The sequence below is a fragment of the Malus sylvestris genome, chromosome 7 (assembly GCF_916048215.2).
Source record: "Malus sylvestris chromosome 7, drMalSylv7.2, whole genome shotgun sequence".
Lineage (NCBI taxonomy): Eukaryota > Viridiplantae > Streptophyta > Magnoliopsida > Rosales > Rosaceae > Malus > Malus sylvestris.
In genome coordinates, this window is record NC_062266.1 from 14,076,644 (window position 1) to 14,220,822 (window position 144,179).

Sequence of the window (144,179 nt, forward strand, 5' to 3'; positions counted from 1 at the left end):
TAAAGACAAATGATGTCAATGAAGGTGTCGATTCATTTTCCCCAACTTCTTCTTTTGCAAGGCCCCCAGGAAGAGATAAGCAAAAGGAAGTAAACAGAAAAGGGAAGTTCCATGATCTAGTTAGTGCAACGATTTCTATCGGATTTACAAAATTGGCTAAAAGCCATAGCTCTCGGAAGGAAGAAGCGGCCCAAATGCGTTTGGCCTTTATGAAGGAAGGGGAAAGGGAGCAAGAAAGGTTCAAATGTGATTTAATTCAGGAGGACCTCAACAAATACACTCCAGATAGTTTGTGAAGGCGCACAAGGAGTATCTTTCAAGATGATGATTCATCTCAAGCTATATCCCAAGTCCACCACCAAGTCAAGGTGGTGGATATCATTATTAAGTTTATGTAGTTTATTAATTATCGTTTGTATTAAGTTTATGTAGTTTATTAATTGTCGTTTGTGTTAAGTTTATGTAATTTATTCATTATCGTTTGTATCAAGTTTATGTAGTTTATTAATTGTCATTTGTATTAAGTCTATGTAGTTTATTAATTATCGTCTGTATTAATTTTATGACTTATTAATTATCGTTTGTGTTAAATGGCTTATTAATTATGTTTCTATTATTCTAGATGCCTTCAATAATTATTGTACATATTGTTGCGCACTTTGATGTACAATAGATGCCTTCAATAATTCAAAGGTCTTTTAATAATTATTGTACATATTGTTGCACATTGTAATGTATTATAAATGCCTTCAATAATTCAAAGGGTCTTCAATAATTATTGTACATATTGTTGCACACTGTGATGTATAATAGATGCCTTCAATAATTTTTGACAACGTTCTAGACAAAAAACTTGTCACAAGAAAACAGTTCAATTTATTACTAGAAAATACCAACATAGCACACTTAAAATTATTAGAAAAAATACCAACATAGCACACTTAAATTCAACATAAGAAAGCAACCACACTAACACATTAACACACTTAAGATTATCCATCATCAACGTTCTCCTTCTCGGCGCCACATATGTTCAACCAAATCCTTTCGGAATGTGTCATGACCTTGAGGAGCTTGAATTCTATTTAAACGTCTCATATACTCACTCAGTGTGACCCTATCCTATCAGGTCTCATAGATATTCTACACCTTTTGCCATAGCTCTCTCATATTTTGGATGGTCGTCATCCACATCTTCATCACAGTCTTCTTCAATTTTTACGTACTCATCTTCCACAATCATATTGTGCAAAATTATGCAAGTCATCATGATTGAATAGAGGTCTTCCACATTCCACAATTATGCAACCCCTCTACAATGGCCCATCGAGCTGGTAGGATCCCAAACGCTATCTCCACATCTTTCATGTAAGACTCTTGTTTCTGCAAAAATGGTTTCTTATTCGCACTATCGGATGAGAATAACTTTTCACAAAGGTAGACTAACTAAGATAAATACCATCAGTTAAGCAATAACCTAGCTCATACCTATTACCATTTACCTTGTACCTCAATTCTGGTGCCCATCCATTGACAACATCATCGAACAGAGGAGAATACCAAAGAACGTTTATATCGTTGTTTAATCTAGGAATGCTGAAGAATGCATGCCAAATCCAGGTGTTGTAAGAAGCCACAACCTCAAGCATGATGGTTAGCTTGTTGTGACGACCCTTGAATTGGCCAGCCCAAGTAGTAGGACAATTCTTCCACTCCTAATGCATACAATCGAGACTTCTTATCATGTCAGGGAAGCCCCTTTTGTTTGCCTTGCGTATAAGCCTCTTTGAGTCCTCATGATTTGGCTTTCAAAGGTATATGACTCCATATATGACTTTAATTGCCTTACTGAAGCGCTTGAGGTTCTCAATAGCAGTACTCTCTGCAAGTCGACAATATTTGTCAGTTGAGTGTTCTGAGCACCCATTAGCTGGCATCCAAAATGCAGATGTGAGCTTTTGATAAGGTGATATACTTTGTCAACCTACGACATTATCTTCCTTGCAAAGTAGTGGTCATGATGGACAACTGCGTTCAAGATGTTTTCAAAAAGCTCTTTTCTCATCTGATATCGACTCAGAAAATCATAAGGAGGATATCTCGAAGGTTCGATGAAATAGTCTTTCATCATTCGATTATGACACTCTTCTCTATCATGCTGCACAAATGAACACCTTGTAATAGAACCACGATAGCTAGATTCAGCATGGTGCTCATATTGCATAAACGAGTTTGCAAATTCGGCTTCTTCATTGTTAGTTTTTGCATCCCCAGTTGCAAGGCTTGCTTGCTGTCATACCATCTGCATTGCCAAGCACGCCTTCTTCGATCACCCATTGATGAGACATTGATGATTTTGAGGAAACAAAAACACTATGAAAGTTGGATGATTAGGGAATATGTTGTGTGATAGTTAGATATTTAACCTATGCTTATATAGAGGATGATTGAAGGTTTGTGTTTCATTTGTGTAGGTTTGTGTTTCATGTGTTTTGTATGTATTTGGTATGTGTTTTGTGTTTTTCATGTGTTATACATCTCTATCATGTGTTTTGTGTTTATACATATATATCATGTGTTTCATATTCTTCCATAGTGTTTCATAAGTTTCATGTGTTGATTTAGTGAATTTTAGATATTTATCAGAATTTCAATATTTTTAGGTTAAAATGTTCATAAAATTAATTTAGGATAGTCTACATAATTTTTTTTTAAAAGTTAATTTTAAAAAAAAATTAGCCTAAATTCATTCTTTTATAATCTGGAGCTAAAATTTTAGGTCAGAAAGGTTGGAGCAAAAAATTGTTTTTGGGTTAAAACCTAAATTTTCAAAACAATTTTGGTTTTAACCCAAGGGTTGGAGATTATCTCATAAAAAGTAAATAATAGTTTAAATTTGACATTTTGGATATACAATAAAATTTATCAAAAGATCAACATGCCGCATAATCCTTCACATTTAACCCACTCCCCACCCTTTTAGTGTACCTATTATCGTTTTTTTTTTAAAGAAAAAAAAAGTGCACATCCATCTTTCTCCTTTTTATTTGGGTTCGACTCAAAATCCTTTATGACTCAATCAAGAAATCAAATAGTTTGGAAAAAAAAAATTGAGAAGTCAAATAGGGAAAAAGAAGATGCAATAAATTGGATTATGGGATTTAATGCCTTTTTCAGTTTTGGAAAATTGTTGAATATATTTTCTAAAATTTTGATTTGTGAGTAGAAATGTATTACCAAGTATACCTTTATGTTATTACCATATTTTCCAGTCCCCTAAATTTTGGTGTTGTTTTTTGTGCTCATGATGGGCTGGCAGGAGAATATTACGTTATTTAGAAGATCGTCAAGTATTAGGTTATTTAGTTTAATCACTATGAAAATTGTTTTCATTTACAAAAAAATAAAGACAGCGTGTTTAGTTCGTGTTTGGCAATATAGCTTCTAAAGCTTAAGTTTTTATTGTTAACAAATGTATTAATGTTATTGTCATACTATTTTGTAAATATGTGATGATCAGATAAAATTCACGTAAATATAATTATCATCTGAGAGTCAAGATAATATTACGCTATTAAATTTCTCGTTTCGTTGATTTGTTGCTTGTTTCAATCCATATACCAATGGGAGTTTAAAGCTATTAAATTTCTCTATGTATCATAGACCATGATATCACACTACAGTATCCACTCAATTCGTGAAGAAGATGATGTGCCTTGCCATATATTTTGGGTTTTATCTTTCCTTTATTTTTATTTCTATGTGTAACTAAACTATTTTTGTGACAACCCGTCCCTAATTTTCCTATGTAATTTCTCCCCAAGTATGTATATTGACGATTATGCCCTTATTGGCAAGAGACGTGGACTTATTCTTATCGCTTTCCTTTTTATTTCTCGCTATCGTATTTAAATTGTACATGCTAGTACGAGTAGACGTAGATTTTAAAGTGTAAAAACATCTACTTTGGATAGATTTCGATTTCCTTTACTGTAGGAAATCTAAAAACCTATCATTGGATTCCTTTTAAACTCATCCTATGCACTTCCCCCTTCATCATTCAATGTCACCTATCCCATCCCTTCTTTATTTTTTTGTTCCCTCAATCAGAAAAGCATCTCTCTCTCTCTTCTCTCTCTCCCACGCCACATTTCTTCTTCTTCTTCCTCTATGCAACAACCACAAAACACACCAAAACTCACAAACGTGACAAACCAACTACACCATTGTGATCATCTCAGTCCCACGATCACAACCATGTCCTTGAAATCTGATTTAGACGAGTTTTGACTCACCAACTCGGAAGGTCGACTCAGCGAGTTCGACATATCAATTTTCAGGTCATGCATGGCTTAGGTAAGCCTTGAAAAACCCTTAGAACCTTCATTTCACTTTTATGGGTTGTTATTGATCATTTGTTTGTGTTTTGAACGTGTGGTTTTACCTAGAAACTTGAGAAGAAAGAGAACCTTCCATTTTTCACTCAAGAACTGTGGCCATGTGGTCACTTTCAAACCATTTTTCTGGTCAACCTCGACCACAACTGGACTTCTTCTAGGTGCAAACTTGTTCTCTACATTCCTAACTTCAAAATGGCTTTTAAATCACTAAGTTTGGTTAAGTAACGAGTTAGAAATCAACTCTGGAAGTTAGGAAGAAAATTTCAGTTTCTGGAAAATTTGTAACCGTGGTTGTTTAGCCACTTTCAGGCCAAATTTTCGATTAACTCAGACCATATTAGAACTTTCTATAAATTGAGATCGGTAGATCACATTCCTAGCTTTAATTTGGCTTTTGTAGAAGTGAATTTGGTTGAGAATTGAGCTCATTAGGGGCTTTGGAAGTTGGCCCAAAAATCTACAAAACTGCAGATTTTCGCGAAGAAGGCGAGTACAGTGTACTCGTGGGGGCACGTGGACAGACCTTTAGGCGGCATGTGGGGACACCTCTGGCCTTTGGCAGACGTGTGGTTGACACGTGTGTGTTCGTGTCATCGAGTAGATCAATTTCATATATTTATACCCTAGGTTTGAGCAAACTATGGGGGTTTTATTTAGGTTTCCGTTATGTACTTTAATTAATGTTATTTAGTTATTTCACATTAGAGGAAACTTATTCCGAGGATTTTTTAGGCCAAGCTAGGCTCGGGGGCTACGACCCAGCGATGTACTTGTGAGTGGGCAGTTGTTTTATACCTATATATATTTATAGTTTCCATAAATGCGTATTTACTTCACTTTTACGCCTATATTGCCTAGTATCATTATTGAGATATAAATTGTGATAAATGCTGCTATATGGTTGTGATATTACTGTCATGACATTCATACAAACTTGTGTACATACTCATCTTGCTGCACCCGGTGTTAGTACTCGCCCCAGGGCCAGGGCCAGTCCTTCACGTGTATGTTCACATCCGCACCGTTCGCTCACCTTGGATCCAAGTTTAGGTGCCAGTCTTGTCGGGTAGATTACATTAGGCAATCCGACTTGTATGTGATGTGCTTTTGCACCAGTCTTCACGTGATCGTAGTACTAGAGCATATTGATTACACCAAGTCATGTTCGTGTCAGAAACCATCTGTTCGAACTTGTGTGTCAGCTTAGATGGATGAGCACTTAGTTATATTGATTATCACATGATTATTATTGTAGCACATGATACATCATTTACTTGGCATATTTCTGGTTATATGGCTGATATATTGGATTTCATACTTACGTAGTATGTTTTGAGGAAACTATACTTGTTTTACGGCGAGGGGTTAGTATATTCAAAGATAAAGGTTTTCTTATAAGCATTGTTTTGCTGACCCACTCAACTTTGTTTTTTGCTCCTCTAGGACCTAGATAGCTGTACTCTCTGTGGCACTCAAGGAATCACGGCAGTTCTAACATTTCCTTCTATTTAGACGTACGAACTTATCACTACTATGTAATAAGTGTACTTTGGTTACGTTGACTACTCTTTCGTAGTCTCGCTGTCTATTACACTCTAAATACTTGTAGTGGGTTCAACCCACGAATTGCGCACTATTTCACTGTTTAGTTCTAATTAGTTTTAATTTTATTCACTTTTTGCATCACTTACCCTTATAGTTACGTCACCTCATGGTGATGGCCAGCATGCTTCGACCTTTCCAGGTCGGGGGTGTGTCAGCTTAGTATCAGAGCATAGGTTTAGACAGTCATGCACTTCCTAGTGTGTTTTAAAGCTTGTTTTCTTATGTCAGAACCATGCCACCTCGTAGAGAGCCACGTTATCCAGCGGAGAATAACTTTCCGGACTTTGGGTAATTTGGTGAGGCTATCGCCGCTGCTATTCAGTCTTCACTCTGTCCTACCCCGAGGAATACTCTGAATATTGTATCCCGCCTGAAGATTAATGATTTCTATGGTAATGAGAGACCGGAGAAGTTAGAGATATGGTTCGATCATGTGGAGAAGACTTTTCGAGTTATGCATAGGCAGGGTAATCTTTCCTTAGAGAGATGGGTTGAGACCGCGACCTGGTTTTTTCGATTGGGAGCAGAATCTTGAGAAGAAATCCTTAACTGATGCAGATGTTGCAGATTGGGATGTTTTTAAATAGTTATTTAAGACCAGATTTATTCCTCCTGAGTATGTGGATAGTAAGAAGAATGAGTTCATAGACTTGAGGCAGGGCGATATGTCAGCCACTGAGTATTATCGAAGGTTTATTGACTTATCCCGTTATTGCCCCGAGACTGCTACTAATCCTCGGGAGATGCTTCGTTTGTTTAAGAGGGGAACTTGCAAGAAATTGCACACTATAGCAACCACTACTCCATGTGCTACTTACCAGGAGTTCTTCGAGGTCTTGCTTTAGATTGAAGATTCAGATAATGATCCTGATGATAAGAATGAGGGTGTTGGCGGGAATGTCCAGAGGTACAATAACAGGAGGCAATCATCACTTGGCCCAAAAAGGGCTCAGAATTTTAAAAAGAATGGAAATAGCTCTGGATCCTCGAGCGGGGGTTCTAACTCCGGTACACCTTAAAGAGGAGGCAGGTTCACTGGTGGTTCTCATTTTCAAAACCAAGGAAACTCTAGCAGTTTAGGTGTTCAGTTTTGTCGCAGGTGTAACACCCGTCACTATGGTAAGTGTAAGAGAGGAAGCAGATGATGTTTCACTTGCGGACAAACAGGGCATATGGATTATAATTGTCCTCAGAATCAGAAGAATCAGCCTGCCCTACCACCGGCAATCCCCCTACAGCAGCTTCCTGCACCTGGTAACCGTCAGCAGTTAGGCCACGGTGGAGCCTTCCACTACCAAAGAGCGTAGTTCCGAATCAGGGAGGACCATACCAGTATACACTTGAGGTTCCCTACTACTAGGGAGGCTATCAGCAAACTCAGGGAGGTTATCCACAGTTTCAGGAAGATGATACGTCGTATCAAGGCGGTAGAGCACATATGTATACTGGAGGGCAGTATCAGAACCTAGACGTAGCGTCTAGCAGTGGAGGTTCAGGCACATAGGCAATTCCACCCCAGCAGGGCCGAGGTAATCAGGGTCGAGGTAATCAGGGTCGAGCAAACAAGGGTCGTGGAGGCAGACAGCAAGTTCAGGGAAGAGTTAACAACATCACCCTTCAGGATGCTCAGCTGATCCGGACTTGATCATGGGTACGTTGAATGTTCTAGGCCATTTTGCTAAAGTTTTAATTGATTCTGGTGCTACACATTCAATTATTTCCCATAAGTTTGCTCAAACGACTCAACCACATCTTACTTCACTCGACTACGAGTTGGAGTTCTCGATGCCTAGGGGTGAAATCTGTTATGTTAGTTGGGAATATCAAGGATGTCCCATCCTTGTCGAAGATGTAGTCATGCCGGCTAATCTTATTCATTTGGATATTGTTGATTTTGACGTTATCTTAGGTATGGATTGGTTACACTGCAATCATGCCAGGTTGGACTGTTATGAGAAAGTTATTACTTTTCACCTACTAGGCATGCCTACTGTCACGTTTATCGGTGAGTGTGGTGGTCTAAAGCACGGAGTTATCACTACCATGAGGGCGAGACGACTATTAAGTAAAGGTTGTCAAGGTTACTTAGCTCATGTTGTGCTAGCGAATGAGACTACTTCATCTGTGGAAGACGTCGGAGTAGTTAGACACTTTCCTGATGTTTTTCCCGAGGAATTACCTAGCTTACCCTCAGATCGTGAAGTGGAGTTCACCATCGATCTACTTCCAGGTACTAATCCTAATTCTCTCACACCTTACCGTATGGCTCTTGCAGAGTTGAGGGAACTTAAAACCTAGTTGCAAGAGTTAGTTGATAAGGGTTTCATTCAGCCAAGCACTTCCCCGTGGGGAGCTTCAGTTCTGTTTGTAAGGAAAAAAGATGGAACCTTGAGGTTATGTATCGATTACAGGCAGTTGAATCGGGCAACGATTAAAAACCATTATCCGTTACCTCGTATTGATGACCTCTTTGATCAACTCAAAGGTGCTTGTGTATTCTTGAAGATTGATCTGAGGTCTGGTTACTACCAATTGAAGATCAGAAGCGACGACGTTCCGAAGACAGTTTTCAAAACTCGATATGGTTATTATGAGTTCCTAGTGATGCCATTTGGATTGATTAATGCACCAGCATCTTTCATGAACCTGATGAATCGAGTATTCCATCCATATCTCGACAGGCTCGTCATTGTTTTCATATATGACATTTTGGTGTATTCGAAGAATGAAACTGATCATGCCGGGCATCTGAGTTTGGTTGTTAAGACGCTAAGGGCAAATCGGTTGTATGTTAAGTTCAGTAAATGTCAGTTTTGGTTGGATCAAGTGTCATTTTTAGGGCACTTAGTATCAGCTCAGGGTGTGCTTGTTGATCCTCAGAAAATAGCAGTTGTGGAAAATTGGGAACAACCTCGGACAGTTACGGAAGTTCGAAGCTTTCTTGGTCTTGTTGGTTATTATCGACGCTTCGTGAAATATTTTTCAACCATAGCACTACCTCTGACAAAATTAACTAGAAAAGACGTTCATTTTGTGTGGTGTAGTGAGTGTGAGCAAAGTTTCCAACAGTTGAAGTATCTTCTCACTCATGCACCTGTCTTAGCACTTCCCGATGATGGTGGCAACTTCGAGATCTACAGTGATGCGTCTCTGAATGGTCTTGGTTGTGTGTTAATGCAGCATGATAAGTGATTGCTTATGCATCGCGACAGTTAAAGCCCCATAAGAAGAACTATCCTACTCACAACATAGAATTGGTAGCGATCATCTTTGCTTTGAAAATTTGGAGGCACTATCATTATGGGGAAAAATGTAAGATATTCACTGATCATAAGAGCCTTAAGTACATCTTCAATCAGCCGAACCTCAATCTCCAGCAGCGGAGGTGGGTAGAGTTACTCAGTGATTATGACTGCACCATTGAGTATCACCCAGGTCGTGCCAATTCAGTAGCTGATGGTCTTAGTAGGAAGTCTCATGGCCAACTTAATGCTCTTTATGCTAGTCGCATTCCTCTTTTGATTGACTTAAGATCCACTGGTATAGCATTGAAATAGGGTCATCAGGGGGCCCTAATTGCCAGTTTTTAGGTTAAACCGGTTCTGTTGGATCATGTTCTTAAAGCCCAGAGGAACGATACAGAATCTTAGGAATTGATATAGGCAATGTTAGACGGGAAAAAGAAAGACCTCTGGATTAGAGATCCTGACGGTATCCTTATGCAAGGCGAACACATGTTTGTACCGAATGTTGAGGAATTAAAGAAAGACATATTGGATGAAGCGCATATTTCTGCTTATGCGATGCATCCATGGAGCACCAAGATGTATCATACCATCCGACATTTCTATTATTGGCCAGGTATGAAAAGAGAGATTGCAAAGTATGTTAGTCGTTGTGCAATTTGCCAGAAGGTTAAGGCAGAAAGGAAAAAGTCGTTTGGATTGTTACAACCATTCCCCGATACCTCAGTGGAAATGGGAAGACATTATGATGGATTTCGTGTACAAGTTACCTCGTACTCGAAATGGTTATGATGGTATCTAGGTAGTAGTTGATCGACTTACCAAGTCAGCGTACTTCATACCTGTTCGTGAGAATTACCTGTTGAATCAGTTGGCTGAACGGTTCGTCTCTGAAGTGGTTAGGTAACACGGAGTCCCAGTTAGTATCATTTCTGACCGGGATCCCAGATTCACTTCAAAGTTCTGGGTAGCTTTTCAGGAAGCTTTGGGATCGAGATTACTCTACAACACTGCCTATCATCCCTAAACAGATAGGCAGTCAGAGAGAACTATCCAGACCTTGGAAGATATGTTGAGATCGTCAGTTCTACAGTTTGGAGACGCTTGGCACAAGCGCTTACCGTTGATAGAGTTTACGTACAACAAGAGCTTCCATTCTAGTACTGGTATAGCACTATTTGAAGCGTTGTATGAGAAACCATGTCGTACTCCACTTTGTTGGTCCGAGGTCGGCAAACGAGTTTTAGTGGACCCTGAGATCGTGGAGGAGACGACACAGAACATTTAGGTGATAAAGGCTAACCTGAAAGTGGCCCAGGATCGATAGAAGAGTATCGCTGACAGACATTCTACCGACAGAGTTTATAAGGTTGGTGATTGGGTATTCTTGAAGTTATCGCCGTGGAAAGGTGTTGTGCAATTCGGAAAGAAAGGGAAACTCAACCCTATGTACATCAGACCGTACCAGATCGTTGAACGAGTCAGTGAAGTTGCTTATCGACTTGCCTTGCCACCAGAGTTGGTGAGAGTGCACAATGTGTTCCATGTATCGATGCTACGGAGGTACGTTTCTGATCCGTCACACGTAATCCCTCCTCAGCCACTGGAGATCAATCCAAATTTGACCTATGATGAGGTTCCAATGACTATCCTTGATTGGAAGGATAAGGTTCTTAGGAATAAGACCGTGCAGATGGTGAAGGTTTTGTGGAGGAACCACTCAGTGGAGGAAGCCACTTGGGAGACAGATGAGCGTATGCGAGATATGTATCCACGTCTATTTTATGGCTTTGATAGTAGTTAGTATTGAAATTTAGGGGACACAATTTTTATAAGGGGGTAGATTGTGACGACCCGTCCTTAATTTTCCTATGTAATTTCTCCCTGAGTATGTGTATTAACGATTATGCCCTTATTGGCAAGAGAAGTGGACTTATTCTTATCGCTTTCCTTTTTATTTCTCGCTATCGCATTTAAATTGTACACGCTAGTACGAGTAGACGTAGATTTTAAAGTGTAAAAACATCTACTTCGGATAGATTTCGATTTCCTTTTACTGTAGGAAATCTAAAAACCTATCCTTTGATTCCTTTTAAACCCATCCCGTGTACTTCCCCCTTCATCATTCAATGTCACCTATCCCATCCCTTCTTTATTTTTTTGTTCCCTCAATCAGAAAAGCATCTATCTTTCTCTTCTCCCTCTCCCACGCCACATTTCTTCTTCTTCTTCCTATCTGCAACAACCACAAAACACACCAAAACTCATAAACGTGACAAACCAACTACACCATTGTGATCATCTTAGTCCCACGATCACAACCATGTCCTTGAAATTTGATGTAGACGAGTTTTGACTCACCAACTCGGAAGGTCGACTCGGCGAGTTCGACATATCGATTTTCAGGCCATGCATGGCTTAGGTAAGCCTTGAAAAACACTTAGAACCTTCATTTCACTTCTATGGGTTCTTATTGATCCTTTGTTTGTGTTTTGAACGTGTGGTTTTACCTAGAAACTTGAGAAGAAAGAGAACCTGCCATTTTTCACTCAAGAACCGTGGCCATTTGGTCACTTTCAAACCATTTTTTTGGTTAACCTCGACCACAACTGGACTTCTTCTAGGTACAAACTTGTTCTCTACATTCCTAACTTCAAAATGGCTTTTAAATCACTAAGTTTGGTTAAGTAACGAGTTAGAAATCAACTTTGGAAGTTAGGAAGAAAATTTTCAATTTTTGGAAAATTTGTAACCGTGGTCGTTTGGCCACTTTCAGGCCAAATTTTTTATTAACTCAGATCATATTAGAACTTTCTGTAAATTAGGATCGGTAGATCACATTCCTAGCTTTAATTTGGCTTTTGTAGAAGTGAATTTGGTTGAGAATCGAGCTCATTAAGGGCTCTGGAAGTTGGCCCAAAAATCGGCAAAACTGCAGATTTTCGCGAAGAAGGCGAGTACAGTGTACTCGCGGGGGCGCGTGGATAGACCTTTAGGTGGTGCGTGGGGGCGCCTCCGGCCTCCAACCGGCGTGTGGTTGACACGTGTAGGTGCTAGTCTTGTCGGGTAGATTGCATTAGGCGATCCGACTTGTATGTGATGTGCTTTTGCACCAGTCTTCACGTGATCGTAGTACTAGAGCATATTGATTACACCCAGTCCTGTTCGGTCATAAACCATCTGTTTGAACTTGTGTGTCAGCTTAGATGGATGAGCACTTAGTTATATTGATTATCACATGATTATTATTGTAGCACATGATACATCATTTACTTGGCATATTTCTGGTTATGGCTGATATATTAGATTTCATACTTACGTAGTATGTTTTGAGGAAACTATACTCGTTTTACGGCGATGGGTTAGTATAGTCAAAGATAAAGGTTTTCTTATAAGCATTGTTTTTTCTGACCCACTCAACTTTGTTTTTCACCCCTTCAGGACCTGGATAACTGTACTCTCTGTGGCACTCGAGGAATCACGGCAGTTCTGACATTTCCTTCTGTTTATACGTACGAACTTATCACTACTATGTAATAAGTGTACTTTGGTTGCCTTGACTACTCTTTCATAGTCTCACTGTCTATTACGCTTTGAATAATTGTAGTGGGTTCAACCCACGAATTGCGCACTCTTTCACTGTTTAGTTCTAATTAGTTTTAATTTTATTCACTTTTTGCATCACTTACCCTTATGGTTACGTCACCTCACGGTGACGGCCAGCATGCTTCGACCTTTCCAGGTCGGGGTGTGTCAATTTTTCTAAGACTTATGATGATGTCATGACATGATTATTTCCAAAGTACTATGTTAATTATTATCTAATTATATGTCATGTCAAATTCTTAATCTTTGTGCACATTTTATTCTAGATTTGGATTTCTAATGACTGATCACCATTACGAACATTGCATCCAAATACTTAAATAAATCTAGAAGAGAAAAATTATCCACTAGGTTTATGGGAACTACTATTAAGAAGAGTAGACAACTAGGAGAGAAACGCTATCCACTAAACCTACTTGGTTGACATAATTCTTCTATGCTTGATGGATTGTTATATGTTAATTCCTTACCAAAATGTGTTTGGACTTATCGTTCCTACACTGCCCAAGGTAACTATATTGTGTTATTAGTGGGAAAGGAAGCTTAATGAGATGAATGAAATAGGGTAATATGATGCACACCTTATGGCATAAGATTTTTCTCATACACCATAGATTGGTTGCAGCATTATGAATGCGGTTAATGTTTCTCCATGGAGATATTGATATTACATGTAAGTTCCTAAAACATTACATGGACTGGTTCAAATAGTTCTAGACCACAGAATAGTCACCCAAGGGGTTAGCCTACGTTTTATAGTCCGTAGGCTACGTAGCATGTCGGTAGCTGATAGTCATATATGAAACGAAGATTGTTAACTAGTCACAACAGAAGTGTGTAGTTGTATGAATATTTGTGGGCAATTATTCGAGGGGTGTATTGTGAGTAGCCGTCTAAAACCCATAAGTTGTGTAGCATGTCGGCAGTTGATAGAGTTTCGTATAGACATGAAAGTTGTAACGTGTTGCAGTAGAAGTGCACAATTGTATGGACCTTCGTAGGCAGCTAGTTCAAAAGTGTATTGCACTTAAAAGTTTACAGAACACGTATGTTCAATAGCATACTGGCAATTGATATGGTTTTATGATGATACAAAAGATTACTTAAGTAGTCATGAAACTTACAACATTGTTTATGAAACTTATTACATTGTTTTTGAAACTTAGTACACTGTTTATGAAACTTAATGGTACTACACTATGTATATATGTATATTATTTCTTTTGTCTTAAGTAGGTACGAGTGAAATCTACATATATCACTTATATATATATATTATTTATTATATACATGAAAATACACCTTACGAGATTATAGTATCAGACGTGTGTTTATGTTATCTTGCTTTAAAAATGGGTGTCATCGTTGTTACAATTAGCTAATTCATACGTAATATAATATGTATATGTATGTTCATGTACTTTTTCTTATTTAGTTATGTTTAGTGGGTGGGGGTGGTGGGGGATGGGGGATTATATATATATATATATATATATATATATATATATATATATATATTGTTCTTATCCTTAAATAAAATTATTAGATGATTTTTGGTTAAAATGCAAAGTTTTGAAACATTTTTGATAAATTTTCCTTAATTGTATTATGTTTTCCTTGCTTCGGGTATGTAGGGGATGTGCTTTCAGGGTTATTGTTTCTTTCAATTACTCTAAATGAAGAAAGTTAGGCTAAAAGGGTCTTAGTCCTTTACACCTACTCTAAATTGGGCCTTAATTCTTTAGATCTACTCTAACTCTTGAAATAAAACTCAAATTTTAGTTTCTAAACCTATCCTAACTTGCTCCAACACTTGGGCCACATATGAGTTTTAACCCAAAACTCATTGTTAGGGCAAATTTAGGCCAGAGCTTTCCCTGGGTTAGTGGCTACTTCACCATATATGCGTATTTTTTTGTTTTATATTTATAAATTTATTGAATTCAACAGGTACGATCTTATAATTAAATACAATGGTAAAAAAAAAATTCAACTATCCAAATTTAAATCAAATGGCTAAAATAATAATAAAAAAATTATTTTATGTGCTTCATATTCTTTCATAGTCTTCCACGAGTTTCATAATGTCGGTTTAATAATTTTTCAATATTTATCGAAATCTAAATATTTTTAGGTTAAAATGCTTATAAATTAAATTATAATAGTCTACATATTTTTTTTAAAAGTTACTTTAAGAAAACGAATTATCCTAAATTTATTCTTTAATAATGTCGGGCAAAAAATTTATCCTAAAAGGGTTGGAGCAGAAAAACTGCTTATTGTTGTGACTTATTTTATCTGATAGAGACATAAAGGGCTGGCGGCACAGAGGGAGATGTGTGTTGTAGGGTTGTGTAGAGGATGTGTTATTCCCCTATGTAGTACTTTTATTTATAGTAATAAGGGAGGGAATAATCCTTCTCCTCCAAGGAATATAAGTCCTAATAGGGAAGAATAATTAGAATCAAATATAATCTAGGATTTACACAATCACACTTAAATACAAAGTTTATAATGCTTATGGCTTAAAACATAAATTTTCTGAATTAAAATTTTTAAATTTGAACCGAAGGATTGGAGATAGTTTTGACTCAAAAAAATATCAACACACAAAATATATCACCTGACTACGTTATTTTTCCAAAAAAATAAAAGGGAAATTTTATTTGAACCCTAAAAACTTATTTTCCACACCCAACTTAAATATTTTTGCCATTAAACTCTCCACTTTACCCATAAATTAATGTGAGACAAGAAAAATATATTGAAAGGAGATGAACCCATATCAACCCCACCAACGCCCGTTGCTTTCCGATGTCTTATTCACTGAGGCGGGTGAATCTTTTGTGTCAGTGTCTTCCCTTTTCAGGCTCTTTTTCTGTTCTCTCTGTTTCCATACTATATTCTCCTCCTCCTCCTCTTTATTGCTGACTTCCTTCAACCACAAATGCCGAAAGTAAATTGGGGCCTACACAGTTTTCGAGTGTTACAGAGTCGGTAACGTGGAGAATCACAACCAAGGGTACCTTTGTGTTGTCTGGAAGGCGTTAGATGTCAAAGCTTGTGGAATGTAAATGGGCTGCCATGGAAGGCAAAAGTTGCCTTGAAAAATCACTAGAAAATCTCTGGTGGGGTTTGAGGGAAAGGGATCCTCTCCATATCACTTCATTCTAATTCACCAAGTTCAGAGATCCGGGTCATTGAAATTAAATCTAACGGATATCTTTTAAACTGGATCTCTGTTTAAAGTGGACTCTTGTTTGTAACCGTTGGATCATATTTTAATGGACTGGATCCTCAAACTTGATGGATTAGGAGAAAGGGATTCAGAGAGGATCCCTTTCTGGGTTTGAGGTGGAAATGACAATGGGTGTAAAAAGACATTTTGATTTTGTTTTTGTTTTTCAGTTTTATACAAGGGTGAATTAGGAATTTGAATAAAATATTTTTAGAATTGATTGTAAAAAGAGGTTGAATGAGTTTTAATAAAATTTCCCAAAATAAAACTCATCGTACATTTCAAAATTTTTATATTTAGGCCTGGTTTGGTACTGAGGCGATTCTGAAAAAAGTGGGTATAAAAAAAGCTGGGAGTTTTTTTGTGTTTGGTAAACATTCAGCTTCAGTTTTTTTTCACAGTTTTGGGTGAAACAAAGCCAAAAACACAAAGCTGCAAAACCCAACTTTGAAAAATCGGTTTTTTTTTTTCATATATTGTTAACATAAAAGTTTACCAAACACTATAATATTGTTTTTTTTTCAAAAGAACTTTTATAAAAAAATTTACCAAACACTCTGCTGCTTATTCTCACAGCACAGCAGAAACAATTTTTTTTCAAAGCATTGCAATACCAACCAGGCCTTAACGAACAATACAACCATAAAGTGTATACAATGCGTTTTTCCAAGTATAAATAACGGCCAAAATAAAAACATCAGTTTTTTTTCAAAGCACTGCAATACCGAACCAGGCCTTAACCAACAATACAACTATAAAGTGTATACAATGCGTTTTTCCGAGTATAAATAACGGCCAAAATAAAAACATTAATTTATTAAAAAACTATAAATACGGAAATCTCCAACATTTTCCCTCTCAACTGAAACCCCAACCTGACAGTCTTTGTCTCTCTTTGACCAGTCTGATACTGAATAACCGAGCAATTGACCTCTCCGGCAATCGCATCTTACGGCTCTCGAGGGGCGAATGCTGCAACAATCGAATGCGATTATGGCAGGTGGTTCAGATGTCGCCGAACCAGCTAGCTTGTCCTGTGCCAGTTGCGGGAAGCCTGCCCATCTTCAGTGTGTCAAATTTTCACTTCCAACTTTTCAATTTCAGCTACTTCTTCCTCTATTCTATTAATTTCTGTAAAAAAGTGAAATTTTTGTACTTTTTTTTTTGTGGTGGATCAAAGACTGGTAACAAATTTTGTTATTTTAGTGAAGCTATAGCGTTAGAGGGTTAGATAGTTTAGTTGTAGGCGGATGGGAATCGGTGGGGATCGAAGTCGCACAGGGGCATAGGCATAATTGCTTTCCACCACTGCAGCAACAAATTTTGTTTGGAAAAAGTGAATATGTTTTAAAATATTTGGAAAGTTTGAGGGAGTAGAGAGTTTCCATTTCAATTGAAAAATATTTTATCTTTGCGCTTCTAATTGTGTAAAATGCTTTGATTATTAAATTAAAAAATGGTACTTTATTGTGGGTGATTTGTTACATTCTTGAGTGGTACTTGATTTTTTGTATGCAGGTGTCCCAAATGTGTGCAATTAAAGCTCCCTCGCGAAGCTGCTGCTTTCTGGTTTGTAACAACTTCCTTCTTTATATAAATGGCAGTCCAATTTCGATACAATTTTAGTGGAAAAATTTGGTGCTATGCAGTGATTGTCAGTGAGTCGAGCATTTCGAGTGTTTAACTTCATTAAGGAGTTTTGAGACATGGACACTTCGATTTTACAAATTAGATTGAACTTGTTAATAGAAGCTTGAAAATGATTTATTCAGTGTTCATAACTGATGAAAATGTGCTTCTCTTAACAGCACTCAGGATTGTTTTAAGGCTTCTTGGAACTCTCACAAATCCGTGCATCTAAAAGCCAAGTCGTCTGAAGCTGGGTCGGGTACTCCAGAGGAAGAAGGCTGGCTATATTGCTTGAGGAAAGGACAAGCTCGAACAGCAAAGCTTCCGTATTTTGATTGGACTGGGTATGTTTTTTATGATTTTCTTTGCATTTTCATTCATATTAATTGTTGTAGATTCATAGGCTTTATGGTTCTGATGCTTGCATTATTTCTTTTAGGATTAGAAAATTTTGTATCATGTTAATTGCTGATAACATTGGATGAAACAAATTTTGTATCATGTTAATTACTGATAACATTTGTTGAAGCCGTTGTTCATTCCTCTCTTGTGCAGGGCACTGAGGCCGTATCCTATATCTAGTAAGCGTATAGTACCTGCTCATATTGATCTGCCTGATTGGGCATCCGATGTAAGTTGTTGGAATCATTTCGAATGTATTTTAAATGGCCAATTTGAGTAGATACTATGCTACATTTTGTTGTCATTTCTGTCATTTTAATGTTGGCCTTGTATAACAAAATATTGCAGGGGATTCCAAAAGCTGAGCCCAATAGTGATCTGCAGCGCGTTGTTGAGGTAAGCGTTTTCTTGAAACCCTCTTGAGTCATACATAAGGAGTAGATCTATGTGTTATTGAGTTAGACTTTCTACTTTTTATATTGTACTTTTCCTTTATACTCAATTCATTTTCTTATTTCAAAATGATGAATGATATATTCATTTTGAAGATCAAGACGGCGGATCAAATTGAGAGAATGCGAGAAACTTGTCGAGTAAGATTCAATTGCTTCTTTCTTTCTATTCCCCTTAATTTTGTGCTAATGAAGCAGTGTGAGCCTTCTTGATGCCGTATTATTTCACTTTTATTATCTGTTGTACTTTCAGCACTGCAAAAAAATTAACATGTGCTATTTATCTGAATGTGAGACAATGTTATTATACCGTTTTGAATATGTTCAAGAAGAATTTTCTGTGTTCAGTTTATATTTTAATTAATCTTGCTACGACATGTAACTTTTAATTTACTAATATTATGATGTTCTTGTCATAATCGTTTTGTTAGATTGCAAGGGAGGTTTTAGATGCCGCTGCTCGTGTAATACGGCCTGGTATCACAACAGATGAAATTGATCAGGTGGTCCATGAGGCTACTATTGCTGCTGGTATAGAATGAGTTTCCATTTTATTTAGAATTTCAATTACTATGTTTCATTGTCTATTATTGTAACTGTCTATGCCTTTACCTTTCAAGTGTATGGCCAAACCTCATTGATCTGTCATATGCTTTGGAATGGCAATGTGGTTATAATCATTACTGTCTGCATTTTTATATTGTTCAGAATAAAAAATTGTGGGTGTAATGATGTTTCACTTTTAACTCAACGCAGGTGGATATCCATCTCCTCTCAACTACCATTTTTTCCCCAAGTCTTGCTGCACGTAGGTACTTTTTGCGTAAATATTTTTGTGAAGTTTCTTGAGATTGTGTGGTACTGACCTTGCAATTGCATCTTGTTATCTCTCTTCATTGCAGGTCAGTCAATGAAGTAATTTGCCATGGTATTCCTGATGCCAGGTATGCGTTTGAGATTTTTTTTTTATTTGAGATTTTGTTTTTATTTTTGTTTGGAGGATAGTATTGAAAAGGAATATGGACATACTCTTACTGTTGCCTATATATGTATTTATTGAAAACATTTGTTGGTGTATGTTGTAATTTTGTTTCTTGCCAGTTCAGTTTTCGGTCCTGAAATGCTATTGTTATGGAACAACACTTTAGTAACTTTAATGGACTGGCATGAGTTTGTATTGCGTTGGGGTGCATTACCTGAGAAAACGCTTTGCTTTTTGCCTGCATCTTTTTCTTTGTTTTTTCTTTGTGTTTAAATTTGTCCAGAACTTGAAATTTGTGTCTACTTTAGAATAGTAAAATCCCTTGGTTTCTAGCATTATGACCTTTTTATGTTTAATGTGAAACTTTTGCTCCAGGAAATTAGAGGATGGTGATATAATCAATGTTGATGTGACTGTGTATTATAAAGGCGTCCATGGTAATTTGTATTCTAGACATTAACATGTAGTTCAATTTTGAAAACACGTGTTCTATTCTTGAACTGCCGAACTCATATTGCAGGTGATTTAAATGAAACATACTTTGTGGGAAATGTTGATGAAGAGTCTCACCGGCTAGTCCAATCTACTTATGAGAGCATGGAGAAAGCAATATCCATCGGTATGTGTACAGTATGATATAGCAATTTTAAGATAAATATCTCTCCCTGATATCCCTTTTTAACGCATCCATCACTAATTATTGCTTTAACAATCATGCAACTCAATTATATCACTGAAAGTCATCACACCTTTTATCAGCTACCTAGTATTCATTTATATGGTATATTATCGTTTTATCTGATGTTGCTTTTTATTACTTTTGGTACCATGGAAGTTGTAACTTATAAGTAATCATTGTTAAAATGTATTTGTGGTTGTGTTTGCTTAATTGTATCAGTAAATTCTGTGAAGATTTTTTAGTTATAAGTGCAATCTTGTCACCTGACCTGATGGCAACTGTAATGTTGAAAAGTCAACCTATTTAACCCCTATTTGAGAGTGCACTCTAGTAATTTCAATCGTTGTTAACAAAAAGCATAAAAGGAAAAGTAGATTTCTAATTTATTTATTTATTTTTGTACAAGTGCAGTAAAACCTGGAATGCGATTCCGTGAAGTTGGTGAAGTCATTAATCGCCATGTAACTATGTCGGGATTCTCTGTGGTAATTTGTAGCTTGAGTTTTGAGTTGTGATGCATTTTCAATTTTAACAAATCATGCCTATTAATTTTGTATTGCACCAACAGGTGAAATCAATTTGTGGTCATGGTATTGGGGAGCTTTTTCATTGTGCACCAAATATTCCCCATTACACAAGTATGTTCAACAAAGAAACTTCTTTATATCTAAATTACACTTTTAATAGCTTGCACCTTTTACATACATTACCTTTACCCAAACAGGAAACAAAGCAGTTGGTGTAATGAAAGCTGGACAGACTTTTACAATTGAACCCATGATAAATGCAGGTATATTTCAAAGCTTGTTTTATGAGCACGTGGGGGGTGATATGTTCTTTAATTGTTTGCTACATCTTAATAAAATAAATAAAACATGAACAGGGGTTTGGCGTGATCGGATGTGGCCTGATGGATGGACAGCTGTTACAGCAGATGGCCAGCGCAGTGCACAGTTTGAGCACACACTTCTGGTAACTATGCAGTTTATGTTCTATGTGTAGCATGCTTTCAACTTCTGCAACGGTGACTGCATTATAGTTATTGGAAGTGCTTATGCGGTTTTAATACTCAAATTCCATGGAATGATCTGTACATGTTCTTTTAACATTTCTTCCATATGTTTCTTATAATATCATTAGTGAGGTTTGTTCTAGGGTATAAATCAGTCAGCTCATTTGTGTAAAAGAAAATAAATAAGTCTTCTACTCAATATAGTAACGATGGATAATACTCGATTATTGATGGTATGAGGATAGTAAAGGTGATAGAGATCTTTGCAGCGGGAGATTTACAGGATTTAGATATCAAATTATCCCAACATTGAATTGCAATGCTATGCATCTATTAACAAATACACTAAGTAATAGTTGGCGTTGCATGGATATTAGTCCGAGTTAATCCTTGTTATTCACATTTGTTTGCTGAATTGCTATCTATACGATGATCTTGTATCTCTAATCTCATGGTTTATTCTTCCTACACATGCATAGGTGACAGAGACTGGAGTTGAAGTTCTTACAGCTCGGTTGCCATCATCACCCAAAGTGTTCCCTTGGTTAAATGCTTAATGACTGCGTCCGTCTTGGTTCATCGAAAGGGGTGAACAGACATAAGGATGTCATTCATGGTAATCATGCATTAGTAAGAGGAGAAGAATAATCATTTGATAATGTTACTTCCACTGCCTCTTCTGCTGGGTCAAGATATCATGTGTGTAACTTACTGGTTAATATAGTTAAAGAGCTTAAGTTTTGGTTAAAGAGCAATAATTTGTTTTGGTCGTTTTACAAGAGTTGTATGAATCATTCATAAACAATGGTCATTGTGAAGGAATTGTATCGTGTCCAACATGTATGATGCCCAACAGCTTGTGAATTTCTACAGTTTGCATTTTGGGAAATATTTTGTGCTAATGAAGCAGTGTGAGCCTTCTTGATGCCGTATTATTTCACTTTTATTATCTGTTGTACTTTCAGCACTGCAAAAAAATTAACATTTGCTATTTATCTGAATGTGAGACAATGTTATTATACCGTTTTGAATATGTTCAAGAAGAATTTTCTGTGTTCAGTTTAAATTTTAATTAATCTTGCTATGGCATGTAACTCTTAATTTACTAATATTATGATGTTCTTGTCATAATCGTTTTGTTAGATTGCAAGGGAGGTTTTAGATGCCGCTGCTCGTGTAATACGGCCTGGTATCACAACAGATTAAATTGATCGGGTGGTCCATGAGGCTACTATTGCTGCTGTTATAGAATGAGTTTCCATTTTATTTAGAATTTCAATTACTATGTTTCATTGTCTATTATTGTAATTGTCTATGCCTTTACCTTTCAAGTGTATGGCCAAACCTCATTGATCTGTCATATGCTTTGGAATGGCCATGTGGTTATAATCATTACTATCTGCATTTTTATATTGTTCAGAATAAAAAATTGTGGGTGTAATGATGTTTCACTTTTAACTCAACGCAGGTGGATATCCATCTCCTCTCAACTACCATTTTTTCCCCAAGTCTTGCTGCACGTAGGTACTTTTTGCGTAAATATTTTTGTGAAGTTTCTTGAGATTGTGTGGTACTGACCTTGCAATCTTGTTATCTCTCTTCATTGCAGGTCAGTCAATGAAGTAATTTGCCATGGTATTCCTGATGCCAGGTATGCGTATGAGATTTTTTTTTTATTTGAGATTTTGTTTTTATTTTTGTTTGGAGGATAGTATTGAAAAGGAATATGGACATACTCTTACTGTTGCCTATATATGTATTTATTGAAAACATTTGTTGGTGTATGTTGTAATTTTGTTTCTTGCCAGTTCAGTTTTCGGTCCTGAAATACTATTGTTATGGAACAACACTTTGGTAACTTTAATGAACTGGCATGAGTTTGTATTGCGTTGGGGTACATTACCTGAGAAAACGCTTTGCTTTTTGCCTGCATCTTTTTCTTTGTGTTTAAATTGGTCCAGAACTTGAAATTTGTGTCTACTTTAGAATAGTAAAATCCCTTGGTTTCTAGCATTATGACCTTTTTATGTTTAATGTGAAACTTTTGCTCCAGGAAATTAGAGGATGGTGATATAATCAATGTTGATGTGACTGTATTATAAAGGCGTCCATGGTAATTTGTATTCTAGACATTAACATGTAGTTCAATTTTGAAAACACGTGTTCTATTCTTGAACTGCCGAACTCATATTGCAGGTGATTTAAATGAAACATACTTTGTGGGAAATGTTGATGAAGACTCTCACCGGCTAGTCCAATCTACTTATGAGAGCATGGAGAAGGCAATATCCATCGGTACGTGCACAGTATGATATACCAATTTTAAGATAAATATCTCTCCCTGATCTCCCTTTTTAACGCATCCATCACTAATTATTGCTTTAACAATCATGCAACTCAATTATATCACTGAAAGTCATCACACCTTTTATCAGCTACCTAATATTCATTTATATGGTATACTAATCGTTTTATCTGATGTGCTTTTTATTACTTTTGGTACCATGGAAGTTGTAACTTGTAAGTAATCATTGTTAAAATGTATTTGTGGTTGTGGTTGTGTTTGCGTAATTGTATCATTAAATTCTGTGAAGATTTTTTAGTTATAAGTGCAATCTTGTCACCTGACCTGATGGTAACTGAAATGTTGAAAAGTCAACCTATTTAACCCCTATTTGAGAGTGCACTCTGGTAATTTCAATCGTTGTTAACAAAAAGCATAAAAGGGAAAGTATATTTCTAATTTATTTATTTATTGATTTTTGTACAAGTGCAGTAAAACCTGGAATGCGATTCCGTGAAGTCGGTGAAGTCATTAATCGCCATGTAACAATGTCGGGATTCTCTGTGGTAATTTGTAGCTTGAGTTTTGAGTTGTGATGCAGTTTCAATTTTAACAAATCATGCCTATTAATTTTGTATTGCACCAACAGGTGAAATCATATTGTGGTCATGGTATTGGGGAGCTTTTTCATTGTGCACCAAATATTCCCCATTACACAAGTATGTTCAACAAAGAAACTTCTTTATATCTGAATTACACTTTTTATAGCTTGCACCTTTAACATACATTACCTTAACCCAAACAGGAAACAAAGCAGTTGGTGTAATGAAAGCTGGACAGACTTTTACAATTGAACCCATGATAAATGCAGGTATATTTCAAAGCTTGTTTTATGAGCACTTGGGGGGTGATATGTTCTTTAATTGTTTGCTACATCTTAATAAAATAAATAAAACATGAACAGGGGTTTGGCGTGATCGGATGTGGCCTGATGGATGGACAGTTGTTACAGCAGATGGCAAGCGCAGTGCACAGTTTGAGCACACACTTCTGGTAACTATGCAGTTTATGTTCTATGTGTAGCATGCTTTCAACTTCTGCAACGGTGACTGCATTATAGTTATTAGAAGTGCTTATGCGGTTTTAATACTCAAATTCCATGGAATGATCTGTACATGTTCTTTTAACATTTCTTCCTTATGTTTCTCATAATATCATTAGTGAGGTTTGTTCTAGGGTATAAATCAGTCAGCTCATTTGTGTAAAAGAAAATAAATAAGTCTTCTACTCAATATAGTAACGATGGATAATACTCGATTATTGATGGTATGAGGATAGTAAAGGTGATAGAGATCTTTGCAGCGGGAGATTTACAGGTTTTAGATATCAAATTATCCCAACATTGAATTGCAATGCTATGCATCTATTAACAAATACACTAAGTAATAGTTGACGTTGCAAGGATATTAGTCCGAGTTACTCCCTGTTATTCACATCTGTTTGCTGAATTGCTATCTATACGATGATCTTGTATCTCTAATCTCGTGGTTTATTCTTCCTACACATGCATAGGTGACAGAGACTGGAGTTGAAGTTCTTACAGCTCGGTTGCCATCATCACCCAAAGTGTTCCCTTGGTTAAATGCTTAATGACTGCGTCCGTCTTGGTTCATCGAAAGGGGTGAACAGACATAAGGATGCCATTCATGGTAATCATGCATTAGTAAGAGGAGAAGAATAATCATTTGATAATGTTACTTCCACTGCCTCTTCTGCTGGGTCAAGATATCATGTTTGTAACTTACTGGTTAATATAGTTAAAGAGCTTGAGTTTTGGTTAAGGAGCAATAATTTGTTTTGGTCGTTTTACAAGAGTTGTATGAATCATTCATAAACAATGGTCACTGTGAAGGAATTGTAACGTGTCCAACAGCTTGTGAATTTCTATGGAGTTTGTGCATTTTGGGAAATATTTTTGCTCGCCACCCTTTTAAGTGATTCTGTTGCCAATTTCAAACACATATTGCAATCAAAATACGATGCAACTCGGGGGCAGAGACCGTGGAATTCAGGAACAGTCTTCATCTTCATCATGTTCAAATTTGTCATTTTCAAGCACTGATGAGGAATCACTATCATCATCATCGCCATCATAATCACCATCTTCCGTCTGTTCATACGAGTTAAAAATCTTCTGGGCCCACAGGTAATACATGAGTTTTCTTGCGTCGTCGTTAGAAGCCATGAGAATATTAACTAGGAACTTAGGCTTTCTGTACTACAGAGACCCCCTATGTATGTATTTATAGGGCAGGGGAGGTGACACTTCTGTACTTAATGAAACCTAATCGGACTAGGAGTCTCGGACTATTAATAGTAATAGGAGTGGGGTTTCTTGTTTGACAAGTTTCCAAATCCGACATGCAAACGGTACCACAAATTATGGGAAATTTTACTTACTATTCTTACATAATAATAATAGGGTGAACTGTCGATTTTGTCTTTAAAATATCATGTCAATGAAAATGAGGTGCCTGAATTATTTTTTCGATAAAATAAGTCTTAGAATTCATTAAAAATTGCTAATTTCGTACCTAATATTATACTTAAAGCTATTTTATTAATTTTTTCATCAAATTAAGTCACATGACATATTTTAGAGGACATTGACATCATTTTCTTGCCTATAAGCTCTTAATGTTGTATATAGGTTACAAATCTAATGTCTAATTTACCCTTCAAAGTTAATTCCATATACTATTTTTCTAAAAAATTATGTCCTTAAACCATGAAAAACTACCAATCTATTCTCGAAAGTGTATCACATGCAAGTCACATGATTTAAATTGATGAAAATTTGAATAGAATAGATTGAAATTTAATATTAGGGATGTAATGGGTAATTTTATTAGTTTGAGGACGGATTTTTCTAAAAAAAGTAATAATTTAGGGACTTAATTTTTAATAAGGTAATAATTTAAGGACTAAATCAACAGTTCACCCATAATAATAATTGCTTGGGACAAAGGTGGGATAAAGTAATTAGAACAGCTGATAATTGTACAATGAGAGGCTATTCTAGTTTTAACCTTTAAGCAAATAAACAGTTCTGAATATGAAAGTTGTACAGTGAAAACACGTCAATGGTAAATAATGGACAATGTGGTATTGTTTATTGTAATTAGCAGCTTGAGGCTACAATGCGGGAGGCTAAAATTTCTAATTTCCTTGTCCTTGTAAGTATATAAGTCAGTCCTTATCAACCACCGTGTACTTTCCTTTCAATTAACGTGAGCATGCATACAATAAATACAAACGATTTTGCCTTAATTTCCAATTTCTTTTTGATAGAATTATATTCGGGGGTGGATATCAAGCCAAGCTACAAAACCGATCGGCCATAATTAGGTATCAAACTTGTTGTGGAGCCTAAAATAATCTCAAAAATATTAGAATCTGACACGTGGACTTTTGTTCAAGAAAGACTAGATTGCTCTAATTAAATGAGTAGACTTCTCAGATACTCCCACACACAACTCAGCACCCCTAAAGGTCCAAGCAGCTGAATACGATTGCTCACAGCTCACTTGCCCATTGCAAGGAAAAATGAAAGCATTAAAGATGAGGAATAAATACCCAAATCCTATCTTTAATACATTTCCAATTAAAGATTGACTCCATTAAAGTAAGTAATCCTTATTTAAATCAATTAGGGATATTTACACTATTATCTCAAGATATTATTTCATATTTAATATCTTGAGAATATTCTCTACATAAACCTTGGCCAATAGGATGTTGTCATGTGTATGGTAAAACCCTAACACCATGGCTGACCCTTCCTCTTATAAATACCTCTATCTCTACCAAATTTCGATAAGTTTTTGCAACCCTTAAAAGCCCTAAACACTTACTCTTTTAAGAGAAACTAACTTAGACATCAGAGATTCATCGACCTAACCTCTCTCCTCCATGCCTTATGGGCACGTGAGGCTTAGGTCTTTTATCAAAGGTGTTGATTGTTTTGCAAATGCATTTTCGTCAAGACTAAAGGCGGAAATTTGCATCGACAAATTGGTGTTTTCGTTGAGAGCTGATTCAAATACTCCAAGATGACTCTCGCATTTGGTTTCTTGAATTTTCTACTAAGTTGAATTCCTCACATGTTTATCAATTAATTTTTCTTAGAAAAGTTTATTCATCAATCCCTTAGAAAGGATACAATGGTAGGAAATTCAGAAACTACGACGACGTACATTTAAGGATTTGGACAGGAGAACGGGGACGAGGAGCGTCATCGCTGCGGAGCCACATTTGTCGTGGCCACCACTTTGCAACGCACAACAAGGACCACTGCAGCAGTAGCCCAAGTTGGAGCCTAGACGCGTGCGACAGTGGCTCACCATGCTGCGCAGGAGCCTACGGCCTAAGGGCCAGAAGGCCTACAACGTGGTAGTTACAACAGTAGACTTAAGCTAGGAGGCCCAACCCATTGCAACAGCCAAGCTGCGATGGCAGCTTAAGCCAGCGAGAAGCAAGCAGTAGCCCAGCAAGTAGAAAGGGCTTACGGGTAGATGGCCTAAGCCCAGCTCGCCACCAACCAAGCCAAGCTCACCACCAAGCAACGACCCATGTTTATGTGCTGGCCCATGGGTAAGAGGCCCATACCACATCAGCTCAAGCCGTTAGCCAAGTAGCTCAAGCTGTAGCAGCTTGAGCCATAATGGCCTAAGTCTAGAACCAAGCCCACTTCGTTGCAACAGCAGCCTAGGCCTGCAAAGAGCATGCGCCAGTCGAAGTTGCGACGCAAGCAGCGCTAGCCCAAGAGCAGGAGGCCCACTCGCAAGCACAAATGGCCCCAACACACAGCCCAACCAGCTAGGTAGGTTAGCCCACCCTGAGACCTGCTTCTGTAACCCAGATTGGCTCAAGGCTATTTTAGGTGATCCGAATTCCGACCATCAGATCGATGATCAACCCAAAGGTATTTTCACCCTATTTTTCAGCAAGTATGCCCGCTTCGGGCCTAAGTTTTGAACTTGCAGTTCATTACGCTTCCACCACATATAGAGACACCTATCATCTAGACTATTCCACTCCAAATGGCGAACATCACTTCGCCAGCAGGTTGTCGACCTAACCAACACCCTCGCGTAGCAAACCACCTTGGTGAATCAGCTTTTTGAGCACATTGAGGCACAGTGCGCCCCATACAAGGTGTCCCAAAGCAGGATAAGGGCAGATGATTGTAACTTTTTCCAGCGACGTCCTGGCAGAAAGTCGTTCAGCCTGCCACGAACCATGTGTTCGGGTAGTGTACACTCTTGACTTGGCCCTTAGAAAAATGTCTTCTTCTGCCTTAATGCACAAAGAAACATTCATTCTCGACTTAGCCCACGAGTTAGTGTGCATTCGAGGTTCCAATAGGCTCTTTGGACATTTTAGGTGAATCGTCCATATAAGGTTAAACCCACAAGGAAATCCTAATGCTAGGCATTAGAGTAGGCATCTGCAAGATAAATCGAGGAGAGCATGAGAGCATTTCAGCAAAAATTCAACTGGTAACCCCGGCTAAGCATGACTACGAATAGCTTGCTCACCAGCCAGAAATGAACCGCATGCACCGCAATCGTGGTGCAGACGAGTAGGACATGTGGAAGAGCAACATAGATAGAAGGTCAACACTAAAAGCAGAGGCAAATCCATAAGGAAGTATAAAGGCTCGTAGCAGAGCAGCTGCACATATTCTAGAGCATTGAAACCATTGAAGAAGCTTAACCCCGTTAGAAGCACATCCAAAAAAGATCTGAGCAACCCTAGATATGAAATCCCTCACTACTTTAAAGGAGAGCAGCAACACTCAATCATTTCCTCTCACGACCTAACCAGTGATGCAAGCTTTTTTTTCATGATGATTAGGAATACGCGACGAGATAGACGAAGTGCGAGAGAACATTCTAAGACTTGAAGAAGTACCTAACATGACTTCCTCTACTATCCAACCCGGACACAGAGGGGGACTTGTACATCTATCTGGCGGTATCTGAAGCAGTAGTGAGCTCTACCCCTATACGAGAAGAGCTGGGGGCTCAACTACCTGTATTTCACAGTTAGAAAGCTGTACTTTTAGACGCATGCAATCATTGTCATGACCTAGTATTTCATACAATCTAGACACGCTATGATAAAGGTACATACATCAATATACATTCCGACGAACGCAACAACTTAGCCCAAAGCCACGCTGGGGGCAGATGAGCACTAGAAGGATGCATCAACTTAACCTGTAAGAGAGTTCCTTCAACTATCGGGATCAGAAGCATGCCTAGTCCTCATTACCTAAACGATTCCATATATGGAGCAGCCCAACGCCAGTAGTCAAGCACTGTCTCCCGCTGCGCGCAACTTAGCCCTATAGCGGCCCAATACTGATAGTTGAACATTACCTTCTACCGTGCATAACATGGCCCAGCCGGCCTCAACTCTTTAGCTTTTAGCTATGCCTATCATGCACAATGGTTGCCAACCATAATAAACTTGTCATGAGGCTCTCCGCAGCGTCGACCAGGCTAACAACGTTCCAAGCTTCAAAACATCCAACAATGTAGTAGAATATAAGGCTTTACCAGCAGCCCCTGGCTAGTGAAAGACTTAGACGTGAAAAAGCTCACAATCCATTCAGATTCATTCACAGCGACGATTTCTATGCTCTCCAGTGTGAGAGGGTTATTTCAGTTATCCAGTAGTCCAGCTTTCTTCAGCTACATTCACAACGACGATTTCTATGCTCTTCAGTGTGAGAGGGTAAACCAATCCCCCGACACCCATCTGCTTATGCTCTCTACTGCGAGAGGGTAAACTAATTCCTTGACACCCATCTAGGTTTGCTCTCCAGTGCAAGATGGTAAACCAATTCCCTGACACCCATCTAGGTTTGCTCTCCAGTGCGAAAGGTTAAACGTATTCCTCGACACCCATATGGGTTTTCTCTCCAACATGAGAGCGTAAACTACTTTAGAATATCTAAATGTGGATGGGTTGTTAGACTACTTAGTTACCCTAAAATCTTCGACTACTTACTCTGGGACACTTCTAAAATTGGCCACAATAAATTTTTTCCTAAAAAGACTTAGCCGATTGAATGATTCAATTCTGCGGGAACCTAGGTCTTTAACCATAAAAGACGCTAAGTGCAGGATCCCTGCCTATGAAAGATTCACGTGACTAGATGGTATGCCCACGACGTACAATCTTCATGAATGTAACTCAGATATAAAGTGTTGTAATACTAGTCAAGCAACTTGCATAATCAGTTTCAATTGTTGCCCAAGAGATCTGTATCGAGCTGGGTGTAACTTAGAAGATCAAGGGGCCAGCAACTCGGAAGGATACGGCCACTGAGTTACGATTTCACATACAACGCCTCTGAAAGCTAGGGCTAATGCCTAAAGTGGTCATGCAAGTCGTTTGCTTCTTAAGGAAGACACCTGGCCGATAACCCAATGACTGGCTACCCTTGGTAATCTGTAAACCGAGACTTACACCTACTATGACTACACGGACCTACCTGCTTATTTAAAAGTAGCACTTCTGACTGACGGGTTATGATTTAAGTTTTACAAGAGTTAAAGCTGAAATGTATAACTACAGTGGCTACGTGGATTCCTCTATTTTATACGAAAAGCATGTGTATGGCCACTGGCTCTATAAGTTAGAAATTTCACAACATGCCTTGGGAAGGCCAAGGCTCATGAAGCTGTTAAAGCCGAGATTCACAACTATAGCAGCTATGCGGACTTGTCTGCTTTCTACGAAAGCCACAAGTGTGGCCGCCGGCTCTATAAGTTAGAAACTTAGCATATTTTCTCTTGCACGTAAAGCTCATTGAGCATCAAAACCAAGACTAAAGCCTAAAGTGATGATGTGGGATCGACTGTTTCATTGAAGTAGCTAACCCAGCAGCCCGTCCTACGAAAAATTTTTGCAAGTCGCCTCAAGCAGGCAAGGCTCCTGAAGCCCCGAAGCTAAAACTAAAACCTAACTGATGAGTTGGGATCGACTGCTTCCTCGAAGTAGCTTGCCCAGCTGACTGTCTTGCAGTAAAGTTTTGCAAAAGATATCGCGAAATAGCAAGGATGAAGCAAAGCAAGGAAAATTGTTTATTAAATTTGTAGCAAATTGATAAATCAGCTTGAAGGCCAACAAGGTTCAAATAAAGCAGAACGAAAAGGAAAATAAGAAAATTCCTAAGTTTAAGCAAAAAGACTACTCATTAGCAGCTTACATAATCATTGGTTTCTCGACTGCCACGCCTTTAGCAAGCACACCACTCTTAACAGCCAAAGCTTCCATCATCTCATCCTCAACCGCCTCTACCAAACCCTCAGCTGCTCTACCAAAGGCAACCTTAAACGAGAAGTCAATCAGATCAACTAAAGAAATGAAGAAAGTCTCGAAGTCCTTCTCGGAAAATTCATAATTTGACAGCCTACCCTAGATATGGTCTACATAGCCAAAATTGTAAAAATTGACCTAAGATGAAGCAAACACCACTTATGATCACATTTTCTCAAGGAGTCGAGCAACCTATGGTGATAACTCAGTTGCTCCACACCACACGACACACCTGACTAGCCCATGTCAGATTCAGGCCCCTAGAGGGAGCTCGAGCCCCATGGTTCACTTTGCATTGTGCCCTAGCGCCTCAAGTCGTAACCTCAACTACATAGCTATCTTTGGCTCCAGTTGAGTTGAGCAGCCCAACTCGTGGCCTCTACTATGCCACCTCTTCGACCCACACCGAGCCAACTTTTGGCCCTTGCATGTCGACGACTGTCCTTAGTAGCACGACCCCAACGACTGCCCCGCGGCAGCACCACCCAAAAAGACAGAGAAAATTACCTTTTTCATACCTTGGTGCAGCACAAAGAAGAAGAACCACGAGAAATGACTATTTGCAAGGGCAAGAGAAGAAGATAGTTAGGGGAGGGAGAATAAATTTCCTCTAATTTCTCTCTTCCTTGTTGGAATGAAGATTGTTCTCCAAATTTATTTAATCCCCTGCTTAAGGCAGAATTAATAGGTATTGGGGGAAATTGGTTTCCTTTTCCTAGAAGAGTCTATCTCCAAGTCAAAGAAGGAGATCTACATCAAATTGGAAAACAACTCTACACACCCATGCAGCTTAGGACTTCTACACCAATTGCCCATTTTCTACATGTAGCCTAGAATGTGTGGGGGCATTTGTGGAGCTTAAAATAATTTCAAAAATCATAGAGGCGGCAAGTGGACTTTTGCTTCAGAAAAACCAGATTGCCTTCATTAAATGAGCAGACTTCTCAGATACTCCCATGCCCTGCTCAACACTCCTAAAGGTCCAAGCAGCTGGATACAATTGGCCACAGTTCACCTGCCCATGACAAGGAAAAGTCAAAGCATTACAAATAAGGATTAATTACCCAAATCCTATTTTTAATACATTCACAATTGAAGATTGACTCCATTCAACTAAGTAATCACTATTTAAATCAATTAGAGATATTTACACCATTATCTCAAGATATTATTTCCTATTTAATATCTTGAGAATATTTTATCTATAAACTAGGGCCAATAGAATGCTGCCATGTGAAGGGTAAAACCCTAACACCATGGCCGGTCCCTCCTCCTATAAATACCTTCATCTCTACTATATTTCGGTAAGCTTTTGCTACTCCTAAAAGCCCTAAACACTTACTTTTTTCAGAGAAACTAACTTAGGCATTGAAGATCCATTGGCCTAACCGCCCCCTCCACACCTTGCGGGCTCGTGAGGCTTAGGTCTTTGATCAAGGATGTTGATTATTTTGTAGGTGCATTTTTGTCAAGACTGAAGAAGGCAGAAATTTGCATCGACACTTGCCACTTATGAGAGTTGAACATGAGAATTCTTACTTGTAAGTGAAAAGAGACTGCAAATTCAACAAAAACATAAAACAAAAAGAAAGAAGCAGCAAAATATTAGGGAGTGAACTAACGAAGTGATTTGTAAAGATATTGAAAGTTGGTTCAGCTAGCATACTACTTACAGAGTACAGAATCTAGCTTCTTTCTGAGCTTAACAGTAATTGCATCTACATCAACTAGTAAAAAGAATTACATAATAAACTAATTAAGTAAATAATATTTTTGCTGCTTTAATCGAGAGGATGAAGCCTCGTTGGTCCTGGTGGCAAAAAACTGAGGACTTTGCTGCAGTAAATAGGAGTGATCAATGAATCAGTCAGCTTACTCTTGCAAACACGACACTCCTTTGAAAAGCTGCAGATGTTCAACGAAGTGTAGAGACAGAGGTCAGCAGTAATGCCCGCAAGAAGTCACAATTGGATCTTGTGCCAATTTCAAACACAAATTGCAATCAAAGTAGAAAGTAAATCGCGGCGGAGAGAGTGGAATATGAGAGTCTTTATCTTGATCATGATCTTGATAATGGGTAGAGTTTGAATCATCCAAAAGCAAAGTGAAACAATCGCTTTTCCAGCTATTGGATTCAAGTTCTTATTCGTATGTGGTACTGGAAATATCGTTTGAAGGTTTATTAAATCCCATGCAAAGTTGATCAAGGTTATCTTTTGGGACTAGCGCTTCTGTGCACATATAGTGACAGTAAGGAATCACTATCATTCTGTTGGAACCAAGAAGTATGGACATTGAATATTGTATAATAAACTCAAGCACATGCAGCACGGGCAGCATATATTCTTGTTCTGTCAGCTTTCTATCTCCACATCATGTGTGGTCTTCGACAAAGACAAGCACGGGCAGCAACTCTTGAATATTGTACAATAAACTCAAGCACATGCAGCACGGGCAGCATATATTCTTGTCCTGTCAGCTTTCTATCTTCACATTATGTGTGGTCTTCGACAAAGACAAGCACGGGCAGCATGGAGAAGGTTATGGAGCTGTTAGTATTATAAGTCCTCTCAGTTTTTTATCTTTGTGTTGTCCCAAGAGTTTTGTATAGGGATGGGTGGTTGTAACCGGTTCTTTACTACTCATATATATGAGTTAGTTGTTAACTCTTAACACATACGAAAGACATATATTTTTGAACATAAAAATCTACATGGTATCAGAGCGGGTCCTTCTTTAACCTGTCTCTGGCCATTTCTTTCCGCTGCTTCTCTCCTTCAACCTTGAGCCATGGCTGAAGAAGATTCAGTAAATGTTGAGGATAAAACCTCCCGTAATTCTTGTTCAAATTTTTCAGACACTGAGGTTAACACCAATCAGCGTTTGTGTTCAGCCTTGCTGAATGAGTTCAACTACCTACCTTGGTCTCGTGCAGTTTCACTTGCTCTAGGAGGAAAAGGAAAAATTGGTTTTATAAATGGAAGCATCGAAGCTCCTGATATCACCTCACCAACCTATGAGACTTGGCTCTGCAAAGATCAATTCGTCATGTCCTTACTTCTCAATACTATGGAGAAGCATGTTGCAGAAATTTTTAGCTACTCAGAGTCCTCACAAGATTTGTGGAACTCGGTGAAGGACATGTATGGAAATCAAAACAATTATGCAAGGGTGTTCCAACTGAAGAAAGACATTGCATGCATTCAACAAAATGGGAAGTCCTTTGTACAACACCTTGGCAGGCTCAAAACCATGTGGAATGAACTGGATATGTATCTTCCACACACCACAGATGCAAATACGCTACTAAAGAGAGGGGAGGAAGATAAGATATACCAACTCTTGGGAAGCTTAAGTTCTGAGTACGAGGATCTCAGAAGCCATATACTTATGAGTCAAGAACTGCCAACATTCAAAAGTGTGTGTGGTATTGTCCAACGTGAAGAAGCTAGGAAGAAAGCCATGAATGGTGAGTCTAGCTCAAGGCCAACTGAAGCTCTAGCCTATGTTGTAAACCACAAAATATACAAAGGTAAGAATTCCCATCTCAAGTGTACCTACTGTAATGGTGTTGGTCACGTGGAAGAAAAGTGTTGGATCCTTCATCCCGAGTTAAAGCCCAAATTTACCAAAGATGGGAAGATGATTCCATCAAAACCTTCACAAACAAGCCATTTCAAGAGTCATCATGCAGCAAATGTCACCTCTGGGGGTTCTTTTGGATCCATGGACTTCACTACAAGTCCTGTGACACTTATAAAAGAATTTGTTGCGTACTTGCAAACCAAGGATCATGGGAATACTGCATCAAACTTACAAAAGGAGGATGGAGAACACGCTGCCATGCTGGGGCAGTTTGCAGGATTTCTTGCCAATAACAAATCTGCAGAACAAGGAGAGGTTTCAGGTATTCTCAATGCTTTCTCCACTGCATTACAAACAAGCACTGAATATGATTGTTGGATAATTGACTCAGGTGCCACTGATCACATGACAAACAAACTTTCAAATCTGCATAATTTTCAAGCATTCAAAAACCCCTCACTAGTGTCAGTTGCAAATGGAAAAAATGTGTCAGTTTTGGGTAAGGGAAAAGCTAGTATACTCACAAACAATAATGAGTCATTAGCCCTATATGTTCCCTCATTTCCTTTTCAATTACTTTCAGTAGGAAAGATAACAAGCTCCCTAAACTGCCATGTCATTTTCTCACCAAACAACGTCGTTTTTCAGGATGTCATCACCAAGAAAGTGATTGGTGAAGGGTTCTTCCTTAATGGTCTCTACTACCTGTGCAAAAACTCAGTCATGCCTAAAGCGTTTCAAGCTGGAACCAAGTATTTTGAACATCAACAACTTTGGCACCAAAGACTTGCTCACCCATCTGAACTTGTTTTGTCAAAATTGTTTCCCGGTTTTTGTCAATCACCCTTTGAGTGTGAAACATGTCATTTTTCAAAGTCAGTCAGACTACCTTTTGTCACTTCTGTTTTTAAGACATGTAAACCATTCGAGTTAGTACACACGGATGTTTGGGGACCTACAATTGAATCAATGGATGGTTACAAATATTTTGTCATATTTGTTGATGATTTCACTCGTACTACCTTTCTATACCTTATGAAATCAAAAAGTGAGGGTTTCTGCATATTTAAAGACTTCCATAAACTTGTACAAACTCAATACAACTCAAATATTAAGGTGCTTAGGTCAGATAATGGCACTGAGTTTCTGTCCAATAACATGATTCAGTACTTGAGTTCACAAGGGATTGTTCACCAAACCAGTTGTGTAGGGACACCCCAACAAAATGGGGTCTCAGAAAGGAAGAATAGAGATCTGCTTGAAAAAACTCGATCTCTAATGCTGCATATGAATGTTCCCAAAAGATATTGGTCACATGCTGTTCTCACTGCTACCTATATAATTAATAGACTTCCAAGTAAAGTATTGGGGTTCAAAACTCCACATGAAACTCTAAACAATAGGGCAGTCAACTTGGCGCATCTTAAAACGTTTGGTTGCAGCTGCTTTGTCCATGTGCAAGCACCTCATCGTGATAAATTGGAAGCTAGAGCAGTGAAGTGCATTTTTGTTGGGTACTCACCAACTCAGAAGGGATACAAATGTGTTGACCCTATCACAAAGAAATGTATTGTGTCAAGGGATGTTCGTTTTGATGAAACAATGCCCTACTATAAAAGCAATGAGACTTATATTAATGAGAATGAGACCTTGAGTGATTTGCTTCCCTTACCAAGAGTCACTGACCATGATACACTAGCAGAGGATCACATCAACAATGGTCAAATCATTGAAGGAGTTCAAGATGACTTGATTCCAAGTGTGGGCCAACTACACTCTCAATCTATCAGTGAGCATACAAGTGAAGCTCAGACAGACCCAAGCCCTTCTCTACCAACAACACCACTTCTAGAAGCTAGGAGATATCCCATTCGAACAAGACAGCCACCAGCTAAGATGATGGACTATGTTACTTATGCCTCACGGCATCCTCACACTAAAACTCTCAATTACAACTGTTTCTCAAAGTCTCACAGTGCATTTCTCACTGAAGTTGAAAATAATGTTGAACCTAGCACCTTTCAGGAGGCAAACCAATCATCTAAGTGGAGGAAGGCAATGTCAGAGGAATTAGAAGCCTTGAGTGACAACAAAACCTGGAGTCTTGTTCATTTACCACCTGGAAAAAAGGCTGTTGGCAGCAGGTGGATCTTCAAGGTAAAATTCAAAGCTGACGGCTCAATTGAAAGGCACAAAGCCAGACTCGTTGCACGTGGATTCACTCAAACTTTTGGAGTGGATTACAAAGAAACCTTTGCACCAGTAGCCAAGATGAACACTGTCAGAGTTCTCTTGTCTGTGGCAGTTAATTCTGGTTGGTCCTTGTATCAAATGGATGTAAAAAATGCATTTCTACATGGAGAATTACAAGAGGAAGTGTACATGCAACCTCCACCAGGTTATATTCAAGCCCAAAATGGTATGGTCTGCAAACTTCACAAGGCTATTTACGGTTTAAAGCAATCTCCAAGAGCTTGGTACGCCAAGCTCAGCTCAGTGTTGGAAAGGGCTGGTTTTCTTAGAAGCAATGCAGATTCCTCTCTATTTGTTCGAACAGGAATGCGAGGAAGATTGATGATTCTTATCTATGTGGATGATCTCATAATCACAGGTGAAAGTGAAACTGAGATTGCAGCCTTAAAGCAATCTCTACAAGAGACCTTTGCCATCAAAGACCTTGGGAGGCTTAAGTATTTTCTTGGCATAGAAATGGCTACCTCATCCAAAGGACTATTCCTAAATCAAAGAAAATATGTAACTGATCTTCTCAAGGAGACAAATCTTCTTGATTGCAAACCTGCAACCTCTCCAATTGACAGCAAGCTCAAGCTTACTATGTATGGGGAAGCTCTTCATAATGTGAGTTATTATCAAAGACTGGTTGGTAAGTTAATTTACCTCACCATTACTCGTCCTGATATCACCTATGCAGTGGGCATAGTTAGTCAATTTATGCATTCTCCCACCGTTGATCATCTCAACATTGTCAAACGGATCCTTCGTTATCTTAAAGGGTCCATTGGACGGGGAATTCTCATGCAAAATAACCAATCCACAAGCATAAGTGGTTACACTGATGCTGATTGGGCAGGCAATGCCATTGATAGAAGGTCCACAACAGGCTATTGCACGTTTGTTGGAGGCAATATTGTAACTTGGAAAAGCAAGAAGCAACAGGTCATTGCTCGGTCTAGTGCAGAAGCTGAGTATCGTGCAATGGCAGCCACTGCATGTGAGCTTATTTGGCTCAAAGGTCTTCTATCTGATCTAGGGTTTCATTGTTCCAACTCCATACCACTTATGTGTGACAATCAAGCAGCCATGCACATTGCTGCTAATCCTGTCTTTCATGAAAGAACGAAGCATATAGAGGTGGATTGTCATTTTGTTCGATCTCAGGTTCAATCTCAGGTCATTCACACTGTGTTCACTCGTAGTTATGATCAATTGGCTGACTTATTCACCAAAGCACTACCATCTGCTCAGTTTCATCGTCTTCTGGGCAAGCTTGGCTCAATAAATCCCCTTGATCCAGCTTGAGGGGGGGTGTTGGAACCAAGAAGTATGGACATTGAATATTGTATAATAAACTCAAGCACATGCAGCACGGGCAACATATATTCTTGTTCTGTCAGCTTTCTATCTCCACATCATGTGTGGTCTTCGACAAAGACAAGCACGGGCAGCAACTCTTGAATATTGTACAATAAACTCAAGCACATGCAGCACGGGCAGCATATATTCTTGTCCTGTCAGCTTTCTATCTTCACATTATGTGTGGTCTTCGACAAAGACAAGCACGGGCAGCATGGAGAAGGTTATGGAGCTGTTAGTATTATAAGTCCTCTCAGTTTTTTATCTTTGTGTTGTCCCAAGAGTTTTGTATAGGGATGGGTGGTTGTAACCGGTTCTTTACTACTCATATATATGAGTTAGTTGTTAACTCTTAACACATACGAAAGACATATATTTTTGAACATAAAAATCTACACATTCTCATCATCTTCATCATAATAATCAGATTTCGAGAATGACAGTGAAGAATTACTGTCATCAACATCATCAGAATCATATACGACAAACGCATTTGTGGCTTGCATATTTGTGTTGCACTGTGGTTATTGGCTTTGGTTTCTGGGATTAATGTGGGATGGAGAATCTCATGCAGCAACAACAAACGCATCTGCGACATTAGTACTTGTGTTGCACTGTCTTGGCTTTAGTTTCTGGATTAATGTGGGGTCGAGAATCTCATGCGGCAACAAGAAATGCATCTGCGACATGAGTACTTGTGTTACGGTATTGTAGTTGGAGAAAGAGAGAGTTAAGCAGCAAAGAAACAGAGTTAAACAGCAAGAAGGCGTGAAAGAAGACTCAACAAGAAGAGAAACTGTTAACTAGAACCTATTGTAAAGGGACCCAATGTATATAGGAAAAGTGGAGATGCTCTCCTATTTATAGGAAAAGTGGAGGCTAGAAACTAGTCCATGATTGGTTGACAAAATGGCGAGATTACCACCAAATCCGAAAGCGTAAAGGCCAAGTTTATGCATGCAAGCGGTGTCAATTGCATGATAAACACCTTGACATCTCATTTGCCACGTACAGCCGCAAGACTGCTCACAAGTAGCTCTAATTCAATCCTAAATCATTTCACGCCACGCCTAGATTGTAGCTCCCAACAGTCAACAACTAGGGTGCTTATTGGGCACATCTAGAACAACGTCATAAAAAAAAATAGGAATAAGGTTGGAAAGAAAATCATGCGTTTAAAATGTAGTAATTGAAAAAAAATCAAAATTAATCTTATGAATAATATTTTTAGATAAATATATTTTCAAAATATAGGTTCTCACAAGAGATTATTTTATAAAGTCCAAAAATTCTTCAAAACCTTAAAATGAGTTATATTCGCCATTTTTTCAACCTCATATAAAGCTCATCACTAGAAGTGCTCTAAGAATCAGATCCTGCTACTGTAGAAGTAAAACACATGGGCTCACGGATTAGACTAAAGTTAAAAACATAATAGGAGACAGCTTTTCAGATTAGTGAAGGGACAGGGAAGCTTTGCAGAAGGGATTCTACAAACAATCATAAAAACTTTGGTAAAAACAAATTTGGGCCGTTCTTCAAAAAAAAAAAAAAAAGGCCGTGGGGCCCGGGAAAGATTAAAGTTAAATACATGGATTATTTTAATTTTTTTGGAAGCTATTATTAGATCAGTTTTGTTACCTTGTACAGATATATAATGTATAATCCGTTTTCAGAAAATGGTATTCAGAATCAGTTATCATAACAAAATTAATTATCATAAAATGATATTAAGAATCATTTTTCGTAAAATGATATTTAGAATCAGTTTGCACAAGGGAGTAATTAGAATCACTTTTCATAACGTCGCACAATGGGCATAGTAGTTCCCTTAAGTATAATGTTGAGATTTTAAACATCAAAATTCATAATGTTGCACGATGCACATGGACGTTACTGATTCAATAGCAAAATGTCGGCCATGTTTGCTTCAACTTGATAGTTTTCCGTACACTGAAAGGTTCCACATCAGAAGCTTGTCACTGTTGACATGAACCTGTTTGTTAATGGTAGGTAAGCAACGTATCTAACGGGTTAATACAAAAATTTCTAAGTAAAACACTGAAAGAGTAACTTTCATTGCCAGGGCAGGAGCAATCTTACCAATCCCATTGAAAGGTGTTGTTGCAGATGTAGACGGAAAGTATTGGCCCATCCAACTTTTGATGTCACAGATGGTAATATTCATGCCTTCAGCAAAAAACCAGGCAGAACGGTTTTGCTCAAATGATTGAATGAGAAGCCGAAGAAAGAGTACATACGACCACACAAGTAAAAGCCTTCAGTCAAAATGGCATGCATCCTTCTGAATACATTTGTTTCCTGAGCAGAGGGGTTTGCTGCCATAATTTCCTTCAAAATAGGAGCACCCTCCGTGTTGAGAATTAAGCTACCTACTAGCCTTGGAGTTAATCTGCAGAAGCTAAACCTGCAGTTGAAATCGAAAGGAAGCTGAGAAGTTTTGAAGAAATGAAGAACTTGCTAATTTAGAAGGAGCCGTTAGATTCAAATTACAACGGCTAGTTTCATTTCCAGTTTTAGAAAGATTACAGCTGGTGTTCTTATCTTTTTAATTGTACTATGCTTCCTCATCTTCTTCCAAGTGAATGGATGATATCCTCCGATAACCATTAATGGCCGGAGATGAGTTCTAGGTCTCTAGAGTGTAGGATCTGTTTTTGACCAGCTGTGAGGAATATAGTCCTTGTAATCTCTTTTGTTCTAATTAATGAAAAACACAGACTCTTGCTCCCCACTCTCTCTCTCTTGAAAAAACACAGATTTCTTCAAACTACTACTGAAAGTTTCAACCTTTATAAAAAATTATCAACCTAAACACCATGCCTGGTACAATTTCAAACATGGTATCAGAGCACTAGGTCTGATTCCGAAGAAATGGCGTGATACTGTGAGAGAGATCCATTAAAAAAAAAAATTCAGAAAACCTTAAAGGTGGTACCTTTATAACCATTTGAGCTGTGTTACCTGAGAAGATGGCTGGATCAAGCTCATCCGGTGGTGATTTACGAACACCACAATTTAATGGCTCAAACTACGATTTTTGGACCGTGAAAATGGAAACCATTCTCATAGCCTATGATCCATGAGATGTGGTTGAAGCTGGCCTTGCTGAACAACAAACTCCCAGAGAGGAAGTTTCTGAGGATGAAGGAGAAAGCGAGTCAGAGCACATTCCAGTTGAAGGACCAGTTGTCTCAAAGGAGAAAAAGATCAAGAATGCCAAGGCTCTAAGTCTCATTCAAGGAGCAATCATTGATGAACTTTTTCCTAGAATTCGGAATGAGAAGACTGCAAAAGGTGCTTGGGACATCCTGAGAAGAGAGTTCAGAGGAGATAAAAAGGTAAGAGCTGTGAAATTACAAGCCATTAGAGCTGATTTTGAATATCTAAGGATGAATGATGTTGAATCTTTGGATGACTACCTGGCTCGGTTCTTTGAGATAGTAAACAACTTGAAATCTCTAGGAGAAGATGTAACAGAGAAAAGAATTGTTCAAAAGCTGTTGATGAGTCTAAGTAGGAGAAATAAGTCCATAGTGTCAATCATTGAAGAAACCAGAGATCTAGACACTATTAGAGTTGAGGAAGTCCTAGCTTCAGTGAAAGTCTATGATAAAAGAGAAGATTTGCATGATGAAAGAGATAAATACACAGGTACTGAGAGGGCTTTCAACAGTCTTAAAGTTAGAGGAAATGGAAATAGCACTGGAAATTTCAAAGGGTCTCAGTACAAGACAAATCCAAAATGGAGTCAATATAAGAAGGGAAAAAATTGGTCTCAAAATGGAAACTGGAACAATACCAGTGGTTCAAGCTGGAACAACAACTTTGCGGGAAACTGGAACAATAAATCCAATCCACAGAACAAGCAAGGGAGTAATAGTCAAAGTGGTGTAAAACCTCAGTGCCAAGTCTGTGAGAAATACCATTTTGGTGTGTGCAGATATAAAGGAAAAGCCAAGTGTGGAAGGTGCAATCGATTTGGTCACTTAACTAAGGATTGTGACAATGGTAAACAAGTTGCAAACTGTGCAAAGGAAGAAGATGCAATCACAGCAACCATGTTCTATGCTTGTCATGCAAGTTCAATTGCATCAAGCAAGTCTGTGTGGTTTGTGGATAGTGCATGCAGCAACCACATGACCTCTCAAGAGTCCTTATTGATTAACCTTGATAAGTCAGTGACCTACAAAGTAAAAATGGGTACTGGAGACCTTGTTCAAGCCACAGGAAAAGGGACACTTGTAGTTAAGACACGAAAAGGGAGAAGGTACATAAATGAAGTGCTGTTAGTTCCTGGATTAGATGAAAATCTGCTGAGCATAGGGCAAATGATGGAGCATGGGTACTACATTCTATTTGGAGGAAACTATGCATTAATATGTGATGATAGTAGTCTTGATAATGTTGTTGCTAAAGTTGCAATGACTGGAAATAGATGTTTTCCATTGTCCATGGAATCTGTCAACTCAGTGGCAAGGAAAGCAGCAATACAAGAAGATCAATGGGTTTGGCATAGAAGATTGGGCCATTTGAACTTTACTAGCATGAAGAAAATACAGCAAACACAAATGGTGTTGGGTTTACCTGATTTCTCAGAAAAAGAAGGAGTATGTGAAAGCTGTGTGTATGGTAAAAGTCACAGAGAACCATTTGAGAATGAGAAACCTTGGAGAGCAAACAATCTACTTGAATTGGTGCACACGGATGTATGTGGTCCAATGCAAAATGAGTCCATTGGAGGGAACAAATACTTCATCCCATTCATTGATGATTACTCAAGGATGTGTTGGGTATATTTCCTCAGAAATAAGTCAGATGTGATAAATGTGTTCAAAAAATTCAAAGCATTTGTTGAACTTCAAAGTGGATTCAAATTGAAGAAACTAAGAAGTGACAGAGGTGGAGAATACACCTCACATGAATTCCTTGAGTATTGCAGTGATCTTGGCATGGAGAGTCAACTGACTATTGCCTACTCACCTCAGCAAAATGGGGTTGCTGAGAGAAGAAATAGAACCATTGGAGAAATGGCAAGATCAATGATGTCTGAGAAGAAAATTCCTGCCAAGTTTTGGGCTGAAGCAGTTGGCACTGCAGTGTATCTGCAAAATAGGTGTTATACCACTGCAGTCTAAGACAAAACACCATTTCAAGCTTTCATAGGGAGAAAACCAGGTGTAAAACATCTAAGAGTGTTTGGAAGTATCTGTTACAGTCACAGTCCATCAAATCTTAGATAGAAATTTGATGACAAAGCAAGCAAGGGAATCTTTATGGGGTATGGCAGTTGTCAGAAAGGCTACATGATCTATAATCTTCAAACTAAGAAGATCATACTCTCAAGAAGTGTTGTATTCGATGAGAACAAGTCCTGGAATTGGGAAAGCAAGCAAGATGAAACTGTCTACATGCCTCTCACCATTGGAAATGAAAATTCTGAGATAATTGAAACTGAAGAATCCCCTCATGAAACTCACATCATTGACTCTCCAAATCTCATTCAATTAGTCTCAGATGATGAATATGTCCCTGGAAGCAACATTGCCAGTACCAGTCAAGGTTTAACACCAAGTAATACACCAGTAAAGCTGAGAAGCTTGGAGGACATCTATGCAAGATGTCATATGACCATTATTGAACCTGAAACCTATCATGATGCTATTGAAGACAAAGCATGGAAGGAAGCAATGGAAGCTGAGATTGAAACTATTGAAAATAATGGAACTTGGGAGCTGGTGGAAAGGCCTGCAGACAAACCAATCATAGGAGTCAAATGGGTGTTCAAAACCAAGTTGAATCTGGATGGAACAGTTCAATAACATAAGGCTAGGTTTGTGGCAAAAGGGTATGCCCAGAAACCTGGTATTGATTATAATGAAACATTTGCCCCAGTGCCAAGGTTAGATACAATTAGAACCTTGATTGCACTTGCAACACAAAAGGGTTGTAAGCTGTTCCAATTAGATGTTAAGTCAGCCTTCTTGAATGAAGTACTTGAGGAGGAGGTTTACACTGAGCAACCAGAGGGTTTTGAAGTTGAAAATGCAAGTCACAAGGTCTATAAGTTAAAGAAGACTCTCTATGGTTTGAAGCAGGCTCCTAGAGCCTGGTACAGTGAGATTGACACTTATCTCACTAGTTGCAATTTCAAAATGAGCACCAGTGAGGCTACCTTATATACCAGAACTGATGAAGAAGGAAATCTGATCATAGTCTCTATATATGTTGATGATATAGTGTACATTGGAAGCAGCAATACATTGTTCAATGAGTTTAAAAGAGACATGATGCAAAAATATGAGATGACTGATTTAGGACTCTTACATCATTTCTTAGGAATGAGAGTTCTACAAACTGATAAAAAGGGTTTTTATTCATCAAAGCAAGTATGCAAAGTCTTTACTCGTAAAGTTTGGCCTAGAGGATTGTAAGTCAATGACAATTCCTCTACCCACTGGTGAGAAACTGAAGAAAGTTGATGGAAATGAGTTGGCTGATGAAGGTTTGTTTAGGAAAATTGTTGGCAGTCTGTTATATTTAACTGCAACCAGGCCTGATATAATGTATGCTGCCAGTTTGCTATCAAGATTCATGCATGGTCCCACGAAGAAGCACATGGGAATAGCTAAAAGAGTTCTCAGATACATTTAAGGTACTTTCAGCTATGACATTGAATTTACAAGGGACAAGGATACTGTTTTGATTGGATTTTGTGACTCAGATTGGGCTGGCAGTGAAGATGAAAGTAGGAGCACATCTGGGTATGCATTCAGCTTTGGTAGTGGTACATTTTCATGGGCCTCAGTCAAGCAAAACACAATTGCATTGTCAACTGCAGAAGCAGAGTATGTCTTAGCAGCTGAGGCAACAGCTCACGCTATCTGGTTAAGGTTTGTGTTGGATGATTTTGGTGAAATGTAAACCGAAGCAACACCATTGTTTTGTGACAACATGTCAGCAATATCGATGGTAAAAAATCCGGTCTTTCATCAGAGAACCAGACATATAAACAGGAAATATCACTTTATTCGGGAAGCATTGCAGCAAGGATCCATTGATGTGAACTGCTGCAGAAGTGAAGGACAGTTGGCAGATATATTTACAAAAGCCTTGCCTAAGGATCGATTCAATTACATGAGGATGAAGTTAGGAGTTAAGCTAGTAAGCAGCTTAGGAGAAGCTGTTGAGAATTAAGCTGCCTACTAGCCTTGGAGTTAATCTGCAGAAGCTAAACCTGCAGTTGAAATCGAAAGGAAGCTGATAAGTTTTGAAGAAATGAAGAACTTGCTAATTTAGAAGAAGCCATTAGATTCAAATTACAATGGCTAGTTTCATTTCCAGTTTTAGAAAGAATACAGCTGGTGTTCTTATCTTTTTAATTGTACTATGCTTCCTCATCTTCTTCCAAGTGGATGGATGATATCCTCCGATGACCATTAATGGTCGGAGATGAGTTCTAGGTCTCTAGAGTGTAGGATTTGTTTTTGACCAGCTGTGAGGAATATAGTCCTTGTAATCTCTTTTGTTCTAATTAATGAAAAACACAGACTCTTGCTCCCCACTCTCTCTCTCTTGAAAAAATACAGATTTCTTCAAACTACTACTGAAAGTTTCAACCTTTATAAAAAATTATCAACCTAAACACCATGCCTGGTACCATTTCAAACACTCCGACCTCAGAACAAGGGAGTTGATTGTCTGCATATCTTCGTCCATAAAGATAACCCTTAAAAAATGATCAGCAACTTCCTTATATTTTTTAAGAACCTTATTTGAAAGTCCAACCTCTGGCCCAAGACAATAGGCTTTAGTTGGTGTGATAACCAACCCCCTAACTTAAAAAACGTCGTCCAAATGCTTAGGATCCTTGAAAAGCATAGGATTCTTCAGCAACCAATCTTGGACAACTTTAAGTGTCTTACAGCATCAAATTCTGGGTGGTTGTAAGTGCGCAAGTGCTTCAATGCAGCCACATTGACATATTTTGGTTGGCTCATCAGTAAATCAAAGAAACAATCTGACAACTGGTGCTGATTAAAAATGCTTTTGTGCATTCTGCATTAACCAAGAACATTGCCTCAAAGGAAATATCATCCTTGTAATGAATACAGAAGAAAGGATCAGGAGCAGGCATTCCAAAATTAGGTTCATCCCGAACCTTAGGAGGCTATCTTAAGCAAATCTCCACCACCATGTGTTCTCTAAAATAACTCATGACCTTGTTTAACTTTGCACCATGTCGGGTGGGTATTGAAACTTTGTAAAAATTGCAACGCCAATAGCCCCACTAGGAGTAAACTCTCTGGTCCTAATCCAAGGATCATCATCATCTGACAGATCATATGGGAATGGTTCGACAATGTCATCATCAGCAGTTCTATATGAAACTAAGGGTGATGAAGGCTGTAGAATTATCAAGAGAAACGGCCATACTGCCCACTTCCAACAACACCGATATTGTCCCCAACTTGGTAATTACCACCTGCACAATCTGTCAGGTGTGATGTTTTATCACAAAAGGTCTCGGTATTAGTTGGAGTGAGATTAGAGTATTTAAACTCTTCTTTTTGTTATTGATAAGGTCAATGTGGGACATTTCAACACGCCTTCTCATGTGAGACCCAATTAACAGGTCACATGTGGAAGATCCACACATCGATAACCATGTGGAGCCAAGGGGACTTACCTTACACGCGGGGCCAAGGGACCCACCATCATAGCGCGAGGCCAAGGGGACCCACCCATCACGTGGCAGTACGGTACGGGCCCGCTCATTGGTTCTGATACCATGTAGAATTATCAGAGAAACGGGTCATACGGCCCATTTCCAACAACACCGATATTGTCCCCAACTTGGTAATTACCACCTGCACAATCCTTCAGGTGTGAGGTTTTATCACAAAAGGTCTCGGTATTAGTTGGAATGAGGTTAGGCTATTTAAACTCTTATTTTTGTCATTGATATGGTCGATGTGGGACATTTCAACAAAACCAGCAGTAACAAAATTACATGACTTGTGGTATGTGTATTGCTGGATTTCAGAAATGTCTCTTACCAAGAACTGTACCATAAAATCACATTTGATTACTGCATGCTTCCCTGTCCCTTTAAATGAAAATGTAGTGGTAAAACAAAATTTGCACGTTCCAACAAGACAAACCACAATAAAGACAGTAGCACAAGGAGGTCCTCTCCAAGCAACAAAAAATTCATCAACAGCATGAGGAGGTCTTCTCCAAGCAACAAAAAATTCATCTTGGCAGACTAAATTTCCAATCTCAAAATGTACATCAGATATCATTACCGGCATATACTTTTGATCCTTGAAATATTGATTCTCAGAGCCCAAAATTACTTTCCACGGTTTATTGTTGTAAAAAAGTTGAGAACGTCTTGCTGCGTCCATAGCATATTTCACTGAATCAGGAATGATAAAATGCACAAATGCATGAGGCTCCACCATGACATAAACATTTCTTTCTAAAATACTGGAAGTATTAATGATTGAAACATCTGGAAATGAGTCTTCAAGGGTCCAAGAAGTTTTCAACCACATACCTACACTCCCAATGTTATTTTCCAACTACATTACAAGATCACTCACCTTCACATGCCTACCAAATCCGCCAATGCATAGTTGAGTTACCGCTTCATATTCCATTTTCTCTACAATATCCAATAAAAAATAAAAATGAAAATGAAAAATCGGATCCGTAAGCCTGATATTATACGTGAGTAGATACAGTAAAATAGAATAATATTCATACAGAAAGTTCAGAATAATATTCATACAAAAAGCTCAACCAAAGTCATCATCTATAACAAAAAACCAATAAAAATAGTAGGGTAACGCAAACTAAATGACATAAAAGTTGATAATTGACTTATTTCTTATAGATGACACATCATTTAGTTTCCAAATTTAGTTTACCTACCATTAAGGCTCCAAATTCAATCAGTAAATCAAACTGAATGAAATAATAACAAACACAATACAAGCCAACAATATGGTTAGACTACCTTAGACCCACAACAGACTCCCACACGCACAACGCAAAGTGTTGGTGAAGCGTCATGTAATTCAATGAAGAAAGGTGAGGTTCCATGACAAAGCTAATAGGCAATATGGAGAGTAGCCCAACCTCTTATAAGCCCAAGTAAGGTTCCTCCTACCATCTATGTGAGATTCATATTCTCAACAAGCCCCTCACGAATTTTCAAGCCTAATACATGGACAACACAATGGGGTGACGTAGAGCGCATGTTTGGCTTGAAAATTCACCACATGTGAAGGGGTGTGTTGATAATGAATCTCACATTGATGAAGAAGGGACCTTATATGAGCTTATAAGTAAGTTGGGCTACTCCCCATATTGTCAATTGGTTTTATGGTGGAACCTCAACTTTCCTCGTTCAGAACATCATATGTAACCATGAAGAACACTTAACATTAAATAATCAAAATCGGAAAAGAAAAACAAAACCATCTTCATCTTCAGCACAACAATCTAAATAATGAACCATGAAGTTAAACTAACAAAAATACATGATCAGATTCATCAGCAAAAAGAAAAACATGTTTATAAAAATCCGAAACAAGAAATTGACAATAAAAAAAGAAAGAAGAAAAAACCCTTGCCTTCTTTAAGAAGTTCCCGTTTTGTGACTCTGAATAGAATGGAAAAGGGAGAGTGAAGAATTGACGAAGAACAAAGGTGGTCAGTGAAGAGTTTGATGAAACGCCACAGTGAAAACGTGTCAACTTTGATTTATTCTTCAATCTTTTAATGGGTACTTGTTAGTGCATTGGAAGCCGAAACACCCTTACATGTTGTTGATCCTAAAAACTATCTAGCCTATGTAGTGCATAACTCGAGTAATTAATGGGCTAATTATGTCCTTTGGTCGAATGCGGGGCGTGCCAACTTGTTAGCTGTAGTAAAATGAATGTTGATGTGGCGTTAGGCGCGCTGCTGACTTATTGATCTCGTGACTGCGGCCGAATAAGAAACACATCTCAACCTTCAGGTTCTAGAGCCTAAAGACAAGGATGCTAGTTCTACAAAGTTCACATACGGCTTTCAATGAGCCGAATGTAGTAACTTGGTAACACCTCACTTCGCCGAGAAGGTTGATGAAATGACATCTTCCAATAAGGACTCGGAAATCCTTGTGGATCGAGACTTGGATAAATAATCAGTCGGTCTTGAAGTAGTGCTATTTATCCAAAATGAAGGTGCTCATCGATCGACTGATTCTACGGCTCCAGTGTTATTTATCCAAACACAAGATGTTGCCGGTTGCCTTCACAATGTTGTTTATCCAAACTGAAGATATGTTGGCGGGAAAAAAGAAAATAAAATTCTTAAGGTCTTAAAGAGGTTGTTTGCATAGGGCAGTTGTGTGTTGATTTAGAGGGGCCCTTGTAAGGAATACAAATACACCATAGTCAAAAATCACAGAAATGCTAACAAGTCACAAACACAAGAACATCAATTACCAACATAAAGATAAATATGAAAGACATACATGCAGCACTAGATGATGAAAATGATGCCATGATAGCCCTATGAAAACAGTTAACCATCTCTCTTTGCAATACCACGAGTGCTCTCAAACAATAAGGCTTTGACAAAGAATGAGCAGGGTATTGCGAGAGCAGTGATTAACATTTATATTCTCAATGTTCTCCTTATTGATCTTTTATTAGATCAGCATAGAACACAAACATCATAGTTTGTATCAAACATGTGTATAAACACATTCCTAGTACACACATAAGTCCGTAAAACTTGGACCACATTTAGAACTAGTAATCCTATAAGAAATAGGTTTACTTAAAGCTTATTAACAAGACTTCTCCATATCACATTCGGACACTATAACCGGCTCCAATGTCATGTTCATACTCATACTCTAACATTCTCCCCCTTGAGTATGAAACATCCCACTTGAGTATGAAACATGACAACCAGTTTTGTTTGAAACATGGAAGTGTTCACCAAGTCTGAATTAAACATTAAGATTATCTTCACTCACAAGTCTACCTATACATTTCTAACAGAACTCCATCTGCACACTTACATAATTTATTCTGGAATACATAACACTCAATTTGTACTTGTAACCATGTGAATCTTGTAGCAATCTCAAATTATATTACCCCACTCATTTAAGCTAATCTTAACCTGTCAAAATCAAGAGTCTGAGTATCAACTAATAAAAGTTAACCAACCACCATTCTTACAAAAGAACAGAACAATAGTTCTCTAAAAAGCGTCAACAAAATCTCAAATTGATTTCTTGCAATCCAAAATATCATAAACAAAATAGTCTTTTGGAATAATAAATCAGCCAAAAGGAAAAATTGAACACTAACTGAAAAACCAAAAGAAAACCTCAAGCTAGAAACTAACTGAGTAACTCATACCAACAACTAACTAAACATCTTAAAGTCTGTAGCTCCAGTAACCAAGCATTATTGAAGAGGCATCAATAGTAGTCTTTAAGATTCATGTTACTACTCACTCCCACTTGTCAAAGATTCCAAAACTCCCATCTTGACAACATGTCCCTTGAACACATTATTTGGTAATGCTTTTGTAAGTGGATCCGCAATCATCAAACTAGTTGACAGATACACTATATCTATTTCTCCTTTCTTAACAACTTCTATGACCTTAAGAAGCTTAACATTCATCAATCTAGATGTTTAAGTCCTTTTGTTATGCTTAGACAAAAATACAGCAGCATTGTTTTCACAAAACATCTTCACATGTCACTTTACAGAATTGACAATCTTCATCTCAGTGAAAAAGTTCCTGAGCCAAACTACTTGCTTCATTCCTTCAAGACATGCTACAAACTTAGCCTCCATTGTCGATGTTGATACAATGGTTTGCTTAGCACTTCTCTACGAAACAACAGCTCCAATCATCATGAATATATAGCCACTGGGGACTTTCTCTCATCCTTGTTTGCTACAAGGTATGAATATGTAAAAACAGTCAATTCCAATGAATTCTCTCAACCATACACCACCATATGCCCTTTTGTTCTTTACAAATACCTTAAAACTTTCTTTGCATCACCCCAATAAGCCTTACCTGGATTTGATTGAAGCATGCCTAATAATAAACCAACAATGAATGCCAAGTTTGGCATTGTGAAAATGTTAACATACATAAGGCTACCAACTAATGAAGTATAAGGCTTTGATTAACCTCAAGTTCATTCTTAGGACACTGATCTTTGCTGAATTTATCTTATTTGTTAACTGGAACATCTGCTTTGTTACAATTCTCCATGTTGAATCAATTCAGTACCCTTTCAATATAACCTCTTTGAGATAAACCAAGAAGTTTTATGTTTCCATCTCTCACAATTTCGATTCCCAAAACATAATGAGCCTCACCTAGGTCTTTCATATCAAAATTGGTACTAAGAACAACCTTAGTTTCTTGCAGTAACTGCTTGTTTGAACTAGCAAGGAGAATATCATCAACACAAAGAATTAGGAAAATGAACCTAGAGCCCTTGAACTTAATATAGATGCAGTCATCTAATTTGTTTTCTGTAAACCCTTGCGTAATAATTACTTGATCGAACTTGAGGAACCATTGTCTTGAAGCTTGCTTAAGTCCATAAATTGACTTATTAAGCTAACACACCATATATATATATATATATGTGTGTGTATGTATGTATGTATGTATGTATGTATGTATATATGTATATCTTCCAATAAGTCCCCAAGCTGTTTTCACATCCATTTGGTGCAATTCCAAATCAAAGTGAGCTGTTAATGCCATGATGACTCTCATTGAGTCTTTGGAAGAAACCAGTGAAAATGTATCATTGTAATCTATACCGTCCCTTTGAGTGAAGCCCTTTGCTACTAACCTAGTTTTATACCTCTCAATTCTTCCAACAACATCTCTTTTGGTTTTATAAACCCATTTGCATCCTATAGGCTTGATTTGTGATGAAGAATCCACGAGGGTCTAGACATTGTTCTTGAACATTGAATCCAATTCTTCCTTCATTGCTTTTTGCCACAAAATGACTCGAGGACCTTGCATTGCTTGATTGCAATTCACTGGATCATCTATGTCTCCTAAATCAAACTCAGCTTCTTACAAATAAACATAATCTTGTGAGATAATTGGCTTTCCAACTCTCTCAGATTTTCTCAGTGAAGGTTGGACAAGTAACTGATCTAAATCTCAAGTATGATGAGCTTGAACTTGAATATTATGATAATTGAACTGTTCATACAATTCTTGAATATCTGGCACAATCATAGTTTCATCTATCTCATGGTCTGAGTCACAAGTAGATGCAGGTAGCTTTGGCGATTTGGAACCAATTCATAATTCATCAATGATGAAGTTCCATCTAGTTGCTCAAGTTCTTCAATAACAAAACTATCTTGAACAAGGTCTGATACATCTTCATCCTCCATAAACACTACATTGTGAGTTTCTTGTACTCTAGTATGTGCTTGAGGGCAATAGAACTTAAAGCCTTTTGATTTTTCATAATATCCAATGAAAAAACATGAGTGGCTTATGGAATCCAACTTCTTTTCATTTGGATTGTAAAGTCGTGCTTTAGCTATGTAACCCCAAACATGAAAATGATCAAAACTAGGTCTTCTACCTGTCCATATTTCAAACGGTGTCTTTGGAACTGCTTTCAAAGGAACTCTATTCAAAATATAGTTTGCAGTTTTCAAAGATTCTCCCCAAAGAAACCCTTGCAATTTGGATCTAGAAATCATGCTCCTTACCATTCCCATCAATGTTCTATTTCTTTTCTCTGCTAGTCCATTCTGTTGTGGTGTCCCCGGGGTGGTATATTGAGCCACAATGTATGAAATCCCGTCCCCGGATTTCACTATTTAAAGGTACGTATTTTTGTATTATTAATTTCAACACATTTATATATACGGTGTATGTTTTTTTGAGAAGCCCCTCGATTGCGTATTGTTGTAATAAAATATAAAATAAAAACTAGAGCTGCCAACTAGCAGCTAAAGAGAAAAAAAGAAGAAAAGAAAAAAATGAGGAGAGGCTGCCTGATGGTAGGGGGGAAAGAAAAAGAAGAGCGATCGGAGAAAGGAGGGAAGTGGGACGAATCAGAGGAGGGGAGAGGAAAGGAAGTGCCCAATCAAATATGGGGAAATGAAGGAAATGAGGGAAGGTGAGAAGGAGGGGGAAATCAGGTTCCCCTTAACCCGCGCCACCCAACCCGTTTTCTCCATATTTTCTTGTGGTTTTCCATTGAATTTCCAGCGAATTGGACCAATTTATCATACCAATCATCATCTCTCCACTCTCTCTTCCATTTCCACCCAAAACCTACCTCGCTTGAGTTCCGAGGGTGTTCTGGTGAAATTGGCCGATTCCAAAGGGTCCCAACCACCACCGCCGCCACCAATAGGCTCCCCTCAAACCCAAGAACAAAGCCCAAGTCGTGGTAAAGGCGTCGGAGCTCGCATGGAGGCCGAATTGAAGAACACCCAATTCTAGGGTTTCGGTGGTTCATAGGCGATTTAAGGTGTTTCCTGCCTAATTGGACTTGGCCACAAGCATGAAACTTGCTCCACTCATTGAGATATACTTGCCTGTAAAATTTGGTAATTTTTTAAAATAGTTGAATTTTTCCGGCTAGTCGGGGCGGCCTGTGGGCCGAGACCCCATTGGTTCTCCTAAACTAATTTGGATACCCTGATTCCATATGTGACGTTTGATTGACGAAATCTCTTCGTATGACTATAGTTTTGATAGAGACCGCCACTTGGACATTAAATGAATCGACGATCCGACCATTGGATCGTCACCAAACTTTAATATGTTATAGTATCTAATATTTGAGGACACTAGGAACTTATGGATCGAGAATATTACATACTGATCTTCCTGAATAGGATTTGTAAGTTAGTAAAATAAAACATCGACCGCCACTTGAATTCGTGATTGGCGGAGATCCGACCGTTGAATCGTATTGAAATATTAGTACGTTGTTCTAAAAGCATAATGTGGACTTTAGGAAGTTACAGATCTGAAATCCAATGGGCGGATCTTTCGAATCGAATTATGTAGAGTTGTGGACTCTACCGTTGACCAAGAGTTGACTTTTGGTCAACATGTCTCGAAACGTTCTAGATGATAAAATTTAGTACCATGGGAGACTAAGTGAAGTTTAGTGGGCCTACATTGGTTAGAGAATGGTTTGAAAATATGTGATATGGTTATTACCTTAATTCCTCTTATTAATATCATTTGTGAATATGAATTGGTCTTATAAATGTGATTTCTATTGAATTGTGATTTTCATATATTTAGCCACAGACCTATGTTTATTAAACATGATTTGGCTTATGTACTGATGGTGGTTCTGATATATGTGGCTTTAATTATCTTTTTTAGTAATGTGAATAATGTGTATAATTATTTTATGACAATGCGATAGTAGAATCATATTAGAAGTATTTTATAGAACTTATATACTTGTGGGACATATTAGTTGGTGGCCATGAGATGTTGATGGTGTAGGTAACTATGTTGTAACTCATAGGGGTTGAGGTGTTAATAGGTTATGTGTTGAATTTACTGCACCATGTAGCAGTGGTACATGGATGGTCCTGCTTGGTATATCCGCGTTGGGGGACGATACATATTTCAGGGGTGATCATGCTTGGTATATTTGTGTTGGGTGATCATGGCCTGCACGATTAGACTATGCTTATGGTCTTGCTTGGTTTATCTGCGTTGGGGGACCATACGCATTCTAGAAGTGATCATGCTTGGTATATCCGCGTTGGGTGATCACTACCTAGAGCTATATGATACAGTTCTGCTTGGTATATCTGCGTTGGGGGACTGTCAGGGGTGATCAGGTTTGGTATATCTGCATTGGGTGATCATTGCCTATGTTATTAGACTATGCATATGGTTCTGCTTGGTATATCCGCGTTAGGGGACCATACGCATTCTAGGAGTGATCATGCTTGGTACATCCATGTTGGGTGATCACTGCCTAGAGCTATATGACACAGTCCTACTTGGTATATCTGCGTTGGGGGACTGTTAGGGGTGATGAGGATTAGTTGTACTTGGCACATGTGAAATAAGTGATCATAGTTTAGTTAGATTCTGTTAAGTGGTTCGGAATCCTTGCTCTTATTGATTTCCATAAGGTTAGTCTAGAACCCTAGATTCGAGTGAGTAAGAATTAACCACAATAGACCTTGTGAAGATAAATTAGAATTACCATGTTTATTACTTATAATCCAAGTAGGGAATTATATTGAGTTCCTTAATTAAATTCAGGAAATTATATGTTATTTCATTGATTGATTAATGTAGCTAGATGTTAATATCGGGCATCTTTGATGTTGATTAATTGACGTGATTGTGGAATGATGTTGGGTATGATTGAGATTATTATGATTAGATTAGTTGATCATTGTGACTTGAGAATAATATTGTGCTTCGTTGGTTCTTTGATATGTTACATACTATGAATTGCGGTATTATGTGAAATATAATGATTTATATGATGGATGAATTAGAAAGCATCCGTGTAAGAATGGCTTACCTGTGTGCATGGAAAGGTGATAATTGTTGTTTGGCATAAGGTTGATGTGTAGTGTGGTACTCTATGACTTTTGCTAAAATTATTCTATGAAAAGATTAGAGTTTGAAGAATGATGAACTACGAATGGCTTGATCCCTATTAAGGGTACGGAGGAAATCTAACGATGAGGTTAGATGCAGCCATAAAGTATACGAAAAATTATTACGCAATTTAGACCTTGAGTGGTGCTTATTACATATCCAAGATGCAGGGTATGTTAGATGTACGAGTAATTGGTGACGTCATGTGTCGATCCTGGACGCAGGTCGGGATTGGGGCATGACACAATGCCTTATTGCTCAAGAAACAAGCAAATGACCCCTTATGTTACCTTTTTCTATGTACCTACCAAAGTATTCCACTCCCTTATCTAATCTAACAATTTTAATCACTGTATTTAACTGTTTTTCAACTTCACTTTCAAAGATTTTAAAGCAGTTAAAAGCTAAGGACTTTTCACTAATCAGAAAAATATGGCAGTGCCTTGAGAAATCATCAATGAAGCTTACAAAATATGAATTCCCACATATGGTTTTCACAAGGAAAGGACTCCCTTTAGCATCAAACTTTCTCACATTAGTCATTTTTCCCTTTAAGCAATCAACACACTCAGATGCATTTTTGCTTTCTTTTAGTTGTAACATTCAAAATATCAAGTGATTAGCTATAATTGTGCACTCTAATCTCCACAGATGATCATGTAAGAAAACTTTTCCAATTAATGAACCTTTCTTGGAAAATTTGATACAAGTATCATCATCAATGAAAACATATTTCCATTTAACCAATTTTGATGCAGAAATTAAGCTTCTTCTCATTGTAGGAACATATAGAACATCATTCAATTGCATTATGAAATCAATGGTTAATTTTAGTCTAACCACTCCTACAACTTCAACATGCACTTTTGTTCCTTCTTCAACAAAGACATTGAAAGAGTTGGTTTCCTTTTGTTTTTCAAAACCATGCAATGAGTTTGTGATATGCACTAATGATCCATTATCAAACCACCATGAATTACCAGGAATTTCAATAAGATTCGACTCCTCACAGACATAGACATTATCCTTTCCCTTAGCTTTTAACCACTCCTTAAAAATTTCACAATCCTTTCTATAGTGACCCTTAGTTTTACAGTGATGATATCTAACTTTCTCTATGTTTTTTGTCTTTACATTAAAATTGGTAGATTAGGGGAATTGAAATTTTTAGCACTCACAACATTTATCATCAGGCTTGAATTTAAAGGTTTTACTAGAATTGAAGTTCTTTCCTTTGGTGGCTTGCACAAAATTGATAGATTTAGCTTCCTTGTTATTCTCTTGCTTTTGTCGATTTTCTTCTTGCACACATTCTATAAGTTCATCCACTGTCCAAGTCTTGTCTTGTGTGTTGTAAGACACCTTCAGTTGGATGAACTTCAAGGGCAAGGCTTGTAGGATCATAAAAACAAGTTGTTTTTCACAATTTTCATGTCTATTGAATTAAGTTTCTCAGCTGCATCAGTCATTTTCATGATGTGGTCTCTAATTGATCCTCCTCCTTCAAACTTATAAGTAGTGAGAAGAGTCATGTGTTGAGAAACCTCTCCCTTTTGTGATACCTTGAATTTGCCTTCAATAGCCTTGAATTAATTGTTGGATATATGTCAACAATCTGTGATAATTTATATATGCTAATAAATAATAAATGCGATAAGAATTAATAGAATATAATTTAGAATACGAATTATAAAAACAGACAACTTGAAGATCGAGGCTTGCGTACCGCAATGTCCTTGAAACAGAAATTTCATCCCTACTCTGTGCTTGTAGTTCTACGGATGTCTGCTTCACCAGGATTCAACGATCAAGTTAAAATTCCAGCACCGGAAATTTTATTTTCTGGCGAATTTAGTGTGGTTCTCTCAGTAAGAAGGTTTAGGAATGTAGAAGATGAAGTTGATTATTTTCTATATTCTAAATGCCATGCAGATGGATGTATATATAGCAGATGGATGCCTGTTTGCAACAGGTATGAAAATGGGGTGTGATTGTTGGGAGACATCTCTTCAGAGGGGTGCTTTGCTCTGTGTTCAGAAAGAACTCTCAGACTTCATCTGAAAGGATGAGTCTTTTCATAAAAAATAAATAATTAATTAAATTCGAATTTAATTAAAAATAATTAAGTATTGAAGAAGTTATGAACGTTTGAAGTTTACCTAGTTTCCTGCGAGTTTTCCAGTTTTCCCACAAACCAGTCATCTTTCAGGCTATTTTTCGGCCATATTGGGCAACCATTGGGCTTCCAAATAGGTATAATCTTGTTCTACACTTTCCTATCTTCATTTTGATATATTATGGGTCGAATTTGGTTAAGAATCGATTGAGTTACGAAGCTTTGAAAATTGCCCAAAGAGTTTTTAACGGAAGGACCAAAATCATGGATGGTGGACAATCTTAGGGACCATTTCTATTGATTATGCAAATCTCAGGGACCATTTTGGATATTTAGCCTTGTATCAAACATGTGTATAAACACAATCCTAGAACGCACATGAGTCCTCAAAACTTGGGCTGCATTCAGAACTATTAATCCTACAAGAAATAGGTTTACTTAAAGCTTATTAACAAGACTTCTCCATATCAAATTCAGACATTATAACCAGCTCCAATGTCATGTTCATACTCATACTCTAACAGCCCTTACACGTTGCTCAGCGCCTCATATTTATAGCAGTGAAGTATTTACTAGCCAATCCATGCAATTCCGACCCAAAGCAGAATACTCCTTTGAGATAGCTATCGCATAAGCCTTTGTCATCATCTTGATATCCTGGAATAGTTGGCAACTGCATTTCTTTCTGTTCAGACTAGATACACTAGTCTCATGATAAGGCTCATATTTAGAATTGTTGCCAACTTCAAATTCCTATGCGCCACGCACCATATCTTATCACCCATTCACCAGATCATCTACGATTCTACATGCATGGAAAATGGTCTCCTAATTTCCTACGTACATGCATGAATCCAAACATTTTATCTCCAAACCCACGTGCACCATTTTGAATGTGTGCAGCATCAGGATTACTACTTGGTGATAATCATCACCAATCTTGTTTATCAAATCCCACTTGTAGCTTTATACCATTATGATGATCAACAAATCCCTCTATCATCCAAAATACAATCTGCATGCATGGTTTTCTGTTATGGAATACAAATTCAGTCCTTATCCTCATTTATCCCAAACCAATTGGATCGACTAATAATTAATTTTAATAGAATTCCACGCACAAATCAACTTTGTAAACGCCAAAGATATTTCCAAAGTAATTACTATAACAGTAATTACATGAAAATTTCTTTCATCTCCAGAGTCATCCAACGACTTCAATGCAACAGGCTGATGGTGTAAAACTGGGTCCAAACACATGTATCTTTGGAGTTCCAAGCTAATGCATCATCAATGCATGAGGCAATTCCTAACTCGCCCCCTTCGGAACCGGAAAGGTTGGATAATTGTGGTTTGGCACTAGTTGTTTCTAAATTTGGTATTCTTCTCGTGTTTCCTTTGGCCATTGAGTGACTATATATTTTTTTTACATTTTTCACACTTCTACATTAAATTATTAAGATTTTTTTATTAATTTCGCACTCAAACAATAAACATTGTTCATGAGGGGTTTGGAAATCTTATTTATTATATATTAGGACCCGTCCCCAATTTTACAACATTGTTCAAGAGTGAATTGACGAAAATGCCCCTAAAGGAAAGATTGTTGACTTTGGTTGACCATCATTTTGTGACAAGTATGAGCTGACCATCATTTTTTTGACACATATGAGCTACTATTTTACCATGTTTGCGTAGTACTCGTTGCTACACTGGTGTTAGTACTCGCCCGAGCTAGGGCTAGTCTTCATGTGTATGTTCACATTGCACCGCACGCTCACTTTGGATCCATTGTAGGTGCCAGTCCTATCCTAGATTGCTATAGACAATTAGGACTCGTATGTAATGCGCATAGCGCTAGTCTTCACGTGATTGTGGTACTCGAGTGTAAATCATTATTAAACCAGTCATGTTCATATTAGAATATCTCTGCATGAACTCATGTGTTAGCATATGTCGATGAGCACTTGATATGATATGTTCATTTATGCGAGATATTGTGATTATCGGATGTTATGTACTTATTTACGAAATATTGTGAAGTATTGCATTCTCAAGATATTATTGTTTATAGTAAGTATTTTCATACTATACGTAGTATGAAAACTATACTTGTTTTATGGCGATGAATTATTATGTTTTCGAAAAGGTTTTACAAAACTTTATCTCCACACCCACTCACCCTTATTTTTCGCCCCTTCAGGTTTTAGTGGCAGAGCTATTGTGTCGACAAGGATTCTTGACAAATATTGGTATAGGAGATTACCTTCGATGATATAATTTTTATCCTACTTTTATTGTACTTCACTTATGCTTTGTCTTCATTTGTGAAATTGGTTCAATCCTGCTCACATGCGTACTCATGCATTTAGTCACTTTTAGGTTTAAATTTATTCATATTTTCCACATCACTACACTATATGGCTTTGTCATCTTTCTGGTGTCAGCCAGCACAATTCGATTTGGAGTCCAGGTGGACATTCTAGGTTGTGGTTATGCCAAATGATCCTACAAAGACGCAGGTAAGTTCAGGTGAGTTATTATGTGATTGAAATGGTTGAATTATATGAGCATGCATAGATTCATTTAGAGCTCATCATTGTTGTACCCCCAATGTTAGTGCTCCCACCCCAGGCTAGGGCACAACCTTCACGTGATTGTTCACCTCCTGCACCGCAGGTTCACCTCGGATCCAAGTTAGGTGCTAGCTTGTCGTATAGGTCGCATTAGGCGAGTCCGACTTGTAGGTGACCCGCGCATAACACTAGCTTTCACGTGATCATATTCACATTTTCCACATCACTATACTTTATGGCTTCGTGACCTTCTTGGTGTTGGCCAGCATAACTCAATTTGGAGTCTTAGTTGACATTTTGGGTCGGAGTGTGTCACTACACCTTTTGGATAATCATTTGTGATAAACATGTCAGTTTCAAATTATTTGTTCAAAATAATTAGATTTAAATATTAAGTTCACAATTTCAATTTCATTTGATTCAAAATTACTAATTATTGTTTCATTTTTACGAAGATGTGGCTAAGAGAGAAACATTATGCAACAAAAATGGAAAACGTCTCCAAATCCATCTCCTGCTAAAAAGCATGGAACATTAGATGAGAACTATGCTTAAATAAGACTAAATCAAGTGGCTTTTTCAAAAATGATGCAACAAGTTAGTGATAAAAATTGCAGCGGATTCTAATTTTCGATAAAAAAAACAAAATAAAAAAAGCCATCTACCCTAATTTTTTGGGAACTTTTATGAAAAGGTCTTGGGCTAAGTTTATTTTAATAAAAAATCATGCAATAACTTTATTTAATGAAAAAGAATTAAATTTTAATGAAAACTCCTTAAATTTTAATAAAAAAGACAAAAAAAAAAAAAAAAAAACTAACGCGTGCGCATGACCTGTACATTATATATGAAACTGAACATATTTATGAAACTGCATTATTTATTGATCCAATTTCATAAATAGTGCTTAGTTTTTTGTCCACTTCCATAGATAGTGTCTAGTTCTTGATCATGTTTCATAAATAATGCCTAGTTATTGGATCTAGTTTCATAAATAATGTATAGTAGTTGGTACAGTTTCATTAATAGTGTCTTTCTTGGTCCAGTTTCATAAATAGTGTCTAGTATTGGTCCACTTTCATAAATAGTGCTAAGTTCTTGGAGTTCTTAATCCAGTTTCATAAATAGTGTATAATCTAGTTTCATAAATAGTTTCGACCTATTGGTTTAGTTTTGGAAATAATGCCTAATTCTTGTTTTCGTTTCATAAATAGTGTCTACTTATTGGTCCAATTTCATACATGGTGTCTACTTATTGATCTAGTTTCATGAATAGTGTCTACTTATTGGTGAAGTTTTATAAATAGTGTTTAATTCTTGGTTCACAAACACGGAGATGAATTTCAGTCCGGAAAGGGTTTTGATGAGGAATTGTAAGCGAGTTCCTGGAACCATGTTGAGCCCGAGAGGGTTTCAATGAGGGAAACGCATGTTCGGATCGAGGAGAAACCTGAGCCTGTTCGACCTCCACTAGTGTGATCATCTCTTGTTCTAGCTCCTATGAGCTCATAAAACCTGTTGTCAAATCCAGCATTGGCGCAATCTTCTTATGTGAGGACGAATTCATAGTTGAAGGGGTTTGGAGTGAAGCCATTGAAGCAACTGAAGTCAAAGGCGAAGGACCCAAACAAGAGGGATATAAGTATGGAGGAGAAGCAAAAGTTGTGAATTGGGTTGCAGAGTTTGCCTCAGGAGAAGATGGAGCAGGTTGTGTAGATTATAAGGAAGAGGAATGGGCATTTGAAGCAAGATGAGGATGAGATTGAGCTTGACATTGAGGTCATTGATACGAAGACCCTTTGGGAGCTTGATCGGGTTGTGACGAATTGGAAGAAGATGGTTAGCAAGATAAAGCGGCAAACATTGATGGGCAACACCAACAACAACAATAGCAAGTTAGGTTTGTTAGTTTTTATTTTATTTTTTTATTAGTCTTTTGTCCTTATTATTAAATAAAGTTAGTGGGTGGTTTTTTATTAAAATGTAAAGATTTGAAACCATTTTCATTAGTTTTCTTTTTTTTTATTTGTCTTATTGAAAACACAAAACCGAAGCGATTATTATTATTATTATTATTTTAAAACATCAGCCTTATTGAATACACAAAATTCATTCTAGAACTGTCTCACAGAAAAATCTTACCACAAAACACTAAATACGTCTCATTGATACTGATATTTTTCGTACTTTTGCAGAAATGATGCAAAACGTCAGTGACACAAATTATAGGAGATTGTTGACACACCCTGACCCGGAAAGTCCACTTGGACTCCAAATCGAGTTGTGCTGGCAGACACCAAGAGGGTGACGAAGTCATAAAGTATAGTGATGTGGGAAAAATGTGAATAAATTTAAATCTAAAAGTGTCTAAATACGAGAGTGCGCTGCGAGCAGAAATGAACCCATTTCACACGTGATGTCAGAGCATAATAAAGTATAGTAGAGTGGATTGAGAATCATACCATTGAAGGTAATCTCCAATACCAAAATTTGTCCCGAATCCTTGACAATAAGAAAGCTCAGCTAAAAAAAAGTTGGAGGGTGGAAACAAAGCAAGGGTGAGTGGCCCTGGAAATAAAATTTTAATAAAAACCTTCTAAATCGTTATAACCCCTCCCTGTAACACCTGTATAGTTTAAAAAAAAATCATACCACGTATCAATGTAAAATCAAAAGTATATCAACAGTAAATCCATAAATATACCACAACACTGCATCTCATGAGCAATATAAATAATCATGTGCTCAATAAATCATGCTAGTACATAAGTCGGAGTCACCTATAGTGACCTGTACAACTCATCCATATCTCATCAATCAATGCTAGCACATAAGTCGGAGTCACTTATAGTGACCTGTACGACTCCCCTATATCTCATTAGTCAATGCTAGCACATAAGTCGGAGTCACCTATAGTGACCTGTACGACTCATCCATATCTCATCAATCAATGCTAGCACATAAATCGGAGTTACCTATAATGACTTGTACGACTCATCCATATCTCATTAATCAATGCTAGTACATAAGTCGGAGTCATCTATAGTGGCCTGTACGACTCATCCATACCTTATTAATCAATGCTAGCACATAAGTCAGAGTAACCTATAATGACCTGTATGACTCATCCATATCTCATCAATCAATGCTAGCATATGAGTCGGAGTCACCTATAGTGACATGTACGACTCATCCATATCTCATCAATCAATGCTAGCACATAAGTCGGAGTCACCTATAGTGACCTGTACGACTCATCCATATCTCATCAATCAATTAGCACATGAGTCGGAGTCACCTATAGTGGCATGTATGACTCATTCATATCTATGCTAGCACATGAGTCGGAGTCACCTATAGCGACCTGTACGACTCATCCATATCTCATTAATCAATGCAAGCACATGAGTTGGAGTCACCTATAGTGACTTGTATGACTCATCCATATCTCATCAATCAATGCTAGCACATGAGTCGGAGTCACCTATAGTGACCTGTACGACTCATAGGCAACCTGTAGGACAGTGTTGGAGTTGTCTATTCATTGCAACCTGTACGACTATGTCGGAGTTGCCTATATAGCTCATCTACCAATTCTTACACATGAGTCAGAACCACTTATTGTGTTATGTACAACAGGCTGGGTGTAAATAAATACGCTCAAGTGCTACGATCACATAAAGGCTAGGCCCTGTCCTCAGGAAGAGCACTAACACCGAGGTGCAGGATAATGAGCATTAAATGCATAAAAACATAACCATACACATTGAAATCACTGTTATCAACATGTACTCACGTAAAGCTTACCGGGGCATCCATAGCGTCATTTGGCATAACCACTTTAACGTCCTAACACTCTTAATCAGAACTAAATCCAGTGATAAACCAGAATAAAATCATGGTTAATCTCTACGCTGTTAACCATCATAACTTCTTTCCATAAAGAAACCAAGTACCATGTTAAATTTGGATTGTTTTATGGCTGCATCTAACAGTCTTGTTAGATCCGCATCTCAGATTTCCAATTCGTAACATCCAAAGATATACATTGTGCTTCCAAAACATCATACTAAAGTTTCATTACGATCCAACGTTGGATCTCCTCCAATTGCCAATTCAAGTGGCGGTCAATTTTTTATTTTACGAACTTACAATTCCAATTTGGGAAGATCTGTACGTCAGATTCCCAATTTGTAAGTTTCTAATATCCTCAAATATTATGTACTATAACGTAGTGGCGGACCATAATGGGACTAAGTTCAAACGGTTGGATCGTCGGTTGTTGTAATAATTAAGTGGCAGACCATAATGGGACTAAGTTCAAACGATGGAATTTTGTCAATCAGACTTAACAAACGGAACCAAGGTAATCAAATTTAGCCTAGGAATGTCAGGGGACCTCTCGGCCCACGCGCCGCCATAGGTGGCGGTTGGCCGCCTCGACTTGCCGGAAAATTTAACTATTTCTAAAATTTACCAAAATTCACAGAAATGCAGTTCTCAAAGAGAGGAACAACTTTCATACCTATCATGAAGTCCAAAAGTGAACGGAAGATAGTCAATTTTGCCTACAAAGCTGGCGAGTACCTAAAGCTTCCCGACGTCAATTCGTCGTCTACGGTGGTCGAATAAGGTCAAGGTTGGTTAAGATTTTCTCTTGGGATGATGGGCTACAAAGCCTAAATGGTGGCATCGGCCATTGCTTTGCCGATTCATCAAAAATTTGAAAATGGTGTCCGGAGCACCGCGAGAGCCGTCGACTTTCGTGGTCTCAAACCACCTCATACAATGGTTAATCAAGGTGGTTCTTGGTTGGGTTTTGTAGAGGGGAATTAGAGCTTCGAGATGGTTGTGATGGTGTCGAAAAACTCCACCAGAGTTGGCCAGAATCGGCCTTGGAAAATGGGAGGTCGCGGAGGTGTGGGTGATGGGGAAGCTAGGAGCTTTCTCCCTTTTGTTTTTTTTTTTTTTTTTGATCGGCTGAGGCTTTCCTTCCTTTTATGTGATTCGTCCTTTGTGCCTAAAATTTGATTGGGCTACATCCTTGAAGGAGTTAAATTAATTTACAAACTGAAATATAAATAACCAAATTCAAAAGTTTGTAACTATATTGTTATCATCCGGACTCGCAAACAGCTTTCGCTTATGCGTTCGCACCAACAAGTACTATAAGGATACGCTAAAAGAATAAGTCATACGTTCTTCTAGATCATGGTAAACGAAAGTCAAAGTCCTTCCCTCTAGGGCATTTTTGTAAATTCACACTTTTAAAATTAATAAAAACGTAAAATTAAGAACGGGTTATCACAATTTTTTTTGGTTGAGATTTTCTCCTGGGATGATGGGCTACAAAGCCTAAGTGGTGGCATCGGCCATTGCTTTGCCGATTCGCCGAAAATTTGAAAATGGTGGCTGGAGCACTGCGAAAACCGTCGACTTTCGTGGTCTCAAACCGCCTCATACAATGGTTAATCAGGGTGGTTCTTGGTTGGGTTTTGTAGAGGGGAATGAGAGCCTTGGTGATGGTGTCGAAAAAATCCACCAGAGTTGGCCAGAATCAGCCTTGGAAAATGGGAGGTCGCGGAGGTGTGGGTGATGAGGAAGCTAGGAGTTTTCTCCCTTTTTTTTTTTTTTGATTGGCTGAAGGCTTTCCTTCCTTTTATGTGATTGGTTCTTTGTGCCTAAAATTTGATTGGGCTACTTCCTTGAAGGAGTTAAATTAATTTACAAATTGAAATATAAATAACTAAATTCAAAAGTCTGTAACTATACCGTTATCATCCGGACTCGCAAACGGTTTTCGCCTATGCGTTCGTACGAACAAGTACTACAAGGATACGCTAAAAGAATAAGTCATACGTTCCTCTAGATCATGGTAAACGAAAGTCAAAGTCCTTGCCTCTAGGGCATTTTTGTAATTCACACTTTTAAAATTAATAAAAACGTAAAATTAAGAACGGGTTACCACAATTTTTTTTGGTTGAGATTTTCTCCTGGGATGATGGGCTATAAAGCCCAAGTGGTGGCATCGGCCATTGCTTTGCCGATTCGCCGAAAATTTGAAAATGGTGGCCAGAGCACCGCGAGAACCGTCGACTGTTGTGGTCTCAAACCGCCTCATACAATGGTTAATCAAGGTGGTTCTTGGTTGGGTTTTGTAGAGGGGAGTGAGAGCTTCAAGATGGTGGTGATGGCATCGAAAAACTCCACGAGAGTTGGCCAGAATCGGCCTTGGAAAATGGGAGGTCGCGGAGGTGTGGGTGATGGGGAAGCTAGGAGCTTTCTCCCTTTTTTGTTTTTTTTTTCTTTTTTGATTGGCTGAAGGCTTTCCTTCCTTTTATGTGATTGGTCCTTTGTGCCTAAAATTTGATTGGGCTACTTCCTTGGAGGAGTTAAATTAATTTACAAACTGAAATTTAAATAACCAAATTCAAAAGTCTGTAACTATACCGTTATCATCCAGACTCGCAAACGGCTTTCGCCTATGTGCTCGCACCAAAAAGTACTACAAGGATACACTAAAAGAAAAAGTCATACGTTCCTCTAGATCATGGTAAATGAAAGTCAAAGTCCTTACCTCTAGGGCATTTTTGTAAATTCACACTTTTAAAATTAATAAAAACGTAAAATTAAGAACGGGTTATCACAATTTTTTTTTGTTGAGATTTTCTCCTGGGATGATGGGCTATAAAGCCCAAGTGGTGGCATCGGCCATTGCTTTGCCGATTCGCAGCAAATTTGAAAATGGTGGCCGGAGCACCGCGAGAACCGTCGACTTTCGTGATCTCAAACCGCCTCATACAATGGTTAATCAAGGTGGTTCTTGGTTGGGTTTTGTAGAGGGGAATGAGAGCTTCAAAATGGTGGTGATGGCGTCGAAAAACTCCACCAGAGTTGGCCAAAATCAACCTTGGAAAATGGGAAGTCGCGGAGGTGTGGGTGATGGGGAAGCTAGGAGCTTTCTCCCTTTTTTGTTTTTTTTTTTTTTGTTGATTGGCTGAAGGCTTTCCTTCCTTTTATATGATTGGTCCTTTGTGCCTAAAATTTGATTGGGCTACTTCCTTGAAGGAGTTAAATTAATTTACAAACTGAAATATAAATAACTAAATTCAAAAGTCTGTAACTATACCGTTATCATCCGGACTCGCAAACGGCTTTCGCCTATGCGTTTGCACCAACAAGTACTATAAGGATACGCTAAAAGAATAAGTCATACGTTCCTCTAGATCATGGTAAACGAAAGTCAAAATCCTTGCCTCTAGGGCATTTTTGTAAATTCACACTTTTAAATTTAATAAAAACGTAAAATTAAGAACGGGTTATCACAATTGTAATTTTCTATAATAAAAAGAACATTTGCCCAATTTTTTTTTTATATTTCTCTTATTGAAAAAAAAACAAAAGGGATTTAAAAAAAAAAAAAAAAAACTACCTACCTTATTGAATATACAAAACTAATGTGATTGATTCATTTTCCTCAAATTTCATTCTGGAACTGTCTCATGCAAAATCCTAAATACGCTTCAGTGATTCCGACATTTTTCACACTTTTAAGAAATAATAGACAGAGTTCAAGCAAGTTTCCATAAGTTCAAGCATTATCAATTTCGCAAAAGTGAGTTTCAAAGTATTGATATTTTTGCACTTTTAGGAAGTAATAGATAGAGTTCAGGCATTATCAGTTTCCGTGTTTTCCATGATCAGTTTCATGTCTTTTAGTTTATGTAAATTATGCATATTAGGAAGTAATAGATGGAGTTCAAACAAGTTTCCACAAGTTCAGGCATTATCCATTTCGTGAAATTCAATTTCAGTGTTTTCCATGCTCAATTTCACACCATTTAGTTTGTGTAAATTATACATAATGTTATTCTGCATCTCCCTTTTGTGTGAAAAATGATTATGCATCCACCATTTGTGCGAAAAATGATTCTACATCCACCATTTGTGCATTTATTTTTTGTGTGTAAACTAGTTTTGCATCTACCTTTTGGATAATCAGTACACATGTCAATTTCATATTATTTGTTCAAAATAATCAGATTAAAATCTTTAGTTCATTGATGCAATTTCATTTTCATTTAATTCAAAATTATTTATTATTGTTTCATTTTTACGAAGATGTCGCCAAGAGAGCAACATTACACAACAAAATGGAAAACATCTCTAATCCATCTCCTAGTAAAAAGCGTAGAACATCATATGAGAACTATGCTCAGATAAGACTGAATCAAATGACTTTTGCATAAATATTGCAACAAGTCAACGATAAAAATTGTAGGGGATTTTAATTTTCTATAAAAAAAAAAAAACCATTTCCCCTAATTTTTTTAGCACAAAACCCTAAATATACTCTTTAATGACCCGTCCCTAAAAATTATGGTTTTTATAATTTTAATACATGGGATTACGAAAATGCCCTTCGGGGCAAGTAGGTTGACTTATGTTGACCACCTTGTCATGTCATGTAAGGTTCATTTTCTTGGCGTATTCGGGTAGTACTCGTCGACACGAGCGCGTGGGTGCAAACGAAACGTGATTTGGAGTTATAACAAAGATCCTAGGAACCTTTAAACGTCGATGGCATTTTGATAATTTGCCATTTGAAGCACATGTTGTATCTGGAGTAGTGTGCCATGTGGGATCCACATATTGGTCACTAATCTTCTTGAACTCTCCTTCTCCTCTTTCTCTCCCGTCACTCTCTCTCGGCTCCCTTTCTTCCCGTGGAAACCAAACCAGCACAATCATTTTTCCAGTGAATTAGACCTTGAAAACATCATAATCATGTCCCTAGCATCCCTAGAATTGCGAATCCGTAGTTGGTTTCGAGAATTTTTGTGGCCAAAGGCAAGTTAGAATTCACTTTTTGGAGCCATGGGTTTCCCTTCAGTTTCAGATAATTTTTTGCCATATCTTGAACTCTAAACAGGTATAGATCGATTCTTCTCATCGATTAGATAAATTTGCATGTTTGGATCGCGTGATTTGGTTGAAAAATGAGAAAGTTATAACGATTTAAGGTTTGGCTAGTTTCCGGCAAACCAGTGACCTTCCAGACCATTTTCTGACCAAACCACAGTGAGTTAGCCAATGTGCAAGGTACCAATCTCTTCATCTCATAGAAAAATATTATTTCCGTTTTTGAATCACTTGATTTTGTTGAGTATTGACAAAGTTATGGACGTTGAAAGGTTGCCTAAAATTCCGGCGAGTTTCTAGTTTACCCATGGACAACCATCTTTGAGGCCATTTTTATGGCCACCTACGGCCACCATTTGGACTCCAAAGATTGCCCAGGAAATCTGCAAAATCTACAAAATCCGGCGAAGTTTCATTAAGGTCCGCCACTTGATTAGAATAGTAATCGACGATCTGACCGTTGGATCGTCACCAAAATTTAATACATTATAGTATGTAATATTTGAGGACCACAGGAACTTATGAATCGGGAATCCGAAGTACGGATCTTCCCGAATTGGTTTTGTAATTTCATAAAATAAAACGGTAACCGCCACTTAAAATTGTAATTGGCGGAGATCCAACAGTGGGATCATAATGAAACTTTAGTATGTTGTTCTAAAAGCTTTATGTGGATCTTGGGAAGTTCCGGATCAGAAATCCGAGGTGTGGATCTTTCGAATTGAGTTATGTAGGGTTGTGGACCTTACCATCGATCTTTGACAGACAATTGACTTTTGGTCAATGGGTTTCAATTCATTCTAGAGCGTCCTTGGGGATGTGTTTCATGTAAGTTACGTGTTCTATTGATAAGGATTTTGAGATGTGGTTTGATAATTGTTCTAAGCGCAGATCGTTCGTGACGCCTCGATATTCTTGTTAGGGAGTTGAAGCACGGACTCCAGGTGAGTGGGTTTTCTTCCTTTTTATAATGTGTGTGTGTATATATATATATATATATATATATATATATGATTTACGGTTTCCATAAATATTTTTATATGAATTATGCTTTGAATGCCATGTCGTGACTGAATTATATTTTTAGTATTTCATTACTATTGTTATGCATTATATGGAATGATGTTGTGAAGACTCAAGTAAGCTTCAGGTGAGTATTATATGATTGAACGGGTTGAGTTGCATTGGTATGCATAGATGCATTTAGAGCTCATCATTGTTGCACCCCAGTGTTAGTGCTCTCGCCCGAGGCCAGGGCATAGTCCTTCATGTGATGTTCACCTCCCGCACCGCACGCTCACCTTGGATTTAAGTTTGGTGCTAGCCCTGTCGTACATACCACAATAGGTGGTTCTGACTCGTAGGTGACCTACGATTGTTCGCACAGCCTTCACGTGATCATAGCACTTGAGCGTACATATTACACCCAGCCCAGTCGTACATACCACAATAAGTGGTTCCAACTCATGTGCTAGCATATACTGATGAGCTATGTGTCCAGTCATACAGGTCACATTAGGTGACTCTGACTGGCATATTATTTTATATTGATTTCACCTGGCTTACATCTTTTAGTGCGGAAACGTTATGGCATGGCATACTTTAGTTTTTACTGGACTTGTGCATTGGTTTTCGTATGTATATACGTATTATAATTTTCTGGAAATTGTACAGGTTTTACGGCGAGGGGTTATGATGTTTTCAAAAGGTTTTTATTAAAACTTTATTTTCCGGCCCATTCACCCTTGTTTTTTGCCCATCCAGGTTTTAGCTGCTGAAAGTTCGTATCGACGAGGATTCTTGGCGAATCTCAGTATAGGTGGCTACCTCTGAGGGTATGATCCTTACCCACACTACTGTACTTTACTTATGCTCTGATGTCGCGTGTGAAATTGGTTCATTCCCGCTCACAGTGCACTCTTGTTTTTCGGCACGTTTAAGTTTAAATTTAATCACATTTTCCTCATCACCATACTTTATGGCTTCGTCACCTTCCAGGTGTCGGCCAGCATAGCTCGATCCGGAGTCCTAATAAACATTCCGGGTCAGGGTGTGTCACGCTCAATAAATTTTGATGTTTTCGCTCTTTTGTAGAAATGATGCTACAAGTTAGTGATAAAAATTGCAGTGAATTCTAATTTTTTATATATATATAAAAACCAATTGTCTTATTTTTTTTTCTTATTGAAAACAAAAAACTGAAGTGATTTAAAAAAAAAAAAAAAAAAAAACCATCTGCCTTATTGAATACACAAAATTGAAGTGATTGATTAATTTTCCTTAAAATTTATTCCGGTACTGTCTCGCACGAGATTCTTACCACAAAACCCTAAATACGCTCCATTGATTTCGATGTTTTTTGCACTTTTAAGAAGTAATAAACGGAGTTTAGGCAAGTTTTCAAAAGTTCAGGCATTATCAATTTCGCAAAAGTGAGTTTTAGTGTGTTGATATTTTCACACTTTTAGGAAGTAATGGATGGAGGTCAAGCGTTATCCGTTTTGTAAAAATCAGTTTCAGTGTTTTCCAATTTCATGTCTTTTAGTTTATGTAAATTACGCATATTTGGAAGTAATAAACGGAGTTCAAACAAGTTTCCACAAGTTTAGGCATTAATAGTTTCGCAAAAATCAATTTCAATGTTTTCCATGCTCAGTTTCTCGCCTTTTAGTTTATGTAATTTATGCGTAATGTTATTATGCATCTCCCTTTTGTGCATAATATGATTCTGCATCCACCTTTTGTGTGTCATACGATTCTGCATCCACCTTTGATGTGTAAAATGATTCTGTATCCACCGTTTGTGTGAAAAAATGATTATCCATCCACCATTTGTGTGTAAAATGATTTTGTATCTACCTTTTGTGCTTTTATCTTTTGCATGCTTTCTGTTGTACCAAAGTCCTCACTGATTTTGTGTATCAACATTTGGCGCCATCTGTGGGAACGACACTTATTCCCACTCTCTTCAGCTTTGTTAAGCTGGTTTCCACTATTCGTACACTCTCTTTTGACCAGGCATCCCTTTCCAACATGGGGAGCGAAGGAAGCCACATCACACAGAATGACACCCCTCTTGCACCTGGTGCAAAGCAATGAAAGAAGGAACAAAAGAAGTTTGCGCTTCGGGCTAAAGTCGATGAGCTGGAGGCTCAGAATGACAAGATAGCGATGAAGAATGAGATCCTGTAAGAGCAGTATGAGAATGTCTTCGAAATGCTCCACGAGGCTAAATATACTAAAACACACGAGCTCATCACCCATGTGGAAGTCAACCATCAATTGGGTGCCCCCCAACATGGAGGGTTATTTGCCCTCGACATGGGTATTCCTGTTGAGGAACGAGCTACTCATCGAAATGGCAACCAACATGAGACTTCTCTCAACCCAACTGCTTCGACCCGAAGCAGAAGGAGTGGAGGAAGGACCTCCTTACAGAAGGAGTGGAAGGATTGAAAGCCGTCTTTCGTGACTGTCGAGACTTCCTAAAGCAACGTTGAGACAATCCCATCCATGTAAACTCGAAGATTAATGACCTAAGGGTCTCTGAAAGACTCGGTCCTCTCCTATGTCTCATGCCAGCTACCAATTTGGGGAAGGGGCAACAAGTCTTAGAGAAACACGAAGGTATAGGGGACTCATAGATGTTCCGACAGACATACCTTGGAAGTTAGTACGACGAATCCAGGGAAAAATCATATGCTCTTGATCAAACCTTCCTACTTCCAAGAGGAGATGGAGATTTACAAAAGAAAGCTTCAATAGTACATGACTCTACTCATGACCCTCTTGAGCTACAGCTCCTTAAGGAAGTAAACAAGTTGAAGGCCGAACGACAAGCTGAGATACCTGATTGGAACCAACCTAGGCCTGGCCCTCTTACAAGGAGGATCCTCGACACCCCTTCCAAGTAAAGATAAAGCAGAAGCTTGGCTTGCAACTCTATACTGGAAATGAGGACCCAATTGAATACCTTAACCTCTTTGAGTCCACCATGGCATACCGGATGCACACCGACGAAGAGCGATGGCTTCTCTTCCTCTCCACCTTTTCTGACGAAGCTCTAAACTGGTATTGCCGTGTTCAACCTGAGACGGTAGACTCATTTAAGGAATTGAGAAAACTGTTTGTTTCTCAACACATTTTCCAGACCGATTGCTTGCACTCTGCAGATGACTTTTACACTATTCGCCAGAAGCCAGACGAGTCATTACGTATGTATGCTGGCTGCTTCAGCCATGAGTATTCCCGTTGTGCTAAGGCAGATGACAAGACTGCCCTCAAAACCTTCACGGTAAGCCTACGTGACTGTTTCTTTAAGTACATGATCAATGCCAACACTTGGAAGACTTACTCTGAGGTGATGGTGTAGGCTTATAACCATGCCTCCGTCGAGGCAATGACATACCAAGAGAAACCTCTAACAACCATCCCCTATCAGCAAGTGGGAAGTGGAAGCCAGACCCACTCAAATGAGAAGACCTCAACCTTCCAAACGGCAACGGTGCATCCCCCTGTCTTACTTAATACTTTTCCAAGTCAATAGACATCAACGGTGCCTCCCCCTGCCTTACTTAATACTTTTCCAAGTCAACAGACATATCAATCTCAGGGCAAAAGGAAAGATTTCCATCCGCACCAGTCTCATTTTAGTAAAAGGAGTAAGCGACACTACCGCGATAACCAAGGGTATTGCCATGATAATCCCCGACCCTAGACAGTCAACACAATGGGTTAAGCACATGTCAAGATAGACCTTACCCCGAGGTATGAGGCATACACACCTTTGAACGCCACATGTGTGGCCATTTACACAGCATAGCACACCTGATACCGAAGCCAAAGCCGAGGCACCCGGATTACAAGCCTACAAAGAACACGGGCACGTTTTGCTGCTACCACGAGCATAGCGGCCATGACGGCGAGAAGTGTATCACCCATCGTGATCATATTGAAGCTTTGGCACGTGAAGGAAAAATTGATCAATTCTTTCTTCACCCTCAAAGGGGTAATCGTAACCAAAGCCAAGTGAATGTGATATATTCCATAAGTGGTGGCACACCCATATCTAAATCTTTCAACAGGGCCATGAAAAATAGTGAATGAGCTTTAAGGTATGACCACCAAGTGTTTCACGTGGAAGACATCAAGGGAGGCAAGTACCAAAAGCCTAACTGGGATCTAATATGTTTCTACCCTAAGGAAGAAAGAGGTATCATCTACCCTCACAACGACCCACTGATCGTGGAAGCTCACATAGCCAAATTTGAAGTACGACGAATCCTGGTAGACACAGAGGCTTTGGTCAATATCATGTTTGCTAAAGCTTTCAGGGCACTTAATGTAGCTGAACACTTGCTCGATCGCTCGATTTCTCTTCTGATAAGGTTTTCTGGTGATATCGTGCAACCTTTAGAGAGCATACACTTACCTTTCACCATTGGTACATGCCCTTACACAGCTACCATTACCACTAACTTCCTGGTGGTTGATTGCTCAACGGCATACAATGTCATCTTCGGACGCACAGGCATCAATGATCTCAAGGCCATGGTATCCACATATATGTTGTTGATGAAATTTCCAACACCCTATGGCAAAGGTTACATTAGAGGATATCAACTTAGTGCACGATTATGTTACAACACTTCGGTCAAGCAACAACACCTGCCTATGCCCAAGGAAACCCTTTCTATACATGACCAAGTCATAAAGACCAGCCTAGACGAAGCCAACTTGGATCTTTATGGTGGCAACAGTCAACTCGACGATCCTCAAGATGACTCTTTCACCTAGCAAGCACAACTCACTGAAGAGTTGGAGAAGGTCTCTATCTCAAAAGATTATCTGGATCGCATGGAAAAGATTGGCACCACCTTGTCACCACCCATTCGGTTGGCATTGATCTCTTTTTTGCAAGAGAACACTGAGGTCTTCGCCTGGTCATACGAGGACATCCCAAGCATCTCTCCCGATATCATATGTCATCGCTTGAGTATTGACCCCAAGACCAAACCGGTGAAACAGAAGCGAAGATCTTAGACGTTGAACAATACGAAGCAATGAAGGCAGAAGTTGAAAAACTCAAAGGCATAGGCTTCGTCCGCGAAGTCAATTACCCAACATAGGTAGAAAATGTGGCCCTTGTTAAGAAAAATCTGACCAAAGAAAGTCTTCTACTCCAAAAGGTCTTGTGGAGAATGTGTGTCGACTACACCGACCTAAACAAAGGATGCCCGAAGGATAGTTTTCCTCTTCCTCTCATTTACAAACATATAGACTCTACGGCAGGGTGTGAACTCATGAGCTTCATGGATGCTTACTCAAGATACAACCAAATCCTCATGAACCCTCGAGACCAAGAACACATAGCCTTCACTACTGAAAGGGGACTATATTGCTATAAAGTCATGCCATTTGGCCTAAAGAATGCAGGAATGACTTATCAGAGACTAGTTAATTCAATGTTTACCGAACAGATTGGGAAGAGTATGGAAGTTTACGTTGATGATATGCTAGTCAAGAGCAAACATGCTGACCAACACATCACCAAACTATCTGAAACTTGCACCATTCTAAAGAGGTATCGAATGAGGTTGAACTCCAACAAATGTGACTTTGGCGTAGGCTCCGGCAAATTCTTAGGCTTCATGATAAGCCAACGAGGCATTGAGGCTAATTCGGAGAAGATCAAAGCAATCCTCAATATGAAGGAACTGGTTACTTCAAAAGACATCCAGAGCCTTACTGGCAAGGTGGGAGCCTTAACTAGGTTCATCTCTAAGGCCACAGACAGATGTGCTCCTTTCTTCAAAGCACTTAAGGGAAGTAAGAAGTACATTACATAGACTGATGAATGTGACGAGGCATTCACGAACCTCAAGGACTACATGAGTAAAGCCCATATACTCTCCAAACCTAAAGTTAGTGACACTCTCATTATCTATCTGTCTATATCGGTTTCAGCAGTAAGTTTCGTTCTCATTCGAAATGATGGTAATGTCGAATGGCCTGCCTACTACGCTAGCAATGTCTTACAAGAGGCGGAGACACGATACTCCAACATTGAGAAATTGGCTCTAGCATTGGTCATGTCTGCTCGAAAACTTCGCCCTTACTTCTAAGCACACTCCATCATTGTGCTTACCAATCATCCTCTTCGACAGATACTTCAAAGTCCTGACACTTTGGGGTGAATGATCAAATGGACGATAACATTGGGTGAGTTTGACATCTCATACCAACCAAAGCCAGCTGAGAAGGGCCAAACAGTGGCAGACTTCATCGTCAACTTCACATATCCTGTTGACATTGTTTCTACTCCTAAAGAAGTGGTTTCATTACCCTCGGAAGCTCAGAAAATAAAACTAACACCCCTAGCATAGAGTCTATATGTTGATGGCTCGTCCAACCAACAAGGTTGTGGAGCAGGACTAGTCTTTACGACCCTTAACAAAGTGGCAATAGAGTATGTTTTTCGTTTCAAATTCAAGGCATCGAACAATGAGGCCAAATATGAAGCCCTCCTAGTAGGCTTACGTTTGGCCAAACACTTTGGGGTTAAATGAATTGACGCTAAGGATAGCTCCATGGCAACATATCTGGCACAAACACAATTTTTGCTCAAGCACTTCCACTACCAGATCACCAAAATTCCTCGAGCGGCAAACAGTCATGCAGACTCTTTGGCTCGCCTCGCCTCAGCTGTGGAAGACAAAATTGGGAGAAAAATTCAAGTCGAATTGTTGGCAGCACCAAGCAACATGGCCGTGAAAGCGTGCAACTTATAATAGAGGGATAGTTGGATTACCCTAATTTATAAATTCCTTGCGCATGGTACCCTCCCAAACGATAAAGTCCAAGCTAAGCAAATTCGATACAAGGCTACCCGTTACTTGATCATTAATGACAAACTCTACAAACGAGGTTTTAACCTACCATACCTAAGATACTTTATGCCCGCGGAGACGAAAATTGTACTTCGGGAAATACATGAAGGAGTCTACGGAGATCATGCTGGATCTTGATCCCTAGCACACAAGGCTTTTTGCCAAGGATATTACTTGCTAACACTCCACCAAGATGCCATCAGAATATCTCGCTTATGTGATAAGTGTGAACCCTACGCAACTATTCCTTACACATTCCTGAGCCGCTCACTCCTATAATCAGCCCTTGGCCCTTCGCCCAATGGGGACTTGATTTCATTGCCCAATGCCTGCAGGGAAGGGCAAGGTCCGTTGTGCAATCGTTGCAGTTGAATACTTCACAAAGTGGGCTGAAGTAGAACCCTTGGCAACCATTACTAAGGCAAAAGTAAAAGACTTCGTATGGAAGAACATCCTTTGCAGATTCGGCATTCTCAATGCGATAGTCACTGACAATGGGCGACAGTTCGACAACAATAAGTTCAGGATGTTCTGCTCTAAGTTCAACATCAACTTATGTTTTGCCTCCCCAGCTCATCCCCAGTCTAATGGACAAGGCGAAGCCATCAACAAAATAATCAAGCGAACTTTGAAAACCAGCTTGGACAAGGCTAAAGGTTGTTGGACAGAATTTGTACCCCAAGTTCTTTGGTCATACCACACTTTGTATCGGACATCAACAAGAGAAACCCCATTCTCACTTACCTTTGGTACAAAGGCAGTTGTCCCAGTTGAGCTTGAGCAAGCAACGTTTCGAGTTTAGAACTACGTGCAAAGCGAAAATGACAAACAGCTTACCCTCAACTTAAATCTAGTCGAGGAACACAAAAACCAGGCTCACTTGAGGAATGTCGCCTACAAGCAGCACATCTCCAACTACTATGACTCAAGGGTCAAACCTCATTCTTTCAAAGTGGGGGACTGGGTATTGAAGAAAATATTACTCTGCGACAGAGTCCCGAGTAAAGGAACACTTAGTTCAAACTGGGATGGACCGTTTGAAGTTGTTGGCATCAGTCGCCCTGGCTCCTAAAAGCTTAAAAGCTCTGATGGCAAGACCCTTGGCCATCCATGAAACGCTGATCACTTGAAGTACTATTACAAGTAAACTCACATTGTACAAATGTTAAGCTTCCGTTCGGCATCCTATGTAATGAAAACTATTTGGCATAAATTCAATAAAGAGGTGATTTAGACAATTCGGTCCTAATCCTCTTACATTCATAACAATGAAACACTCGGGTTCAAAGCTTCAACATGAATGCTTCCAAGATGAAACAAAGTCTAAGTATATGTCAACAAGACTATACAAATAAACGAATACCTTCACAGTATATTTGTTCAATCATACATTCCAACACATTCATACATCAGAAAACTATGCTTCGAAAGGGTTTAACATACTTTGTGTCATTCGACACTTGCTACAATGTGCCTCGACACCTTGCCCTTATTCTCACCAACCAGGTGATGAAATGTGAAGAAGGAACTCATTTTCATACCAACAACCAGGTGAGGAAATGTACAACCTGTACTCTCTTTCATGCCACCAACCAGGTGATGAAACGTACAACCCTTACTCTAATATCATTTGGCAACTTGCCATTCATGCCACCAACCAGGTGATGAAATGTACAACCCGTACTCTCCTTCATACCACCAACCAGGTGATGAAATGTATAACCCGTACTCTAATATCATTTGGCAACTTGTTATTCATGCCACCAACCAGGTGAAAAAAGAACTCATCTTCGTGCCACCAACCAGGTGATGAAGGAACTCACCTTCATACCACCAACCAAGTGATGAAAGCAACTCACCATTCATTCCACCTACCAGAAGACGACTGGTACAACTTGTACATGTGAACTCCTAGCATTCACAAATAATAAAAAACCCTCAAGCTTGACAACTAAACTAGGAGAGCACTTATGCCCAACAAGAGATATAGTCACCAATAAAGTCTTATTGCAAGCCAACAACAACTTCAGTGTATGGCATACGAAGATCAAGCTATTTAGCCCTCTTGCATCTGCTTCAGACATTTCTCCTCTATAACAATGTTAACACTACAATTCTCAAAAGCTTTACACACTCTTGATCAAGACAGTGTGAAGCAAAACCAATTTATGATGCCAACAAGAGCTTCATCAATGGAGGACAACCACAATTCTCAAAAGCTTCACACACTCTTGATCAAGACAGTGTGAAGCAAAACCAATTTATGGTGCCAACAAAAGCTTCATCAATTGAGGGCAACCATAATTCTCAAAAGCTTCACACACTCTTGATCAAGACAGTGTAAAGCAAAACCAATTTATGGTGCCAACAAGAGCTTTATCAATAGAGGGCAACTACAATTCTCAAAAGCTGCACACTCTTGATCAAGACGGTGTGAAGCAAAACCAATTTATGGTGCCAACAAGAGCTTCATCAAAGGAGTTCAACCACAATTCTCAAAAGCTTCACACTTTTTATCAAGACAGTGTGAAGCAAAACCAATTTATGGTGCCAACAAAAGCTTCATCAATGAAGGGCAACTACAACTCATAGACAGCTTCACACACTCTTGATCAAGACTGTTTGAAGCAAATTAATTTATATTGTTCATCCAAACCTTCGACTACTACAAGGTGTTGTTTGCATCACAATCTCTTGCTCAATAGTGTGGAAACAAAATTTGTATATGTTGTCTCTCCCACATTTTCAAATTTCTAATTTTCCCAAAAAAAAAAAGGAAATTGAGAAATTCAACAAAGCTTCATCAATGAAGGACAACTACAAATTCTCAAAAACTTCACACTATCTTAATCAAGATAGTGTGAAGCAAAATCAATTCATGGTACCCAACAAAAGCTTCAACTCCAAAGCTTCACCTACAAAAGCTTCAATACCAAAGCTTCACCTACAAAGCTTCAACTCGAAAGGTTCACCTACAAAAGCTTCAACTCCAAAGCTTCACCTACAAAGCTTCAACTCCAAAGTTTCACCCACAAAAGCTTCACCTACAAAACTTCAACACAAAAGCTTCAGACACTCTTGATCAAGATAGTGTGAAGTAAAATCAATTCATGATACCCAACAAAGCTTCAACCTCAAAGCTTCACCTACAAAGCTTCAACACCAAAGCTTCACCTAATAAGCTTTAAAAATAATAATAATACATATATATATATATATATATTTTCGGAAATTCAAAAATTCGAAAAAAAAAATTGCCTAGGCCTCCTCTTCTTTGGGCCTAACAACTTTCATAACAAATATATATGAAAGAGGAGTTTTGGGCTACCACTTAGAAAGGAAATGCCTCATTCGTCAACTCCCTTGACTGGAGACTTGGGGGACTTCTACCATATGCTACTGCACCTTGATACTCGGAAGTCTCACGACCACTCAGTGACATGGATTTTTCAAGTCTCCAACTGAGAAGTTTTCCTCACTCAGGAAATTAAGGGAGCACTACCTCAACATACATGCTTCACTCACAAAGCTTCAACAAAAGAAAAAATTCAATGAACTTAGTGAAGAAGGCTTTGGTGTATTTAACAGAATACGTTGAAATGAAGCAAAACTTATTTATTGATATCTCCGATAAGTTACAAATATGTACATATACATGAATCAAAATAAACAAACAAGAGGGAGCCTTCACAAAGGTTGCTCAGGAGAAGTCCTAGCAGTCGGCAGAGCCCCAGAAAGAGAAGGCACTAGAGGGTGATCATTCAAAGCCTCAGTACTGGACGGAGCTCCAAAAGGAGAAGACATCGGAGGTTGATCATTTGGAGCTTTATTACGCGATACAGCCCTAAAAGACGAAGGCAATAAATGCCTTTGAAACAAACCCACAAACTTCTGATGATCAAGTACAATCTGACTATCAGATTCCTGCATCTAGTCAAGCTTCATCTTCATGTTTGTAGCATAGTTATGTGTGAGCCTGTGCAACTGTTTATTCTCATACTTGAGCCCTCTAATCTCCTGTTTGAGACTTATCACTTCAGCCGGCAATGATTCAACTTGGCGGGTTCGAGCAAATAGGCGTTGGGCCATATTAGACACAAAACCTACACACTGAACACTAAACGCCTGAGAATCTTTAACAGCTAACTTATCAGACCATTTGGAAAATATTTTGTTATCTTTGGGAGTAAAAAGGTTCCTAGCCACCACCACAGCGGTCATATCATTCTTCATCACAGAGTCCTCAACGATAAGAGGACTAGTAGGGGATAAGAATGATGGGCGTCATATGTTGGCTTGAGGAGGCATGGCTGCCTCTTCACCAAAGTTCATGTCAAAACGATGGTTGGATGGGCCAGACATTTTCATAAATGATGAAGGAGAAATGAGGTCCAATAAATCTCTGAAGTACGAAAATAAAGGGAAAATTTCTACAAGCAATAACTCTTTGAACGTACTTTTTGCACACAATTGGTGTCCTTATAAAAGAAAGGGCAGACTCCCACCAGGATTACTTTCTCAAAAATCGAAAAGGCACCGCTATCCGAATCTCTAGAGTCAAACTCCTACCAGGATCGCTTTCTCAAAAATTGAAGAGGCACCACTCTCTAAATCTCGAGAGCCAGATCCCCAATAGGATTGCTTGTTCAAAAATTGAAGAGGCAACGCTCTTCGAATCTCGAGAGCCAGATCCCCAACATGATTGCTTATTTGAAAATCGAAGAGTCACCGCTCTCCAAACTTCGAGAGCCAGATTTCCTTGGATAAAATTTGTTTGCAATATTCACATGCAACTTCAGCTTTCCAGATACCACACACCTCGTTTTCAAAGTGCTATGACAAAGTTAAAACACGTGAAGCTTGCAGCTTCCACTACATTGTTATGACCAAGAAGGGTAAATGAATAGCATTACTGCTTGTTGTTAGGGAGACTCCTATATATGTTAACCTTCATCCTCCATAGACAGGCAGATCTGCAAAAATGTTCAACCCTTCCTCATATTTGAAAGGGCACTCCAAACGAAGCCTCTCGAAATACTCAGTTTTCTTCCCCTAATAATACCTAAACAAACCAGCCACACCAGAGCAAGAGTATCTCATATCATCAGGGTCAAAAGCAAGAGTATCCCATATCATGCTTTTTCCCTGTCTTTTCCTTTGCCCTTATTTTTACCTACAAGACAAAGAGAAAGAGTGCAATCAGTCAGCACTTAGAATTAAGCTTCCAGTCAGGAACTGACTGCCTGGAACCCCTTGCCTGATTACTTACCTGGCATTGATCTCGAGTACTCATCTTCAACATCTTATGCTTCCAGAAAAGATACCATATCTGCCTGAGGAACAGATAGGGCAAGTGAGAAGGATACAAGGAAGCATGTGGAGACAAGCGTAACAGAACACGTACCGATACATCCACTACTTTGTCAACAGCAAAAGTATCCCATATCATCAGGGTCGAACATACTCTAGATTTGTTGGACTTGCTTTGACCCTCAAATTCTTGAGTCGGCCTCATACTCTGGAGGAAACCAGAAAACCCTCCAGCTCAGTTCAAGAATAAGCCTGTGGAAAGTTACTTTTTCAAAAATAAAAGTATCACATATCATCTATTCTCTTTTTTCTTCTCTTTATCCTTCTTGCTGCCTGCAAGATAAGGAGAATAAGAACAATCAGCCGGAACTCGAAATCAAACTTCTGATCTGGGACTGATTACTTAGAACTCTGATTGCTTACCTTGTCTATCACCTCTTTCGGCAAATCTACTAGCTCGGCGACTTGGGGGACTCTTACTACATGGTTTGTATCGTGTTTGACCAAGCCTGAAACTACTAGTAAGCTTCAAGTCAAATTGATACACTACCTTATGCATCTCCACCGGTTAAAGATACCACCCCTAGATGGAGGAAAAGTACTTCCAGAGAAGATGCCACATCTACCTATAAGACAGATAAAGCAAGTGAAGATGATACCACACTTCGGTACTTAGAAGTTTCATGATTACTCAGTGGCTTGGATCTTGCAAGTCCCCAACCGAGGAGCTTCCCTCACTCAGGATCTTAGGGGAGCATTGTTTGTACCATACATGACCAATCCCGAAACTACCGAGCACCGGTCAACGTTATACTGTCAAGGACCCATAAGAGTTTCCCTCAAACCAGGAGGCCAATCACAGCGCTACACGTGTCAACATCAGAAGCCAATCATAGCGCGACACGTGTCAACATCGGAAGCCAATCACAACACGACATGTGTTAATGTCAGAACAAAGCTAGAAACTCTCTTCTATAAAAGGAGATCATTCTCCCACAATATTTCCTAATGTCATTTGTACTAAATCATTCACTAGTACTCACAAAATGAGAGCTTGAACCTATGTACTTGTGTAAACCCTTCACAATTAATGAGAACTCCTCTATTCCGTGGACGTAGCAAATTTGAGTGAACCACGTACATCTTGTGTTTGCTTCCCTATCTCTATCCATTTACATACTTATCTACATAGTGACTGGAGCAATCTAGCGAAGGTCACAAACTCACTTTCTGTTGTACCAAAGTCCTCACTGATTTTGTGCATCAAAAGACATTATTATATGACACACCATTTGATGAGCTCGTAAAAGCATATTGACAAATACTTATGAACAGTTAAAACAATAAGCAGACATTTTAGAGTCAATTAAAGATGCATTTGCTGCTGGGACGAAAGAAGGGAATGAAGAAGCGGCTTACCTAGTCGTATTGTATTTTCTATTCATGCTTGTCCTTCGAAGTTCAGCAGCAAAACTACCTTAGAGTTTTGTCAAAAGTTGCAACTCCATATAAAACAACAAACAATACAACTGGGCAGAAGAAATGGCAAGGTACTTATTGACTCACTCGATAGAGCACAAAGCCGGAAGAAAGATAAACGATCAATCGTCAGTGTCTCTGTTGTACTTTTGTTGGTAAGCAAATAAACACTCAATCAGTTTCTATGCTATTTTAAAAAAATATAAAAATGCAAAATGTAATCAAAATATTTTCTTTAATTACAATATTAGGTTTGTGATCACATGAATATCATCGAACCAAAAGAAGGAAATGAGACAAGCTTAGCAACATCAATCAAGTGGGATTTGTCAGCTCTGTATAGTAAATGAAGAGTTGGAGGTATTCAAGTGGGATTTGTAAATTGAGTCTGCTGGAGGTATTCAATCATGTACCTACACCGAAAAAGAGAAAATCTGGGAAGAAAGGTACAAAAAAAAACAAAACAAAACCAAAAGCCAAGAAAGCCAAAGCAGCAGAACAATTGATTTTGGAAAAAGCAAAAGAACAAGTTGGTATGGAACATGCAAAACATGTAGAACATACAGAACCTGAACATGCACAAGATCATCAGTATAAAGGTGACAAAAATGATGATGGTGATGAAGCAATGTCAGAGTTGCTGGAAGAGGATGGTAACAGTTTGACAGTGTCTCAATGGTTGAATGAAAAACAAAGCCAAGAGCAGCTCCAAAAGGAAAATCGAGCACAAAAAAAAATGGTAATCCCAAAAACTAATTCTACTTCATGATGATAAAGCTTTTGAGAATGGCTAGTTATTAGGATAAAGTACCTTTGCAAATCTTACATTGATCCTTTTGAAATGTCTTGGAAATTTTACATTGGTTTAATTTAAATGATCGGGAAAAAAGAGCAGGCTAAGATGTAAATGAAGATCACTTTCATTCAGGATGATAGTCAGAATAACTTTGGCACACAAACACCGATTGCGCAAGTCCAAGATGTTAACAATCAAAATCTTAAATGCAAAGAGAGAATTGCAGACGTCATTGACATGGCCTTAATTGAAAAAAAAAGAGAAGTAGAAAAGAAGCAGTTGGAAAAGAAGATAAATGAATTGCAAGAATAGAATAAAGAACTGCCAGAGGAGAAGAATGAGCTGCAATGGAAGATGGACGAGAAGATTAATGAATTGCAACGGAAGATGGACGAGAAGATTAATGAATTGCAAGAGGAGAAAAATGAGCTGCAACAGAAGATGAACTATCAAAATAATTATCAATTTACCAATGGTTAGACAAAAATATCACATTTCCAATTAATTATCAATTTACCAAAATATCCTCAACATTCAAAACCTTATAAAATCTTCATTATAATTCTGAATCACATGACGTTTGAGCCCACGCGTTCATATCGATGAGTACTATCTAAATATATAAAGATAAGTGAAAAAAATAAATAGGGATCAAATATGCTATAAATATAAAAGCATCGAAACTAAGAATATGAAATATAGAATACATAATTTTAAACAGTGAAATCCGGGAACGGGATTTCACAAGTACGATGTTGGTTAAAATTGTTGAATGGCTATGGTATGGCTATATTGATGTTATCTGCTCGTCATTGCAGTACCTGGTGCTAGTGCTCGCCTAGGGCCAAGGCTAGTCTTTCATGTGTATGTTCACATCCACACCGCACACTCGCATTGGATCCAAGTAGGTGTCAGTCATATCGTACATGTTGCAATAGGAAACTCCGACATCTTGTCGTACAGGCTGTAATAGGCAACTCCGACTCGTATGTGACCACGAATAACGACAATCTTCAAGTGATTGTAGCACCAGAGTGTATATTATGATTACACCCAGTCCTGTCGTACAGGTTGCATTAGGCAACTCTGACTTGTGTGCTAGCATAGATTGATGAGCATTAGTTCAGTCGTACAGGTTACATTAGGCGACTCCGACTTATGTGTTAGCATAGATTGATGAGCATCTGATTTTATTATGCTACTATTGAGATATTATGATTGGCATATTTCTGGAATTATTGTTGACTTGCATTTGATTTCATACTTATACGTAGTATGATTTTCTGGAAACTATATTTGTTTTACGGCAAGGCGTTATAATGTTTTCAAAAGGTTTTTATTAAAACTTTATTTTCAAGTCCACTTACCCTTGTTTTTCACCCTTCCAGGTTTTAGCTGTTGAACTTTTGTATTGACGAGGATTCTTGGTAAATCTCAGTATAGGTACCTTTGAGGGTATAATTCTTATCCTATCTTAATGTACTTTACTTATGCTCTGACATCACGTGTGAAATAGGTTCATTCTTGCTCATCGCTCACTCTTGTATTTAGGCACTTTTAGGTTTAAATTTATTCACATTTTTCACATCACTACACTTTATGGCTTCGTCACCTTCCAGGTGTTGCCCATCACAGCTCGATTCAGAGTCCTAGTGGACATTCGGGGTCGGGGTGTGTCAAATTAGATGGAAATGTCTTTAATTGGCTAACAGAGATAAACACAAGGACTAAATTGGCCAAATTAAAATACAAAGGCTAAATTGACCCAATGATTAAAACATAGGGACCATTTTAACATTTAAGCCTTGCCTTAAGGATATCTCAATTTGCTGGATTTGTTTTGCTCAATTTTGCCGGAATTTTTGGTCCATTGGGATTAAGCAATTCCAAGTCCTCTCTCTAAACACTAATAATGAAAAGAAAAAAAAAATTATAGCCTACAGTAAAATTTGAATCGATGTTTGCTTTATCATCTCTATTTTTAATAAAAATTATTTTCAGAGTAATAATTACTTTTTTAAAATTTGTTTTTATCCACATGGTCTTCTTCTTGTCCTTTTTAAGTGTTTAATGATTTATAATTTTTTTATTGTTGTAGGCCTATTCGATTGAACGGTCTAGGGTTTAGAGAGAGAGAGGGGTTCGGCAATATTGAGAGAGAAGAGAGATTGATTTAATTGTGAGGTGTGTTTGATTCACCCCATTGTGCCTTTATTTATAGTAGTAGGAAAGGTAAAACCTTTCCCTTTAGGATTACAATATTTAATAGGTAATCTAATCCTAATAGGAATATAAGATACTTTCCTAGATTCCCTAGGATTTACAAAATCACATTCCTATTCTAAATATGATTGCAACACTCCCTCTTGAGTGTGTAAATGCTCAACAAACCATCACATTAGATCTTCAGCAGATAAGATAGAATAGTTGATGAAGTCATCAGCACAAAGGGTGATCGCGAGTTTCAAATTTAAGTGAAGTACGCATTTGTAGTAAAACTCACAAAACCTCACTATGGTAAAACCAAAGGCATGGGGAAAATCCATAGACTAAGGAGAAAAGTGAAAAGTATGCATATGTTTAAAACGAACGTCAAATTGGACGAAGGTAGTAAACTCAACGAAGTATGATCATCCCAGGATGGGTGTCTCATTAAAACCTCGTTAGGTAGCAAAAACCTAGTGGGAAAAAATGCTCCTAATTGTAGGAAAAAAAGTACATTAAGATCATGTGAGTATGCTTCTAGATACTCCCCCTGAGTTAGACATAACTTCTAAATAAGAAAACTACAAGTTATTCAACTCAGATAATGTACGCATATTGATTCTTTGGATGAGCTTTTGAAATGTAGACTTGGGCAATGACTTGGTAAAGAGATCGGCCAGGTTGTCCTGGGAACGAATTTGCTTGACTTCATTGTTCTGATGCTGCTGTTGCTGATGTGAGTAAAAGAACTTTGGCGCTATGTGCTTGGTGTTGTCTCTCTTGATGTATCCCTTCTTCAGCTGCTCAATACATGTTGCATTGTCTTCAAAGATCGTCGTAGAAAGGTCAACGATTAATGTAAGACCACTAGTGTTTCGAATATGTTCCATAACTTCTCTCAACCAAAAGCACTCACGCGATACTTCATGTAGGGCGAGAATCTCAGCATGGTTAGACGAAGTCGCAACTAGCATTTGCTTGGTAGACCTCCAAGATATAACGGTGTCTCCAATAGTAAAGCATAACCCGTTTGAGAACGTGCTCTCTATGGATCAGATAGATATCCAGCATCTGCACAACCAACAAGGCGAGAATCAATCCGAGGGCCATAGGGGGCGGCAACACTTAGAGATTCACGGGTATAGAACAAACCCAAATCTGTAGTACCTTTGAGGTAGTGGAAAATGTCTTTAACACCATTCCAGTGTCTGCATGTGGGCGCATTGCTGTATCTAGCCAATAGATTCACAACGAAGGAGATATCGGGTCTAGTGAACTGAGCCAAGTACAATAAGGCCCCAATTGCACTTAGGTAAGGAACTTTGGGTTCCAAAATCTCTTCCTCGTCCTCCTTTGGACGGAAGAGATCTCGTTTAGCATCTAGAGTTCGAACGACCATGGGTGTACTCAAAGGCTTCGCTTTATCCTCATTAAAACATCGCAACACCTTTTGGGTGTAGTTCAATTGATGTACTAGGATTCTATCCGAACAATGCTCGATCTTCAAGCTGAGATAATATCTAGTTTTCCCAAGATCCTTCATCTCAAATTCTGATTTCAAGTGTGTAGCAATTTCCTCAAGCTCTGCGAGAGTCCCAATGAGGTTCATGTTATCGACATAAACTGCAACAATTGCAAATTTGAAATGTGACTTCATTATGAATAAGCATGGGCCTAGTTTGTTGTTCACATAACCCAGACTTGTCAAATATTCACTTAGACGATTATAGCACATCCGCCCAGATTGTTTTAATCCGCAGAGTGACCTCCTCAACCTAATTAAGAGAGTGTTCCGTGGATTAGAACTATTTGAACCAGCCAATGGAAGTCCTTCTGGAACTTTCATATAAATTTCCATATCTAGATCCCCATAAAGATAAGCGGTTGATCGGATCATATTTATATATATTTTTACTTCGAATTCACTCGTCTTTTCTTGGTTAGTTCCTTATATTTTTGAGCTATTTACGTTCTTTTTGTGTTTATAGGATCTGTTATGCAAATTTACCCTTTATTGTCACATGATAATACTAATTTACATTTTATAAACAAGGTTTGTCCCTCTCTATGTCTATATATTAAAAGGAAGGCAGAAAAGAAGAATCCAATGGAAATAAGAAGACGGGCAAGTGCAAGCTGCCGTGGGTACTGGCAGGTGGACCAGCTGGTTTACATCGAGAGACGTGGGGACTAGGGGAAAAGATGCTGCTTTGCAGCTGGAGGAAAGCAGCAAGGAGCGGACGTGACTGGGGGGAGTCAAAAACGAAAAAAGAATAAAATAAGAAAAGAAACGGGCAGACAAAATGAAGAGGCCAAGTAGGTGAGAAAGGCAGAAAGAATAAAAAAAAACAGCTGCCTTTGGCAGCTGGCGTGACTGACAGAAGAGAGAAATAAATAAATAAAAAAAGGGAAAACAGGTGGGCTTGGCAGAGAGAGATAGAGAAGAAGAAAGATATAAAAATAAGAAGAGGCTGGCGTGATTATGGGGGTCTGGGGAGCGGGAGAAAGGGGCTGCCCTTTGGGCAGCTCGCAGAGACGCAGGAACGAGAGAGCAGCAAGAAGCTGCGTGAAGAAGAGAGAGTAAGTTGCCTTAGGCAGAGGAAAAACGGAAAGACTGGCGGGGAGAGAGAGGGAGACACTTGCGAAACCAGAGGAGAGAGCAGTCAGCGTGGAAGGCTGACGGAGCAGGGCGCAGACAGAATAAGAAAATAAGAAGGGAAGAACGCTGCCCTTTGGCAGTGAGGTCAGGGAGAGCTGGAAGGCAGGCGCACGGACAGACTGAAGCATCCTCCTCTTTCGGTTTAATCTTTCCAAACTTTTATTTTATTTTTGTTTTAATAATGTGTAATTAAATTTATTTTGGCTAGAGGTTTATTCAAAGTCATGAATATATTTGTAATATGAATTAATTACCTTCGGTTGTGATTTCATAAGTTGTGAATTCAATTTACTTATCCGTTCGTATAAAAACTGATTTGTGTATGTTGGTTGAGAGTGCACGCTTAATTTTCATGCATGAATTTGACGCTAGAATATAAGGGAGTTTCACCTAATCGTTATGAACTTATATTCATAAGTAGTGAAGGTTGCTAGTCACAATCACGTTAAGTAAATTCTTGGCATAAGTTTCATGCAAATCATAGTAACGAGTGTCTCGTCAATGCTTATGTTTTTCATAGAACTTAATGATTCTTGCTTGTATCTCTATTATGCAACTCATGTAGGGAACTTGTAGGGAATGTTTTGGGTTGTAGTATGCAATCATCCAACCCAATAACTTGTGGAAAAACTGAGGGTTAATTAGTGCAATTCACGGTTAATTTGGGGCTTTGAGTATTCATAGCTTATCGAAAAGCAACTGGAAATCATTTTGTATGTAAGTATAACATGTGTGGAGAAGAACCCTCTAGCTAGTCTGTCACCTATCCTTTCACCTTAATTTCATGCTCTTGTCAATTCTGTAATTTATTTAAGTTTAATTTACTTTTCGTCAAAACCAAACCCCCCCATTATTTAATTATATTATTTAGTTAATTTTCATTGTTTTTAGTCTTTTAATTCAATTTCCGTCCATTTCAATTCCTAGTGTCTAATTTGATTGTTTTCATTATTTTGAGTCATTTTAAGTGTGTTTCGAGTTATTAGAGTTTTTAGCCTAGTTTTGAGTCCTTGAGTCTTGTTTAATATTTTTAAATTAATTTAGAATAGATTAGCAATCCCTCCTAATCCCCGGCCTAGAACGATACCCTACTTACATCTATACTACGGGGAGCAGGAGAAAGGGGCTGCCCTTTGGGCAGCTCGCAGAGACGCAGGAACGAGAGAGCAGCAAGAAGCTGCGTGAAGAAGAGAGAGTAAGCTGCCTTAGGCAGAGGAAAAACGGAAAGACTGGCGGGGAGAGAGAGGGAGACACTTGCGAAACCAGAGGAGAGAGCAGTCAGCGTGGAAGGCTGACGGAGCAGGGCGCAGACAGAATAAGAAAATAAGAAGGGAAGAACGCTGCCCTTTGGCAGTGAGGTCAGGGAGAGCTGGAAGGCAGGCGCACGGACAGACTGAAGCATCCTCCTCTTTCGGTTTAATCTTTCCAAACTTCTATTTTATTTTTGTTTTAATAATGTGTAATTAAATTTATTTTGGCTAGAGGTTAATTCAAAGTCATGAATATATTTGTAATATGAATTGATTACCTTCGGTTGTGATTTCATAAGTTGTGAATTCAATTTACTTATCCATTCGTATAAAAACTGATTTGTGTATGTTGGTTGAGAGTGCACGCTTAATTTACATGCATGAATTTGATGCTAGAATATAAGTGAATTTCACCTAATCGTTATGAACTTATATTCACAAGTAGTAAAGGTTGCTAGTCACAATCACGTTAAGTAAATTTTTGGCATAAGTTTCATGCAAATCATAGTAACGAGTGTCCCGTCAATGCTTATGTTTTTCATAAAACTTAATGATTCTTGCTTGTATCTCTATTATGCAACTCATGTAGGGAACTTGTAGGGAATGTTTTGGGTTGTCGTATGCAATCATCCAACCCAATAACTTGTGGAAAAACTGAGGGTTAATTAGTGCAATTCACGGTTAATTTGGGGCGTTGAGTATTCATAGCTTATCGAAAAGGAACTGGAAATCATTTTGTATGCAAGTATAACATGTGTGGAGAAGAACCCTCTAGCTAGTCCATCATTTATCATTTTACCTTAATTTTATGTTTTTGTCAATTCTGTAATTTAATTAAGTTTAATTTACTTTTCATCAAAACCAAACACCCATCCATTATTAAATTATATTATTTAGTTAGTTTTCATTGTTGTTAGTCTTTTAATTCAATTTTCGTCCATTTCAATTCCTAGTGTTTAATTTGATTGTTTTCATTATTTTGAGTCATTCTAAGTGTGTTTCGAGTTATTAGAGTTTTTAGCCTAGTTTTGTGTCCTTGAGTCTTGTTTAATATTTTTAAATTAATTTAGAATAGATTAGCAATCCCTCCTAATCCCCGGCCTAGAACGATACCCTACTTACATCTATACTACAATTGTCAAAAAGAGGGTTTAATTTGTGTGTCAAGTAATTCTCGCACCAAATTTTGGCGCCGTTGCCGGGGATTAGCAACTTTGCTAATCCTTTTATTTTTGTTTTTGTTTATGTTTATATTGGTGTTTGTGTATTTTACTTTTGATATTTGATTTATTTTTCATTCTTTGATTTTAGGTTCAAATGGAGCCGAGGGGAATTTAAAGGAAAGATGCGTCCGGCTAAAGACGTTAAATCAAGCGCTTCTTGGGAGGCAACCCAAGCATTCAACGAAGGGAGACTTTGGAATCACTAACCCAATCAGCTTTGCATTCTTCCACCCTTATCTTTACTGCTTTCATTTTGTTTTGTTTAGTTAGTTGTGTTATTTGGTTGATTTCTGTGAGTTTGTATTATTTAGTTTAAGTGTGGGGGAAGGTTAACCAAAGTCTCTTTACATTAATTTACATAAAAAAAAATTAAAAAAAATAAAAAAATAAAAAAATAAAAGATAAAATTTAAAATTAATGAAAAAAAAAAAGTACAAATATTTTACAATGATGTAAACTAATAGTATTCATTGGTCGGGTGGTGCTTCAGTAGTAGGCGGGGCTTCAGCAGTCGGCGGGGCCACAGAAGGAGGAGGCGGCAGAGGTTGATCAGTTGGAGCTTCACTACGCGGTGTCGCTCCAGAAGACGAAGGCAGATGTTGTTGGAACAAACCCACAAACCTCCGATGATCAAGTAAAATTTGACCATCGGTGTCCTGCATCTGGTCAATCTTCCTCTTCATGCTGGTGGCATAGCTGTGTGCGAGCTTGTGCAATTCTTTATTCTCATGCTTGAGCCCTTTAATCTCTTGTTTGAGACTCTGTATTTCAGCCACCAACGATTCAACATGACGGGTTCGGGCATATAGGCGTTGGGCCATGTTGGATACAGAACCCGCACACTGCACGTTAAGAGCCAGAGACTCCTTAACCGCTAATTCATCAGACCGTCTAGCGAGTAGTCTGTTATCTCTGGGGGTGACAAGGTTCCGGGCCACCACCGCAGCAGTCATGTCATTTTTCATCACTGAATCCCCAACGGTAAGAGGACCGGTAGGGGATATGAAAGATGGGCGCCATATGTTGTCTGGTGAAGGCGGAGCTGCCTCTTCACCACGGTTCAAGTCAAAACGACGATCGGAAGGGCCAGACATTTTTCAGAGGTGGTGAAGAAAGAAGAGAGTCGGACTGATCAAGATTAAACAAGTGCAAGAAGGGAGTGTTTACAAGAGGGAGCTCAAGTGTGTTGTGGAACAAAATTAACGCCTCTATAAAAAGAAGAAACCAAAGAGGCGCTCCTCAGAAATTGTAGAGGCGTCCTCTCGCAAATCGAAGAGGCGGGGCTCCTTTCTCAAAAGCCGGATTCTTTTCTGAAAAGAGGACGCTCCTTTCTTAAAAGCCGGATTCTTTTCTCAAAATAGGCGTTTCATTTCTCAAAAAATGGGCTTGCTCAGAAACCACGAGCCGAACCCCGGATTTCAAAAAAAAAATCAATTTGTCCAGACGTGTTGTCACTCGTCACATGCAACGTGCAGCTTTGCGGAAATTACGGACAGCTTTGTCAGAAAGCGCGTAATTTGTACTATTCATTCATCCACCGGCTGCCGACAATACGTGAGAGAATAGTTCCGGTTGTGAAGACAAGTCCTTTAAGTATCTACCTTCGCCTTCCACAGCAAAGACACACCCTCTCAACACTTCTTCATCTCCGAAAATGCATTCTCAAAGAATCCTCCTAAGTTACTCCGTGTTCCTCATTCCTTGGGATACTCCTGCGAACAACCCATTCAAAGCAAAAGTATTTCATATCATAAGGGTTGAAAGCAAGAGTATCTCATATCATGCTTTCTCCATGTCCTTCTCCTTGTCTTTGTTTTACGACAAGGAGAAAGCGAGCAATCAGCCAGCACTTGGTATAAATCTTCCGATCTGGAGCCAACTGCTTGGAACCCCTTCCTGATTGCTTACCTAGCCTTGCTCTCGAGTACTCATCTTCTTCATCTTATGCTTCCGTTTTGTCTACCACATCTACTTGGGGGACAAGTAAGGGAGGTGAAAATGATACCTCGAAGCATGTGGAGACAACGTGCTGATTCATCCTCAGCTAGGGACAAGGAGAAAGAAAGCAAGAGGTGGGCACTTGGAAAGATTGAAGAAAGAATCAGACCAACACAACTACCTTGTGCCTGCCCGCCGTGCTGAAGAAACAAGCAGAGAAGAATGCAGACTGTGCAAATCTAGCTCAGAATTCCAAACCAGTTCAAGAGGAAAGCTGTGGAAAGTCAACAAGCACGACCAATGATCACTTATTAGTTCTATTCATTGTCTTTTATCGTGATTTTCAATTTTTCGTTTGCAATTTTTTTTTTTTTTTTTTTTTTTATTATTTTTATTATTATTATTTTCTTGCGTTACTTAACTGAATTATTTCTTTTCTTTGCAGGAACTTTTGGTTATTTCCACCCTTAAAGTTGATTGCAGAATTTTAGCTTGGGGGTCATCGCTTGATTTTACTGCAAACTAGGGAAGTTTTCAGTCCAATTGCTTTATTTTGTTTCTTATTAATTATTTATTTATTTTATTTTTATTTGCATTATAGTGTTTTCTGACATTGGGGACAATGTCCAGTTTAAGTGTGGGGGTAGACATCTCTAGAATTTCATTTGTTTCTGTGTTGTTGTTTTTTGTTTTCTAAAAAAAAAAATATATATATATATATATATAATAATAAATAAATAAAAAATTGTCTTGTTTTCCTTATTGTTTTGAATTAGATTTTTGTTAGTTTCCCGACCCAATGATATAATTGGATCAAATTTGAATCATGATTATCAAGAACTTAGTTAACATGTGTTTTGTGAAATTCCTAATTCTCTTGTTAGTTTTGTACATGTTTGATCATCTTTGAAAAACAAAATGCACATAGCCTTGTTGATGTGAAACTAAAGCATGACTTAAAGCTTCATATGTGAATTTAGTGACCATATACATCCTATGTGAGTTTTTGAGCCTATTGAAAGTGTGTGCATTTTTCATACACTCCTATTCTTTCATGTGTGATGAACTTATGTGAGATACATCTCTAGAACTTGCGTAACGATCTTTCGAAATGTTTGTCATTGATTGCATGAACTTGGAAATGATAGAGGCATTAGGTTTACCACTACGGCCCAAATAACCATGTTTCCCAAATAAAAATGATATCATTAGATTGCCAATTTGAACCATGTATGTTGAGCCTTTTATTTCTTATCACCAGATATGTCTACCATTATGCCTGAAACATTTTTCCTTACCCTTTCCAAGCAAGCTAGTGAGCAATGTGAGATTGTCTTATGAGAATGTTTGTGAAGTACTTTGAAGGTCTTTGTCAAAAGAATAAGTGTGGGGGTATTTCATGTTTGTAGTAAAAAAAAAAAAAAAAAAAAAAAAAAAAAAAAAGAAAGATTGTATACAAAGAAAATAAAAAGTTTTTCAAGTTTCAGTTAAGGGTGTGGTTGGAGGTGTTAGAAGAATTGTTGGAGAGCTTGAGTTCTTATAAATCTAAAGAAAAGAATTGCTTGCAATGTAGCTTGGAATTTGTGTTTTCCTATTCTTTCGTTTCAATAACCCTATCCCTAAGCCTCATTACATCCAATAAAAGTCCTCTTGATTTAAGTTTTGCAATTATGACTGTGGAGAAGTGATCTTTATGCAAGCTTATGGTAGAAATTTCACATTTGGTTCTTTGAGCGAAACACATTAAAACTAAACACATGTGTGATTGAGTGCATATCCCGTGAGAAGGTTGCTAGTTTGCATATGATGATTTAAAAAAAATAAAAACGTGAAATTGCATTAGCATGGCTATCTCACACACTACACTTCAAGGATGATTTAAAGATTACTGCTAATATTTGAATAAGGAAGATGAACTTGGATTAGTTCCTTGATGCTAGCTATGGTTCTTGATGATTTGTTTTCTTAAATGAAATTCTCTGAGGGTCACATAGGGGGAAGCTAATGTTTTTTCTTGTTACTTCTTGTTCTAGTTTTCTTTGTTTTGCTCAAGGACTAGCAAAAGTTAAGTGTGGGGGTATTTGATCGGATCATATTTATATATATTTTTACTTCGAATTCACTCGTCTTTTCTTGGTTAGTTCCTTATATTTTTGAGCTATTTACGTTATTTTTGTGTTTATAGGATCTGTTATGCAAATTTACCCTTTATTGTCACATGATAATACTAATTTACATTTTATAAACAAGGTTTGTCCCTCTCTATGTCTATATATTAAAAGGAAGGCAGAAAAGAAGAATCCAATGGAAATAAGAAGACGGGCAAGTGCAAGCTGCCGTGGGTACTGGCAGGTGGACCAGCTGGTTTACATCGAGAGACGTGGGGACTAGGGGAAAAGATGCTGCTTTGCAGCTGGAGGAAAGCAGCAAGGAGCGGACGTGACTGGGGGGAGTCAAAAACGAAAAAAGAATAAAATAAGAAAAGAAACGGGCAGACAAAATGAAGAGGCCAAGTAGGTGAGAAAGGCAGAAAGAATAAAAAAAAACAGCTGCCTTTGGCAGCTGGCGTGACTGACAGAAGAGAGAAATAAATAAAAAAAAAGGGAAAACAGGTGGGCTTGGCAGAGAGAGATAGAGAAGAAGAAAGATATAAAAATAAGAAGAGGCTGGCGTGATTAAGGGGGTCTGGGGAGCGAGAGAAAGGGGCTGCCCTTTGGGCAGCTCGCAGAGACGCAGGAATGAGAGAGCAGCAAGAAGCTGCGTGAAGAAGAGAGAGTAAGCTGCCTTAGGCAGAGGAAAAACGGAAAGACTGGCGGGGAGAGAGAGGGAGACACTTGCGAAACCAGAGGAGAGAGCAGTCAGCGTGGAAGGCTGACGGAGCAGGGCGCAGACAGAATAAGAAAATAAGAAGGGAAGAACGCTGCCCTTTGGCAGTGAGGTCAGGTAGAGCTGGAAGGCAGGCGCACGGACAGACTGAAGCATCCTCCTCTTTCGGTTTAATCTTTCCAAACTTCTATTTTATTTTTGTTTTAATAATGTGTAATTAAATTTATTTTGGCTAGAGGTTAATTCAAAGTCATGAATATATTTGTAATATGAATTGATTACCTTCGGTTGTGATTTCATAAGTTGTGAATTCAATTTACTTATCCGTTCGTATAAAAACTGATTTGTGTATGTTGGTTGAGAGTGCACGCTTAATTTACATGCATGAATTTGATGCTAGAATATAAGTGAATTTCACCTAATCGTTATGAACTTATATTCACAAGTAGTAAAGGTTGCTAGTCACAATCACGTTAAGTAAATTCTTGGCATAAGTTTCATGCAAATCATAGTAACGAGTGTCCCGTCAATGCTTATGTTTTTCATAAAACTTAATGATTCTTGCTTGTATCTCTATTATGCAACTCATGTAGGGAACTTGTAGGGAATGTTTTGGGTTGTCGTATGCAATCATCCAACCCAATAACTTGTGGAAAAACTGAGGGTTAATTAGTGCAATTCACGGTTAATTTGGGGCGTTGAGTATTCATAGCTTATCGAAAAGCAACTGGAAATCATTTTGTATGCAAGTATAACATGTGTGGAGAAGAACCCTCTAGCTAGTCCGTCATTTATCATTTTACCTTAATTTTATGTTTTTGTCAATTCTGTAATTTAATTAAGTTTAATTTACTTTTCATCAAAACCAAACACCCATCCATTATTAAATTATATTATTTAGTTAGTTTTCATTGTTGTTAGTCTTTTAATTCAATTTTCGTCCATTTCAATTCCTAGTGTTTAATTTGATTGTTTTCATTATTTTGAGTCATTCTAAGTGTGTTTCGAGTTATTAGAGTTTTTAGCCTAGTTTTGTGTCCTTGAGTCTTGTTTAATATTTTTAAATTAATTTAGAATAGATTAGCAATCCCTCCTAATCCCCGGCCTAGAACGATACCCTACTTACATCTATACTACAATTGTCAAAAAGAGGGTTTAATTTGTGTGTCAAGTAATTCTCGCACCAGCGGTTACCACGTCCATAAGCTGCATATTCAGTTTTTCGGAAACTTCCAAACTGATTAAGTAGCGGAACGTTATAACGTCCATTACGGGGGAATACGTCTCTTTATAATCAATCCCTGGGCATTGAGAGAAGCCTTGCGCTACGAGACGTGCTTTGTATTGCACTATTTCATTCTTCTCATTATGCATCCTCACAAAAACCCATTTGTAGCCAATGGGCTTCACGCGTGGTGGTGTAGGAACGATAGGTCCAAATACCTTACGTTTCACGAGCGAATCGAGTTCGACTAGGATTGTTTAATTCTAGTTTGACCAATCGGTTCTACGTCGGCATTCATCGAAGAAACGTGGTTCAATGTCATCGATGAGCATGATGTCATAGCTACTGAGTATGCGAATGCATCGTCGACGATCATCTCATTCCTATTCCAAACCTCATCCAATACTATGTAGTGGATCGAAATCTCGCGATTCTCGAGAGGCCGGCATGTTTCATCTAAAGCATCACTGTAATCTAGAATAACCTCATGTGTTGGAACGGATAAGTGAGCGATGGTCGGATTCAAACTAGGGTCACTAGTTGGTGCCATTCTCCTCTTCTGAGGTTGTGAATCCTTTAAACCAAGGGGTCTGCCATGCTTCAGGGTTATAGCAGATGATTGGCTAGCCACCAATATACCTTGTCGCGTGGAAGGTGCTGCCTCCCTATCTTAGGGGATTGTCCAGCCTTCCCAGGTGGGTTGTTGATGTACAAGGGGTACATCTATCTTTACAGGTGTGTTTGCAACGGGTATGCGTGATCTTGTTACCTTTGCTAGATCATTAAAAGCATTCGGCATGCTTTGAGCAATGCTCTAAAGATCTATAATTTAATGCACCTCAGTTTCAGATTGGACAGTGCAGAGATCTAAATGAGACATAATGGGAGCATACCACGACAAATCGCAGCGTTCTACGGGAACGTTAGCATGCTTATCCCTCCTAACGATGGGAAGACTGTCTCATCAAAGTGACAATCCGTAAAATGTGCAGTAAAGAGATCTCATGTCAAGGGTTCTAAGTAGCAAACAATTGATGGCGAATCATAACCGACATATATTCCCATTTTTCTTTAAGGACCCATTTTGGTACGTAGCGACAACGCTATTGGAACATAAATGATGCACCCAAACACCCATAAATGGGAGACGTCAGGCTCATATCCAGTGACCAACTGTAACGATGAATGTGGTTCGGTAGTGGTGGGCCTCAGGCGGACCAACATAGCTACGTGTAATATTGCATAGCCCTAGGCAGATACCGGCAGTTTGGTTCTCATAACCAAAGTCCGAGCTATCAATTGAAGGCGCTTTATGAAAGCTTCTGCCAGGCCATTTTGGGTGTGAACATGGGGCACAAGATGTTCCACATTAATTCCTACTGATATGCAATAATTGTCAAAAGTCTGTGACGTAAACTATCCAGCATTATCCAATCGAATTGACTTGATCGGATAATCAGGGTGGTGAGCCCGTAGCTGAATGATTTGAGCTAGGAGTTTTGCAAACATGGCGTTGTGTGTGGATAATAAGCAAACATATGATCATCTTGTTGATGCATCAACCAACACCATAAAATATTTAAATGGTCAACAGGTTGGTTGGATTGGTCCACAAATGTCCCCTTGAATCCTCTGAAGAAATTTAGGGGGGTCGTGAATAATCTTTGTATATGGGGGTTGAGTATTCAACTTCCCTAAAGAACAGGTTTTGCATGGTGGGAGTCCAACATAGGGATGTAACTTATGCCCATGTGAAGATTTGAGGATACGTCGCATTATGTCACGTCCAGGATGTCCCAAACGATTATGCCAAAGCAACAAATTGTCCGGGAACTCAGGCATAGGGCCGGCCACACTATGGGTTTCTATGCCGCAAATGGTTCTGATGTACAACCCATTCGGCAAACGTTCCACCTTCTCGTGAATATGCTTTTAACCATGATCTTCAGTGGTTTCAAGATGATATTTATTATCTCGAATATCTCTAAAACTCAACAACGTTCTTCCGGAACGTGGAGAATAGAGTGCCTCCTTAATGGTCAAAATTGTACCATTAGACAACATGATACGTGCCTTTCCGTATCCTTCAATCAGGTTGGATGACCCTGAGAGAATTGTCAAATTAGCTTTCTTGGGTATTTAGTTAGTAAAATAGTGTCGTTCACGCAAGATGGTATGTGTGGTTGCACTATCTGCCAGACAACTAACTTCCCCACTAGACATATCTAGAAATAAATTGATTGAATTGGTCACATGTATAAATATAAGTCCATTCATTCAATTAAGCAATTCGAGAAAATAATATCCATTCAAATAACAATCCATAATTCAAAACCAAACAAATTATTCCAAATACATAGAAAAATTGTTCAAAATTAAACCATAAACCTAGCAAAATAGGGGGTAGGGTTGGCCACTCCTGGTGGGTTCGGCCACTAGGGGTAAACACCCTAAAAACATGTCTAATTTATTCATCCATGGGTGATGACTCCTCTTGGAAATCCGATATCTCCATTGATGTAGTTGCATCTTTCGGATGATCCACATGTGCAAAGTTAGACTCACGACGATAATGATATTTGGCAATAGCCTCAGGGGAAGCTCAGCATACGCGTGACCAATGATCCCTTGATCCACAACGATAACACATGTCAAGTTCAGTAGAAGCAGTCTGAACGGGAGCTTTGCCCTTGTTCTTGAAGTTTGGGACCTTAGGGGCGAGTAGACGTTGCTGGGTCACATTTCTTCCCTTAGGTGCGACATTATGTTGACCTTGGGCCCGTGGTCGAGCTTGATGATTCTTCATCAAAACTGGTTCTGCTTCTCAGCGAGAGGTAAAACAGAGATCAAATCCAAAAACTTGGTGAATTTATGTGCCCTAAATTGTTACTGTAAGACAATATAGGTGGCATGGAAGGTCGAATAGGTATTCTTCAAGAGATCTGATTCAATTAGTTCTACTTTGCAGAATTTCAACAGACAACGGATTCTACAAACTTCAGAATTGTATTCATTCACAGACTTATAATCTTGGAAGCGAAGATGCTGCCAGTCGTGTCTTGCTTCAGGCAAATATATGTCTTTCTAGTGATTGAAATAGTGGGCCAAAACAAGCCAAGGGGTGCGTGGGTTCTCCTCAGCGAGATACTCAGTCTCCAGTGCATCATGAATGTGTCTTCAGATGAAGATCATTGCAGTAGCCTTCTGAGCTTCGTCAACAGTTTTATCGGTGATAGGTGCCTCGATGGTGGCTCTAATACTCTTTGCAGTGAGATTGAGCTTCACGTCTTAAACCCACTTCAGATAGTTTCTTCTAGAGACTTCTAGAGCGGAGAAATTGAGCTTGTTCAAGTTCGACATGTCCCTAAAACAGAGGGAGAAAACGTGATTAGTCATATGGTAAGCCATAGACATATATCGTAGAACATACAGGTTCTATAGACATGTAGTGGTTTAATTTATGCATGAAAACTACGGGTTTTATGTGGTATGTTTTGAATGAAAACTTCGAGTTTCAAAGGCGCTAAATTTGAAACTAAAAGTTCAATTTAGTTTTATGAATAATTAGTTCATAATGAGAGGTTCCTGCAAGAAACACAAAATGCAATATACTAATTTGGATATAGTGGATTTGAGGTTCTCTAGGAACTCAAGTGTAAGAGCTTCGTTACTACGAAAGTATGTGACGGTTCAAAGTATAAAAATAAATTATTGAATCGTTAATGTCCAAAGGTGATCTTCAGGTCAATAATTTTGGATTCATTATCAGATTAATGGATTGCAGGTCACTTTTAATTAATTCAATAAATCAGGCCATATCGGGTCGATTGTAAAAGCTAAATAATATTATTGGATAAAAAATATAACCCCAAAATAATTTGGGCTTAGTGCCATGGGTAATATGGCACGGGTTTGGGTGCCTTAAGCATAAGGTAAGGCCCAAAGGACCTCGAGTGATGGCTGCAGGTCACGGGTGAGGAAGGGAAACCACAACCGCAGCTGGGTTTCGAATTTGGACCGAGGGAGAGGGGCACGGGAGCAAGCTCAAAAGCTTGCGGGTTTGGTGCAGGAAGCCCAGCCGAGAGGGTTGACTGCATGGGACACGGGCCGTGGGAAAATTCTAGTCAATTGGGCTGGATTGGATGTTGGTCGAGGTAGGCAGTAAGCCCAACAACCATAAAGGCTGTGGCATGCAGGAGTGGACCCAGCCAATCTGGGCTGGCAGCGTTTTGGGCGTGAGAGGCCCTGCCGAGTTGAAATCCAGGCTAAGGCCTGGTGCTGTGTCCATAGTGATGGTGCAGTGGTATGCCGCACCATATCCCATTCCCATAAAGTTTTCAAAATCCCTTAGGGTTTAGGAAACCCTAAATATGCTTCTAATTTATTTTATATAATTTGACTCACAAATTCCATATAACAATTTAATTGTGCGATGCATGAAACAAATATATATATTGACAAATATATGAACATATACAATATATATATATATATATATATATATATCGAAAGGAAAATATAAACATAGAGGGGTTCATGCATCATGGGAAATGTTTTCATGCTTCGTGGACGTTTCAAATATCATTTTTTTTAATTTTAAGCGTACCTGATTAGCAGAAAACGAATAAGCCTTTGAATTTGGTGGAAGATAGCCTCCTCCAACGATGCTTCAATTCCTCAGCTTCTGGCAAAAGCGTGCTGATAACGTGTTGTAGGCCTATTTGATTGAACGATCTAGGGTTTAGAGAGAGAGGGGTTCGGTAATATTGAGAGAGAAGATATATTTATTTAATTGTGAGGTGTGTTTGATTCACCCCATTGTGCCTTTATTTGTAGTAGTATGAAGGGTAAAACCTTTTCCTTTAGGATTACAATATTTAATAGGTAATCTAATCCTAATAGGAATATAAGATACTTTCCCAGATTCCCTAGAATTTAAACAATCACATTCCTATTCTAAATAAAAGGGAAATTTTATTTGAACCCGACAAACTTCTTTCCACACTCAACTTAAATATTTTTTCCATTAAACTCTCCACATTACACCTAAATTAATGCGAGATAAGAAAAATATATTGAGAGGAGATGAACCCATATCAACCCCACCAATGCCCGTTGCTTTCCGATGTCTAATTCACCAAGGCGGGTGAATCTTTTGTGTCAGCGTCTTCTCTTTTTAGGCTTTTTTTTTTTTCCGTTCTCTCTGTTTCCATACTGTATTCTCCTCCTCCTCCTCTTTATTGCTCACTTCCTTCAACTGACAAATGCTGAAAGCAAATTGGGGCCTACACAGTTTTCGAGTATTACAGAGTCAGTGACATGGAGAATCACAACCAAGGGTACCTCTGTGTTGTATGGAAGGCGTTAGATGTCAAAGCTTGTGGAAGGTAAATGGGCTGCCATGGAAGGTAGAAGTTGCCTTGAAAAATCACCAGCAAATCTCTAGTTGGGTTTGAGGGAAAGGGATCCTCTCCAGAGAGATCCCTTCATTCTAATCCACCAAGTCAGTAGATTCGGGCCATTGAAATTTAATTTAACGGTTAAAGTTATTATAACTTTTGAAGTGGACACTTATTTGTAACTGTTGGATCAAATTTCAATGGACCGGATTCCTGAACTTGATGTATTAGGAGGAAGGGATTCGGAGAGGATCCCTTTCAGGGTTTGAGGTGGAAATGACAATGGGTGTAAAAAGACATTTTCATTTTGTTTTTCAGTTTTATACAAGGGTGAATTAGAAATTTGAATAAAATATTTTTAGAATTAAGTGTAAAAAGAGATTGAATGAGTTTTAATAAAATTTCCCAAAATAAAACTCATTGTACATTTCAAAATTTTTATATTAAGCAAAAATAAAAACATTAATTTATTAAAAAACTATAAATACGGAAATCTCCAACATTTTCCCTCTCAACTAAAACCCTAGCCTGACAGTCTTCGTCTCTCTTTGACCAGTCTGATACTGAATAACCAAGCAATCGACCTCTCCGGCAATCGCATCTTACGGCTCTCGAGAGGCGATTGCTGCAACAATCGAATGCGATTATGGCAGGTGGTTCAGATGTCGCCGAACCAGCTAGCTTGTCCTGTGCCAGTTGCGGCAAGCCGGCCCATCTTCAGTATGTCAAATTTTCACTTCCAACTTTTCAATTTCAGCTACTTCTTCCTCTATTCTGTTAATTTCTATAAAAAGGTGAAATTTTTTGTACTTTTTTTGTGGTGGATCAAAGACTGGTAACAAATATTGTTATTTTAGTGAAGCTATAGCGTTAGAGGGTTAGATAGTTTAGTTGTAGGCGGATGGGAATCGGTGGGGATCGAAGTCGCACAGGGGCATAGGCATAATTGCTTTCCACCACTGCAGCAACAAATTTTGTTTGGAAAAAGTGAATATGTTTTAGAATATTTGGAAAGTTTGAGGGAGTAGAGAGTTTCCATTTCAATTGAAAAATATTTAATCTTTGTGCTTCTAAGTGTGTAAATTGCTTTGATTATTAAATTAAAAAATGGTACTTTATTGTGGGTGATTTGTTACATTCTTGAGTGGTACTTGATTTTTTGTATGCAGGTGTCCCAAATGTGTGCAATTAAAGCTCCCTCGCGAAGCTGCTGCTTTCTGGTTTGTAACAACTTCCTTCTTTATATAAATGCCAGTCCAATTTCTATACAATTTTAGTGGAAAAATTTGGTGGTATGTAGTGATTGTCAGTGAGTCAAGCATTTCGAGTGTTAAACTTCATTAAGGAGTTTTGAGACATGGACACTTCGATTTTACAAATTAGATTGAACTTGTTAATAGAAGCTTGAAAATGATTTATTCAGTGTTCATAATTGATGAAAATGTGCTTCTCTTAACAGCACTCAGGATTGTTTTAAGGCTTCTTGGAACTCTCACAAATCCGTGCATCTAAAAACCAAGTCGTCTGAAGCTGGGTCGGGTACTCCAGAGGAAGAAGGCTGGCTATATTGCTTGAGGAAAGGACAAGCTCGAACAGCAAAGCTTCCGTATTTTGATTGGACTGGGTATGTTTTTATCATTTTCTTTGCATTTTCATTCATATTAATTGTTGTAGATTCATTGGCTTTATGGTTCTGATGCTTGCATTATTTCTTTTAGGATTAGAAAATTTTGTATCATGTTAATTGCTGATAACATTGGATGAAACAAATTTTGTATCATGTTAATTACTGATAACATTTGTTGAAGCCGTTGTTCATTCCTCTCTTGTGCAGGGCACTGAGGCCGTATCCTATATCTAGTAAGCGTATAGTACCTGCTCATATTGATCTGCCTGATTGGGCATCCGATGTAAGTTGTTGGAATCATTTTTAATGTATTTTAAATGGCCAATTTGAGTGGTACCATGCTACATTTTGTAGTCATTTCTGTCATTTTAATGTTGGCCTCGTATAACAAAATATTGCAGGGGATTCCAAAAGCTGAGCCCAATAGTGATCTGCAGCGCGTTGTTGAGGTAAGCGCTTTCTTGAAACCCTCTTGAGTCATACATAAGGAGTAGATCTATGTGTTATTGAGTTAGACTTTCTACTTTTTATATTGTACTTTTCCTTTATACTCAATTCATTTTCTTATTTCAAAATGATGAATGATATATTCATTTTGAAGATCAAGACGGCGGATCAAATTGAGAGAATGCGAGAAACTTGTCGAGTAAGATTCAATTGCTTCTTTCTTTCTATTCCCCTTAATTTTGTGCTAATGAAGCAGTGTGAGCCTTCTTGATGCCGTATTATTTCACTTTTATTATCTGTTGTACTTTCAGCACTGCAAAAAAATTAACATGTGCTATTTATCTGAATGTGAGACAATGTTATTATACCGTTTTGAATATGTTCAAGAAGAATTTTCTGTGTTCAGTTTAAATTTTAATTAATCTTGCTACGGCATGTAACTTTTAATTTACTAATATTATGATATTCTTGTCATAATCGTTTTGTTAGATTGCAAGGGAGGTTTTAGATGCCGCTGCTCGTGTAATACGGCCTGGTATCACAACAGATGAAATTGATCGGGTGGTCCATGAGGCTACTATTGCTGCTGGTATAGAATGAGTTTCCCTTTTATTTAGAATTTCAATTACTATGTTTCATTGTCTATTATTGTAACTGTCTATGCCATTACCTTTTAAGTCTATGGCCAAACCTCATTGATCTGTCATATGCTTTGGAATGGCCATGTGGTTATAATCATTACTATCTGCATTTTTATATTGTTCAGAATAAAAAATTGTGGGTGTAATGATGTTTCACTTTTAACTCAATGCAGGTGGATATCCATCTCCTCTCAACTACCATTTTTTCCCCAAGTCTTGCTGCACGTAGGTACTTTTTGCGTAAATATTTTTGTGAAGTTTCTTGAGATTGTGTGGTACTGACCTTGCAATTGCGTCTTGTTAACTCTCTTCATTGCAGGTCAGTCAATGAAGTAATTTGCCATGGTATTCCTGATGCCAGGTATGCGTTTGAGATTTTTTTTTATTTGAGATTTTGTTTTTATTTTTGTTTGGAAGATGGTATTGAAAAGGAATATGTACATACTCTTACTGTTGCCTATATATGTATTTATTGAAAACATTTGTTGGTGTATGTTGTAATTTTGTTTCTTGCCAGTTCAGTTTTCGGTCCTGAAATACTATTGTTATGGAACAACACTTTGGTAACTTTAATGAACTGGCATTAGTTTGTATTGCGTTGGGGTACATTACCTGAGAAAACGCTTTGCTTTTTGCCTGCATCTTTTTCTTTGTTTTTTCTTTGTGTTTAAATTGGTCCAGAACTTGAAATTCGTGTCTACTTTAGAATAGTTAAATCCCTTGGTTTCTAGCATTATGACCTTTTTATGTTTAATGCGAAACTTTTGCTCCAGGAAATTAGAGGATGGTGATATAATCAATGTTGATGTGACTGTGTATTATAAAGGCGTCCATGGTAATTTGTATTCTAGACAGTATCATGTAGTTCAATTTTGAAAACACGTGTTCTATTCTTGAACTGCCGAACTCATATTGCAGGTGATTTAAATGAAACATACTTTGTGGGAAATGTTGATGAAGAGTCTCAACGGCTAGTCCAATCTACTTATGAGAGCATGGAGAAAGCAATATCCATCGGTACGTGCACAGTATGATATACCAATTTTAAGATAAATATCTCTCCCTGATCTCCCTTTTTAACGCATCCATCACTAATTATTGCTTTAACAATCATGCAACTCAATTATATCAATGAAAGTCATCACACCTTTTATCAGCTACCTAATATTCATTTATATGGTATACTAATCGTTTTATCTGATGTGCTTTTTATTACTTTTGGTACCATGGAAGTTGTAACTTGTAAGTAATCATTGTTAAAATGTATTTGTGGTTGTGTTTGCGTAATTGTATCAGTAAATTCTGTGAAGATTTTTTAGTTATAAGTGCAATCTTGTCACCTGACCTGATGGTAACTGAAATGTTGAAAAGTCAACCTATTTAACCCTTATTTGAGAGTGCACTCTGGTAATTTCAATCGTTGTTAACAAAAAGCATAAAAGGGAAAGTATATTTCTAATTTATTTATTTATTGATTTTTGTACAAGTGCAGTAAAACCTGGAATGCGATTCCGTGAAGTCGGTGAAGTCATTAATCGCCATGTAACAATGTCGGGATTCTCTGTGGTAATTTGTAGCTTGAGTTTTGAGTTGTGATGCAGTTTCAATTTTAACAAATCATGCCTATTAATTTTGTATTGCACCAACAGGTGAAATCATATTGTGGTCATGGTATTGGGGAGCTTTTTCATTGTGCACCAAATATTCCCCATTACACAAGTATGTTCAACAAAGAAACTTCTTTATATCTGAATTACACTTTTTATAGCTTGCACCTTTAACATACATTACCTTAACCCAAACAGGAAACAAAGCAGTTGGTGTAATGAAAGCTGGACAGACTTTTACAATTGAACCCATGATAAATGCAGGTATATTTCAAAGCTTGTTTTATGAGCACTTGGGGGGTGATATGTTCTTTAATTGTTTGCTACATCTTAATAAAATAAATAAAACATGAACAGGGGTTTGGCGTGATCGGATGTGGCCTGATGGATGGACAGTTGTTACAGCAGATGGCAAGCGCAGTGCACAGTTTGAGCACACACTTCTGGTAACCATGCAGTTTATGTTCTATGTGTAGCATGCTTTCAACTTCTGCAACGGTGACTGCATTATAGTAATTAGAAGTGCTTAAAAAAGGTCGTACCCAGTGCACAAGGCTCCCGCTTTACGCAGGGTCTGGGAGAGGTGAATGTCAGCTAGCCTTACCCCCATTTATGGAGAGGCTGCTCCCAATAGTAATTAGAAGTGCTTATGCGGTTTTAATACTCAAATTCCATGGAATGATCTGTACATGTTCTTTTAACATTTCTTCCTTATGTTTCTCATAATATCATTAGTGAGGTTTGTTCTAGGGTATAAATCAGTCAGCTCATTTGTGTAAAAGAAAATAAATAAGTCTTCTACTCAATATGGTAACGATGGATAATACTCGATTATTGATGGTATGAGAGGATAGTAAAGGTGATAGAGATCTTTGCAGCGGGAGATTTACAGGTTTTAGATATCAAATTATCCCAACATTGAATTGCAATGCTATGCATCTATTAACAAATACACTAAGTAATAGTTGGCGTTGCATGGATATTAGTCCGAGTTAATCCCTGTTATTCACATCTGTTTGCTGAATTGCTATCTATACGATGATCTTGTATCTCTAATCTCGTGGTTTATTCTTCCTACACATGCATAGGTGACAGAGACTGGAGTTGAAGTTCTTACAGCTCGGTTGCCATCATCACCCAAAGTATTCCCTTGGTTAAATGCTTAATGACTGCGTCCGTCTTGGTTCATCGAAAGGGGTGAACAGACATAAGGATGTCATTCATGGTAATCATGCATTAGTAAGAGGAGAAGAATAATCATTTGATAATGTTACTTCCACTGCCTCTTCTGCTGGGTCAATATATCATGTAACTTACTGGTTAATATAGTTAAAGAGCTTAAGTTTTGGTTAAAGAGCAATAATTTGTTTTGGTCGTTTTACAAGAGTTGTCTGAATCATTCATAAACAATGGTCATTGTGAAGGAATTGTATCGTGTCCAACATGTATGATGCCCAACAGCTTGTGAATTTCTACGGAGTTTGCATTTTGGGAAATATATTTGCTCGCCATCCTTTTAAGTGGTTCTGTTGCCAATTTCAAACACATATTGCATTCAAAATACGATGCAACTCAAGCACTGATGAGGAATCACTATCATCATCTTCATCATGTTAAATTTGTCATTCTCTTCATCATGTTAAATTTGTCATTCTCAAGCACTGATGAGGAATCACTATCATCATCATCGCCATCATAATCACCATCTTCCGTTTGTTCATACGAGTCAAAAATCTTTTGGGCCAACAGGTAATACATGAGTTTTCTTGCTGCGTCGTCGTCGTTAGAAGCCATGATCATGGTAAACAAGCAAATAAATTAAACAGGAAGAAGACTTGCAAGGCAGAAGTAAACGAAAAGAGATTATTAACTAGGAACTTAGGCTTTCTGTACTACAGAGACCCCCGATGTATGTATTTATAGGGCAGGGGAGGTGAGACTTCTGTATTTAATGAAACCTAATCGGACTAGGAGTCTCGGACTATTAATAGTATTAGGAGTGGGATTTCTTGTTTGACAAGTTTCCAAATTCGACATGCAAACGGTACCACAAATTACGGGAAATTTTACTTACTATTCTTATATAATAATAATAGGGTGAACTGTCGATTTTGTCCTGAATTATCATGTTAATGGAAATGAGGTGCCTGAATTACTTTTTCAATAAAATAAGTCTTAGAATTCATTAAAAATTGCTAATTTCGTACCTAATATTATACTTAAAGCTATTTTATTAATTTTTTTCATCAAATTAAGTCACATGGCTTATTTTAGAGGACATTGACACCATTTTCTTGCCTATAAGCTCTTAATGTTGTGTATAGGTTATAAATCTAATGTCTAATTTACCCTTCAAAGTTAATTCCATACACTATTTTTCTAAAAAAATATGCCCTTAAACCATGAAAAACTACCAATCTATTCTCTAAAGTTAACATGCAAGTCACGTGATTTAAATTGATGAAAAATTGAATAGAATAGATTGAAATCTAATATTAGGGATGTAATTGGTAATTTTATTAGTTTGAGGACGGATTTTTCTTAAAAAAATAATAATTTAGGGACTTAATTTTTAATAAGGTAATAATTTAAGGACTAAATCAACAGTTCACCCATAATAATAATTGCTTGGGACAAAGGTGGGATTGTTGTAAATATTATGTGAATGGTCCACATGAATAGTTTGTTACTATTTATGCACAGTATTTTCACTATTCATTTGTGGAAAATTTGTAAAGTGAATAGTGCTTTCTTTTGTTTATATAAAGGAAGAAGAGGAGATGAAGTGATTAGGGGTTCACGGGAGAAAAGAAGGAAAAAGGAAGAAAGGAAGAGAGAGAGAGAGGAAAGAAGAGGAAGATGAGGGGGAGATATAAAGAGAGTTATCTTTGTACTCCTATTATTTCAAATTATAATGAAAGCACCACTGCTGCCCCGAGGACGTACTCCAGTCACATTGACTGTAGAGGAACCTCGTAAATTTTGTGTCTTGTTTCATTTATTCCACTGCACCCACAGTCGATTTCACAACACGTTATCAGCACGAAAAGCTCTCATGTTAGTGGAAAGCACAACATCATAAATCTGGTGAAGCATTATCTACCTCTCACCTCGGTCAGCTAAAATCTCACAGAGTAGAGACGGCAAGCCAGACATGTCAAACAGGGAAGATCATCTTGTCAAAATTCCATCAACCTTTCTTTTATCACTTTTCTTTTATCACTCTAACTATTGATGTGCTAATCCTTATGTTGGAAGTATGCCCACAAAGCCACTCATTTGATGTAATAGCTTTTGGAATACTTATTGTATTAAACTTTTATATGTTTAATGAAGGGCAAAGCTTATTGTTAATCACTATTTATTGTATCATGTGTTTAAGCAATAAGGGAATCCAAGGAATGTATTTGTTCTAAGAGAGAAGTGATCTAATGAGTTAGATTATCGAGACCTCTCTCTTATGATCATTCCTAAAACGTTCCTAGCCATAGGATTGCCAATTGGGCATTGACAATCCGCTAAGGTTAGTATGTGTTATGTTGACTCAAACGTGAGTATGAACTAGTCTCAAGTCATTTGGTGTTGGACACTGAGACAAACACATAGGTGCTCGAAAGAGTAATCGAGTACACTGAACGTCGATCAAAAGAGAGTTCGAACATACATGTCATGTATGAACTCTAAAGTTGCAATATGCAAAGTAGTCCTTTGACCTGAGGCATCATAGATGTCTAATGGTTAGGTCCTTGATCTTTGATCATGTCAATGACATTCCTTCGGATTGTCCACGGCATTGTTGGGGTCAAGCTATCTAGTCATGTAGGCATATGAATGCACAACAAGGGATCTCTAACCTTCCATGGTGGAAGGAGAATACTCTAAGATATGATTCTAAAGTCTTTGGCCAAAGCATATGAATATGACTTAGGAAGTTTGTTCCAAATCATATTCAAAGGAATCATATAGGAAAGTATCACATTGGATAGTAGACATGAAACAAACTATCACTTAAACAATGTGATTAAGAGTATTGTATTAGAGAAGGACCGTATTGCATTGTAGTTGTAACTGGATAGGTTCTCCAACCAATTCTACTTAGCTTGGGTAACCATGATATGCTGCTAGGTGTCACTCATGGTTTGTGGAAGCCCTGAAGATTAGCAAACACTAATCTTAAGGGAGAATTGAAATGTGGTTTCAATTCACAATCGATCGTTAAGAGTAACATCGCCCACTGCCTCGCTAATTGGAACCTAATGGATCGCACACCACATAAGGATGTTAGTGAAGAAATTATATGAAATGGATAAGCAATTAAATGGTTTAATTGAAGAATGGTCAAGATTAATTAATTAGTTAATTAATTATACGAAAGGTTCGTATTGGGCTTATATGTTGGTTTTGGGTTTCGGGGCCCAAAAGTGTTTTGGTCCACAAGGCCCATTATGTTTAAGTTGTATGACAACTAAAACAAAATGGGCAAATTAGCCCAATAACAAGGAGAGGCCGGCCATTAGGGTGAATGGGCAAGCTTGCTTAATTGCAAGTTTGTCACTCACCAAAGAAAATGTTATAAAAGCAACTTTATAGCAATTTTCTCATTAGGGTTTTCTAATAGAAATTGGGTGAAACATTTTCTCTCCTTTTTCTACATAGAGGCCGGCCACTTAGAGGATTTTTACTAGCATCTAAAATCTCTCTAAGTCATCCATATCATCTTCACAATATACAACCTTGGTGAAGAGACTTAGAGACATCAAGCTTTTGATGTTTTTGGAGAACAAATCCTTTTTCCTGTAATCATCAAAGGAGCACTAAAGGGAGGAAAACACAAGGAGGATTCAAGGAGCTTGGAGGTGACTTGAAGGCCCTCCACTTGGGTGAATCCCTTGTGTAAACAAGGATGAGCTTCAAGGGTAAAGAATCTCAAAATCTTTACTTCTCTTTAATTTTGTTAAAGAGTTTATTTTGGTTCACCATATACTAGGCTTTGAAAGTCATGGGTTTTATGAATTGTTTTTGGATGCATGCCTACTTTAAAGTGTTGATAGCTTGCATGTGTATTCAAATGTTCATACTTGTTCTTAGCTAGGACAATATTTTTCCTTCAAGTGGTATCAGAGCCTAGGCCTAGTGTATGGTGAATCCTTTTGGGTTTTGTGATGTTCATATTTTGTGATTTAAATGTTGTAAATGTTACAAGCTTTGTTCTTGCTTTTGAATATATAAATTTTGCTAGAAAATTTAGCATCTCAAATGTTGTAGATGTATTTCATTTAAGCATGAATATTGGAACTAAAATTTGGTGCCATGTGTTTTGGGAAATTCGGCCAAATCCTTAGGGTGATTTTTTGGGTTCATGTTTGTCTTGTTAAAATGGTTTTAAGGTGACTTTTGGAACCCCTAAGTACCCTAGGATATTAGCCCTCTTTTGAGAGGTGAAAAATTGAGTTTTGGTGAATGAAAACATCCATGGAACTATTATGAGTTTTCATGGTGTTCTTCATTGTTCTTGGTGTTCTTGCCAAGAACATAAAGTTTTGAAGTTTTGATTCAAAAGTTTTATGTTTATCATAAAGTTTTGGTATATAATTGATTTATTATTTGATGGGTGATGTTATTGGTGAGATGTGATGAAATGGTTTAATGTTTTGTCATAAACTTTAATTCTTTCTTACAAACCATCACCTTCACCATTAACCTCACCTAATAAAATCAACTTGCAAAAACTTTTTAGAAATTTTTCATTTTTCATTAAATGGCCGGCCACCCCTAGTGGGGGTCCTTTTGGGGCCTTTTGTGCAATTAACATAAAGTTTTGATACTTTTGTGTTTTTTTGCATTTTGGCCCAAAAGTTTACGTTTTTACGTTTAGGCCCTAAAACTCTAAAGGACAAATTGTTTTGATCCTTTAAATGATGTTTTTACATTAATAAAATTTTGGGATCTAGTTGTATTTACATGAAGTTGTGGACTATTGTGTTTATAGAAAGTGACCCCAAAAGTTTTTGTATTTACATTATGGCCCAATTGTTGTGGTCATAGTTTCCTTTTGGCCCAAATAAAATGAGAACAAAATTGTTTTGTCTCTTTAATGAGAATTGGATTTTCATTCTATTTAGTTCCATTTAAATCAATTCTATGGATCCAAAAACCAATTGTTTAAAGTTGTTTTCTTAGTTAATGTGATTGATTAAGAAAAGGGTGATTATGAACCAAAGGCCACGATAATTGAGCTATGTGATTGGCCGATATACATTTTGAATGTTTGGGTTTTAGTAGTATAGATTTGAATGTAATTTGATTAATTCTATTTGTTGTAAATGGACATAAGTCCATCATTTGATTTGTGTTGTAAAAGGGCATAAGCCCTTATTATTATTTCATGTATTCCTTTTTGTTTATATGTATGCAAAATGGAATAGTTGGGTCCAACGCCCAATAGGAAATAACGGTTTAATTGGATTAAACGCGTAACTAAAATCAACAACTATCTACCTTAAACCCAAGGTCCAACACAAGGCTCGTGTTGGATCAAATCAAACGGTTCATAATCATCCTAAAACCTAATATGACTATATAGTCCATATGAGGATGCAATGCATTCGTTAGTAGTACCATATAGTCTCGCTTGTTTCAACGAAACAGTGGGAGTATTATATGCTACTAAATCATATTGACTTGGACCAATAGTTGTGATAGGCCCAAGTTCTTTTAATGTGATTAAAATGTTTTGATGTAGCCCAAAACTACTCCCTCAAATCAAATATTAAGTTGATAAGCGAGAGATGTTTTGAACATCTCTTCGTAGGCCTTCCACCGTGGTGGGTTCCAAGCGTTTGTGACTCATGCACCGGCTTCACCCTATCATGGGGAAGTACAAAGCATGTGCTTACATCCAGGAGGAATTCATATACATATGATGAGGTGAATGTAGGCAACGAGGATAGCCGACATTGTATCATCGTGAGGCTATTCTTGAACCCCTATACAAACTAAGCATGGTGGGAATAACTTAACTAAGTGCAATGAAGCCGACATCGTATCATCGTGAGGCAACATTCTCTAGAGGCCAAACGGATGGGTAATTACAAAAGTTGTAAATGAATAATGCATTATTCTCTCATCATTATTTTTGCTAGCCAACATCGTATCATCGTGAGGTGGGCTTGGTAATGGTGAGTCTCCCATAACCCGCTAAGAGTTCAATATAACTCTCGAATTCTATTGAGGGATGTGGAATTTGCCAAAAATAGTGGGTGGTACTATTTGATTCAAAGACCCAATCAAATAGTTTTAAACAAACAATCTAATACGATTTCTGTTATGTTATGTAGTGAACGACATGCCTAAAATTATACCCACCATTATACTTGACAAAAGGGGCCTTAAGGGCCAACGATTCCTTGCTTGGTATCGCCACATTGAGAATGTCTCAAAGGTGAAAGACATATTGTATGTGCTTAAGCAATCCCCTCCTCATGTACCTCCTACGAAATTAGCTTCAAAGGAGGAGTGTCAAAACTATGTTAGACACTATGAGGATGACTTACAAGCCAAATGCTTAATCCTCACTTCACTTAGTAAGGAGCTTATGAAGCTACATAAGCACATGGACACTTCTTGTGCCATGGTTGAAAGTTTGCATAAGATGCATGACATTGAGACTAGTAATGTACGATTCTCAAATGTTTGTAGTCTAATGAATGCCAAAATGGCAATGGGGACATCGGTCCATAAACATGGACAAAAGATGGAAAAGATATTTAAAGATCTTAAAAGTTTAGGAACTTCCATCGATGGGAAAATGGCCCAAGATTTTTTCCTTGCATCTCTCTCGGATGATTTCACTAAGTTTATTGTAAACTATAAAGTGAATAGATTCGATCATTCTTTGAAAGAGATGATTGACATGTGCTGTAAATTTGAAAAAGGTTTCAAAATAGACAGTGGGAGTGAGAATGCAAACATAAGGAAAAGGTTGCATAAGAAGAAGACAAAGAAATCCAAAGGAACATGCTTTCATTGTGGAAAGGATGAACGTTGGAAGAAGAAATACAGGGTGCGCATTGCGAGCCTTATGACACGAACTTTTGAAGAGACTATTTTTGTCATAGAGAGTGCTTTTACAGTGAGCTCCAGTTCCTGGATATTTGATTCAGGCGCTAGTCAACATATCTGTAATACGATGCAGGGACTAGTGGGGAGCAAATCACTGCGCAATAATGAGATGGTTGTGCGAGTTGGGAACGGCACTAAAATCTCTGCAAAAGCAATAGGCACCTACATGCTTAACCTACCCTCTGGGGAAGTCCTAGAACTTAAAAATTGTTTATATTTTCCTTCATGTATAAAGAATTTGATTTCCATCTCTAAGCTTTTACGAGATGGGCACTCAGTATTGTTTGACAAAATGAGTTGCACTTTATATTTGAACGGTCGTATTATCTCTCATGGTAATATGATAGAGGGACTTTTTCACCTAGAGACGAATAGTGGGATGCACTGTATTGCGAGCAGGAATACCTCAAAACCCAAAAGGGCTAGAGAAGAAGTTAACCAAGAAAAGATGTGGCATCTTAAACTTGGACATGTGAACCTTGAAAAGATTCACAAGATGTCGAAAGACGGATACATCCACCCATTAGGTAATGACCGGATGGGTACTTGTGAATGTTGCTTGAAAGGGAAAATGACCAAATCTCCATTTACTGGAAAAGGAGAGCGTGCCACTGAAATTCTAGGGTTAATCCACACTGACGTATGTGGACCTATGTCTACTACGTCGAGAGGAGGCTTCTCCTACTATATCACATTCACCGACGATCACTCTCGGTTTGGCTATGTGTATCTTATGAAGTACAAGTCAGAATCCTTTGAAAGGTTCAAAGAATTCAAGAATGAAGTTGAGAAGCAAACTGGGAAACAGATAAAGATCCTAAGATCGGATCGAGGGGGTGAATATCTGAGTAACGAGTTCCTAGATTACCTCAAAGAGTGTGGAATAATATCACAGTGGACTCCACCGGGAACTCCACAACTCAATGGAGTTTCTGAAAGGAGAAATCGAACCTTGATGAACATGGTACATTCTATGATGAGTTCTGCTGATCTACCAGTAACATTCTGGGGATACGCTCTATATACAGCAGCTTACTTGCTTAATAGAGTACCTTCCAAATCAATTTCACAAATGCCCTATGAGATATGGCATGAAAGAAAGCCAAGTCTTAAACACATTAAGATTTGGGGTTGTGAAGCATATGTCAAGAAGCTTGAAGCTACTAAGCTTGAAGCGAGATCAGTAAGATGCTATTTTGTGGGATATCCTAAAGAAACTATGGGATATGAGTTCTACCATCCTGACGACCAGAAAGTCTTTGTCGCCAGAACTGCTAAGTTTCTAGAGGACGAATTCGTTCTCAAAGGGACTATAAGCAAACAGATGGAAATTAATGAGATTAATAATGAACCACAAACAAGCACTAGACATATTGACAACCCTGTTCCTGAACCCCTGGCTCCACGTAGATCTAAACGGGTTAGTAAGCCACCTAAGAGGTATGGCTTAGACAATGACTTTGATGAATTGTACCTTCTAGGTGACAATGAAACAAAGGAGGACCCTAGAGACTACATTGAAGCAATGTCCGACATTGATTCAAAGAGATGGCAAGAGGCCATGAAATCCGAGATGGATTCCATGTATCAAAATCAGGTCTGGACTCTTGTAGACCCTCCAGAAGGTATTGTACCAGTTGGAAACAAATGGGTCTTCAAGAGGAAGATAGGCGTTGATGGGAACGTGGAGACTTATAAGGCTAGATTGGTAGCCAAGGGTTACAGGCAAAGAGAAGGGTTGACTATGAAGAAACTTTCTCTCCTGTAGCCATGATTAAGTCCATTCGGATTTTGCTTGCTATAGCTGCGTACCATGATTATGAGATCTGGCAAATGGACGTGAAGACGGCCTTTCTGAACGGCTACCTAGAGGAAGAGCTCTATATGACTCAACCCGAAGGTTTCGTGTCCAAGTCTGAAAAGACTAAGGTATGCAAGCTTCAAAGGTCCATTTATGGACTCAAGCAAGCCTCCAGGAGTTGGAACATTCGTTTCGACACTGAAATCAAAACGTTTGGTTTTACTCAAAACGAAGACGACAATTGTGTTTATCAAAAAGTCGTTGGGGATGCAGTAGTATTCCTAGTGTTATATGTAGATGACATATTACTATTCGGGAATGACACTGCAATACTTTCTTCTGTAAAAGTGTGGTTGTCCAAAACCTTCCACATGAAAGATTTAGGAGATGCATCTTATGTACTTGGGATAAAGCTCTATCGTGATAGATCCAGAAAATTAATTGGATTATCCCAATCTATGTACATTGATAAGGTGCTAAGTAGGTTCGAGATGGAACAATGTAAGAAAGGCTTTCTTCCTGTAAGACATGGAATTCACCTTTCTAAGTCCATGGAACTTAAGACTCCTGAAGAGATAAGGCATATGAGTAGAATTCCTTATGCTTCAGCCATAGGAAGTCTCATGTATGCCATGATATGCACAAGGCCTGATATCGCATATGCTGTGAGCATTACTAGTCGATATCAATCTAACCCAGGATTAGAACACTGGGCAACTGTCAAGACGGTCCTTAAGTACTTAAGAAGAACTAAGGACATGTTCCTCGTATATGGAGGAGCATCAGAGTTGCGAGTGGAAGGCTATACAGACGCAGATTTCCAATCTGACGTCGATGATAGAAGTTCCAACTCCGGATATGTATTCACTTTGAATGGTGGGGCTGTCAGTTGGAAAAGCAAGAAGCAAAGTGTAATTGCTGATTCCACGACAGAGGTTGAATATGTCGCTACAGCTGAAGCCGGCAAAGAAGCGTTCTGGATGAAGAAGTTCATTACTGAACTTGGAGTGGTTCCAACCATTACATCACCAGTAACTTTGTACTGTGATAATAGTGGGGCGATAGCTCAAGCCAAGGAACCCAGGGCACATCAAAAGAACAAGCATTTTGATAGGCGCTTTAATATCATTAGAAGATATGCTGCCGAGGGGAAAGTCAACATCCTCAAAGTTGCCTTAGCCGATAACGTAGCAGATCCACTGACAAAGCCAATGTCTCAAATCCAGCTTGATCGTCATATGGATAAGATGGGTATTAGATACATGGGAAGATGGCTTTGAGTGCAAGTGGGAGATTGTTGGAAGTATGCCCACAAAGCCACTCATTTGATGTAATAGCTTTTGGAATACTTATTGTATTAAACTTTTATATGTTTAATGAAGGGCAAAGCTTATTGTTAATCACTATTTATTGTATCATGTGTTTAAGCAATAAGGGAATCCAAGGAATGTATTTGTTCTAAGAGAGAAGTGATCTAATGAGTTAGATTATCGAGACCTCTCTCTTATGATCATTCCTAAAACGTTCCTAGCCATAGGATTGCCAATTGGGCATTGACAATCCGCTAAGGTTAGTATGTGTTATGTTGACTCAAACGTGAGTATGAACTAGTCTCAAGTCATTTGGTGTTGGACACTGAGACAAACACATAGGTGCTCGAAAGAGTAATCGAGTACACTGAACGTCGATCAAAAGAGAGTTCGAACATACATGTCATGTATGAACTCTAAAGTTGCAATATGCAAAGTAGTCCTTTGACCTGAGGCATCATAGATGTCTAATGGTTAGGTCCTTGATCTTTGATCATGTCAATGACATTCCTTCGGATTGTCCACGGCATTGTTGGGGTCAAGCTATCTAGTCATGTAGGCATATGAATGCACAACAAGGGATCTCTAACCTTCCATGGTGGAAGGAGAATACTCTAAGATATGATTCTAAAGTCTTTGGCCAAATCATATGAATATGACTTAGGAAGTTTGTTCCAAATCATATTCAAAGGAATCATATAGGAAAGTATCACATTGGATAGTAGACATGAAACAAACTATCACTTAAATAATGTGATTAAGAGTATTGTATTAGAGAAGGACCGTATTGCATTGTAGTTGTAACTGGATAGGTTCTCCAACCAATTCTACTTAGCTTGGGTAACCATGATATGCTGCTAGGTGTCACTCATGGTTTGTGGAAGCCCTGAAGATTAGCAAACACTAATCTTAAGGGAGAATTGAAATGTGGTTTCAATTCACAATCGATCGTTAAGAGTAACATCGCCCACTGCCTCGCTAATTGGAACCTAATGGATCGCACACCACATAAGGATGTTAGTGAAGAAATTATATGAAATGGATAAGCAATTAAATGGTTTAATTGAAGAATGGTCAAGATTAATTAATTAGTTAATTAATTATACGAAAGGTTCGTATTGGGCTTATATGTTGGTTTTGGGTTTCGGGGCCCAAAAGTGTTTTGGTCCACAAGGCCCATTATGTTTAAGTTGTATGACAACTAAAACAAAATGGGCAAATTAGCCCAATAACAAGGAGAGGCCGGCCATTAGGGTGAATGGGCAAGCTTGCTTAATTGCAAGTTTGCCACTCACCAAAGAAAATGTTATAAAAGCAACTTTATAGCAATTTTCTCATTAGGGTTTTCTAATAGAAATTGGGTGAAACATTTTCTCTCCTTTTTCTACATAGAGGCCGGCCACTTAGAGGATTTTTACTAGCATCTAAAATCTCTCTAAGTCATCCATATCATCTTCACAATATACAACCTTGGTGAAGAGACTTAGAGACATCAAGCTTTTGATGTTTTTGGAGAACAAATCCTTTTTCCTCTAATCATAAAAGGAGCACTAAAGGGAGGAAAACACAAGGATGATTCAAGGAGCTTGGAGGTGACTTGAAGGCCCTCCACTTGGGTGAATCCCTTGTGTAAACAAGGATGAGCTTCAAGGGTAAAGAATCTCAAAATCTTTACTTCTCTTTAATTTTGTTAAAGAGTTTATTTTGGTTCACCATATACTAGGCTTTGAAAGTCATGGGTTTTATGAATTGTTTTTGGATGCATGCCTACTTTAAAGTGTTGATAGCTTGCATGTGTATTCAAATGTTCATACTTGTTCTTAGCTAGGACAATATTTTTCCTTCACCTTATCCCTGCTAGACCTGCAATCTATTTTTTCTCTCGTGGACAAGAAAGATGGAGAGATCTTACAGACAAACAAAGGTGCAGCAAAACAAGCAAAGGTATGTCCATTTTTCGTTTCTCCCACCGCGCCAGAAGCGCCCCACCGAATTCCGGTGCGAATTGAAATTTCCAACGACTTGAAGTTGTCACGAGATAAGAAAAGTCGTACCTGACAACTGGTTTCCAGAGATCCAGAAGAATCTCATTAGACTTGGAAACCCAGATCGTGTCGTTCTCAATGGATCTCGAGGACCTCCATGAATCCTCAGTTGTCTGAGATGGTGATGGCATGACTGACTCCACACAGGCCTCCCTCTCTTGTGCCTTCGTCAACCTCTCTGTCATCTATGTCTCTATGGAGAGGTTCTTGCTTTGCGATGCCATGTTCTTTGGGCCATGCAAGAACAACGCCAGTCTCTGGTAGCCTTTTTGGATTGAATTGGTTTTGTGTAACCCCCACAACAACCCAGCTGGTACTGGGTTTCGAGACTGGTAAAGATAGACAAAGAAAAGGGGAAATGGGGCCAATGATTTAGAAAGGTGCGTTGCACCATGTAAAATAAAAGAAATAAAACCAAAAGTTTTTGGAATGTTGTAGCATGTGAATGAATAAGAAAAATAATAATAAAGGTAAAGGTTTTTGGATGGTGTTACATCATCTGAAAAGAAAGAAGAAAATATGTATATATTTATTTATGTGCACGGTGTTGGTTTAAAGCCCATGTCACAAGTTCTATTTACTTTAAAGCAATTTATTTATCATGGACAGTTTTACCGCCTACTGCTTTAAGTTTTGATTTATGTGAATGGTGCTGAATTAAAGCCCTTGTCACAAGCTTTAATTTATTTATTGTTCAATTTATTTACTATGGCTGGAATTACCGCCTATTGCTTTAATTTATTTATTGCACTTATCTTTTGTTACAATGACTATATATAAGACCTAAAGTTCATTGATCAGATCAGAACCTGCAGTTTCTTGATCCTCATCATATACAAATGATTGGACCTGAAGTTCCATCATACAAAAAGATCAGGCATGAAGTCCTTTGATCCTAAAGATCAGGACATGAAATTCCTTGATGAGTACCGTAAGTTTAAAGTGCCGTAATGCCTCAACTTAACCATAATAAAGGACATAAGAGTCTCAGTTCACAGACTATTAAATAAGGACCAGAAGTTCCTCATGTCCATACTCAAAATGGTTTAGCAGAAGCATTTATTAAGTGGGTAAAATTGATTACCAACGCTCTGCTCATGAAAACGAAATTGCCAGTTTTCTACATGGGGACATGTAAACTTTACATGATGCATTATTAATTCGGTTGAGATATGTTATCAACCATCAATACTTCTCAGTACAACTCGGGTTTGGGAACCAACCAAACATTATACATTTACGAGTTTTTGGTTGTGTTGTCTATGTGCCTGTAAGACTGCCACAACGTACTGAAATGAGGCATCATGTAGATTAGGCATTGATGTTGAACACCATCTATCATTCAATATTTGGAACCCTTGACTGGGGATATGTCTACCGCATGATTTGCGGACTATGATTTTGATAAGACAGTTTTCCCGCCATTAGGGGAGAAAATAACATCGTTCCAGAAGAACGATGAGAAAATATCATTCCAAAAGAATGATGAGAAAAGACCGTTCCAGAAGAACGAAGAGAATTTGTCTTATTTTGATTCAAGAAGCAATCAATGAGAAAATGAAATATGAATAATTGAATGATGCAACGAAAGTGGTGAAATCATATATACTTACTGCAAATGTGCCTACAAGAATTTATGTCTCTGTTGGATAAAATAATGAGACAGTAAATGATTTATCTGTTGCACGCCTGAAGCGTGGCAGATTTTTAGACTCAAAAGGTTCAATTATTCGAAAGAAGAATAATATGGCACTACTGAACTATTGCATTCCCGAAGCATAACTGTTGCATGCCAGAAGCATGACAGTCGCCACATGGATACACGTCCCAGATAGGACATTCCACAGACATGGGAATGTTGATGTCTCATACATGGAGCATAATAGACATATAGGTTCCAATGACTCAACTCCCGGAAGTGGAGATTAAAATCCAAGCTCTATAACGCTCAAGAGGAGGTTATGATCCACATTCTCTAAATTATGATTATCTTGGAAGAGATAGCGCCATGCCCTTGAAGAGGCAATGGATATCCAAAGAAATGAAAAGCTTTTATGCATGCGCATGCACATGAGAATATGGGATCACGGATTGATGATAACCAATGGTAATTTTGGTTTTTACAAGTAGCTACTAAATTCATCAATGAGCTGTGTTAATATTGAGTCACGTTCTTTTGTTCGTCGACAAAAGAAAAATTATTGGCCAAAATGGAGAAAGGCAATTCCATTACAATTTTGTAAGAACGTGGGCAAATGAACCTATATATATTTGAATACAATACAAATAGCCAAAAGATGTTGAACCAAGGAGGTTATATATGGGCATTTGTAATACAGTGTAATACACTTACATGATATGACACAAGGTTGTAAACAAGTTCATATGAATGGAGAATTTTATACAAAGGGTTGTGAGTCGCCCACATTATATCTCCATAAGTAAATCCCTCAAGTATACATGGGAGCAAATTGCTCTGTATAAATTCCAAAGGAAAATGTGTCATGAAGTGTAGAAAACCCTTGAAGGATTCAAATTGCTTGAAGTAAGCCTCTGAAGGGTAAAACATAAAATATGTACTCAATACCAATGGATGATATAAATTGCCTTAGTGAGTACTATCATTATGATATTGTTGCAACATACTAAAATCTCTTGCAAGAGTCAATGACATTAAATTAGAACTCTTGAAGAGTTGATGATATTAAATTGGGACTCCTGAAGAGTCTAGAAAAATTATAAAGTGTTGAAGGAATTATTGTCTCGAGCTGCAGATCGAACAATCTACCAACACGAATCTTATCCATGATATTTATGATATTAAAAAAACCATATGGATTGAAGATTATGAGTTGAATACTCATATGATGAAGACACTAAGAATAATCATTTATCTTCGTGAGGGTAAAGATAAATTAATATTTGGTCCAGAAGTACCACATCTTAGTGAAGTATATGCTTTATTGTATTTGGCACAATACATTGAATGAAATAAAGCTTATTTATTAATATCTCCAAGAAATTACAGATATATACATACACATGAGTTAAAACAAACAAACAGGATGGAGCCTTCACAAAGGTTGCTCATGTGAAGCCTCAGTACTCGGAAGTACCCCAGAAGGGGGAGGCACTGGAGATTGATCATATGGCACCCCAATACTTAGCAAAACACCAGAAGGGGAAGGCATCAGTTGCTTTCGGAATTTAGCAACGAACCTCTGGTGATCACTTTGAATCCGACTTTCGGATTCCTGCAGTTGGACGAGCTTTCTTTTCATGCTCGTAGAGTAATTATTTGCAAGCACGTGTAACACCCTATTCTCGTGCTTGAGCCCTCTGATCTCTTGTTTAAGACTTGCCACCTCCGCCATCAATGATTCAACTTGGCGAGTTTGAGCAAGTAGGCGTTGGCCCATATTGGACACAGAGCCAGCACACTGAACACTGAGAGCCAAGGAGTCTTGAACGGCCGACTCTTTAGACCGTTCTGAAAGAATCTTGTTATCCCTTGGAGTGAGAAGATTCCTAGCTACCACAGTAGCGGTTATGTTATTCTTCATCACAGAGTCCCCAACCGTAAGAGGACCATTAGAAGATAAGAAGGACGGGCGCCATATATTATCTTGACGCTGCTCGTCTGTATCACTCCTAAGACTCAAATCTAAGCAAATGTTAGATGGGCAAGTCATTTTTCAGAAATGATGAAGGAAAAACAGAGGTCAAAATAAAATTTCAAGGGTGCAAGATAGGGGAAATTTCTACAGGCAGCAACTTTCTGAGCATACTCTTGAACACAATTGATGTCTCTATAAAAGAAGAGGCAGCAGAGCCACTTGTTCAAAGATCGATGAGGCACCGCTCTCCGAATTTCAAAAGCCAGATTTTCCTGAATAAAATTCGTTGGCATTTTTCAGACGTAATCTCAGCTTTTCAGATATCGCGTGCAACTTTGTCAAAGATCTCTGACAAAGTTGAAAACGCGTAAATCTTACTGTTCTATTTACACCACAGTTGCTGACAAGAGTAAAAGCACATCACCACCACTTGCTATTGAGAAATCTCTATATATGTCGACCTCTGTTCTTCATAACAAGGCAGACCCGCAACACTGCTGTTGGAAGTATGCCCACAAAGCCACTCATTTGATGTAATAGCTTTTGGAATACTTATTGTATTAAACTTTTATATGTTTAATGAAGGGCAAAGCTTATTGTTAATCACTATTTATTGTATCATGTGTTTAAGCAATAAGGGAATCCAAGGGATGTATTTGATCTAAGAGACAAGTGATCTAAGTGAGTTAGATTATCGAGACCATTCTCTTATGTTCATTCCTAAAACGTTCCTAGCCATAGGATTGCCAATTGGGCATTGACAATCCGCTAAGGTTAGTATGTGTTATGTTGACTCAAACGTGAGTATGAACTAGTCTCAAGTCATTTGGTGTTGGACACTAAGACAAACACATAGGTGCTCTAAAAAGGTAATCGAGTACACTGAACGACGATCAAAAGAGAGTTCGAACATACATGTCATGTATGAACTCTAAAGTTACAATATGCAAAGTAGTCCTTTGACCTGAGGCATCATAGATGTCTAATGATTAGGTCCTTGATCTTTGATCATGTCAACGGCATTCCTTTGGATTGTCCACGGCATTGTTGGGGTCAAGCTATCTAGTCATGTAGGCATATGAATGCACAACAAGGGATCTCTAACCTTCCATGGTGGAGGGAGAATACTCTAAGATATGATTCTAAAGTCTTTGGCCAAATCAAATGAATATGACTTAGGAAGTTTGTTCCAAATCATATTCAAATGAATCATATAGGAAAGTATCACATTGGATAGTAGACATGAAACAAACTATCACTTAAACAATGTGATTAAGAGTATTGTATTAGAGAAGGACCGTATTGCATTGTAGTTGTAACTGGATAGGTTCTCCAACCAATTCTACTTAGCTTGGGTAACCATGATATGCTGCTAGGTGTCACTCATGGTTTGTGGAAGCCCTGAAGATTAGCAAACACTAATCTTAAGGGAGAATTGAAATGTGGTTTCAATTCACAATCGATCGTTAAGAGTAACATCACCCACTGCCTCGCTAATTGGAACCTAATGGATCACACACCACATAAGGATGTTAGTGAAGAAATTATATGAAATGGATAAGCAATTAAATGGTTTAATTGAAGAATGGTCAAAGTTAATTAATTAGTTAATTAATTATACGAAAGGTTCGTATTGGGCTTTTAAGTTAGTTTGGGCTTCGGGGTCCAAAATTGTTTTGGTCCACTAGGCCCATTATGTTTAAGTTGTAGGACAACTAAAACAAATATGGGCATTTAGCCCAATAACAAAAGGAGGCCGGCCATAGCAAGGGTAGTGGGAAATTTTGCTTAATTGCAAGTTTGCCACTAACCTAAGAGATGAAGTATAAAGTCATCTTTATAGCTTTGTTTCTCATAAGGGTTTTCTAATAGAAATTGGGTGAAACATTTTCTCTCATTTTTTCTACATAGAGGCCGGCCACTTAGAAGATTTTTACTAGCATCTAAAATCTCTAAGTCATCCATATCATCTTCACAATATACATCTTTGGTGAAGAGACTTAGAGACATCAAGCTTTTGATGTTTTTGGAGAACAAATCCTTATTTCCTCAAATCATCAAAGGAGCACTAAAGGGAGGAAAACACAAGGAGGATTCAAAGAGCTTGGAGGTGACTTGAAGGCCCTCCACTTGGGTGAATCCCTTGTGTAATCAAGGATGAGCTTCAAGGGTAAAGAATCACTAAATCTTTACTTCTCTTTAATGTAGTTAAAGAGTTTATTTTGGTTCACCATATACTAGGTTTTGAAAGTCATGGGTTTTATGAATTGTTTTTTAATGCATGCCTACTTTAAAGTGTTGATAGCTTGCATGTGTATTCAAATGTTCATACTTGTTCTTAGCTAGGACAAATTTTTTTTTCCTTCAACTGCAAGAATACCTAACTCTTCCTCATCTCCGAGAATGCATTTTCAACATAGCAACTCGAAATACTCAGTTTTCTTCCTCTCCGAGAATACCTCTTCAAACATGTCACACCAGAGCAAGATTATCACATATCTTCAGGGACCAGAGCAAGATTATCTCATATCATGCAATCTCCCTATCTTTTCCTTTGTCCTTGTTCTTGCCTGCAAAGACAAGGATAAAGAAAGCAATATGTCGGAACCTCCACTCAAACTCCCGGTAAGGAACCGACTGCCTGGAACCTTTCCTGATTGCTTACCTAGTATTGCTCTCGAGTAGTCATCTTCAACGGTTGGAGCTGGGTCTCCAGTCACCAAGAAGTGATGAACCATTCAAATGCAAGGGTTTGCATTCCTCTCCTGCATCAGGGGACAAATCCTACAAGAGAAGATGCCACACATGTAGGGGAAAACCAGGGAAAATACCACTTAAGCAAGGGGAGCAAGTAAGACAAGTGAAAATGATACATTGAAGCATGTGGAGACAAGCTCAACAAACACGTGCTGATTCATCCCCGACAAAACCAAAGATCACTTGCCACATGAAGCTCTTAACGGTACAATTTCATTCAAGATCAAGCCTCGAAGTCTTTGAAAAAAATCATAAGTCCGATTCAAGATCAAGTGTCCACCACTTTTGAATCAAATTCCGCTCCAGATAAAAGGAGTAAATTCAGATCTTCGATGCTAGTCTAGCAGAAAGTCCTACAACCCAGTTCAAGATAAAGCCTGTGGAAAGTTAACAACAAGTAAAGCAACTCTTTCAGCAACTCTTCTTACTAAGAAACTAAAGCAGAACGATCAACGATCAACCTAAATGATTTGAAATCAGAGGGAGATACTCATCAGGGGGAGCATCCAAGACAGATCAAGATTTTAATGAGTCAATCGAAGACTTGTGGCCATCCAAGGGGGAGTGTTGTAAATATTATGTGCATGGTCCACATGAATAGTTTGTTACTATTTATGCACAGTATTTTCACTATTCATTTGTGGAAAATTTGTAAAGTGAATAGTGCTTTCTTTTGTTTATATAAAGGAAGAAGAGGAGATGAAGTGATTAGGGGTTCACGGGAGAAAATAAGGAAAAAGGAAGAAAGGAAGAGAGAGAGAGAGAGGAAAGAAGAGGAAGAGAGGAAGAAGAGGAAGATGAGGGGGAGATATAAAGAGAGTTATCTTTGTACTCCTATTATTTCAAATTATAATGAAAGCACCACTGCTGCCCCGAGGACGTACTCCAGTCACACTGACTGTAGAGGAACCTCGTAAATTTTGTGTCTTGTTTCATTTATTCTACTGCACCCACAGTCGATTTCACAACAGGGATAAGGTAATTAGAACAGCTGATAATTGTACAATGAGAGGCTATTCTAGTGTTAAGCAAATAAACAGTTCTGAATATGAAAGTTGTACAGTGAAAACACGTTAATGGTAAATGATGGACAATGTGGTATTGTCTATTGTAATTAGCAGCTTGTCGCTACAATGCGGGAGGCTAAAATTTCTAATTTCCTTGTCATTGTAAGTATATAGGTCAGTGCTTATCAACTACCGTGTACTTTCCTTTCAATTAACGTGAGCATGCATACAATAAATACAAATGTTTTTGTCTGTTGTGAACATTCCTAGTTTAAGTATGATTGTGTAAATTCTAGATTTGATTTGATTTTAGTCATCATTTCCTATTACAACTTGTATTACTTGGAGAAGAAGGAATATTTTCTCTCCCTTTACTACTATAAATAAAGGCACAATGTAGGAGGGATAACAACACACATTCCCCTACAATTCTACAAACACACATCTCTCTTCCCTCTCTCCAGTGCCGCCGGCCCCTCTCCCTTTGTCAGATAAAAATAGATCACAACACGTTATCAGCACGCTCCTACCGCTGCGCTTAGGAATTTGATGTTGGAGATTTTTTTTCTGCATCAAACCAGTTCATCCATATCATCACGCAATCAGGTTCTTTCCAAACAACGACTTTTAACTCGATATTTTGCAAGCCCTGATAGCATGAACATTCACCATGATGCATGACCCAACTTTACGTTTAACGTATTTTAGATTCTACATAAATTGTGTATGCCTCATAACCAAAATTGCTGCAATTATGTGAATTTGATATTTGTCATGAATTGAATCTTACATATGTACATGCATTGAAATTATTATTTGCATATGCATCAAAGTAAATATGTGATTCATTGAATTATATATGCATCTAATTGAATTAATGGAAAAAAAAGAGAAATTTTTTGCGATTGGGACCTAGGGTTCTTTCGAACCCGTGACCACCATCCTGCAGATGGGGTCTCCATGCCAAACCGAGAGCCTGCAACTCTCCTCTTCTCCAGAAAACCCAAAAATCTGACACTTTTCATGGTGTCCCCGACCATGGCATGGCCTGCAGCCACAACCCTGAACCTTTGTTTCATATTCCTGACGACCTGAAGTCGTCCCATGTTAGCAATTGAACCGAGATTCACCGGAATCTCATCGGAATTTTCTCGAAAATTCGATTTCAATTTTTAGGGTTTTATAGTTGTTGAAACGTTGAGATTCTCTTATCTCCGTTGTTGTCCATGACAACCGTGACTCACTCCGAGCCTCAACAACCCCGACACGACCACCTGCAGTGGCGCTGTCGATCAAAATCGATGTTCTTCCCCGGTGATACACACCTAGCACACGCTGGGGTGTTTTTGGTTCAGACCCGAGCCCATTAGGGCTTAGAGGGACACGGTCACAAACACCAGCCTTCCGGGCTTTGGTGTTTTGCTTGAAGCTTTGCCATCTGGGCTCCTAGATTGCAACCCATCCATTTGGCCCATTTGCTTCTTGGCCTGATGAAAAAAAAAAACAATTTTTTTTTGTTTTTTCTAGGCTCGCCTGCAGCGGCCTAGCATGAAAAAAAAAGGGGAAATTTTTTTTTTTGCTGCCTACAGCAGCCCATTTCCCTTGCCATGTCTCCTCATAAGCCTGTAGCTCACCCATAAGCCACCCGTGGCTTAGTGTTTTCTTTTGGACCCCGAATTTTATTCGTCTAAATTATTTTAGACCTAATGGGTTTTATATTTTTCCACCCACACTTTAATTTGGCCCGAAGTCTAAATAATTAATTCAATTATAATTATACAATACTTTTGCATATACTTGTTGCATATTTGTTTGCATATATATTTGCGTTTGCCTGCAGGAATATATGAACCTGAAGTTCATAATTACTTTGAAACTTGAAGTTTCTTATAAACATGCCTTGTTTGAAAACCTGAAGTTTTCACTTAAACATATCACCCATGAAAACTAGAAGTTTTTTCATGCAAAATTCAATCAATACATGTCTATTAGAACCTATATGTTCTACTCCTATGTGAATGGATTGATTTTTTTCCATTACACTAACCACATCTTGTCCATCTATTTTGTGATAGGAACATGTCAAATTTGAACAAACTCGACTTCACCACTTTGGAGGTCTCTGGAAGGAACTACCTCAAGTGGGTTCAAGATGTGAAGCTCCACCTCACTGCAAAGAACTTACGTCCTGCTATTGAAGAAGCAACAGATGAACCTATTAGCGAAGCTAAAAATTGAAGGGAAATCTATGAGATTCATGGATGAGATTTCTAAATGACTATCATGCATATACAAATCAATTTAATATACGAAAGCAGCGGAAGCATTTATAACATATTAACAAAGCTATAGTCATGCAAATCCCCTTCAAGGTTCATAGGTTTATATATAATGCATCAAATAAAATTTTAGAGAAAAGAACAAAGTGAAGGTTTAGTCTTATACCTCTTGATCTAGACTTGAGACCAAGGATGGACCACCTCCAAGCCCTTTGTTCCTTGAACTCCTTGAGCCTAGCTTCCCTCCTTTCCTCCTCCACTTTGATAGAATGAGTGCTCCTAGGTTCTCTTCAAGTTTCCAAAGTAGGAAACCTCTAAAGATCCTCACCCACTAGAGTAGTGAGAAGGATGAAGGAATAACCAAAGGGTGAAAGATATGTTAGTAAAATCACCCCAAGGTGGCCGGCCTTTGTGTAGTTATTGGAGAGATATTCTTTTGCCTCTTTGTTGTTTTTAACCACACAAAAACCCTAATGAACAATATCACTATAAAGTTCCTTATATAGACATAAGAAACCTAGCCAACAACTTGACTAAATATCTCACCCTTTCCACACCTAAAATGGCCGGCCCTCTTTGTGTTGTTTGGGCTTTGGGCTTTCATTTATTTCAAGTCATCCAATGCTTGAATAAAAGCCCAATGGGCCCAATTAAACCCGAACGTTTCTTTAAGCCCAAAACGATCTTTATCGCTTTTATGATTTCTTTAGACTTTCTAAATTAATCACAACACTTAATTAATCCAATTAATTATTTCCATCATCCATTAGTTACTCACTACAATAGTGTATTGGTGAACAATCTTTTAGGTTCTAATTAGCAAGGCAGTGAGGTGATTGACATCAATCCAATTGATTATATTTAATTCAATCACTTAGTGAATTAAAACTTCATTTTAATTCACCTTTCTTCTTTGACGACTACATTTAATCATCTAGAAGAACTCACAAGCTATGAGTGACATCTAACCATATGTCATAGCTACCCAAGCTAATGTAGAAGTTTATTCGGAGAACCTATTCAGTTGGAATTACAATGTAATTTAATCCTTCTCTAAAACAATACTCTCAATCACATTACTAGGGTATGGATATATTATGTCAAACCCCTAATGTGATTATTCCTTCTTATATGATTCAATTGAGTCGTATAGGAACGCTTTCCTTTATTACGCTCGATACTTCGGCCGAAGATTCCCGAATCATATCTTAGAGTATTCTTCCTCTCTTATCGAGGATTAGAGATTCCTTGTTGCGCATACACTTGCCTTCATGACTAAGTGGCTTAACCCTAACTATGCCGTTGACATTCTGATAGAGTGACTTTTGACATAATCAAAGATCAAGTACTTAACCACAAGACAACGACGATGCCTCAGGTCAAAGGACTACTTACATTATTCCAACCATTAGAGTTACTTGCTTGATATGTGAGTAGACCTCCATGCAAGTACTCTCGTTCGATTGTGTTCAATGAACTCATTCCCTTAATGAGCACCTACATACTTGCCTTAGTGTCACAACACGAATGGGATGAGACTTTCCATCCTTCCAATTGAAGCGGACACAGTATGTACCGGTCTTCGCATTGTCAGTATCCCTCCGACAATCCAATGACCAGGAACCTTTTTGGACATTTGGTTATGTGAAGAAGGTCTCTGTAGTCTAACATCATTAGATTACTTCTTCAATCGATCCATTGTCCATGGATACACTATTTAGGACATATATCGTTTATAGAGATAGTCCTAATTAGTATCTTTGCCATTTGATGTATAAGAGTCATCCATACATCGATTCAATTGTCCTGAATGGTTTCTTCCAAAGATTGACTTTCAGGGCATATTTCCAACAAAAATGCCACTGCTATGATCTTCATTCGAAGACATATCCATGACGCTCTGCAAACTGAGTACCTTGCTGAGGAGGATCCACGTGTATTATGGGTCGCTTTGGCTGATTGTTTTGATCACCAAAATGACATATTCTTGCCTGAAGCAAGACACGACTGGCAGCACTTGTGCTTCCAAGACTTTAAGTCTATGAATGTATATAATTCTAAAGTTTGTTGAATCCGATCACTTTTCAAGTTTTGCAATGAAACTTTGACTGAAGAGGATCTCCTGGAGAAGACCTACTCGACCTTCTCTGCTTTTAATATTGTCCTGCAGCAACAATATAGAGCTCAGAAGTTCACCAAGTTCTCGGATTTGATCTCTATTTTACTTCTTGCTAAAAAACAGAACCAGCTGTTGATGAAGAATCATCAAGCTCGACCTATTGGGGCTACTGCTGTGCTTGAAGCACATTATAACACTAATCAACACCTAACACACCAAAAGAGGCGTGGTAGGGACTGCCAGAAGCCATCCCATAAAGGTTAACAGAGCCAAGGCCCTTCCAAGGGAGGAAACAAAGCCCAGAAGCGCCCAAACCTCGCTTCCAAGGCCCCGAACTTCAAGAATAAGGGCAAAGCACCCAAAACCATGGATGACGATATGTGTTATCGCTATGGTTCAAAGGACCATTGGTCCCATGTTTGCCAAGCTCCCAAGAAGGTTGTAGATGAATATCATTCTCGTCGTAAGAAGTTTGAATCAAACTTCATGCAAGTGGACGAACTGGAGACTACAAAAATGGAGGTTTCTGATTTTCAGGAGGATACCACTCCTATGGAAGATTAGAATCTTAGACATAGACTTATTTTTAGTTAAAATAAGACCATTGGAGCCGAATTCCACCTAGTGGCCGAACCCCCCATTGTTTTTGGTCGATTTTGAACAATTTTCCTTTATGTTTTGGATTATTAGTTGGCGATTTGTTTTGGATATTAAGTTTTAATCCTTGAATAATTGCAATTATTTTGAATTGATATATGTTTTTATAAACTTTTATGCATGTGACTGATTCAAATTAATTTTTCATTCTAGGTACGACTAGTGGGAAAGTTAGTTGTCTGGCAGATAATGCAACCACGCACACTGTTTTGCATGAATGCATTTATTTCACTAACTTCATACCTAAGAATGCACCTCTGACAACCCTCTCAGGCCCATCCAACCTGATAGAAGGATACGGTAAGGCACAAATAATGTTGTCCAATGGTACAATCTTGACCATTGCTGAGGCACTTTATTCTCCACGTTCCGGAAGAATGTTACTCAGTTTCAAGGACATTAGAGATATCGATTACCACGCTGAAACCCACGTTGAAAACAGAGTTGAATTTATGTGCATAACTTCCTACGAATATGGCCAGAAGCGTATTCTCGAGAAGATTGAGCGTATCCCGAGTGGTCTGTATACTATGACCATATGCCCCATAGAATGCCACTATGTGGCCAGCCCTACCACAGGGACTGCGCACGAAATTACACTTTGGCATGATCGTTTGGGACATCCTGGACGAATAGCGATGCGCCGTATCCTCAAATCTTCACACGAGCATCCACTAACCCGAAGCTTGGGTTCGATCCATGAAATCGCATGTCAAACATGTTCTATGGGAAAGCTTATTACTAAGCCTTCTTATGACAAGATTCGTTCGAATCCTCCCATTTTTCTACAACGGATTCAGGGGGACATTTGTGGATCGATTCAACATCTCTGCGGACCATTTAGATATTTTATGGTTTTGGTTGACACATCCACACGTTGGTCACACGTGTGCTTGTTGTCCATAAGGAACGCTGCATTCTCTAAACTGTTGGCTCAGGTTATTAAGCTCAGGGCTCACCACCCTGATTATCCGATCAAATCTATTCGATTGGATAATGCTGGAGAATTCACATTTAAAACTTTTGATGACTATTGCATGTCGATTGGGGTTGAAGTTGAACATCCTGTACCCCATGTTCACACCCAGAACGGCCTGGCAGAGGTTTTCATTAAGCGCTTACAAATGATTGCTCGATCGTTAGTCATACGTACCAAGCTCCTGATCGTTGCTTGGGGCCATACAATATTGCACGTAGCAAAGTTGGTCCGCCTGAGGCCTGTTGCGACATAACCATTTAGTGCCCTTCAGTTGGTCACCGAATGTGAACCCGACATATCGCATCTGCGCGTCTTTGGTTATGCGGTATATGTGCCAATCTCGCCGTCCTTACGTACAGAAATGGGGCCTCAGCGAAGGATGGGAATCTATGTCGGATATGATTCTTCTTCGATTATTCGTTACTTAGAACCTTAGATAGGCGATCTGTTTACCGCTCGTTTCGTGGATTGTCACTTCTATGAGACAGTCTTCCCGTCGTTAGGGGGAGATAAGAACGTCAACGTTCCTAATGAACGACGCGAATTATCGTGGACGACTCCCACTTTGTCTCATTTAGATCCCCGTACCGCTCAGTTCGAAGCTGAAGTGCAGCACATATTAGATCTCCAGAGCATAGCTCAGAGCATGCCAGATGTTTTCACCGATCTAGCATAGCTCATTAGCATTTGCAGTAGCTGCTGAGATCATGTTGAGCGATGACATTGAACCACGTTCCATTGATGAATGTCGACGTAGAGCTGATTGGTCAAACTGGAAACAAGCAATCCAAGTCGAACTCGATTCACTTGCGAAACATAAGGTGTTTGGACCTGTAGTTCTTACTCCTCCACATGTGAAGCCCGTTGGCTACAAGTGGGTTTTCGTTCGGAAGCGTAATGAGAAGAACGAGATTGTGCGTTACAAAGCTCATCTTGTAGCACAAGGTTTCTCGCAACGCCCTGGGATTGACTATGACGAAACTTACTCACCTATTATGGATGTGATTACTTTTCGCTACCTTATCAGTTTGGTAGTTTCCGAAAAATTGGATATGCAGCTAATGGACGTAGTAACCGCGTATCTTTATGAGGATATAGATACGGAAATTTATATGAAAGTTCCTGAAGGACTTACATTGACTGGTTCAAATATTTCCAAACCCTGGAACATGCTCTTGTGTCCGCTACGGTTTGAAACAATCCGGAAGAATATGGTATAACCTTTTGAGTGAGTGTTTGACTAGTCAGGGTATATGAACAGCGAACTATGCCCTTGTGTGTTCATTAAGAAGTCACATTTCAGATTTGCGATTGTTGCAGTATATGTCGATGACATGAATATCATCGGAACTCTTGAAGAGCTCGCGAGAACTGCTTCGCACCTGAAGTCGAAATTTGAGATGAAAGATCTAGGTAAGACTCGATACTGTCTCGATCTCGAGATAGAGCATTGTTCGGATGGAATCCTAGTACATCAATCGAACTACACCCAGAAGGTGTTGCGTCGCTTTAATGAGGATAAAGTGAAGTCTTCGAGTACTCCTATGGTCGTTCGTACGCTAGATGCAAAATGAGATCCCTTCTGTCCGAAGGAGGATGATGAAGAGATTTTGGAGCCTAAAGTTCCTTATCTAAGTGCGATAGGCGCTTTATTGTACTTAGCTTAATGCACTAGACCCGACATCTCCTTCGCTGTTAATCTTTTGGCAAGATACAGCAATGCACCAACACACAGACACTGGACTGGTGTGAAAGACATCTTCTGTTACCTTAAGGGTACTACAAATTTGGGCTTGTTCTATCCCTACGAATCCTCGAGTGATGCCGCACCTTATGCTCATCGGGTTGATTCTCGCCTTATTGGTTATGCCGACACTGGATACTTATCCGATCTACACAAGGTGCGTTCTTAAACGGGTTATGTCTTTACCGTTGGAGGCACCGCAATCTCTTGGAGGTCAACTAAACAAACCTTAGTTCCCACTTCGTCTAACCATGCTAAAATTCTCGCCTTACATGAAGCAACTCTGTAATGCTTTTGGTTGAGAGCAGTAGTGGGCCATATTCGAAGCTCCTGTGATCTTCATCTCGCTGTTAATGCCCCAACGATGATTTTTTAGGACAACACAGCTTGCATCGAACAGCTCAAGAAATGTTACATCAAAGGAGACAACACCAAGCACATTACGCCGAAGTTTTTCTTTACACATCAACAACAAGAGCATCAGAAGATTGAAGTCACGCAAATTCGTTCACAAGACAATTTGGCCAACCTCTTCACCAAATCACTACTGAAGGCGACATTTCAGAAGCTTGTTCATGGAATTGGTATGCGTAAACTTTTTGAGTTGTAACTTTGCTATTTCTCTTTGGAATTATGTCAAACTCAGGGGGAGTATCCTGTAGATACTTGCTTGATTTTAATGTACTCTTTTTCCTTACGATTAGGAGCATTTTTCCCAATGGGTTTTTGCTACCTAACTAGGTTTTAACGAGGCACCCACCTTGGGCTGGTCATATCTCTGATGACGTCCTGTAAACGTTTCTTTTGACTTTGCATTTCTCATACATTTTTCCTTAGACTATGGATTTGGTCCCTACTCAGGTTTTTGCCATAGCCTTAGGGTTTTCTAGTGAGACTTACTACTTATGCAAGTTCTTACCTTATTGACAATAAGCGTTGTTCCTTGGAATCAGTGTCGACGAGTTGACTTCCTTAACTTCTGCATGATGCTGAATCTATCTTAAGTATTTACACACTCAAGGGGGAGTGTTGTGAACATTCCTAGTTTAAGTATGATTGTGTAAATCCTAGATTAGATTTGATTCTAGTTATCCTTTCCTATTACAACTTGTATTACTTGAAGAAGAAGGAATATCTTCTCTCCCTTTACTACTATAAATAAAGGCACAATGTGGGAGGGATAACAACACACATTCTCCTACAATTCTACAAACACACATATCTCTTCCCTCTCTCCTGTGCCACCGGCCCCTCTCCCTTTGTCAGATAAAAATAGACCACAACATTGTCTTAATTTCCAATTTCTTTTTGATAGAACAATATTCGGGGGTGGATATCAAGCCAAGCTACACAATCGATTGGCCATAATTAGGTATCAAACTTGTTGTGGAGCCTAAAATAATCTCAAAAATATTAGAGTCGACATGTGGACTTTTGTTAAAAAAAAAAAAGACTAGATTGCTCTAATTAAATGAGCAGACTTCTCAGATACTCCCACACACAACTCAGCACCCTTAAAAGTCCAAGCAGCTAAATACGACTGCTCACAGCTCACATGCCCATTGCAAGGAAATGTCAAAGCATTATAGATAAGAAATAAATACCCGAATCCTATCTTTAATACATTTCCAATTGAAGATTGACTCAATTCAAGTAAGTAATCCTTATTTAAATCAATTAGGGATATTTACACCATTATCTCAAGATATTATTTCATATTTAATATCTTGAGAATATTCTCTTCATAAACCTTGGCCAATAGGATGTCACGTGTAGGGTAAAACTCTAACACTATGGCTGACTATTCCTCCTATAAATACCTCTATCTCTACACAATTTCGGTAAGCTTTTGCAACCCCTAAAAGCCCTAAACACTTACTCTTTTAAGAGAAACTAAATTAGGCATCAGTGATCCATTGGCCTAACCTCCCCCCTCCACGCCTCGTGGGCGTGTGAGGCTTAGGTCTTTTATCAAAGGTGTTGATTGTTGTGCAAGTACATTTTTCGTCAAGACTGAAGGCGGAAATTTGCATCGAAAAATTGGTGCTTTCGTTTAGAGCTGATTCAGATAATCGAAGATGACTCTTGCATTTGGTTTCTTGAATTTTCTGTTAAATTGAATTCTTCACATGTTTATCAATTAATTTTTCTTAGAAAAGTTTATTGATCAATCCCTTGAGAAAGGATACAATGGTAGGAAATTTAGAAACTATGATGATGTACGTTCAAGGATTTGGACAAGAGAACAAGGACGAGGAGCCCTACCACTGTGGAATAGCCCAAGCTGGACCCCAGACGCGTGCGACAATGGCCCACCATGCTATGGAAGAGCCCACGGCCTAAGGGTAGAAGGCCATGATGTGGTAGCTACCACAGCAGGCCCAAGCTAGGAGGCCCAACCCACTACAACAACCAAGCTACGATGGCAGCTTAAGCCAGCGAGGAGCAGGCAGTAGCCTAGCGAGTAAAAGGGGCGTATGGGTAGGTGGCCTAAGCCTAGCTTGCCATCAGCCGATCCAAGCTCACCACCAGCCATGACCCATGTTTATGTACTAGCCCACGGGCATGAGGCCCAGACTACAACAGCTCAAGCCATCAGCCAAGCAGCCCAAACCATAGCAGCTTGAGCCATAGCGGCCCAAATTTAGGACCGAGCCCACTTTGTTACCACAATAGCCAAGGCCCGCAAGGAGTAGGCGCCAGTGGAACCCATGACCTAAGCAGCGTAAGACCAAGGGCATGTTGGAAGTATGCCCACAAAGCCACTCATTTGATGTAATAGCTTTTGGAATACTTATTGCATTAAACGTTTATATGTTTAATGAAGGGCAAAGCTTATTGTTAATCACTATTTATTGTATCATGTGTTTAAGCAATAAGGGAATCCAAGGAATGTATTTGATCTAAGAGATAAGTGATCTAAGTGAGTTAGATTATCGAGACCTTTCTTTTATGTTCATTCCTAACACGTTCCTAGCCATAGGATTGCCAATTGGGCATTGACAATCCGCTAAGGTTAGTATGTGTTATGTTGACTCAAGCGTGAGTATGACTAGTCTCAAGTCATTTAGTGTTGGACACTAAGACAAACACATAGGTGCTCGAAAGAGTAATCGAGTACACTGAACAACAATCAAAAGAGAGTTCGAACATACATGTCATGTAAGAACTCGATAGTTGCAATACGCAAAGTAGTCCTTTGACCTGAGGCATTATAGATGTCTAATGGTTAGGTCCTTGATCTTTGATCATGTCAAAGGCATTCCATTGGAGTGTCCACGGCATTGTTGGGGTCAAGCTATCTACTCATGTAGGCATATGAATGTACAACAAGGGATCTTTAACTTTCCATGGAGGAAGGAGAATACTCTAAGATATGATTCGAGAGTCTTTGGCCAAAGCATATGAATATAACTTAGGAAGTTTGTTCCAAATCATATTCAATTGAATCATATAGAGAAGTATCACATTGGATAGTAGACATGAAACAAACTATCATTCAAACAATGTGATTAAGAGTATTGTATTAGAGAATGACCGTATTGCATTGTAATTGTAACTGGATAGGTTCTCCAACCACTTCTACTTAGCTTGGGTAACCATGACATACTGCTAGGTGTCACTCATGGTTTGTGGAAGCCCTAATGATTAGCAAACACTAATTTTAAGGGAGAATTGAAATGTGGTTTCAATTCACAATCGATTGTTAAGAGTAACAATCGCCCATTACCTCGCTAATTGGAACCTAATGGATCGTACACCGAGTAAGGGCGATAGTGAAGAAATTAAATGAAATGGATATGCAATTAAATGGTTTAATTGAAGAATGGTCAAAGATTAATTAAATTAGTTAATTAATTTTACGAAAGGTTCGTATTGGGCTTTTAAGTTGGTTTTGGGTTTCGGGGCCCAAAAGCGTTTTGGTCCACAAGGCCCATTATGTTTAAGTTGTATGACAACTAAAACAAAATGGGCAAATTAGCCCAATAACAAGGTAAGGCCGGCCATTAGGGTGAATGGAGCAAACTTGGATTAATTACAAGTTTACCACTCACTTGTAATGAAGTATAAAAGCAACTTTATAGCTTTATTTTCATTAGGGTTTTCTTTGAGGCAAAGAGGTGAAACATTTTTCTCTCTTTCTCTCTACAAAGAGGCCGGCCACTTAGAGGAGATTTAGCTAGCAATCTTTTCTTCTCTAAGTCATCCATTTCATCTTCACACCTCACCCTTGGTGTGGAGACTTAGAGACACCAAACCTTTGGTGTTTTGGAGATCCTTTCCTCACATCCTCAAGGAGCAAAGGAGCACGAAAAGGGGAAAATCACAAGCAAGATTCAAGTAGCTTGGAGGTGACTTGAAGGCCCTCAACTTGGGTGAATCCCTTGTGTAAACAAGGATGAGCTTCAAGGGTAAAGAAACTCTAAATCTTTACTTCTCTTTAATGTTGTTAAAGAGTCTTTTTGGTTCACCATATACTAGGCTTTGAAAGTCATGGGTTTTATGAATTGTTTTTGAATGCATGCCTACTTTAATGTGTTAATAGTTTGCATTTGTATTCAAATGTTCTTACTTGTTCTTAGCTAGGACAAAATTTTTCCTTCAAGTGGTATCAAAGCCTAGGCCTAGTTTATGGTGAATCCTTTTGGGTTTTGTGATTTTCATGATTTGTGACTTAAATGTTGTAAATGTTACAAGCTTTGTTCTTGCTTTTGAATATAAATTTTGCTAGAAAATTTAGCATCTCAAAAATTGTAGATGTATTTCATTTAAGCATGAATATTGGAACTAAAATTTGGTGCCATGTATGTTGGGAAATTCGGCCAAATCCAAAGGGTGATTTTTTGGGTTCATGTTTGTCTTGTTGAAATGGTTTTAAAGTGACTTTTGGAACCCCTAAGTACCCTAGGATATTAGCCCTCTTTTGAGTGGTGAAAATTTGAGTTTTGGTGAGTGAAAACATTCATCGAGCTATTATGAGTTTTCATGAGTGTTCTTCAATGTTCTTGAAGTTCTTGCCAAGAACAAAATGGTTTGAAGTTTTGATTCAAAAGTTTTATGTTTTTTCATAAAGTTTTGGTTTATTATTTGATGGTTGATGGTTATTGGTGAGATGTGATGAAATGGTTTTAATGTTTGTCATAGACTTTAAGTTTTCTTACAAACCATCAATTTCACCTTTACCTCACCCACCAAAATCAACTTGCAAAAACTTTTTAGAAAATTTTTCATATCTTCTCTAAAGGCTGGCCACCCCCTAGTGGGGGTAATTTTGGGGCCTTTTATGCAATTACATAAAGTTTTGATAATTTTGTGTATTTGCACTTTGGCCCAAAAGTTTACAAAGATTTGCATGACTAGATGGTTCGCCCATGATGTACAATCTTCATGAAAGTAACTCAGCTCCAAAGTGTTGCAATACTAGTTAAGCGACCTACATAATCAGTTACAATTGCTGCCCAAGCTATCTGTATCAAGCTGGGTGCAGCTTAGAAGATCAAGTGGCTAGCAGCTCGGAAGGATATGGCCACTGAGTTGCGATTTCGCATACAACGCCTCTGAAAGCCAGGGTCAATGCCTAAAGTGGTCATGCAGGTCTTTTGCTTCTTAAGTAAGACACCCGATTGATGACCCAACGGCTGGCAGCCCTTGGTAATCTGTAAGCCAAGACTTACACCTACTATGACTACGCAGACCTATCTGTTTATTTAAAAGTAGCACTTTCGACTGACGGTCTACGGTTTAAGTTTTGCAAGAGTTAAAGCCGAATGTATAACTACAGTCGCTACGCGAATTCCTCTACTTTATATGAGAAGCACGTGTATGGCCGTTGGCTCTATAAGTTAGAAATTTCACAGTATGCCTGGGGAAGGCCAACGCTCATGAAGCTGTTAAAGTTGAGATTCACAACTATAGTAGCTACACGGAATCGTCTGCTTTCTATGAAAGCCACAAGTGTGGCCGCCGGCTCTATAAGTTAGAAACTTCACATATTTTCTCTTACAGGTAAAGCTCTTTGAGCATCAAAACCAAGACCAAAGCCAAAAGTGACGATGTGGGATCGACTGCTTCATTGAAGTAGCTAACCCAGCAGCCCGTCCTACGACAAAGTTTTGCAAGTCACCTCAAGCAGGCAAAGCTCCTGAAGCCCCGAAGCTAAAACTAAAACGTAAATGTTGATGTGGGATCGACCGCTTCCTCGAAGCAGCTTGCCTAGCCGACCGTCTTACGATAAAGTTTTGCAAAAGATATCGTGAAATAGCAAGGATGAAGCAAAGCAATGAAAGTTGTTTATTAAATTTGTAGCAAATTGATAAATCAGCTTGAAGGCCAACATCATTCAAATAAAGCAGAACGAAAAGGAAAATAAGAAAACTCTTAAGTCTAAGCAAAAAGACTACTCATCAGCAGCTTGCACAACCACTGGTTTCTCGACTACCGCAACCACACCATTCTTAACCAGCCAAAGCTTCCATCAGCTTATCCTTAGCCATCCTTGCCAGACCCTCAGTTACTCTACCAAAGGCAGCCTCAAATAAGAATTCAATCAGATCAACTGAAGAAATGAAGAAAGTCTCGAAGTCCTTCTCAGAAAACTTATAATTCGACGGCCTACCCTAGATATGGTCTACATAGCCAAAATTGTAGAAATTGGCCTAAGATAAAGTAAGCACCATTTTGTGACCGACCTTCTCATTCTTTAGCTACACATTCTCCTCAACAAGCCTAGTGTGAGCATCATGTAGCTTATCTAGTTCATTCTTCAAGTTTTCCCTAGTAGACAATGCACCA

General features: G+C 38.4%; 2 protein-coding genes, 1 long non-coding RNA gene and 1 pseudogene across 16 annotated transcripts; 3 read left to right on the forward strand and 1 right to left on the reverse strand.

The window, feature by feature from the left end:
- The first annotated feature begins 16,962 nt into the window (after positions 1–16,962).
- LOC126628584 (methionine aminopeptidase 1A-like) lies at positions 16,963–110,471 on the forward strand. Of its 14 annotated transcripts, none has more exons than XR_007625492.1 (18): positions 16,964–17,161; positions 17,613–17,663; positions 17,903–18,067; positions 18,279–18,354; positions 18,474–18,521; positions 18,674–18,718; positions 19,009–19,108; positions 19,334–19,385; positions 19,480–19,521; positions 19,935–19,996; positions 20,080–20,178; positions 20,650–20,723; positions 20,807–20,876; positions 20,963–21,028; positions 21,122–21,210; positions 21,730–21,866; positions 107,518–107,569; positions 107,664–107,705. XR_007625492.1 is itself a non-coding variant. In XM_050298326.1 (16 exons), exons 1-16 carry the CDS (start codon positions 17,064–17,066, stop codon positions 21,805–21,807), a joined length of 1,215 nt encoding a protein of 404 aa, XP_050154283.1. In that variant the 5' UTR covers positions 16,964–17,063; the 3' UTR covers positions 21,808–22,072. The 14 variants fall into 14 exon arrangements, 1 of the variants encoding a protein (XP_050154283.1); XR_007625488.1 differs by lacking the exons at positions 107,518–107,569; positions 107,664–107,705 and adding exons at positions 22,719–22,770; positions 22,860–22,901; XR_007625491.1 differs by lacking the exons at positions 107,518–107,569; positions 107,664–107,705 and adding exons at positions 22,719–22,774; positions 22,860–22,886.
- LOC126630113 (RNA-dependent RNA polymerase 6-like) lies at positions 41,134–48,793 on the reverse strand (annotated as a pseudogene).
- On the forward strand, positions 105,128–110,471 carry LOC126628586 (methionine aminopeptidase 1A-like). Its single transcript, XM_050298328.1, has 16 exons — positions 105,128–105,349; positions 105,799–105,849; positions 106,089–106,253; positions 106,464–106,539; positions 106,658–106,705; positions 106,858–106,902; positions 107,193–107,292; positions 107,518–107,569; positions 107,664–107,705; positions 108,118–108,179; positions 108,263–108,361; positions 108,837–108,910; positions 108,994–109,063; positions 109,150–109,215; positions 109,309–109,397; positions 110,040–110,471. The coding sequence occupies exons 1-16, from the start codon at positions 105,276–105,278 to the stop codon at positions 110,115–110,117; spliced, it is 1,191 nt and encodes a 396-aa protein (XP_050154285.1). The 5' UTR covers positions 105,128–105,275; the 3' UTR covers positions 110,118–110,471.
- An 11,559-nt stretch (positions 110,472–122,030) lies between these two features.
- Positions 122,031–122,665, forward strand: LOC126627879 (uncharacterized). Its single transcript, XR_007625159.1, has 2 exons — positions 122,031–122,127; positions 122,256–122,665. It is a non-coding gene; the product is annotated as an uncharacterized LOC126627879 (long non-coding RNA).
- The last annotated feature ends 21,514 nt before the right edge of the window (positions 122,666–144,179 follow it).

What these genes read in the sequence shown, in the direction of transcription:
- LOC126628584 (XM_050298326.1), top strand. Translation starts at nt 17,064, where the DNA reads ATGCTGCAACAATCGAATGCGATTATGGCAGGTGGTTCAGATGTCGCC. An exon ending in ATCTGCAGCGCGTTGTTGAG is followed by an intron (nt 18,522 to 18,673) that starts GTAAGCGTTTTC and finishes TTCATTTTGAAG; the next exon opens with ATCAAGACGGCGGATCAAAT. An exon ending in GAATGCGAGAAACTTGTCGA is followed by an intron (nt 18,719 to 19,008) that starts GTAAGATTCAAT and finishes TCGTTTTGTTAG; the next exon opens with ATTGCAAGGGAGGTTTTAGA.
- LOC126628586 (XM_050298328.1), top strand. Translation starts at nt 105,276, where the DNA reads ATGGCAGGTGGTTCAGATGTCGCCGAACCAGCTAGCTTGTCCTGTGCC. An exon ending in TGCCTGATTGGGCATCCGAT is followed by an intron (nt 106,540 to 106,657) that starts GTAAGTTGTTGG and finishes AAAATATTGCAG; the next exon opens with GGGATTCCAAAAGCTGAGCC. An exon ending in AGTTTGAGCACACACTTCTG is followed by an intron (nt 109,398 to 110,039) that starts GTAACCATGCAG and finishes ACACATGCATAG; the next exon opens with GTGACAGAGACTGGAGTTGA.